Source organism: Elgaria multicarinata, chromosome 4 (genome assembly GCF_023053635.1).
Source record: "Elgaria multicarinata webbii isolate HBS135686 ecotype San Diego chromosome 4, rElgMul1.1.pri, whole genome shotgun sequence".
NCBI classification, from domain to species: Eukaryota; Metazoa; Chordata; class Lepidosauria; order Squamata; family Anguidae; genus Elgaria; species Elgaria multicarinata.
In genome coordinates this window covers 37355703-37462779 of record NC_086174.1, presented here as the reverse complement: position 1 = coordinate 37462779, position 107077 = coordinate 37355703, and the positions used below count along the sequence as shown (strand labels likewise).

At 44.2% G+C, this 107077-nt stretch overlaps 2 protein-coding genes and 1 non-coding gene across 4 annotated transcripts; 2 read left to right on the top strand and 1 right to left on the bottom strand.

Moving 5' to 3' along the window:
- Window positions 1-8579: 8579 nt before the first annotated feature.
- TAF1A (TATA-box binding protein associated factor, RNA polymerase I subunit A) lies at window positions 8580-26043 on the top strand. Of its 2 annotated transcripts, none has more exons than XM_063124096.1 (11): window positions 8580-8721; window positions 10741-10860; window positions 12440-12609; window positions 13402-13515; window positions 15177-15375; window positions 18224-18354; window positions 19002-19160; window positions 21500-21566; window positions 22625-22748; window positions 24268-24428; window positions 25728-26043. In XM_063124096.1, the coding sequence occupies exons 2-11, from the start codon at window positions 10743-10745 to the stop codon at window positions 25844-25846; spliced, it is 1362 nt and encodes a 453-aa protein (XP_062980166.1). In that variant the 5' UTR covers window positions 8580-8721; window positions 10741-10742; the 3' UTR covers window positions 25847-26043. The 2 variants fall into 2 exon arrangements, with proteins under 2 accessions (XP_062980166.1, XP_062980167.1); XM_063124097.1 differs by lacking the exon at window positions 8580-8721 and adding an exon at window positions 9587-9698.
- A 3947-nt stretch (window positions 26044-29990) lies between these two features.
- HHIPL2 (HHIP like 2) lies at window positions 29991-56552 on the top strand. The gene is made up of 9 exons (XM_063125588.1): window positions 29991-30371; window positions 39329-39981; window positions 43627-43770; window positions 45347-45678; window positions 46172-46298; window positions 47033-47178; window positions 48818-48899; window positions 53761-53843; window positions 56203-56552. The coding sequence occupies exons 1-9, from the start codon at window positions 29991-29993 to the stop codon at window positions 56550-56552; spliced, it is 2298 nt and encodes a 765-aa protein (XP_062981658.1).
- Window positions 56553-60559: 4007 nt separating this feature from the next.
- Window positions 60560-60632, bottom strand: TRNAT-UGU (transfer RNA threonine (anticodon UGU)). Its single transcript has one exon. It is a non-coding gene; the product is annotated as a tRNA-Thr (tRNA).
- Window positions 60633-107077: the final 46445 nt, after the last annotated feature.

The following is a 107077-nucleotide window of genomic DNA, read 5'->3' as shown; positions in this document are numbered from 1 at the left end:
GCTTCCCCTCCCCCCCCCGCGGCCTCCAAATATGTTGGACTACCAGGAGAGCACCAAGTTGGGAAGAAGGCTAGGGGCTCATCTACACCATGCAGGATATTCCACTGTGAAAGCGGTATATAAAAAGCAGGAGCCACACTACTGTTTTATAACAGTATTGAAGTGCCCTGCAGGATCTACACTACTGCTTTATAGTGGTACTGAAGTGTACTGACAACTGTTGGGGCCCATGACACATATACATCAACCAGGATATAACACCATGAAAGCGGTATATGGCATGTGTCAATGGGCCCCAACAGTTGTCAGTGCACTTCAATACTGCTATAAAGCAATGGTGTGGCTCCTGCCTTTTATATACCGCTTTCGTACCGCTTTCATAGTGGAATATCCTGCTTAGTGTAGATGAGCCCCCAGGGTTAGAATGTCTACCCCCCCTCACCGATCACTGGGAGGAAAAAACCCTTCACCTGTTGACTTTCTTTGCTTCTGAAGCAGGGTTATGCTTAAAGTTGCAACTCGCTGAGCATATTTACTAGGATGGCCACTTAGGAATTGCCCCCCAAAAAGAGAACAATGAACCCATATCCTACTTGTGGGCCAGTTGGCCACTGTGAACAGAATGTCGGACTAGATGGACCTTTGGTCAGATCCAGCATGGCTCTTCTGATGTTCTCATGATCTTCTAAAAAGAAAAAGAAAGGAAAAGACCAATATGCATACAATTTACATATGCTAGTTTTTAGGTATAGATGCCAGATTAAAAATAATTATTACAATTTAAATAAAAATACAGTACATAGTCTGTACACTATTGGTATGCCTTGCTCAGTCTGCTTTTGATAGGCAACTTCAAGACCCAACTCTTTCTTCTGATAGTTCTGCATATTTAAACTAAGCTTGGACTGGGACCGCTGGACAGCCCTTTAAACAAAAGATTATGTTAAAATTGAGGAGTGTCTTCTAGTAGCCCTTCAAACAGAGGACACATCATCTATTTACTAGGGAGCAAGTCCCACAAAAATTATTGGGGTTTGCTTACTCCCCAGTAAGTGAGGGTCATTATGCCAAGATTGCAAATGCAACCTTAAAGGTTCTGCAGGAAAAGAGAGAGAGAGGCATTAATGTCAGTTTGGGTCTACACTTGCAGCAGAAAGAGTCTTGTGGAATCTTAAGGACTAACACATTTATTTGGACATGAGCTTTCCTGGACACCCTCTGCTCATTTTTAAGATGCCACAAGACTCTTTGTTTTTGTTGCACTAGAGAAATTTATTCTGGGGAAAATTTACATGGAGGGATTCAAAAATGTGATCTCCCACCTATAGTCTGAAGTATTGCACACTATTTTACCATCTCATTTTGTTACTTGTGTCAACCAAGCCTCAAATTCAACAGGTCACATAGACTGAGCCATCTGGGTTCTTACATTCTTTTGATTAAGAAGAGTCCAAGAGTTTTTAATAATGCTCAAAAGTGTTGTATGGTCTTGTTGAACTTTGCATCCTCTCTGTTGCTATTATTCCAAATGTTATTTATAGGGAGCTGATTTCAACTTGGTAGCTCCCACGGACAGGTGGCTAAACCTCTCTTTGATGAGCAGAGTGGCATTCTACATGGCTAGTAAAATGTTCAAAACACCCTTAACACCATGTGTTTGGCTGAACTGTGTGCATCATCCCATACCTGTGCCAGGTGCAGCTGCATGGCATGTGTGCAAGCCAAGGATTCACTCATTGTTCAGAGAGCTGATATGCCACCTTTGTGTGTGTGAGAATGGCTAAACTGTAGCAATGAACACTTCTCTATCTTTTCAACTTGCTTGCATTAAAGATATTGTTTTGGCTTGGTTATATATTTGCTCTTATAATAACCTGTGGAGTGTTCCATTGTAAAACAAGTCATGGTGAATGCTATGCTATAGGATTCTGACAAAAGAAAGCCAAGGTTTATTGGACCTTGTATCCTAACCAGAAAACGAATGTAGTAGAAGCAGCTTATGATTGAGAGGCAGATGCTTTCCTCTTTGCACATTTGGGAGAAGAGCCCTTTTAAAATCATTAAAATGTGTCAAGCACAGGAGTTCCTTGTATCAAGTACGAGAACAACACCAATAAAGAACCAGTTGGGCTCAGAGTGTGATTGCATGCATAGCAGTCTGCTGCACTCTTCCGATTATTGCTACTTATCTGAAATCTCTAACAGTAATCTCCATTACTAATTGCATCAGAAGTGAGGTTGATGTTCTTATGGACTTACAGTTATTGATTTTTTGTTTGCTGTATAGTATTCTCCTGTGTACTATCTTGGTATGGAAGCTTTTGAAAAGGGGAAAGGGGAAAGTTAACCCTCTCATGCTTTAAATCAGAATGGGGAATCTTTCTCATCCAGACGGCCACATTCTTCATGGGTAGGCTTTTGGGGGCCACATGTCAGAGGTGGGCAGAGCCAAAGCCACACACTCCCCTATACAACTGCACATCCACAGGCCCTCCCTCATTTACACAGCAATGGGAGGATTCTTTAGCACCTAAGAGAGCAGTCCTATGCCCTCCAGACAGCATGTGGGGGATATAGGATTGTTCGATTTCTGGGATCCGAGGTCAGAACCAGGGCTCTGACCCTGGAGCCCAGAAACCATGCTTCCCCCACTTGTAGTTGGTGCAGTTCTGTCTGCTCCAGCTAAATCTCTGCAATTGGAAACAGAGTACAGATATGGGGAAATGAGAAGGGGCAGGGAAAGGAGGAGATTGGGATATGTGCGACCCAGCTTCCATCCCTCCCTCTTGGAAGCGCTGCAGGTAGACCGGCGAAATCATCCATCTAGTTAAAATGCAGCGCAGCCATGGCACAGAGGCGTGAATTCCTCCGTGCCTCAGCCCCCTGCATTGGATACTTGACAGCCACCAACTTCAGAGGCTGCCATCTGTCTCCATAGGATTGTGCCCTAAGTTAGGGTGACCATATGAAAAGGAGGACAGGACTCTTGTATCTTTAACAGTTGCATAGAAAAGGGAACTTCAGCAAGTGACATTTGTATATATGGAGAACCTGGTAAAATTCCCTCTTCATCACAACAGTTAAAGCTGCAGGTGCCTTGCCCTCTTTTAAATCTGGTCACTCTAGTATAGCTCCTGCAGCTTTAAATGTTGTGACGAAGAGGGAATTTCACTAGGTTCTCCATATATACTGCTGAAGTTCTCTTTTCTATGCAACTGTTAAAGATACAGGAGCCCTTTCCTCCTTTTCATATGGTCATGGTCACCCTACCTAAGTGCTGTGCAGAGGGTTGTTGGGGTGGGTGGGTGGGTTCACAAGGAGTAGAGAGTTATTTCTTCCCTTCCCAGTTGTGACCCCTTCCAAAAAAAACCCTCCATTCTCCAGTTAGATTTTTAAAAAGGGTCACATTGGTTCCAACAAGATGCTTAAAAAGCTTAATTGCTGCAGGAGAAGGGCTGGTCAGGGAGACCCATGTGCTTCATTAAGCCTGCAGCCCATCAGTTCCCTGCCCCTGCTTTAAATTCCACCCCCAATATGGGTTTTCTCAGATTTGATATGCTTCAGTTTTATTTTTGTTTCCTATGATTCTTTCTTATTTTTGTAAGTCATTCCCCCAGTATTTTTACCAGACCAAAACTGCATACATTGCCCAAAGTGTGTATGTACTGTAGCTTGAGATGGCAATATATGTTGGGTTGGATCCAGATTTAGACTGGAACAACTGCTCTGATGGAAGTGGACCTCCCTGTCCTCTCCTTCCCACAGCAGCCACTCCACCCCCCTGATTTTTTTTAATTTTTGTGAACCGCCCAGAGAGCTTCAGCTATTGGGTGATATAAAAATGCAATAAATAAATAAAAAAAATGCTACACAGGGAGTCAAGAGGCGTTGCTGAAGGGAGTGAGTTGTGGTGTGTGGGAGACAGGGGGATTCTCCAAATTTGGGCAGAGCGACCTTCCCTTCCTTGGATCCAACCTTCTATATATGCCTCAGCTGGCCATAACACTGATTTCCTTCTTGCTGGTTGCAGCTCAACAGTGAGATGTTTACAAGGAACTATTGACTTTAAGTTCAAGATATGTTTTCCTGAATGCTTGCAAAAATTTCAGAATTCTATAGTGTTCTTTTCCAACATAGATAAGTATACATTTCTGAATATTTAATTTCAGCAACCATTCTGTTTCTGCAAGGATATGTAATAACCTGAAGGATCAATGGAAGTGGAGCTAACATATCATCATAGATGATGAAATCAAATTCCATAAAATCACAATAGCTTGAGTGGTTAACTTGTCAATAATGTAACTCACATGTAGTAAATTGTGGCTATGTAATATGGCATGTAATATGGCATATAAAATTAAATAAAATTACCTGTTGATAGATCACAAGTGAATTTAGTTTAGGGTGCAATCCTATGCATGTTTAGGGGGGAAATTCCTGGCTGGCTTTGAAATGCTAAGACTTTTTTTCTGTCTAAACCTGTATAGGATTGTGCTCTTAGGGATGCAAGTATCAAGATAATAGTTTACAAAGCTATGTATTTTACACAGCCCTGCCTAAAGAAATGCAAAGAGGTCTGAGACACGAGTACAAAACACACTCTACAGTTTTTAGAGTAGTGATATATAAATAGTAATTAACATCAAATTGAAGGAAGAGCAGACATTATCCAAGATACCATCCAATTCCTTTTCAGTACCTATCCATAACACTGAATTTAAACCATGGTGCTCATTTTTAAATTTGCTAATGGGATCCAATTCTGTAGCTTCTTATTTGAGGTTTTGTGTGTGTGTGTGACTGAGCTAAAAAAAATAAAACCCAGACAAAATGAAATACATTCCCTCCCTAATTTTTTTTGCGTAGAGACTATCCTTTTTTCAGTGCAATCCTATACATTTACTCATAAGTAAGTTCCATTGAGTTTTAGGGGGTGACGGGGGTGCTTTCAGATGATTTCTGCTATCTCTTGTTTTACTATTGTTCAATTATGGATTTTATTTGTATTTTATTGCCCCAGAAATATTTATATTGAATGGTGGCACACATTTTTTAAAGCAACAAACACAACAACAACAACTAAGTAGTTGCCCCAAGCCAGTGGTGTTTTCCAGCTCACATAAACAGGTGGCCATCTCATGCTCCATCATGGATGAACCAGATCAGATGCAGCATATTGCCAGGTTGCTCACATCCTATATGTTCAAAATGAACCTGGTCTTGTGATGAACCAATCCAACAACTACAAGCCTGCACCAGCTGTAATTTGTGCTGAAGCAGTTGCACACTGCAGGCAATCAGTTGCTGTATTTTGGCTGAGAAGCAATTTTCTCTCAGGTCATGAGAATCTGAAGAAGGCTGCATTGCTTTCCACAGCATTTTATGGCTTGACTCAATTGAAATACGCACTGAATTCACCACAGGTCCAGGTCAGTTCTGCATAAGATAAACAGAATTCCCAAATCCCTGAGCACAAAAAAGCAAACAAAAACTCACCCGCTAAATCCCACCAAAAGCCTAAAGAAAAATGCACCATTTCGACCAAAATGTAAACTGCTTTTTGCTGAGTTATAGACAAGTGTTGTAGTTGGAAGCCAAGATCTCACACGTGAGTTGCCATGCCATATGAAAATGCCTTTTGCTCCCTAGTAAAAATGTAATTTCCAGTGAAAAAGTGGTTATAGCAGCCTTCCCCAACCTGGTGCCCTCCAAATTTCTTGGATCACAACTGCCATCATCCCCAGCCAGCATGGATAATGGATAACACCAGGCTGGGGGAGGCTGGACTAGGGAGAAATACTTTTCTCAGGCCAGAATGTAGCAACTGAGTGCCAGCAATCTTAGATGACAGCTGGCTGTACAGCCTTGTTGTTGTTTGATTGCTCCAGCACAAGGCTCATTCTGTTTTGAACATGCAGTGATGTGAACGATCTGGCAGTAAGCTGAATGGGGATTTCCCCTAAATTTCAGAATTCAATGTATGTTCAACAGTTGGTTGGTCAAATAACTACGGGGGGAAAAAATAATTGTCTTTGCTGATGTGATGATGATGATGATGATTGAAAAGATCTCTGAATTTAGCTGGAAAAGGCAATCCAGAATGAAAACTCTCCCTATTGGCAAACATGATTATGACATCAGCATTCTGCTTCTCTACCCATAACTGTAGATACATTAAGAGTGCAGTCCTAAGGATCACAGAATCATAGAATACTAGAGTTGGAAGGGGCCTATAAGGCCATCGAGGCCAACCCCCTGCTTAATCCACCTTAAAGCATCCCTGACAGGTGGCTGACCAGCTGCCTCTTGAATGCCTCTAGTGTGGGAGAGCCCACAACCTCCCTAGGTAACTGGTTCCATTGTCATACTGCTCTAACAGTCAGAAAGTTTTTCCTGATGTCCAGCCGGAATCTGGCTTCCTGTAACTTGAGCCCATTATTCCGTGTTCTGCACACTGGGATGTTCAAGAAGAGATCCTGGCCCTCCTCTGTGTGACAACCTTTTAAGTATTTGAAGAGTGCTATCATGTCTCCCCTCAATCTTCTCTTCTTTAGGCTAAGCATGCCCAGTTCTCTCAGTCTCTCCTCATAGGGCTTTGTTTCCAGACCCCTGATCATCCTGGTTGCCCTCCTCTGAACACACTTCAGTGTGTTGACACACACACAAAAGCCCTACAACTCCCAGCATGCCCCAGCCAGCCAAGGTGTAGGATATTTTCCCCTCTAAAGATGTATAGGATTGTGCCCTAATAGACATAACAATTCCTAAACAGATATACAACAATTAATTTAAAGTAACAATTCAGTTAATAGACCGCAATTACAACATTTATTAAAAGTATTTAATGAGCATATCACTGAATTTGTCCAATGTTAACATACAAACGAGCCAAAATATAAATTACAATAACATCTATAAGAACAAAGAGTCTTGTGATGCCTTAAAAACTAAAAAAAAACAAAAAACCCAAAACCAAAAAACCAACAAAACTTAAAATTGAATCCCCACTCCCAACTCCTCAGTATGCACTGTATAAAAACCTCAAGTTCTTGATAACACTCCATGCATCTGATAAAGTGAGCTCTAGTCTATGAAAACTTATGCCAAAATAAATGTGTTTGTCTTTAAGGTACAAAAAAGCTTGGTAATTTTTGGTGCAGCAGACTAACATGGCTGCCATCTGAACAATAATATCAATAAAACACACTATAGGAATATATAACTAGCAGCAATGCCATTTCCACTCCTCTCCATTTACGTTACCATACGAACAGCTACCTTTTCAATATTGTTTCCATACCAGTCCACTCAGATTCATGCTGAGTGTGAAGGTTGTGTGAAACAGTTTTGCCATGTGTCTGTAGTGCCCTTGGGCCAGCTGTCCTGTTTACCATGACTTCTGAATTGGCAAGTGTGATTTTGAGGGACAGGTCTGCATTCTTGGGCCTTGCTGACAACAATGTTTCTATGAGTGCAGTGAAAAGACTCTAGCAAGTGATGTAGGCCTCATCTACACCAAGCAGGATATTGCACTATGAAAGTGGTATATAAGAGGCAGGAGCCACACCAGGCAGGATATAGCACTATGAAAGCAGTATATGGTATGTGTCAGTGGGCCCCAACAGTTGTCAGTGCACTTCAATACCACTATTAAGCAGTAGTGTGGATCCTGCCTTTTATATACCACTTTCATACTGCAATATCCTGCTTGGTGTAGATGAGGCCGTAGTTTGCCTTGCAGCAACAGATATTTAACCTGATAGCTATGCTTTCTGATGGTAGTTAAGGTCCTATGTGTTTCAGTGGCTTTCAACATCTTGCAGTTGCTGGACATAATATATACCGTATATTCACTATCTGAGAGTGATGAAAAATCCCCATTTCATCTGGTTGATGTGTGGTGGAGCATCAGGTGACCATTTAAGAGTGCAACACTATGCATTTTTAGACAGAAAAAGGCCTACAACTCCCAGCATTCCCCAACAACCCATTCTGGCTGGGGCATTCTGGGAGTTGTAGGCCCTTTTTTCTGTCTAAACATGCATAGGATTGCTCCTTATGCCCACTAGAAAACAGCCCTGGCATGGGGCATCTGTTTACTCCCACTTTCTCTCTCTTAACTGTGCTTAGTTTTTGTTGCTTTAAAAATGCCTGTGCCACCCTTTGATGTAAATATTCAGGACACTGAAATACAAATACAGTCCATAATTAAATAATGATTCTAAACATAGCATAAAACAGTACAATAAAAAGGAGAGTTGAAAAACTTGCGGGGAGCAGAGAACAAAGTTCTTTTTATTATATTCTGCTCTTCCTTTAGTTTTTAGACCTCTTCAACAAGGCTCAAGCAATTTACAAGAGAAAGACATTTCTCTCGTCGGCCACGTGGGGGCGAAGAAGAATCTGAAACCGGCGAATTATACAACTCCGGCCACAGTTTATTCATTAAAGAAAAAGAGAGAGAGAGAGAGAGAGAGAGAGAAGTCCAACGTTTCACGCATGCGTAAATGACTTCCAAGACGCTTCCTCCCCTTAGCAGGCCTTGTGTGTCACGTGATAGGCCTTGCCGGGGACTTCGGTAATGCCCTGAACAAAGATGGCGGCCGCTGTGGCGAAGTTGTAGAAGCAAAAGCGGCCTTTTAAGGGTTGTTGGGAAGCGCGTGCGCCTTTTCCAACCAGGAGTGGTAACGGAGGGAGAGAGTGAAACTCCGCGTTGAGGTAAGTTGGGCGGCTGGGGTTACTCAGAGCCAATATTGTACCAAGAGTATCTCCTGGATGGTAACACGCCGTCTCCTGCCGTTACCTGTAGAGATAGGAAAACGAGTAGAGTGATAATCCAGCGGAAGCGTGACCTTGTTAGCCTGTTGCTGCAAAGCCACGAAATAGTCTTTATGGCTCCTGAAATATATTATGGCACAAGCTTTCTTGGACTAGTGTTCGTGTCATCAGATCTGATTGGAGATGGAATTTCTTGAGAGCTGCCAATAGTAAACAGCGGAGAAATTCAGGATTTTAGCGAAATTCAGGACTTAATGGAGCAAGTTCTAGGTGGTTTTAAAGTTTTATCTGCTGTTCTCTTGTTTTTATATTTTTATCATCCCTTTCCTCCAAGGAGCTCAAGCGAGGGGAGGGAAAACTACATAGTTCTCCCTCCCCTCACTTTACCTCACAACAACAGCCCTGTGAGGTAGGATAGGCTGAGAGAGACTCTGATCAGTCAGTGGGCTTCATGGCTGAGTAGAGACTCAAATCTGGGTCTCCCTCCCCCCCCCCAGTCCAGGGCCCTAAGCACTAATCAGTACATTGCCCTGAAATTTGGCATGAAAAAAGGTAGCAAAAAACGTTCTAAGTAGATAAATAATATAAAAACTTTGTTGTTTTGATACTAGACAAAGACTTTAAAAAATGTGCCCAGCATGTGTATGTAGCTATTGTTGGTTTAAAAAAAAAAATCTGTTTCATGATTCTGTTCAGTCTTATTGACTGGTTATGGTGCTGCTACTTCTGCATTTTTATACTTGTATTTATTTTTATTGGCCAGTACCCAGTACCGCTGCTGCCATCCCGCTCAGTCTGTTGCACTACTGGTCATGTAACAGAAAGCTAGCAGTTCAAAAAATAACCTCAGAAACCTCTGGATCGGAACAGGTCCTTAGAACTTCCTTCTGTGAGCTCCACTGACCTGTACCATTCTGGTAACAAGCATTTCTGCTCCATTTTGGTTTGCTTTTAGAACCACTAGCTCCTCATTGCAGTAGTGGTCTGTCTGCGGGTCTGTGGCCAGGATTGGATACTTTATTTTTAAAACATATCCAGCCCTGGGACTTTATGCCAAAGGTTGGCCTAGTTAATTTGCTCCCAACCAAAATCTAGCACCCCATTTCAAGTAGAAGCCTTGTGCTCCATTGACTTGCATGCAGATACATTGCACTTTTAGGATGCAATGATATGCATGTTTAGGCAGAAAAAAGTTCTACAACTCCAAGCATAGCATTGCACCCTAAAATACACAATTACACACACACCCCCAATACTGTCTGGATTAGAGTATGAACTCCTTTGTTTCTGGGTTTGTTTGTTTTTCCAAATCGCTATGACAGATGGCTGTCCTCCTAGGGAAATGGAGACATGGCTGTTCAGGCGATGTCCTGCTTGATGTGAGACCTGCCCAGGGTTTCCAATTTTTCCCCTTGCAGCCCTTATTGGTGGAGAAGATATGAGTGACGCTGTGTCTGAATCTTCCCTTGTCTCCTTTTGCTCTTACTCTGGAAAGGGAAGGTCAATCCAGAAGCAATGCTCCTTCCTCAGCCCTTCTCTTAGCCTTCATTCTGGGGGCTGCTGCTCACCTCACATGTTTTGTGTAGTTATGGGGCTGTGTGGTCTCTGTGGGGATAACTGCTGCTCTTTCTCAGCAGAGTTGCAGCAGTTAGTGGACTGACGGAAGCCTCCAAGGGCTAGGAAAGTATTATCTCTGGGGACTGATGCAGGAGCAGAGCAGACGGCAGCTGGGCTATGTTACTTATTCAATTTAAAATCAGTGGTTTGCTATCTTTCCTCCCTACACAGCAGTGTTATTCCCCTCTCTTGTGCAACTGAACTGAACTGCAAATAGTCTTCTACTTCCTTTTACATATGCTTATAATGACACTTGCAGCATCTTTTCTCCCTTAGTTTCTTTCTACATTTCATGCCTGTTCTTAAAGCATAAATACATATATATCTACTCTCTCTTCATAGGAATGGCTAGCTCTGATGAAGAACAGACAGATGAAAGACAACACTTCTCAGAAAAAGAAATAAGTGCTCCTCTTCCAGGAATGTATTTACCTTTACTCCCATGGTGTTTTCGCCATACCAGTAAGTTCATTGTATTGTGAATTGCTGAGTGGCATGACTGTTTTTGCTCTCTGTGTGACATGATAGAACCAGCAACAAGGAAAGCAAGCAGCAAAAGCCCTAGAGTGCATCTTTTGGTTTAGGCTTTCATCATCCTACAGTAGCGTGGGGAAAATGAGCCTCCTCTCTGAGGTTGGCCAGAGGTACTTTATTCTGAGTACAAGCAGGCTGCATGGGGAGATCTCAGACCAGCACTCCAGGAGGAGAAGGCTATCAATGGCTACTAGTCCTAATGGCTATGTGCTACCTCCAGTATCAGAGGCAGTAAGCCTGTGTGCACCAGTTGCTGGGGAACTTGGGTGGGTGGGTGCAATTGCACTAGGTCTTGCTTTGTTTGTCTCTGGTCGACAGCTGGTTGGCCATTGTGTGAACAGAGAGGTGGACTATATGTACCCTTTGTCTGATCCAGCATAGCTCTTCCTATGTTCTTATAGTGACACCATGCAGTCAAGAGAATTCTGCCATGCAAGAAAAGCGGATATTATTTATAGTCTTTCATATTAACAGGATGAGCCAACCCTGATTAGCCAGCAAAGTAGAAAAGTACAGTTGAGCAAGAGAACAAGTTTATTAGTGGTTTGCAGTTTTCTGGAAGTTTCTCGGAACATTCAGACCATTCTTACTCTTCACCTCTCACCCCCCTTTCTTTCCTCAGTCCCTTTCTCTGTTGACACATACATTGTCTGAACCACAGTTCGAGGTTTTAATTCCACAGTAGGTGGTGGTGTAACCTTTTATAGGAGACTGCTTAGAGCTGAATTCTATGTTCTGGAGAATTACATGGAATATACCCTTGTTGTCATTTCAGAATGGACTGGAGGGTGTCGTGTTTGAAGCCCCACATTCAAAACAATCTGTTCTGCTTATGGAAAAGCTAGCATATCAAGCAGGGGTTCTATTATTATATCATTTATTATATCATTCTAGTTTTTTGCTTGTAAAGCAAATTCAATTTTGCAGTCTGTTCTGATGTGGTACAGTCTGAGAGTTGGCGTTCCCTCCTGTCTTCAGGAAACTCGACTCCCAAATTTTATCTGAAGCATAAATAAGTTCTTTAGTTTGTGAGGCTTATAAAAAGCACTGCCTTCAAAAGTATATGCACGACAGGAGGGAACGCCAAGTCCCCTGTTTTTTCTGGTATATCTTTGAAGATTTATAGGAGCCAATTTTTGGTCCTATTGGATATTCATGTATTTGGGGCATACAAAAAAAGTGTTTTAAAATCTGTATAATAATCCTTTTCCCATTGGGAAATTCGACCTTGGGGTCGAAACGCATTTGGGATTATTGTTTGTTGTATGTTTGTAAATTTTATATATATGTGTTTTATTATTAAATACATTTTCTATGGACACACAATTTTATTTCATCACTTGAATTTGGCACATTGTTTCCAATCAGTTTCCTTAAACCTATTTTGTTCTTTGGATTGTTTTTGGTTTAAGGTAACACATTTTTTTTTTATCAGATTGGTGTCATAATTTCATTACGAAAATATCCATCGCAATGTCAGTGAATCAAAATGACTCTTATGTTACAGCAACTAGGTGCTGGAAGCCCACAGAATTTCAGAAGGTGAAAGAAGAATGTTTAAACTGTATACAGGATGCTCTCTTGAGGTCTCAGTGGCAGAGGGCTGCAGAACTGATGATAAGCTATCTAGAGATGTTGGAGAATACCACACTGAGAAAACAGGTTGCAGCTCATGAGGTAAGTAAACAAGCTAAGCTGGCTGGGGCATGCCGGGAGTTGTAGGACTTTTTTTCTGTCTAAGCATGCATAGGATTGTGTTCTAAAAGAGAAATCTTATGAGCTAGAAACTCAAATGCTGAACGCTGCGATGTCAGAGCCACCTGTGCATCTAGTTCCCTGTCAGGCTCTTGCGAGGAAGGTAGGAAGATTTGGCCAAGGCTCTTTTTTTTTTTTTCTTCATGCTGCACCAAATAGGTGATTTTTGCTCAGTTGGCCTCAGAGCTCATTTAACTCTTCCTCTGTGCCGGGGATGCGGGCTGAGAGGCTGTTGGACCCACCACCTTTCTCCGCACAGTGGCATGCCTCCAAATCTTCTTCCCTTCCCAAGGTCAGAGTTCTGACCTCAGGAGAGGGAGCCACTGCTGAATTTTCTGTGGAGGCTGGGAGGGGTTTGGCATGGGAGGGGGGTGTTAAATGGTTGGACCTCCGCCTCTGATTCCAGAGCTCTGTCTCCAGCCTCGGTAGGGGAGATCTGTTGCACCCTATGGACCCTAGGACACTCTCTAGGGGTCATCGGGTTGTGCTCTAATTCTAAACAGCTTAGAGATGTTGGAGAGAAGTTGAATTGGTTTCTGTGGCCTGTACTATATGGTAGAAAAACTTTTTCATTATCCAGTTAAAACGTGCCTCTTTTCTTGTCGTAAATGATAGTGTATGTTAAATGTGCACTTAAGCGGATTTTAGCAGTCACAGTTTGCTTTCTCTCCTTTGCTTTCGTTGTTCGTTCTGGCTGTGTTTTCTCCATAATAGGAGATCTGGAGAATAGGAACTGAGATTTTGCAGCAGCATCCACGCAGCAATATAGATGAGACTAACCACTTTGCTGATCGGATGAAAAATTCAAGGATAAAAAGGTATTTAAAGGTGAGGATAATTTTAAAGGTTTGAAATTTCAAATAGTTCATAACTTTTTACTTTTTTCTTTACTTTTGAGCGATCATAGAATAGTAGAGTTGGAAGGGGCCTATAAGGCCATCGAGTCCAACCCCCAGCTCAATGCAGGTATTTTTGTTATTCCTTGCAGAAATGTATCCAGGGAAACATATGGTTTCATATCTTAATTACAGAAGAGCATGTTACCTATGGCTATATTGTTATTTTCAACCATGTATGCTGGTACAATTTCTGTGATCCTGACAGTCTATTTATTTATTTATTGCATTTCTATACCGCTCAATAGCTGAAGCTTTCTGGGCGGTTAACAAGGGTTTAGATGTGCAGTTCACCGCCTTGAACTGAGTTGAATCAGCTCCCCGTACGTTAAAAAATATGCACTGTTTGTGTAATTGCACTGATCAGTCTGGAGCTCTTTATACAGGCTGAAGCTCAAAACATACATGTGCTTCCTTAGTGATTCACTTCCTTTGTTATTCTATTTTCTCACCACCATCATCACCAGCTGCTATTGCTCCTCCTCCTCTTTCTCACCATTGCTCCCTCTTGCTTGCTTGACAGGCAGAGCCAGTGAGTAAGTAGGCAGTGGCATCTTCTGCTTCTCCTTCTCACCATCAGAGTGAGAGGCAGGTGAATTGGGCTGCATTAATAGAAGTATAGCTTCCAAATCACGTGAGGTACTGGTTCCCCTCTATTCGGCCCTGGTTAGGCCTCATCTTGAGTATCGCATCAAGTTGTGGGCACCACGCTTCAAGAAGGATGCAGACAAGCTGGAGCGTGTTCAGAGGAGGGCAATGAGGATGATCAGGGGTCTGGAAACAAAGCCCTATGAGGAGAGACTGAAAGAACTGGACGTGTTTAGCCTAGATAAGAGGAAATTGAGGGGAGACATGATAGGACTCTTCAAATACTTGAAAGGTTGTCACACAGAGGAGGGCCAGGATCTCTTCTCGATCCTCCCAGAGTGCAGGACACAGACTAATGGGCTCAAGTTACAGGAAGCCAGATTCCGGCTGTACATCAGGAAAAACCTCCTGACTGTTAGAGCTGTATGACAATGGAACCAATTGCCTAGGGAGGTTGTGGGCTCTCCCACACTAGAGGCATTCATGAGGCAGCTGGACAGCTATCCGTCAGGGATGCTTTAAGGTGGATTCCTGCATTGAGCAGGGGGTTGGACTCGATGGCCTTGTAGGCCCCTTCCAACTCTACTATTCTATGATTCTATGAACAAGCAGGTTGCAATGGTTAAGGACTCCTGTTAGTGGCCCCCTACTGGGGTGAGAGCTCTTGGCAGGTGCCCAACCATGCCTGCCCTAGATGCTGGCTCTGCATTTGTACGTTTGGGCAGGTCAATCTGGTGCATCTTATACATGCCGAAGTTTCAACAACAACATCCCCACCCCACCCCCAGTGTGCTTATGTGCTTCCCCATTCATTTCACTGTGAGGGATTGTTCTGAAGGTGCATCCTTATTCTACATGCAGAGCTGCCATTTGCCACTGAAGTTAATGAGGAGGTCTGCCAGTGCAGGAGCTCTCTGTGGCCATCAGAATTTGTACTGTAGCATTGTATTTCACCTTGCTGTTGCTGAGAAGGATCGTAAACGGGCTCTTTACAAACGACTGCAGGTTTCTTTAGAGCATGCCTTCCACCTGCTGTGCAGTGGATTTCTGGAGGAGGCCTATCAGCATCTGGTCCAGGCAGAAAGCTGGCGCTACGGAGAACAAACAGTTGATTTTGAACATGAACTGAAACTCATTCAAGGCTATAGGGGGCTGTTGGACTATTATAAGTGGCTCAAAAAGAAGACTGACCTGCTGGAGCTTGGTGAGTATCTGCCTTTGGGATTACTGGTGCTGCAAGCAATGGTAAGACTTGTGGAAGACCGTGTTTTTTACATCCAGTTCTTGAAACTTAAGCTGCAGTGCTAAGCATATTTAACTAGGGATGACGTCCCACTCACCACCCTGGGACTTACTTCTGAGTGAACGTGTTTTCGATTGTGGTGTTATGACAAAGAGGAAGGCAGACTAAGAGAAGGTTAGCTCTGGCGATTATATTGTAAGGGCACAATCCTCTCTGGATGCTCATCAGCCTGTGAATTTGGAGTCTGATGGGCATCCCATGCAGAGTGGTAGGAGTGCAGATGTGATTGTCTCCTCCGCACTTCCCCCACTCTGCATTTTTGCTAGATGGGTGGTGTTTTTTTTGCCCATCTAGCAGGGCTCTGTGGAAGGGGAGGGAGTATAACTTGTATCCCCACTTCCCCAGTCACCTCCCATCTCCACCCAGAGAAAGGCCCCCTTTCCCTGCTCTCCAAGGTTGCTTTTGCGAGCTCAGAGAGGCAGGTGACACAGTTCTCTCCACACCGGCTATGAAAGGAAAGGGGCAAGGAGCTCTGATTCCTGGGTCTGAGGTTGGAGCGCTGTCTCTGACCTCGGAGCTTGGAATCTGAATTATCCTATAACACCCCACACCCCCTCAGATGCTGTCTAAGGGCCATAGGATTGCCCTCTAAGACTCTTGTTCTTTGTCATTGTACCTGTATTGCATCTTACACAAAGAACTGAGGGTTATGGCGCTCCAACTTAATGGTTTTTTCAGTAAAGAAAATGGTCCTAATAACAATAATTTCAGTCTGCTTTGCAAATAAGCTTGCTGAGACTCATTAGCCTGGGGTAAATTTAATGCTTAACCGTGAATTGTTGTCTTAAACCTGATTAAGGTCCCCAAAATACAGTGATATCATGGTTTAATTTGCCTAGTTAAATCCCATCCTCTGGAAGGAATTATAGGGAGAGACCAGTGAGACCTGCTTGTCACATTGCAAGTGTACAGGTAAGGAAGCCATGGTTGTTGGGTAGATATAGCATTTAACAATGACTAATGCAAAACACTGAATGCAAACACACTTCATAGTTTTGGCTTGTGGCCAATCTTTAACCATGGCTTAGGTATACAAAAAATAAAGGCAACTATGTTAGCCATAAGAAAAAAAATCAGAAATCCAATTCAGAGATGTCAAAAAATGTGTGAGCTTTTGAGTCCCCAAATTTCTTCACCAGGGAAGATTTACAAAAAGCAGGTTTGGGGTTGGGTGGAATAGGACGGGGAGTCTGTTTAAATCATGTAATCAGGATGGGCTTGTTTAGACAACACGCTAAGCCATGGTTAGGCAGCTAACCTATTTGCAGCAAATGGTTAGTGAGCGTGTTTAAACCGTGGTTATGTAGCCGCCAAGGTTAGGAATGGTTCACATGACACGCTAAGCCATATTGTTTAGCCCAAAATGCTTAACTACCGTGGCTTAGGATGTCATCTGAACAGGGTCGATGTCTTCTTAAGATGATGAACCAGAAAGGTTCCTTGGTTGGTGGAAAATTGAAACAGAGAGTAACTAGGCACAAATGTAACAAAGTTTGTGGTAGCAGAGCAGTCGTGTAGAAAGCAAATGTCCGTTCTGGATGAACCAAAGTAATGCTGTGTGTTTCAGCTGAAGAAACAGCTACATTGTTAGCAATTGTGATCCTTGGGCTTGGATAGTACAGTGTAAACCAGTATTGGCTCTACCATTAGGCAGAGTTGGGCAGCCACCTTAGGCAGCTGATTTAGGGTGCCAAGAAAGGGCTGCTGGCTCTAAGTTATTTAGTGTATTACTGTATTTTTACTCTCAGGGAGAGGTATTTATGGAATTTTCTGCCTTAGGTGCCAAAATTACTTGGGCAGTGTTTGGTGCTATGCACTATGACTTGAGGAAAAGCACCATGGGCTCTGTGGAGGAAAAGGCAGGTTATAAATATAAATAAATTCTGCCTCAGGCAGAAAAATACCTTGGGCTGGCATAACTTAATGATGGATGAACCTCATTATCTAGTCTGATGGTTTCTTTGGGACCAGTAAAGCTCTAGAAATAAAGAATTGGAAAAGGTGCAAAAAGGCCAGCCACAGTGATCAAGGGGCTGGAGCATCTCCCCTATCAGGAAAGGTTACAGTTTAGCTCAGGAAAAGAGAGTATGGAGAGACTTGAAAGAGGTAATAAATAAATAAATTACACATTTGTATACCTCCCAATAGCCAAAGCTTTCTGTACAAAATTATGCATGGTGTGGTGAAAGTGGATTGGGAGATATTTTCCTTCTGCTTTCACAATACTAGAACCCAGGGCCAACCCATGAAGATGGTTGTTGGGAGATTCCGGACAGATAAAAGGAAGGACGTCTTCACACAGTGCATAGGGAAACTATGGAATTCACTTCCACAAGATGAAGTGATGGCCACCAGCTTGGATGGCTTTAAAAGGGAGTTGGACAAATTCATGGAGGATAAGACTACCAATGGCTGCTAATCCTGATGGATATATATTACTTCCAGTGTCGGAGGCAATATGCTTGCGTATACCAGTTGCTGGGAAACCTGAGCAGCAGAGTACTACTGCACCCAGGTCCCAGTTGGGGGCTTTCCTCAAGCAGCTGGCTCGCTACCATGTGAACAAAATGCTGGACTTGTTCTGATCCGGTATGGCTCTTTGTATATTATGATCTTAAAATGCAGAATACAGCTCCTATGCTACGAATTTGAGATATATTTGGCAATGCCCGGAAAGCTCCTTTGGAAACTGAGACTAGTTTCCAATCATGGTACTTAACATTAGACATGGATGTCTTGTCTTTCACAGATGAAGGCAGCTATGCAGAGTCTTCTGTTCAGGAAGAAATGAAGCGTTTGTACCGGCAGGCTACAGGCAGCCTCAAGGAGATAATTAAATTCCCTGGAGTTTGGGATCCTTTTGTGATGTGTTATGTGGATGTAAGAGCACACTTTACCTATATGGCTAGCTCACCACTTTTTTAATTCTTGTCCTGAACATTGCTGACAGTTCAACATTTTATAGTGTGGTGAATATTTTCAATACACCACAGGAGTTAGAAAAACAGTCCCCTGAAAAAGTATTTAGTAAGGATAGGGTGGTCTTGGGAATTCTGTGTCAGACAATATGGTGATGGATTCTAACTTCAGTGGCTATTAAAAAAAAAGTATTCAATTCTGTGTCAGAGATCCCCAGCCTTTTTGGGCTCATAGGTACATCTGTACATTTGAGAAACTGTGTGGGCACCACCGCAAAATGACTAGTCACAAAATGGCTGTTGGTGGGGCTAGCTGGTCCCAAGGGACATGTACTCTTTCAATAGCTACATAGTTTGGGAGTTTGATCCTCATCAAGCAATACATATATGCCTTTAATGTATCCAGACATTTGTTCCACCTGGCTTTTGCTTGAGGTATAATCTAAAGGTGTTAATTCTGACCCATTGTCTGAATTTCCTGACTGCTGAATTACTTGTTTTCGATGAAAACTTTCTTTTGCTATGTTCATTGTGTTGCAAAAGGCTGAGTACCTGAAGGTGAAAATGTGGTCTACAGCTTTAAATCGGTTACGTATTTTATTCCTTCAGATGCTGGAACACTATGAGAAGTATGAAGAAGCAAGAGAAGTTCTAAGTGAATATGCATATAATTCCAAATTTCCAGCCAATCCTAATGCTCATGTCTTCTTCTATCAGTTCCTAAAGAGAAGGCGTGAATCAAGAAAAACGCAGATTTCTGCACTCCAGGTGTGAGTTCTAGGTCTGCCTTAATGGTTGCTGTAAATTCTCCAAATCCAGCCTGTCAATTTCAGGAATGTTGCCATATTTTGTCTAGGTGGTGTTATGTGTGTTGTTGTTATTATATTTCATTTCTATACCGCCCAATAGCTGAAGCTCTCTGGGCCGTTTACAACAGTTCATAACACAATACTACATAAAAATACAGCATAAAAATTTACATCTTTATTTATTTTATTAAGCATTTGTAGCCCACCCTATATCACAAGGATCTCAGGCCGGCGTACAGATAAACTAATACAAACAATATAAAACAATAAATATACACAGCTAAAAACAAATCAAACCATTAATAAGCTAAAACCGGTATAGAATTTAAAACAGTAAAACCAATTTAAAACTGTGTATAGGCTTGGTGAATTTAGCCATCAAAAGCTTTGTTAAAAAGCCATGTCTTCACTTGGCGACGAAATGAAGCCAGTGCTAACGCCAGTCGAGCCTCCAAGGGGAGGGCATTCCACAGCCGGGGTGCCACAACAGAGAAAGCCCTCTCCCATGTCCCATCATAGCGTATATATTGTGTTGGTGGGATGCAGAGGAGGGCTACTCCAACAGAGCTCAAATCTCAGGCAGGCATATATAGGGAGAGGCGCGCCCTCAAGTATCGATTACAATTTTAAAAATAATAATTTATTTCTTACCCGCCGCTCCGATTGGATCGAGGCGGGGAACAACAATAAAATACATAATAGAATCATAGAATAGTAGAGTTGGAAGGGAGCCATCGAGTCCAACCCCCTGCTCAATGCAGGAATCCACCCTAAAGCATACCTGATTAAATACTCAATTAAAACATAATATACATTGCTAAAAACATCTTAAAATTCCATTGGATAGGTCTGCCGGAAGAGATCAGTCTTGACAGCCTTCTTGAATGCTAAAAGACTGTCAAGCTGACGAGTCTCCTCCAGCAGGCTATTCCACAGTCTGGGAGCAGAAGAAGAGAAGGTCCTCTGGGTTATGGTTGTCAGTCTAGTCTTTGCTGACTGAAGTAGATTCTTCCCAGAGGACCTAAGTGTGCGGGCCTGATTGTACGGGAGAAGGCGATCCCGCAGGTAGCCTGGACCCAAACCATGTAGGGCTTTAAAGGTGATAACCAACACTTTATACTTTGCCCGGAAACTAGGACTTGTGTGATGTGGTCACCCCTAGATGTTCCAGTGACCATTTTTTAAAAAACAGACAGCTGAAAACAGTTTTAATAAAATACTAGACCTATTTAGATTGATGGCATAAATAACCCATCATATGCCTGGGAGTGGAGGGCAGTTCTAACCTGTTGCTGAAAAGATGACAGTGTTGGTGCCAGGCGGGCCTGAGTGAGGAGCTTATTCCATAGTTGGGGGGTGGGAGGGGCACCACTGAGATGGCGCTCTCTCACCACCTTCCAAGGCTTCCTCAGAGGAAGGTCTCAGATGTTAATAATAGTGTCTGGGTATGTTCAGGCTGGGAGAGGCGTTCCATCAGGTATTGCTGTCCTGAGCTGTGTATTGCTTTAAAGGTTAAAACTAGCATCTTGAATCGGGCTTGGAGACATATAGGCAGCCAATGCAGGCAGGCCCGAATTGGTTGTGTGTGGTCAGACCTTCTGGGCCCAGTTAGTAATCTGGCTATCACATTTTGCACAAGCTGCAGCTTCTGAACAGTCTTCAATGGCTGGCCCATGTAGAGTGCATTGGTGTAATCTAACTTGGAGAGAACAATTGCTTCAGTTAATGCCAGTGTTTTTCTCAGTAAACAACAAAATGCACAAGTAAAATGTGTTTACTAGACAGGTTTTTTTATATACCACATTTTCCAAACCTAGGAAGTTTAAGTGCATTAATAGCACAATAGCCATAATATGTGTCTGGGAAATCTGAGTGTAATGCCAGTGGTTTCCTGCAGTAATCAGAATATGAGTTGTCCTGCCTTCAATTTCCATTCACGAAATGAATCCCATTGATTTCTGACAAATAGGTCTTGAACATGTCTCTGGAAAAAGGTTATCTTGTAGCTATATATTTGTCATTTCTATTCTTGCTAAGTATTTCTTCTCAATTCTTCTTGACATCTTTTTGTCTCGCTCTCCCTGGAACAACAAACTTGTTAATAGTCTCACAGAAATGGGAGCCTTTTACACCTATGTAAACTTTGACTGTGAAGTATCCTGTCCTCTGATATAGCTAACTGTGGCACAAGCCTCTGCTAATAATTCTTCCATTGAGATGAGTGGGGTGTAAAAGTGCATAACTTTATTCCCCCAAGTATTTATCCAAGTAGGTTAACATCTGTCCATCTCTTCCTAGGTCTTGCATGAGCTTGTTCCTTCTCATGAACTGATGTTGGAATTTTACATCATGCTTAAAAAGTCAAGTAAGTCCTTTTAACTACACCCCAGTTATAGAGTAGAGGAGGAAAGGAAACTTGGGCATAATTACACAAAACAAAGACACTTGTCTGATGTAGATAAAAGGTTAGCGTCAGTGACAAAGAGAGCTTATTGCCAGCTCTGCAAGCTGTGACCCTGTATGGGGAAGGCAAGCCTGGCTTCAGTTACACACACCTTGGTTACAGCCAAAATAAACTGCTGTAACGCGTTCGACTCTCCTGCTTTGACTGCAGCAGACTCGGAGTGCAAGGCTAACACAGAAGCAACGCAATGCAGCCAGCATGCGTTCAGGCATACAGGTTTCTATCCAATTGGGTTCAAACTTAAGACAGGAGTGGTCTAAATTACAAGCAGAGGTCAAAAACATAACCAGTTAGATACATTATACAGCCCAGAGGCAAAGTCAATGGCAAGTCCAAAGGCCAATACCACAGAGCATCAATCACAGGGCACAGGAGCTGGAAGAGCAGTGTTGTTCCAACACTGGCTGCTAGGTCTACAGTGAAAGCTTTTAACTCCAAAGCCTGCTGAGCCCCACCCATAGCTCAGTTGCAGTAATCAGAGCTCCCTGTTCAGAGCCCTACTCCTGAGGAGTCATTTTCTCCCGAGGAGACCTTCTCTGCAAGAAGGACTTCTCACAGGGGCCCTACTGCCCTGTTGCTTGAGGAGACAACATTCCTTTGGGCCCTCAGAGGCAGAATCCCTCCTCCTGACAGGGGTGGACCTGCAATCTTCACCCCAGGGGACCAGGCTCTTGCTGGTCTGGTGGCAGTAGCTGATCTGGCGTGCTCTGGGGCTCCAGCTCCTTCTCTGAGGAGGACTCCTCCAGTGCATAGAGCTAGGGCTGCATTTTTAAGATTGAAAAAGAGTCCATGCATTATATCTAAACTACTCTCAGCTGAGGATAGCTTAGTTACCCCTATCATCCCGCTTGACAGGAAGGAGAATTTTAGCACCCATCTGGTGCAAATGTGTTGCAAAGTGGGCCTTGGTGCTTGCTAATTCATTTGCAATGTCTTCACGAGATCTGTTTTAATTGCAGAAAAAAAGAAAAACCACAAACTACGGCTGCAAGTCATTTTTGCAGCCTTGGACTTCCCTGACTGGAAGGAAAACACAAAAGCTTGGAGCTGTTTGGCAAAGCAGATTGTAGAAATACTGCAGAAGTAAGTCGTAAAGTACCCAATCAGCTGCCGTGTGATATAGCTCTTGCTAGATTGTACAACTTCAGACTGCAGGTGGAGAACTGTATGTTTGATTGTGCCCTCATGCAAAAAACCCTTCTCAAATTGAAAAGCTATTATGTCAGGAGAAGGTTCTAGTTCCTTGCTCCGACCATCAAAAGTGTGCCCTCACCTTTTTAGTGGGAGATCACTTTAGAGTTCTTTTTAAAAAAGAAGTCCAACTAGTTTTTATTTTATAGTAGCTGTTGGTTTACTTACCGTATTTCTTCGATTGTAAGACGCCATCGATTGTAAGACGCACACTAATTTCAGTACCACCAACGGAAAAAGAACCTTAAGACACACCAGCGATTCTAAGACGCACCCCGTTCTTAGAGATGTTTATATGGGGGGAAAAGTGTGTCTTAGAATTGAAAAAATACGGTATTCTTAATGTTATCCAGCCTTGCAAGTAAGATAATGAAAGTTACTAGTCTAGAAAATTTAGTAGCCTTCCTACTGAGAGATGACATGAGAGAGAGAGATAACATAGGGTGACCATATGAAAAGGAGGACAGGGCTCCTGTATCTTTAACAGTTGCATTGAAAAGGGAATTTCAGCAGGTGATTTGTATATATGGAGAACCTGGTGAAATTCCCTCTTCATCACAACAGTTAAAGCTGCAGGAGCCCTGCCCTCTTCTAAATCTGGTCACTCTAGTATAGCTCCTGCATCTTTAACTTGTGAGGATACATTGGAGAGGGGGAAGATCATGTGCACCACCTTGGGTTCCTTAGAGGAAAAGGCTGGATATAAATATAATAAATACATATCAGAGTTTCCTTTCAAAGATAAGGCCCACATTTTAAGAGCACAGCCAATCCCCTTCAGTTGCTATAAGAGCTTCCTGGGTCTTGGTGGTGCAAAAAGTGTACAAACAGCTTCGGCATAAAAGTATTGGCAAGAGTTCAATCAAGAGTGAATTAATCATGCTCAGTAGTGATGGTAACGTCTTAGCTTTTTTCTTAAAGGGCTAGATTCATGCTGAATGTCTGGAATTCTGACTCCTTAGTTGGTCACCTATAAACAATTGCTAGCAGCCAGCAGACTATTGCTGCAGAATAATACCCTGTTTTTATGTTTAGGCGTTTTAAATAGTGGATGGTATCACCCCCTCTCCATGCCCCATCCTCTTTTCCTACTGTTTTACAACACTCCTGGTCACTTTAACATGTTGCTCACCTTTAGCACTTGTTTCAAAGCATATTCTGTGCCAGCTGCAAGAGCTTGAATACAACTGCATGGCACACCTTGGAATAGCACAGTTTTCTGCAAATACAGAATGAAGCTGCAAGCAGCCAGACCCAGGCAGCCTAGCAGAGGCTAGGATAAAGGAATGCATGTGGTCTTAGCTACCTCTGCAATGTTCTGGTCAAGTACAGAATTCTCCTGCCAACATCCAAGATTTGGGTCTCTACCTTGTTTTCTCTTTCTTTTTGTTCTCTCCCCAACCCCGCCCAGCTCTGGTAAGCAACTTGACTGGCTCAAGAAGGAGTGGGATGCCCGAAAGGACTGGTGGCCAGCCTTCCATTTCAGCGTTTATTTGGCAAAAAGAAACTGGCAGGAAAGTGAAAAACTTGTTTGTGAAAAATTACTTGTGGCTGGAATACTGCTGGGAAAAGGTAATCCCCCTCTCCTCCGCCAGAAATGTTCTTCTCCTGTACATAGACGATGATGATATCATCATCTTCATCCTGGAAATAATATATAGCCATCGTAACTAGTAGCCACTGATAGCCTTACCTTCCATGAATTAGTCTACTTGCCTTTTAAAGGCATCTAAGTTGGTGGCCATCACCACATCTTAAGGGATAGTTAATAGTTTAACTTTATCACAATAGTGCTTTCTTCTGCATGCGCCATGCTTAGCGCTTCTGCCCTATCCCACCCGGACAGCTAATGGAGACCTTTAACTAGGCAGACTGGCAACTCCAGATACCTCCAAAGCTTCTGTGAGATGGTTTTAGATATTAAAGTCCCTTTATTTCCCCCCCAAATTGCCTTCTAATCCTACTTCTTCCAGATGTAGGATTACCTTGTTATATTTACTTGCTTCCTGTTGTTATAACATGACTATACTGAAATGTAAGTATCCTTTTAATCTTGTTAAACATTGAGGCTTGCACACTGTGGAGTGCTTTGGGCATGTTCAGTGGGATTTCCCTCCCCCAACAAACAGCTGGACTTCATGCCATATCACAAGATGTTTTTTAAAGTCTGCAGTTTGCCAAAAAGCATGGGGTGGGGTGGGAGAGCTCAAGTAACTCAGCCTAAAGCCCCCTTGCACATGCAGAACTAATGGCAGAATTATTTAAATCCCAGCCACCAGATGTCCAAAGAGCCACGCCGTATGTTGTCATGGGCTTCCTGAGAAAGTATCGATATCATTTGGGAGCTAAGCGCACTGCTACACTACAAAGCCAAGCCAGGCTAAGAAAGCTGGGAACTGCAATTTTGTGGAATTTCTGAGATTTCTCAGAGAGTGAGTGAGAGATTTCTCAGAAAGTGCGCAATACATTTTCTAGGATTCATTGTGGGAAGCTATGATAGCAACTCGTTCACTTTGTGAAATAGATAGAGCCTTGGTTATTTCTTCTCCGAGGTTAAGCATGGTAAACTACTGTGTGCATGTCTTCTGATGACACTTAATAGGACATAGCTTTCCTGAATAAGGATTAGAATCCTGTCTTCGTGCAACCAAATACATTGGAGGTTCCAACCAGTAGACACTTAAATCAGTGAAACAAAGTCTGAGAGAAAGAGCCAAGGGAGGTTTCCCTTTTGTATAAGAACATGAATATGAATCCAGTTTGTGGGCTTATTGTGCTCAGTAGAGCCTTCCTTCTGTCACATTTTCTCCTTTTTAATTTTAATACATTTCCCAATAATTCTAATGCCATTTCGTGTTTGTGTTTGTCTAGATTGCAAATACTTTAAATATATCACAAAAGAGCACTATAAAGCCAAGAAGAAAAAGTTCAAAGCGCTGAAAATGTTTGTAAAAGAACACAGCTGGGTCGCTCTGAGGTTGTCTGCTTGATATTTGACTACTTCAGAGGCCAAACGTTGTCTTTTAAAGAAAACTGTACAAGATTATTTTTCCAGTTTGTATAAATTTCAGTTTGTGTACAGATCTCCCCTGCAAATAATTACTTCAATGCAGAAACCTTGTACATGAATGGCAACTTTTTTGTTTGTTACGGAATTCCTGTTTGATAATAAATCTGTTTGAAGGAATGCATTGTGCCATTTTGAATTAATTGCTAGAATAAAACTTCAGGCTTGAAGCTTTTACACAAAACAGGTTTTCCTCATATTTCAAACCCTTCATATTAACAATTCAAATATGTTCCTGAACAGAGTCTGTATGTATTAGGTGGGCATAAATGATGTATTATATAGATATGCTATGAATACCATCTGCATCCTGCAAGCATAGATATAGAATTGGTTGTCCCTAGAAGGTCCCCCTCCATCATGCAATAATGGTTAACAAGTGAGGAGGACGGCACACACTGGTCCATTCTATGCCATGAAGGACTTGCCATGTTTTTAAACTTGCATGCTTGCTGATCTCAACACCAAGCTTGTTCTCCTTCTGCATGCAGAGTTGTGGAGGAGGAGGAGGAAGAGACTGTTGCATCTTCATAAGAGTTGTGGTTTGGCATACTGGCTGGTAATGAGGTGGAAGATACAATGTCCTATTTTTAGACTTTTCTAGCTATCAGAATGACTGAACGTTAGTGCTTGATCTATCATGGAAGTATCTTAATATTGATACCCCTGTCAGTAAATCAAGCACAAGAAGGCTTCTTACATGGCTTGGGACTGCAATACCTGATGGAACGCCTCTCCCAACCTGAACATACCTGGGCACTATGATCAACACCTGCCCCCCTTCAAGGGAGGCTCAGAAAGTGGCAACAACGGAGAGGGCCTTCTCAGTGGTGGCCCCCCGCAATGAATGAGCTCCCTGCTGAGGTCTGCTTGGTGCAAATACAGTCGTTTTTTTTGGTGCCAGGTAAAGACCACTCTACCCCTGGACATTCAATGTTATATGGTGAGGCATCTCTGTCTGCCACTTTAGAACAGGTCTATTAGGAAAAACATTTTTTCTTTTTAGCCGTTCACATTGTTTTAATTTTTCTATGTTAAAATTTTTAGACTATCTTTTTTTATTATGCTGTATTTTGTATTTTTACCAATTGTAAACCATCCAGAGAATTTCAGCTACGATATACAAATGAAATAAATAAAATTAATTCTTAGATAAGGAGTGGGCAACCTACAGCCTGCATGGGCCCTCTGCTGCTCTCCCTGTGGCCTAGGAATCCCACCACTTTCCCCCATAGCCTGGCTAATCAGTTGGGCTGAAGGTCAAGACCCCCTGTTCTGGCACCACTATTAAAACTGCTAGGACAGCGTGCTTGATCAGGACCACTAGGGGAAAGGATTTAACACACACATCCTCCAGCAATCTCTGAGAGGGTTGCTCTTGCACTAAAGGCTTGCTTGTGGGTTACCCACTGTGTGGGTCGAATGCCCAACTAAATGGACCCTGGGATTGATCCAGCAAGGCTCCTCTTATGTTCTTATGGGTGGGAGAGGCTTTAGCCTCCCCACCTCCCATTGTAAGTAATCCCATCTCAGCAGGCATGGAGGAGAGGGTTAAACCTCCCTGTTTGCATGCATGCACACAAATACACAGCCAAACCTACCTCACAGGGTTCCTGGGAGGATAAAATGGAGAGAAGGTTCCTTGCAGGAGGAAAATGGTGGCATATAAATGAAACAAAATAAATAGCAACTATTAAATATTGAAAAGCTGTGGGGAGACCAAGATTGGATTTTTTTTCCCAATAGAAGAGCCTGAGAGGTCAGTTCTGGTAATGAACAACAAAATCCTGGGCTGAATATATGCTCAGAGGTACCATTTACCTTTCTTTAATTCTAAGTGTCGGTCTCCCTACTATGCAAACACTTGGCTACAGTTGTTAGATCTTAGGAATCTAGTTAAAACACAAAGTAGACCCCAAAAGCCTGAAGGTTGCTTACTCCTATACTAGATGAGATACTTTTAAATTTATTTAATTTCTATACTGCCCAATAGCTGGAGCTTTTTTAGCCCATCTAGCAAAAAATCAAAGAATGGAGGGTGGAGAAGCAAAGATTGCCTCTGCTCCTCCTCCTTCAGTCAGCAGGGCTTAGGAATCTCAGAAGCCTCTGAGTTCGGGGGGTTCTGAGCAGCAAGAAGGACTGTGCCCTAGAGGTATAAAAGCAATCCACTCATCATCCTGCACTTGGCAAAGCAGTATCAGGAAAGATAGGTTGTACATGCAGGCCAGGGGGCTAGGTAGTCCATGAGTGGTTCAAACTGTGCCTGGACAAATAGTTCCCCAAATTGAGGAGTCAGGGCACAGCGTCTTAGAACCTTGGGTCACTTGACATCTGCTGGGGCGGCAGTTGCAATATCACCACCTGTCCATCTGCAGTGGTGGTGCTGCAGCACAGCAGAGGGAAGGCAGAAGCTCCTTCCTTCGTCTAGCAAACGGCCATGGTAGCACAGGGATCGAGGCTCCTGGGTACCGCTGTTTGAGTCCCGGGTTCAAGACCCCAGTGCTCATCACTGAGCTGAGATGCCTAGGCAAAAATTAAACAATATGTAAGATTGTGCTGCCTTCCCTGTTGGAGATGAAATGCTATGCATGTTGAGACAGAAAAAGGTCCTACAACTCCTACATTCCACAGCCAGTATGAGGAATGCTGGGAGTTGTTGTAGGACTATTGTTTTCTGTCTGAACATACATAGGATTGTCCTCTTAAGATCCCTTGAAGAGGGCTCTGTCCCTTACTTATTCCTGTCTGTACCCCATAAGTGCTATTATATACTGTAATTTGGGGGAATGTGGTATGTTTTTTCTTTTAATCAGGGTTGGCAGTGTGTGTTTTGGTCTAGCATATCAGGAGCGTAAAGCGTGGAATGGCAGGGTTGGGGGAGAAGAGAAAGGCTAACTATGTGCTTCACAACTGAAGTAATAGACGTAGCTGCCTAAAAAGGGGGGTGGTCCATAGCACCATTAAGGCCGGGGTCTTAACTTATGGTTAGCTTTCTGCACCACCAGAGTCAATGCATGTTCAAAATAATTAATGTTATTTTGAATATTCCCTTGTTTTGATTTGTGGGTCAGAGGGGGGAGCAGAAATATTTCCTGGAAAAAAAAACTTAAATTGGCACCATGTTCACCTTTCCTTTCACCCTATTTGCATCCCTGTGTGTGCGCACTCCAAGTTGACAAAATAGTTTCAACAAGATGAAGGAAATTATAAAATGCGGAGAATTAATGCCCCACTTTACAGATTTGCTGAGTAGCCTCTGGCAAACCACTTCAGAGGCCCCAGTTCCTAGAGTGCCAAAAAAGGGGGGAGGGGGGAAAGGAATTTTGTGGTGCTCTATGATATTATTATTACTGTGAGGATGAATGTATTAAATTATTGTGAGTCCATAGCTGTTGCGGTGTGAAGCATATTGCTCTAAAGTGCCAATGATCAAAACCCCATTTTCATGTCCACATGCTATGATTAGGTGTGTGGGTGTTGTGGTGGTGGTGGTGAATCCTACTTTAGGACTCCCCCCCCCACCAGCCCTTACACAATTCTATTTCTTTAGAATTTGATCTCGGTTTGACTGAGCTCAAGTCAATTAGGGTGAGTACGTAATGGATGAAAATGATTCATCTTCACAGCTCTTTTGCTGAGCTTTGGAATCCTGAGCTTTGTGAATGGGAAAAGTAACCTTTTCCTATAGCTGCTCACAAGGTATTATAGAATGCTTGCTGCAGTTGTAATTTATGCCTCATCTCTCTCTCTCTCTCTCTCTCTCTCTCTCTCTCTCTCTCTCTCTCTCTCTCTCTCTCTCTCTCAATATAAGGTGTGTGCTATTGGGAAGCTGAGGGCATCTGCCTCCATCTGTGCTCTTCAAGTGGTGGTGGTGGGGAAGATAAATTTGCAAAAGGGAAGGAGGGGGAGGAGAGGCGTGGAATAGCAAAGAGGCAGTCTAGAGGGTTGCTTCTTAGCTCACCAATAGTAAACTTAATGGGAGAGTGGAGAGAGAGAGAGAGGAGTGTAAGCAAACCTGAACAAACATTGAGCTTCTCGGCTGGCTGGGATGTTTCAAAGCTCAGAAAATGAATAACCCTAATCTTCAAGGTGGCCACATCTCAGATTCGTCTGACCTCAGGAAACCTCCAGTGAAGAAAAGTACTGCAGGCTCCCACAAGAGCCATCGCTCCAGGGTTTCCTTACATTCTTCCAGTTCCCTCGCTTGCATCTCCTTTGTCCTGCTGTGCCAATTTGGGGTACTCCTGGGACACCCCCAGTGCCTCGATTATGGCCCGCCTTTCCAGCCGCCTTTCCACCTGGAGTTTTGCTCTGCCTACGAGACGTTTGGCTGTTGTGACCAGGACAAGGACAATACTATCGCAGCCAAGTACTGGGAGATCATGGATTATATTGATCCCCACGCCTACAAATTGTGCGGAAGATACATCAAAGATATCTTGTGCCAGGTAAGGCAGGGGTAGCTAGTGGCCTAGCCCTCATTAGGCACCATTGTTATGGGCTTGATTGTAAACTTCTCTGGTCCTTGTGAGAATTAGGGAGAGACAGAAATATCATAAAACGAAATGAGTGAATTTTGCATCTGAGGTTATGGAGGGGTGGGGAAACCCAGCAGGAATATCTTCTGAAAGGATAATGTGATGTTATTTCCTGGGGATAATTCATTTATTAGTTCCATATATCTGCACAGCATATAGATATCAAGATGCTGTGATGGTGCTCCAAGCTGTATAATCATAGTAATTCATCAATGAAAAATAGTTTTAAGCCTCTGTGATTCAGTGGATGGAATTTTGGATTTCGTTAAGTGGGAAACTCAACTTCACCTCCTTGTTCTCATATGAAGCCTGAACAGGAGGGTTGGGGATGTGTAAACCTCCAGATGTTGGACTGCAATTCTCATCATCCCAATCCAGCACTGTCAATGGTAAAGGATGATGGGAGTTGCAGTCCAACAACATCTGGAGGACCACATGTTCCTCATCCCTGTTGGAGAGAGAGGTGGTTGTTTGCTTCCCCCCCCCCCAGGGATTTGAAGGCAGCTTGAAAGACAGATCACTACTTGTGGGTTGTAGCTCATGCTACTTTAGTCACTGGTTAACAGGTTCTGTAGGGTTTGTTCAAATCAGTTTGGAAACCTGTGAAACCTATTTGAACAGTGGCATCAGTGTGACAAAAGAAATACTGAAAACTTTCTCGAGCCCCTTTATAACTCTCTTAACAAACTGCTGTCTTTCTCCTGTGTAATTGGTGAAGCCTCCTTGGGCGAGTCACTGTCTGTCCACCACCTAAGCCTGCCTCGCAAGTTTGTCGTGAGGCTCCGTGGGAACTGTGATGTATTCTGCACCCTGAAATGTGTCACAACCACAATACCTAGTGATAATCTAGCCAAAATAAAGGAGCGTTGTACTCTGTTGCTAGAGAGGTGCCGAAACTCACTGTTTTGTGTCTGGGAGGAGAGCAAAAGATGATGGGTTCTTCTTTAGCTTGCTTTGCAAATGCAGACTGACTGGCCATTCAGCAGCTTATGCAGGACTGGGTAAAGTCAGCCTGCGGATCTCGGTGTTTTGATTCCCAGATGCCATGAAGGATGTGTTTAGATTGTGCTCCTGCCTAGTGCCCTGCGAAAGTTGCGGTTCTGAAAGCCGGCTGAGATCAAACCGCTGGCCTTCATACCTCTGGAACAGCCTCCCTCTCTCCCGTCCCAGCTGATCTATTGCCTCCCTCTGTACTCTCTATCTAGCTGAGGGTGCCCATCTGGTGGGAGGGAGCAGCCAGGGCAGTGTGCCCAAAGAACAATGGGCTGAGGGGGCAGCAGCCCCTCCTGGCCTCCTGCCTGTCCGCTGATTTATGGGCAAAAGGGGGTTCCCTTCTAGCGTTAGTGAGGCAGGCTGCGATTCACCATCTGCCAGCATAAAGCAGCCAAAAAACACACCAGGCAAACACTGAATAGTCTTCCAGCTTCGCCTCTTTAGTCCTACTATATTATCTCTGCATACTGAATATGTCCTCTTTAACAGGGGTTGGGTTGGGTGGGTGGACACTGCAAAGATTGTGAGGTAAAAATGAAACTGCTTTCCAGAAAATAATTCTACAGCCACAGAAACCGAACATTCTGAAACAACAAAGAGCCTTGTGGTACCTTTAAGACCAACACATTTATTCTGGCATAAGCTTATGTATACTGTAGCCCACTTTATCAGATGTCCACAAATAGCTTATTCTAGAATATATATATTTTTTCATTTTAAAGGTGAATTATGCATGTTTTGGAGAATTTGGAGGAGACGTTTTTCTCCTTCTTTCATAACACTTGAACCCAGAGTCATCCCATGAAGCTTATTGGTGGGAGATCCAGGACAAATAAAAGGAAGTACTATTTCACACAGCGCATAGTTAAATGATGGAACTCACTACTGCAAGATGTAGTGATGGCCACCAATTTGGATGGCTTTAAAAGGGGGTTGGATAAATTCCTGGAGGAGAGCCCTGATGGCTATGTGCTACCTCCAATATCAAAGGCAGTGTAATACACCATAGATTTATGGTGTAGCCTATGTACACTAGTTGCTGGGAAACATGGTATGGAGAATGTGGATAGGGAGACCTTTTTCTCCCTCTCTGAAAATACTAGAACCCAAAGGGGTCATCCCATGAAGCTGATTGGTGGGAGATCCAGGACAAAAAAAAGGAAGGACTTCTTCACACAGCACATAGTTAAATTATGGAACTCACTACCACAAGATGTAGTGATGGCCACCCACTTGGATGGCTTTAAAAGGGGGTTGGATAAATTCCTGCAGGCAAAGGCAATCAATGGCTACTATCCTTGATGGTTGTGTGCTATCTCTAGTATTCAAGGCAGTCAGCCTGTGTGCACCAGTTGCAGGGGAACATGGGTGGGAGGGTGCTGTTGCACCATGTCCTTCTTTGTTGGTCCCTGGCTGATGGCTGTTCGGCCACTGTGTGAACAGAATGCTGGACTAGATGGACTCTTGGTCTGATCCAGCATGGCTCTTCTTATGTTCTTATGCCTGGGAGTTGTAGGACTTTTTTCGGTCTAAACATGCATAAGATTGTGCCCTAAAGAAGCAATCCAATGTCCTCTAGACAGCATCTGGGGGGACATAGGATTGTTCAGATTCTGAGATCAGAGACTGGGGTCCAAGTTTGTAGCAGGGAACTGCATTCCCCTCATAGCTGGTGTGGAGAAAACTTCGCTGGCTGCTTCTTTGTGCTTGGTAAACATAATGTGCTGATGGGGGAAAGGGGGTGTTCCTGGGGGCAGGGAGGAGGGGAGGCCAGGTTACGCTTTTTCCTATCACCACCTCCGCCTCCTTCCCTCCCCAGAGCCTCCGCTAGATGGGTGAAATTGCCCATCTAGACAGTGAAGCACAAGAGGTGCCAGGCGCCTCACACTCTGCACTGGATACATGTTCAGAGGCTTTCATGTATCCAGGTCACAACTAGAGATGTAAAATTTCCAGAAATTTTGAAGCCATGGAAAAAACCCTGTTTTTTTCTGGTGGGTTTGGGGGGAAACGGAAATGTTTGGAAAAATTGAAATAATGCAATATTAGCACTTTTTACAGATTGAAAGTCACTTTGTTACTTTAGGAACATAAAATGTAATTATGTCCAAGTTGGTTTGGCATAAAGTTATTCCATTTGGTATATTAAAAGTACAGTGTATTCAAACAATTATTACAAATTGAATTTACTTTTTTAAATTTTTACTTTTTTTGGGTAACAAACGGAGCGACAAGCTTCTGAACTGTTAGAACACCTAAAGTGTAAGGAACCTCTTTGGTTTTGCCAGTTTATGAGGAGCAGGCAAAAAACAATTAAAAACAACAACAGAAGAAGAAGAAGAAGAAGAAGAAGAAGAAGAAGAAGACAACATTAGTAACAAAGAATATTATTTATGTCTCCACTAGGCCTTCACAGTGTCAAGCAGACATAAAGCACCCATTCCCATAAAAAGAACTGAGGGAAAAAAGGGGGGAGAATCAAGATTCAATGAATATGCATGAAATTTAATAAGACTCATTTCCTGAGCTATAGCTATCACTATCAGTTTCAGTCTCTGTTTCAGTGGCAGTGCCCCCTAGAGGCAGAAATGCATCTTGCTCTTGAATTTGAGAGTTGTAGACTCAGTTTGCAACCTAGGACTTGCTTGTCCTTGGTGCACAGAAATTGTAATAATCTGATACTGTACAAAGTTTTTAGAAATCATTTGGAGAAGTAAATATCTGAACACCTTGTCTTAAACATTTTATTCATCATGCCAAAATAAAACATCCCATAATCCATTTTCCTTCATTTTTTTCAATTTTTTGGAAAAAAACGGTTTCCCCCATATGTTTCCAATTTTTTTCTGGGCCTTTACGTCTCTAGTTGCAACCCATAAGATTGCACTTCAAATCTTTGAAACAAAAAGTGCTTCATTAATGACAAATAATACTAATGATAAATAATCTAGTAGGGCATTTTAAAAATGCTTCATAAATGCATAATAAAAATAGAGTTCTTGTACATTCTGTCAACCAATTAAAGAACAAGCTTCTTAATCAGTCAACTCAAGTAACTCAAAATAAGACATCCCATAGCATCAAAATCTCAATATAGGCGCCTTGTTATGTATTGAATATAAGATAGCATCTGATTTAATAAACAAAACTGCCATTTGTCATTAGAAAGAAAAACAGCCATTCATATGTTTTCACTATCCACTAATAGAGTAACAGAGCAGAACCCCCAAAAGTCTTTAAAAACTCTGATTTGATGCCTGTACTTTGCAGTCTCATTAGCTGATCAATAGTGGGGAGAACAGTTGGGTGGGAGTGAAGTGTTGGATGATCTTGGGGGTGGGTGGGTTTCCCCCTCCCCACCAAATGCCCAGTGGATCTCGTAGGGACCTCAAGACTTCATTTTTCATCTGCCCTCTGAGATAGAGGTTGGGACAATTAGCAGTGCACCCACTCATTTGCAGCCTCCCAACTGATGAGCCATCCTTTCCTTGCAAGGCAGCTTAATCCTAGCAAGGTGATGTCGACCTTAAGGAATGTCATCATGACCTCAGGCATTTTTAGCCACAATGAACGTTGCCAGCATTCTTGGATACAGAGACAATGCAGCAGTTCGGTCTTCAGGAGACACTGCAGGATCCAAAGGAAATGGTGGGGTGGGGTGGGGGAACAATATTTTTCATCAAAGGATACATTTTGTTGAACTGCACTAATGTATTTAGTACATTTGCAAAAACTAAAGCTCAAGGTACAGCTGTAGAGCAATATATGTAAAAGATAAAAGCTCGAACCTACAATATAAAAGTACAACTAGGAAAAAACCTAGCAGGAAGACTGAGATTTAAAATGTTGGTTTAAAACAGCAGAGCTAAAAGACTAGAATGCTAAAATGCTGGGAAAATAAAAAGGTCTTCCAAAGATGTGCGATGAAGGTGCCAGGCGAATCTCTCTAGGGAGCTCGTTCCAGAGCTTGGATGCCACAGCAGAAAAGGCCCTCTTCCTAGCAACCACTTGGAAGTCGCATCCTGAGCTCTGAGGAGTTAACGTATTTCTCATTTTCAAAAGAAATGCATGTTCTCCCATGCTTAATACCTGTACGATGAAGTTCTGGCTTAAAAAAACTTGGAAGGCCTGGACTAAACCATTCTCTTGGGCTCTACACCAGTATAAACCATGCCTTTGTCCAGTGGTGCAGCCACAGCTGGACCCTGGGGCCAACATCCAGCCCTCCCCCCAATGTCCACCCAGAGAATGTCAGGTGATGGAGTCAGCATCAGAACCTGCATGGGCATTTCAGGACCCACCTGGGCTGGCACTGCTCACCACAATATCCTTTCTTTCTTATTTTCAAAAAGATTTCATAATTGGGGCTGGGAGGCTGGGTGGGCATGTACATGGTTATATACTCATTGTAGTTTTTTTTTTTTAACTTTAAGTATGTATTATCCTTTCCTCTATTTTTTAAACAATGAAACAGTGCTTATTCCAAATATGTTTACCAGCAAGGTAGTAAGTAAGGTTAAAATCTCAAACTGCACAAGCTCAGAGTATTTCTTTTCTTTAAAATCAGGTTTTGCTTTTCTCTAATGTATCGGGAACGTAAAGGCTGTGGCATTGGAGGGGTGGCAGGTTTTGAATTACTTATCTTTTCTCTCAGGGTAACTGGAGCTTAGTGGGAGGGCATTTGCTTTGCTGGATTCAGTCCCTGGCATCTCCAGTTAAAAAGACTGGGACCAGATCTACATCAAGCAGGATACAACACTTTGAAAACGGTTTGAAAACTGTATATGGACTGTGCCCTGGGCCCCAAAGGTTGACACTACTGTTATAAACTTTTTTAAAGCAGTAGTGTAGATCCTGCGCTGGTAGCAGTGGATGGGAAAGAACCCCCGCCCCCCAGTGCTGAAAATTCCAGAAACCTGGGATAAATACCAGGCTTGATGGACAAGTAGATTGACCTGGTATAAGACAATTTCCTATATAACCTACTTTACAGGGTTGTTGTTATAAAGATAAAAGGTGGCGAGTGGGGAGACAATAACAGCTATGCATGCTGGCCTGAGTCCTTTGTAGGAAGGACAGGATAAAAATATGTAAATAATAGGGTGCTTCCCCACATCATCTTGTCCTGTTAGGAAACGAGCTGCTGAAAGCACAGGAGTCCTGTTAGAAAAAAAGGTGGCAGTCCTAATGCCAATATTCTCTCCTGCCCTCCTTCTCCCCCTCCCTCTCTCTCTCTCTGGCCATGGCTAGAATGGGCCTATATCCGAGGATCATCCCTGTGCATCCAAATGACACACGGGATCCCGGGAGCAGGCAGGGACGACCCCTCCATTTGCCTGGGATAATCCTTAGGTCCAGCTAAGGCCTCTCTCTCTCCCTCTCTCTCTCTCTCCTCTCACACACTACCCTCTCCATAATACTCTTCTCCTGTCTTCTTATGACACAGCATTCCACTTCAATTTCCTGCAAAGGTGAACATGACCTTTTGGATGTGATAAGGGGCTAAGCAAGAGGCTTTGTTTTGCTAATAATTCTGCATAGTGAGGCTTTTAAAAGAGCCTTAGGATGGGTGCACGTGTGTGCACACACACACTTTAAGGCCATTATTCCACAGCAGAGGTTCCAGCATGGCTTTACTCCTCTTTTTAAAGCCTTCCTAGGATAATGGTGATTTCTCTCTGATCCTTTCTCTTGGCACTATTGTACATCAGCTCAACTCCTGACGTTTTAATGTGTGGTGACTAATGTTTTCCAAGCAATCCATAATTCCCCACAGTATCTTGTCAGTTTCCTTAGGCCCTAACATAAAACACATGTACATTGCGCTGGATCCAGACAGTCTTAGTCATGCTTAGAGTAGACATATTACAATAAATGCATCTTCAGGAAACTATGGCTAACTTAAATAAGGGTGCAATCCTATGCATATTTAGACAGAAAAAAGTCTTAGAGCTCCCAGCATGCCCCAGCCAGACATGTGGGCTGTGGCTTACTGGGTGTTGTTGGACTTTTTTCATAGGATTGCAACCTAAGGCTACATTCAGCGCCTTGTTTTCCCTGCATGTTAGCTGAGCAGCGGGAAGTTTAGGATAATCTTTACAGGGTCAGATTACTTAACACCGCAGAGCATTACCCACTCAAGGACATAAGAAGAGCCATGCTGGATCAGAGCAAGGGTCTACTTAACCTAGTGTTGTGTTTACACAGTGGCTAACCAGATGCCCATGGGATGTCCACAAGTCCTCTTCTTGATCATCCCACAGTGCAGGACATGGAATAATGGGCTCAAGTTACAGGAAGCCAGATTCCGGCTGGACATCAGGAAAAACTTCCTGACTATTAGAACAGTACGACAATGGAACCAGTTACCTAGGGAGGTTGTGGGCTCTGCCACACTAGAGGCCTTCAAGAGGCAGCTGGTTAGCCACCTGTCAGGGATGCTTTAAGGTGGATTCCTGCACTGAGCAGGGGGTTGGACTCGATGGCCTTATAGGCCCCTTCCAACTGTACTATTCTATGATTCTAAGTAAGACATGAGCATAACAGCACCCTCTCACTCATGTTTCCTAGCCACACTGATACTGGAGATAATATAATCATCATACCTAGCAACCAGTGACAACCTTACCCTCCATAGCACATTAACCTAGGAAACAGCTTTATACTGGGCCAAACTATTGTCCATCTGGCTTGGTATTGTCACATCTGATTGGCAGCAGCCCTTTGGGGTTCCAGGTAGAAGTCTTTCACATTTCTTGTTGCCTGAGATTCTTTTAACTGGGAACTGAATCAGGGACGGTTTGCATGCAAAGCATGTTCTCTACCACTGAGCAAAGATACTTGAGGGGTCTTTGCGATGATCTGTTTATGATTAGATTACTGTAATGCACTCTATTTGGGTTGCCCTCGCACCTGGTTCAGAAGCTGTGATTAGAGCAGAATACAGGCCCAAGGTGCCCAGTCAGGCACACAGCTATGTACCTGCTACATCTGTGTTGGAAGGATGGCATTGGCTGCCTACTGAGCCATGTTCAAGGTTCTGTGGTTGACATACAAAGCCCTAAATGATTTGGGACTCGGGTACCGGCTGGCAGACAGCCTCCCCCTATATACACCCAGCTGACCTTTAAGATCTTCAGAGAAGCCCTTACTAGCAATTGCATGACCAGAGGAATGTCACCACTTAACATCTCGAAAGTCAGCCTTCTCAGTAGTGGTGCCCATCCTTGGGAAAACTCTCCCCTGCACAGTTTGGGAGTCAGAAAATGTGGCTTGCTTTAAATGGCTCCTGAAAACCTACTTGTTTATATATAAGGTTTCTCTGGCTTGTAACTGATTTATATTGATTAACTATTACATTTATATCCCACCTTTCCTTTTAGGAGCCCAAAGTAGCCAGCATTACCATCTTCTTCTCCATTTTAGCCTCACAACAACCCTGTGATGTAGGTTAGGTTGAGAGTCAGTGACTGGCCCAAAGTCACCCAGAGAGCTTCCATGGCCGAGTGGAGCCTAGAACCCGGCTCTCCTGAGTCCCAGTCTAACACTCTAACTACTGCACCCCACTGGGTCTTTATGTATACATTACATCTATCTTATCATGACACTGCTCCATTTTATTGTTTCTTTTCACTGATTTTTGAAGAGTATTTTTCTTTATTGTTGTACTTGTAACTGCTTAATGTGTTGTTTAACATTGTTTTTTTAAAAAAATATTTTTGCATGAGAATCACTTACAGATTTTATTCTATTTAGTGGTATGCAAGTATTATAAACAAATAAATGAGCAGATATTGCAGTGGTAGAACAAGGCAGGATCAGTTCCACATCGCAGCATGAGCTGAGCTGAGCGAATGCTTTTAACCCTTTCACAGGAATGCTCCCCCTATGCAGCTCACCTCTATGATGCCGAGAACCCCCAGACGCCACTCCGTAACCTGCCCGGCCTTTGCTCTGACTACTGCTCGGAGTTCCACCTCTACTGCCGCTCCGCCATCACGCTACTGACGGACGACAAGCACATCCATGAATGCTGCGAGAGGAACAAGACTCGCTTCTGCCACCTCCTCAACATCCAGGATGAGGACTATTGCTTCCCCGACGTGCTGAAAAACACGGATCTGAACCGTAACCTGGGCTCCGTGGTGGCGGATAAGAAAGGCTGCCTGCAGCTGTGCCTGCGAGAGGTGGCGAATGGGCTGAGGAACCCGGTGCTGATGGTGCACGCCAATGACAACACCCATCGCATGTTCGTGGCTGAGCAGGTGGGCGTCATCTGGATCTATCTTCCAGACGGGAGTCGACTGGAAGAGCCTTTCCTAGATATGAAGAACTTGGTGCTGGCCACCCCCTGGATTGGGGATGAGAGAGGTTTCCTTGGGATGGCTTTCCACCCCAAGTACAAAGACAATGGGAAATTCTACATTTATTACTCCTACCAGGACAAGAAAAAGGTGGAGAAAATCAGGATCAGTGAACTCATGGTCTCTTCATCGGATCTCAACAAGGCTAATGCAACCACGGAAAGGTAACAGTCCCCCACCCCAAGCTTACTTCTTCAGTTGGATATCTTTCCTGCTTTATCCCAAGGATTTGTAATAATAATAATAATAATAATAATAATAATAATAATAATAATAATAATTTCTTACCCCCACGCTCCCTCTGGATTGAGGCGGGGAACAACACCAAATACAAAACACTATAAAATACATAAAACTGATTAAAAGCATATAAAACTAATACATTATTAAAAGGCATCTTAAAATTCAACTGGGTAGGCCTGCTGGAAGAGATCAGTCTTTATGGCTTTCTTAAATTCAGGAAGACTGTGAAGTTGGTGAATCTCTCCCAGCAGGCCATTCCACAGTCCTCTGGGTAACAGTTGTCAGCCTAGTTTTTGCTGAGTAGAGTAAATTCTTCCAAGAGGACCTGAGTGTGCGGAGCAGATTGTATGGGAGAAGGCGATCCCACAGGTAATTTGGACCCAAACCATGTAGGGCTTTAAAGGTAATAACCAACACGTTATACTTTGCTCAAAAACTAATTGGCAGCCAGTGAAGTGATTTTAAAGTTGGTGTAATATGTTCCCCCCTAGGTGTACCGGTGCCTAACCTGGCCGCCATATTTTGAACTAGTTGAAATTTCTGGACTAGGCATAAAGGTAGCCCTATGTAGAGCACATTGCAGAAGTCAAGCCTCTTTAGGTCCTCCAACTCTAGGAACGGGCGCAGCTGGCGTATCAGCTAAAGCTGATAGTAGGCACTTCTGGCTGTTGCATGTATCTGAGCTGTCATTTGGAGCAACGGATCCAGGAGCACCCCCAAGCTGCGAGGGGGAGTGTAACCCCATCCAGAAATGGTTGACAGACTACTTACTGGCCTTTGACAGTAAGCACCACTGTTTTGTCTGGATTCAACCTCAGTTTGTTTTTCCTCATCCAGCCCATTACCACCTCCAAGCATTCATTCAGAGGAGACACACTATCCTTAGCTGACACTGTTGTCGAAGGCATAGAGAATTATGCATCTTCCAATTTTCTCCTCATAACAACCCTGTGAGAGAGATTAGGCTGAAATATAGTAACCAAGGCCATGTTTCCTCTGCACCAAAACAAATCCAACTCAGGCACCAAGAAAGACTGAATTCAGTGATTTGTATAAATCCTGGAAATACACGCGCTTTCTTTTCCCTGCTCCTGAAAAAGGGACAATGTTAAAGAGATATGCATGTCTGGGTTGGCTAAGCACTGGTGTCCATAGCCACAGAATGGGATTTGCTTAGGGATTTATTATATTTAGTGATTTATTAGTATCACAAATCATGATAATCATCATCATCCCTGACCATTGACCATCCTAGCTGGGGCTAATGGGAGTTGAAATCCAGCATGTATGGAGGGAGCAGGTGGAGGAAAACTGCTGTAGAGCAAAACTCAACTTGTCATCCACCAGACCACAACGCCTCCTAAGGAAGGGGCTTCTTGTGATCCTGTTATGCATATTCCTCCAACCATATCCAACTACTGCCACTTTAAGATGTGCCAGGAAGAATCCAGATCTAATAATTAGTAAGAAAATGTTTTGTGATGGATATAGATAGATAAAGTGATTTTATTTATTTATTTATCCAAGGAACCCATTTATCCAAGGAACCGAAGGCGGCGTACATAATCCTCCTCTCTGTTTTATATCCTCACAACAACAACCTTGTTAGGTAGGTTGGGCTGAGAGTCTGTGACTGGCCCAAAGTCACCCAGTGAGCTTCCATGGCTGAGCGGGGACTAAACCTGGATCTCCCAATTCCCAGTCCAACACTCACTACACCACACTGGTTTTGGCTTTGCATTAACTGATGGATGCGGATGATGAATTCTTGTTGTTTTCTATTCTGTCTGCCAAATATGAGCTATGGCAATTGCAGCATTTGTTAGTATCTTGGTTTAGTCTGGCCACTTTTACAGCATCAGAGTCTCCATCATTATTAGAAGCACTTAATTGAAGCTGGTCAGGCAAAGTGACCCACAATCCATGTCTATAAATATGAATAAATATGATATACAGAGTTTAAGCAGGAATGGAATATATGAATAAATATGATATACAGAGTTTAAGCAGGAATGGAATAGAGAATTGGATTGTCCTGTTCTGCCTAATCAATGGATCACCACTTTGACTTCTATATCTGTCACATCTATGAATCTTAGCCTGCGTCTTAGTCAACAAAAATGTTTGTTTTGGGTCTTGGACACCACAACTTCTCTTTAATTAAAGGATTGTGTAATTCAGCTAATTGCTGGGGGTGCAATGCAGCTAATGCTTCTTTTAAACATATGTTTTGGCAATGTCCAGTAGTTGCTTCTTTTGGGGAAGAGGTTATTATATAGATAAAGTTTGGATGGGAACAGCCTTTAATATGCACTGAAGTCCATACATGCTCTTTCAAATTACTTACCTGCTTCATGAAAATTAATGGATGGTCAGCGTAAATGGACTCTCCCTGTCCCTTTGACAGCTAAAAGACTGTCAGTACAACATTGGAAGGATAAACACTCATCTTCTTTAATGCAATGGATTGAGGAACTTACAACGCTTTCAACATTTGAATGGGTGGCATATAGACACCACCTTCAAATGAATACTTATTTAAATATCTGGTCTGATTTTGTTGAAGCCTATGAATAATTGCTAGAAAGTTGTATTTTCATGTTTAATCTGTATTCATTGGCATGGATTTATACAAATTCATGTATGTATATTTTAAAAAAACTCCCCAAAATAAAATAAAAAGTAAATAAGGTGTGCTAAGAAGCAGGTAGAAGTTCCCTGCAAAATAGGAATGGCCTGACATATAAGAACTTTATGTGGATAGAATAGCAATAATGCTATTCTATCCAATAGTTGTGCTGATTTGCTCTATGATGTTTAAGCTATCAGGACAATGGCCCATACATAGAAGAACTATTATGCAGAAGTGCTATGCCAGTGATTGCCCATGCAGTCCACAACAATGCCAGCTCCAGGTTTTGGAGAGTCCTTGGGCAAAACACCCTCAATGGCCTCCCCTTTTTCAGTGAGTTGACTTTCTCACTGCTACTGTCACCAGCTGCTATTGCTCCTCATTCTCTTCCTTATCATGCCACCACTTGCTTCCTTGCCAGGCAGAGAGCCAATGAGCATGCAGGTAGCAGCATCTCCTGCTCCACTTCACTCCACCGCCATTGTCTGGTGGGCCAGAGCAAGAGGCAGGTGAACAAGGAGGTTTCAATGATGAAGAGGAGTAGTAGGTCTGGCGGCTCTTGTCTGCTGGGGTTGTGGGGCCTTGGCAGGTGCCCAACCATGCCGGCGCTGGCATGACATGTTGACAGACATGATGTCCTGACCCAGCTTATCTCCAAGCTGGAGTGCCAATTATGCATTAAAGGCATGATTATCCAGCTGCCAGATTTCAGCAGAAGGATGGAATTAGCAAAGGAATGTTAAGGCCTTTTTTTGCTTAGTCTAGGGAAAAGTAAACATCAAGCATTATGCAGATAAGATGTTCTGCTTGATGATTGAATAAGTAATTTGTTTTTGAACCCAGTTAAAGCCTTGAATCCTATCCAATGGATGCAACTGTGTTTTCCTTTTCTTTTCCATGTATTTCTCAATTTTATTTACTCCCCCTGCTTCAGGAACCTCTTAGAGATTGAAGAACCAGCTGCAAATCATAATGGCGGACAGCTCCTCTTTGGCCTGGATGGCTACATGTACCTGTTTACAGGGGATGGAGGGAAAGCTGGCGACCCGTTCGGTAAATTTGGGAATGCTCAGAACAAGTAAGTCAGACAATGAGCAAATCTACCTCTCGTTCTATTTAAACATGAATTTATTATATATAAGAGACAGCTGGGTTTGTCGTAAAAAGCAAATTATATGCTTTTTCTGGCTATCTCAATTCAAGATTATCTTTTTTAAAAATCTCTTTATTGGTTTTTGAAAAATCCATATTTAAACTGCCAATCAATAGAAACGTGGGCTAAGCATCTTTTAAATACATGCTGACACATTATAATTGATGTATTGGTAATAACTTACTATGGGCACTATTCAGTGCTGACAGTCTGCCACCACTGAACATGTTGCGCTAATGTAAATAATGGTAACCCAGGGCGCTAGCGCAACCCTGGAAACTTACTGAAATTAGTGCTTCTGGAAAGGGACACGTCAGGACAGCTCCCTTCCTTGAGCTCTGCTGACATGTCCCATTCCGGAAGCGCTAATTTGGGCTATTATCTGGTAGCGCTAGCAAGCGCTAGCTCCCTGTTGCACTAGCATGCATTTCCACTAGCATTGCGGCAGTATTTGGATACTGCCCCAAATGAATACGTTAGGGCTACTGACTCCAGCATGTCATGCCTTTTAGAAACTGTACAGATGAAAATGTGTGAGCGCTCACAAAAGTAAGCCAAACAATCAGCACGTCCCCCTCTCATTCTGCTTATACATGCATTTTTTACATATAAGAGACACCTGGGTTTTCTTTAACAGCTCCATAGTTTTAGGGACATAGAAAGGCATGCATGTACACAAGCGCCAAGGCAGTTGCTTTAAAGGTCTATGTTTTAGTATTGTTTTTGTAAGTGCTGTTTTTTTTTTTTTAATCCTGGCTAATACCACTGTTCTGTTTTGAACTCGTCCATTGTTATGTATCTTTTTAAAACATTGGTTATGTGTTGCTAGGTGGCTTTCAGAGGCTTTGGCCTAATAAAGTGGGATAAACATTTGGCCTCAGGTGGGAAATATGGGGTCAGGGGTGGCAGCATCTCCCCATCCCCAATTTCCTCTGACCCTCCTAAGCTAGCATGCCGCTGCAGTGGAGGAAACTGCACTATCGCCAGTGTTGAAGTAAGATCCCACCACCAGTCTGGTCTGATTCTTTGCCTGAGGCAAAGGACAAGAAGGCAGCCCTTCCCATTCTATGTACAAAGGCTGACTGGACTGGCAAATGATTCCATCTTAATGCTGGTGATAAGACAAGCATCCTCCACTGTACTTGAAGGGAGAAGCCTAACTTAGGAGGCACAGAGCTGATCCCATGGCTTACAGCTCTCTCCTCCAGCACCTTGCTGCCATCTCACAGCATCTGCCACCTGAGGCGACTGCTTCACTCTGCCTAATGGTAGGGCTGGCCCTGAATTATGCATGGTATGGATGTGGGCCACCATCTTGACTTTCACCTCAAACAGCAAACTGCCTTGAACCTGCCCTGGCAATGATACATGCATCGCTGAAGCCAGTTTTAAACAAACAAACAAACCATGAACTATTTTTAACCTCTTCTAACATTTTCTGTGTCTTCTGTTTCTTTGTCCCTGCCATTAATCATTGTCTTATGCCTTGATTTCCTCTCAGGAGTAGTTTATTAGGAAAGGTTTTGCGGATAGATGTGGACGGACGAAGCCCCGACGGGAAGCCTTACCGCATCCCCCCTGACAATCCTTTTTCCTCTGACCCTAAAGCTCTCCCAGAAGTGTATGCCTATGGGGTGAGGAACATGTGGCGCTGTTCTGTGGACAGAGGCGACCCACTCACTCGCAAGGGAAGGGGAAGAATATTCTGTGGTGACGTCGGCCAGAACAAGTTTGAAGAAGTGGATATCATTGTTAAAGGCGGGAACTATGGTTGGCGAGCTAAGGAAGGCTTTGAGTGCTATGACATCAAGCTGTGCCAAAATTCCTCCTTAGGTAAGGAAGTGGCCTGTCATTTTTAGTAGATTCCTGGAAAGTCCTCTTATTTGTATATTACTATGTCGCAGCTATATCCTTCAGTCAATTGCTTAGTCAATTATTACACTGCAGCTATATTCTTTAGTCAATTACTATATTGCAGCTATATTCTTTAGTCAATTGCTTAGTCAATCAATCAATCTTTATTTACAGTCAACAGACCACCGTTACAGCATATAAGTACACAGACATTAATAAAAATACATGATGGTAAAAAGAAAGGATACAAAATCTGTAAACATTTTGCAGCTATATCCTTCAGTAAATTGCTTAGTCAATTACTCTGCTGCAGCTATATCCTTCAGTAAATTGCTTAGTCAATTACTCTGCTGCAGCTATATCCTTTTACATTTGTGTGAAAAATGGGGATTTAATAAAGACTTCATTATGTTCCTTTTTAGATAACCAAACAGTTTTGATGGAGTAGACTCTATTTTCTCTGTTTCAACAGATGATATTCTTCCAATATTTGCCTACGGACACTCTGTGGGAAAATCCGTCACCGGAGGATATGTGTATAGAGGGTGTGAGTCTCCAAACCTCAATGGCCTTTACATTTTTGGTGATTTTATGAATGGGTAAGGAAGAAACTCATTTCCATTCATATTTAATTACACTATGTAAGGTTCCTATATGCTGTCTTGAAAAAATATTGATATTTATTCACCTTGAATGAGTGTCCCAGGCAATAGGCTTAATAGTTAGCTGCCAAAAGCAGTGCTACTATTTCAGACCATTTTCAGCCCCAAATCATGCATTTTGAGACACTTCTTAATTTTTTTTATCATATGTTTGTAGAGTAGTGCAGCTGCTGGTGTGACTCATCTTAAATTGGTTATAAGCTAGAAGTGCAGGGATGAACCACTTGTGGCCCTCCAGATGTTTTGGCCTCCAACTCCCAGGATCCCTTATCATTAGCTATGCTGGCTAAGGCTGATGGGAATCATAGGTCAAAACATCTGGAGTGTCACATGTTCACTCCTGTAGTAGTGGGTTCCAACCAATGGAGCATTGGTTGGAAGGAAGGTTTTTATACTATGTCTGGTGCAATTTTCAGGTTTTTAATATTTGTAAACCACCCAGAAAGCTTTGACTATTGGGTTGTATAGAAATGTAACAAATGAAATGGAAAAATCTATATATACCCTGGTTCAAGCTCATTTCTGCTCGAAAGAAAAGTTTAACTTGAATTAAAGGACAGGGATCTAGTTCCCTCTCTCCCATGTAGGGATGTCCCAGCAAAACGTTTCTAAGATTAAGCTATAGTAGAACTGTGAAACAATAAAACATGTGGCTTTGCTTTTCCATCCAGTCGCCTGATGGCTTTGCAGGAAGATGAGAGATCAAATAAATGGAAGAAACAAGACATTTGCATTGGTAGCACCAAAGCCTGCGCTTTCCCAGGGCTGATCAGCTCTTACAACAAATTCATCATTTCCTTTGCGGAGGATGAAGCAGGTAGCGCTTGTTGCTGCATCTCTTTGCCTCGGAAACAGTTTTTTAAAATTTCAGTTGGTGAATGAAGTCAAATACAGGGAACGTATCCAGCTTTTGGTCAACAGCCACAACCATGTTTCACAGTACAGAGAGTATAGAGAGACAGTGTATGGATTTGCCCAGTTCCTAACAGTGCTTGGGTGGGTTCCAGCCCTGATCCAGCAACAATAACCTGTGATTATTGTACAAATGAAATTGGGTGAGTTGTGTTGTGATTGTTAATCATGTCATCCATGTCACATGTAATTAGGCCCTGGGTCAGGGCTGGCCCTACAACTAGGCCAAGTGAGATGGTCACTTCAGGCAGCTGACTTTGGGTGACATGGAAGGTCAGCAAATCGTTAGCTATTATTTTGAAATTTCAGAAAATACTCTATTTCCTCTACCACCACCCTCTACATGCAGTCATCTAAGCAATCAGTAATTATAATAAATCAAGGCAGAAAAATACAGAATACATTATTCACATGAACCAGATATACTACTGGCAGAGTGTTATGAAATTGAGTGTTACCAACATACTTAATAAAGTGATACAAATCCATAGCGAATGTATCATGTTTCCTACTTCCTTTTGCCAGTTGTAACTTGTTCGTTAATTTTTCTGATAAGGCAATCTTCCAAGACCAAGTCCACCAGGCATTATTGTTGTATTTTTACTGCCAGGCTGGCGGACAGCCGCCTCAGGGATTTTCTGCCAATTGCTGCTGGCAGTTTAGTCTGACAGTGCTGCTTGTGAACCCTTCTGAAACGAAAACCCTCCCAGCAGAACTTAGTCTATTATTGAAAGGGGGCTCAGGGAAGGGCCGGCCCAAGATATTTCGCTTTCTGAGGTGGAGCAGCAATTGGCAGAAAATCCCACAGGCCTCCATCACACCTGTGGGCAGCAGGCTAGTTTAGGGATGCAGGAAAGGCTGTGTGTCACGCCCAGCCCTGTCCTCTAAGAGGGAGGAATGGGCAGGAGCTCAGGACAAATGCCTGGGTTGGGGACGGGGTGGGGGCGCTTCTACTGCTGCATCAGCTGCCTAAGGTATTTGCCACAGGGGTCAGCCCTATCATGGCCACTAGCTTAGATGGCTTGAAAAAGAAATTAAACAAAATCATGGGAGTTGTAAATATCAGTGAACCTTCCCATTCACAGGCAGTATACACAGTTGCGGGGAACCAATAATGCCTTCATGCCCTGCTCGTGGACTTCCCAGAGACTTCTGGTTAGCCACTGTGGGATATAGGAGTCCAGACTACATGCACCACTGGTCTGATCCAGCAGGGCTCTTAATGTGTTCCTAATGGATCAGGCCTGCTCAGCTTTCACGCAATTGAGCCAAATGCAGCATATCATATACAATGTCCTACCACAGGCTCCAAATCTCCTGTTTTTGTGCCTGCCTGGAACTGCAGAAACGAGGGAATGGTAGAGAAATAGTTAGGTACCTGGCAAGTTACTTTACATGGCTGTATTCCGCTCGGTGGGTCACAATTTGCGCTGTCTTGAATTATAAAGAGACAGTGCAACATACCAGCCGTTGATTCATTTTGTGCAGTTTTGTCTGAAACTATTCATGTTCCTGGCTTCCTGCTCTCCATCTCTTGTCCCCAGGTGAGCTCTATTTTATGGCCACATCTTACCCCAGTGCGTATGCCCCACATGGCGCTCTCTACAAATTTGTGGATCCTGCAAGGTTGGTACTTTTTCACATCCTAGAATGTCCTTGTTTTGCTGAGTTACTTTAGAAACAACAACACACCATCAATTTCTTCATGGGCGTCAGTAACAGCAAGAACACCCCATTCACACGACCTGATTTCAGCTTTACACGTGAAACTGGCTAGAATATGTTTTGGGGAACTTGCAGTTGCTTACACTGGTGTGTTTATTCACTGAACCTCATGCTGCACTTGCAGACTGGGCAGGCCACATGGTGCTTTCCAGAAGTTTGGAACTACAATTGTGATAAGTCTCAGCCAGCATGGCCAATGAACAGGGATTATGGGAGTCATAGTCCAAAACATCTGGAGGGGCGCCAGCTTGCCTGTCCCATTTAAATGCAATTGGGTTCCAATTAAATTGGCAGGCGCTGGCTAGCTTAAAGGGATGTGTAGATGAGGCTTTCCAAAAAGGATAGAGAAACCAGGGCCAGACTATTTATTGGGCTTCTCCACACGAGCAAAATAAAGCACGCTCATGACAGGCCACTCCTGGAAGTTCCCACATCCTTTTGACGACATCGGCATCAGCAAGGACGTCTCTCACAGTCCCCCCTTTATTCCGTTATAAAATAGATCAAAGAAAAGCTGGAACAAACCCTAATGGCACAAAATCCGCACTGTGTAAAGCTGGGGTTGTGCTAGGAACTTGCTGAGGAAGGATTTTGTGTGGCTGCAATCTAGGGAGAAGAGGGTAAAATGCCCCCCTGCAACAAAGGGAGGCAGATCTCATCCCTCACCCCACTCAGAGCATCCTTCTAAGTTCCATGGGGCTTACTCCCAAGTAAATGTGCTGAAGGTCTTATGTCTACTCAGAAGTAAGTCCTGGCTTTCTTGGGGGCTGCAAGGAAACAGTACTGCAGACTTCTCCTCCCGTCTTTTGCACACATGTCAGGGAGGGAGGCAGGCACTCCCTCCATTCAAACATTTAAAGGAACCCTGGGAAAGGCAGGATCTTCTGCCTTGTCACCCCTCTCCTCTCATGTAATGCAGCCCATTACAAATGTGCCAAGAACCAGGAAGCACAACAGCCCTGGGTAAACAATGTGATTTGCCTTAGTGTACAGATGCTCATTATAGTCATTCCAAGAAAGTTTTTCCCTGGCTTTAAACAAAGAAACACAAACAAAACAGTCATGGGTTAGAGTCCTCACAGGAGGAGAAGAGGCAGGATGTAAATATGATTTTTTTTAGATTTTTATTTTTTAAATAGGAGTTTCAAGTTCAGCAGAGAACCAATGGGAGCATCTATTTCACCCTTCCTTTGCTTGCTATTTGTTCACCCAAAAAGCTTTCCCCCTCAGTTCATTTTCTCCCCAAGGGAGAAAAGATGCAGCAGCCTTATATCGTTTCCCCTGCAGCTGTGAATACAGCCTTCTTATTTTTGAAGGGAGGGTGGATATTTTCAAGAAGCCAACAGCCAGCAAGGCAGGAGGGAGCCCCTTTGTACCAACCCTCCACTCAACCTGGAAGCCACCAGCAGCTGCATTGCATTAAACCCAAACCAAAAAATGGCTGTTAGGAAAAGCAATCCCAGAACTGCACGGTACATGTAAGAACAGTTGAAAATAAAGCGGCCATGGAACTGAAAACATTTAGTCATTTGTAAGGACAGGCCACGATACAATCTTGTATTGTGAATAAATACATAATAAATGAATAAATAATAAATGTATTAAATAATAAATCTGAATAAGCCACAACAAAGTCATAGGAAGCTGTTACGGTCCATCTAGTCCCATGTTGTCAAATAGGGTGACCATATGGGAAGGCGGACAGGGTTCCTGCATCTTTATGTAGATGGAGGATTAGGTTATACTTCAAGTATAACCTAATGGGATCAGAGCTGGCGGTGACCGAACAAGGAAGAGATCTTGGGGTTGTGGCAGACAGCTCGATGTAAATGTCCACCCAGTGTGCGGCTGCTGTAAAGAAGGCAAACTCCATGTTATGTTAGGCATTATAAAGAAGAAATTGAGAATAAAACTGCCAGTATCATACTGCCTTTATACAAATCTATGGTGCGACAGTTCTGGTCACCACACCTAAAAAAGGATATTATAGAGCTGGAAAAAGTGTAGAAAAGGGCAACTAAAATGATTAAGTGGCTGGAGCATCTCCCCTATGAGGGAAGGTTACATCAATTGTTTAGCTTGGAAAAAAGGAGGCTAAGGGGAGACATGATAGAGGTGTACAAAATTATGCATGGTGTGGAGAATGTGGATAGGGAGAGATTTTTCTCCCTCTCTCAAAACGCTAAAACCCAATGAGGTCATCCCATGAAGCTGATTGGTGGGAGGTTTAGGACCAATAAAAGGAAGTGCTTCTTTACACAGCGCATAGTTAAATTATGGAACTCACTACCGCAAGATATAGTGATGGCCACCAATTTGGATGGCTTTAAAAGGGGGTTGGATAAATTCCTGGAGGCAAAGGCTATCAATGGCTACTAGTCCTGATGGTTGTGTGCTACCTCCAGTATTCGAGGCAGTAAGCCTGTGTGCACCAGTTGCTGGGGAATATGGGTGGGAGGGTGCACCATGTCCTGCTTTGCATCATGTCCTGCTTTGTTGGTCGCTGCTTGACAACTGGTTGGCCTCTATGCAAACAGAGTGCTGGACTAGATGGACCTTTGGTCTGATCAAACATGGCTCTTATGTTCTGATGTTCTTAAAGCTGCAGGAGCCCTTCCCTCTTTTGTATCTGGTCAAGAACAGCAAAGCGTTTTGTCTCTGATTGTGGAGGGGGCACAGAGCTGAGCAGCCCTTGATAGCCTCCTCCTTCAGGAATGTGTCCAATCCCCTTTTAAAGCCCAAGTGGTGGTGGGCAGTGGGGGGAGCAGTGAGGGAAGCCTGCCCATTCCCCCCAAACAACTGAAGCCGACCTTGGCCAGTGTTCAGTTTGTTGCTATGCAGATTTCATGCCTATGTTGAGCTGTCATCAGTGAAGGCTGGTGGCTCTGTTGTCAGTGGGGCTGTGAATCCGCTCCAGGTTTCAGTCAGAACTCTTCACAGCTTGGATAGCTCCTTCAGAGTGCAGATGAGTTCTGACTGAAACCTGGAGTGGATTCACCGCTTCACTGGCATTGGAGCTATCAGCCTCCAGTGTCTCTCCTCTTCCATTAAGTCTGTTTTCTCGCAGACTGTACAGCAGCCTTCCCCAGCCTAGTGCTCTGTTGATGCATTGGACTACTGGTCCCATCATCCCCAGCCAGCATGGCTCTGCTGGCTGGGGGAGATGGAAGCTGTACCTCAACACACCTGAAAGGCACCAGGTTGGGAAGGGCTGCTGTGGGGAATTCTGGGCCCAAGGAAAGCTGGCTTGCAGGGCACCCTGGGGCATCTGCCGCAGAGAAGGCAGACAAAAATGCATCTTTGTACTTCTTTTAGTTTGTATTTATTTTGCAGCTGAGACCAACCATAGAATTCGGCTGAAATTCAGGAACCAGTCTAGCACAAACATGAAAGCTGTTGACAGAAGTTAAAAAGTCAGTGCTTCCAAGGAATAGCAGGGCACATTAATAACAACATCAACAACCAATAGTCTCCAGTTCTCTAGCTCCTTTTACCAAAGGATATCCAAAAGACTAAGGCATTAATTTAAGCATTACTTACCCCACCCCAAGTAAAGAAGCACTGATCTCATCTTCCAGAGAAACCAAGTCCTCTCTGAAGTTATATAGCAGGGGTGAGCAACCTGTTTTCTGGCAACAGCCGCATTCACTTATGGGTAATCTGTTGGGCGGTGCATGCTGGCAGTGGGCGGGGCTGAAGCCAATGATGGGCAAGGTCAGATCAACCCCCTTCTCTCTCTCTTTCTTCCTGCCACCCCTTCTCTCTCTGTTCCTGTAGCCCTCTTCTTTCTCTCTCTGTTCCTGCAATCTCTCTCTCTTCCTGCCACCCACCCCCTCTCTCTTTCTTCCTGCAGCCCTCTTCTGTCTCTCTGGTCCTTCAATCTCTCTCTCTTCCAGCCACCCCCTTCTCTCTCTTTTTCTCCCACATTCCTTTCTCTTCCTCCCCACTGAGCAGTCTTCTGCAAAAAGGGTAGCTCCCTCTTGCCAGAGGTCTGAACTTTCAGAAAGCGTTGAAAATCAGGTCATGAGCCACGCAAGGCCCTAGGGCCACAGGTTGACCACCCTTGGTAGATAGGGCTGTATTTGTACCAGAGCCAGCATCGAAGGTTGGCATGACCGGGCACCTGCCATGGCCCTTGGCTTATCATGGGGCTCCTCCTCTTCAGCATTGCAAGCTGTTTGTTCACCCACCTTTTGCTCTGGCCCAGAAGGAGGGAGCAAGCAAGCAAACAGCAGTGGTGAGAATGAGTATTGGTAGCTGCCAATACCTGCTTGCTCACTGGCTTTCTGATTGGGAAGCAATTAATTTAGCAGAACAATGGAAACACCCCAAAGCAGCTATATGACATGTAAATCTCATTTATGGGACATATGAATCTGTAACCGAATCCATTTCAAGTACAAATTACTTTCTATTTGTTCAAAGGAAATACTTTGCATTTTCACCTCTATCTGAAATTCACTTCTGCATGTGGAAATAAACCAATGCAAGAATTCCCAGTCAGCATGGCCAGTGAAGGGAGTTGCAGTCCATCACATCTGGAGTGCATCAGGTTGGGGAAGGCTGGAATAGAATATAGCTCCAAAGATAGATACAAGATTACCCCCCCACACACACACCTCACCCCCAGCCCTGTAGGCGCATGACTTAATAGAAAGACTGATGCAGCCCATCTGCCTCTAGGGAAAGGGAAAAAAAAAACCCCAAACAAAATCTGCTTAGATGTTCACATATAGTTTGTGTGACCGAATCTATTTTTTAGGAGAGCTCCACCAGGGAAATGTAAGCAGAAGCCTGTTCCAGTGAAAACAAAGAGTAAGAGAATCCCATTTACTCCGCTTGCAAGTAAGTCAATAAGGGTTTTATTCTGTTTTTCGTTGGGCTGTGTAGTAGAAATATTACTATACCCTGAAAGAAAGGATCTGTTGATGGATGCACCAATTTCAAAGCCAAAGGACTAGGAGTGCTTCCAGATGAGACTTTTTAACACAGCCTTGCCTCGCCTCATTCAAGGCATTTTATGAGGGAGTCCAGACCTCATTGTCTTCCAGTGGGAAACCTCCCATGGGCTTTTATACATGAGGCATTTCTTCTTCATAGCCTCTACGCACCATACATATGAGTGCTGTGCCTGTGCAGCGCCTCAGCCGGGGAAGCTTCTATAGCTGATGCATTTTGGCGGGAACCCTTTCCCCATCGTCCCAGAGCGCATGTCCCTAGTGGGTTCCTGCCTATTCCCTCAGTTCTCTTTCGATCCCCATTGCCTGTGCCTCGTAGGGAGCTCCTCTCATCTTTCGCTCTGTTTAGCGTCTTTTTGATGAAAAAAGCAGAGGTTTCATTCTTTCTTTCCCTCTTCTATCATCACTTTTTCTTCTTCTTTCTAATTATTTTTTAATTTTGTTTATTTTCGGTGATTTCTGTAGGGTGACCATATGAAAAGAAGAACAAGGCTCCTGTATCTTTAACAGTTGCATAGAAAAGGGAATTTCCTCAGGTGTCATGTGGCACCTGGTGAAATTCTCCCTTCATCACAACAGTTAAAGCTACAGGAGCTATACTAGAGTGACCAGATTTAAAAGAGGGCAGGGCACCTGCAGCTTTAACCGTTGTGATGAAGAGGAAATTTCACCAGGTGCTGCATATATACAAATGACGCCTGCTGAAATTCCCTTTTCAATACAACTGTTAAAGATACAGGAGCCCTGTCCCCCTTTTCATATGGTCACCCTAGATTTCTGTGAACGCCCTCAGAGACCTATGGCCCTCCGGGCGCCTTTTCGTAAGTGCACCTGTTGTGATGCAAAACTGCCATCCTCAGACAAGCATTCTGTCTGCATGTTCTGCCTCCGAGACGGGCATGTTATCAAGGCTTGCTCTCGTTGTCAAGGTTTCTCGAAGCAAACAAGAAAAAAATCGGTCTGATTGGCTGAAAGCTGCACTTTGCTGACATCTTTATATTTATTTATTTATTATATTTATTTGTATCCCGCCTTTTGCCCAATACTGGGCCTCAAGGCGGAATTACAAAGTTTAAAACATACGTTTTAAAACATAGGAAAAGAAATGTTTTTTTTAAAAATCTTTAGGGTTCCTTAGATGACATCATGGCCCTCAAGTTTCTTTCATGTGTCTAAAAGAGCACTTTTGGTGAGGTTTTTTTAGAGCAGGGAAAATGCAGCATTTAACTGCTTTTTTCACGTGTGTATTTGCGATATTCCACTTTACCACAGCGCCACCTATAGGTTGTGCAGCTGAAAAGCAGAAATGGAAATGCCCCTTATGTAGTGCTCAGATCTCAAGTCTGCAAAGAAACTGAAAATAGTTACCACAGATTAACAGCTGATTAACAGCCTCATGTAGAAACACTCCATGTTCTCCCACCGCTTTTTCCTTCTTTTTCCTTGCCGCAGAAAATCTGTTAAGTAAGGAAAGTTGGAATTGCTGCACAATGCCTTCTGATTGTAAGCACTCACAGCCCTCCATCTGGAAGCACCTTGGGTAAACACTATATTAAATAAACAAATGTTTGTTTAGATCAATACCCTACTGTATCCTGAAGATTCAGGGCATATTATACAAACAAACCTCCCCACACCAGAACAGAATAAAAGTTATTACAAACCATGGAATGTTTTGCTGACTTAACCATGAGCCCAAAGGCCAATCCAAAGAAGTAGGCCTTGTAATGCTTTTCAAAAGTGTTCAGGCATGCATTCGGTGAATCTAGAGTAGCAGTAGGCAAGTCCCCCCCCCCCCCGGCAAATGAGCACCTTTGGCAATTGGAGAAACTTTCCTGGGCATCACCACAAAATGGCCACCATGAGTCACAAACCTGTGCAAAAATCTGAGTACAAGACAGAGGTGGGGTCTGAGCCCCAGCAACACACTAATCAACTCCTTTGAAGCCATTGCAACAGGGAACAATAAATTGTTGCTAGGAAAATTCATCCTCCCCCACACCCAGTTACTGCGAGGATTGCAGCTAGGCTCAGGGGGAATAGGGAATTCAGAGTGAGTGGCAGATGGCATTAGCATCCCTGCTAATAAAAAAAAAAGCCAGCGTGGCATCGGTCCATGTGTGGATGTCTGGCAGATTAGACACCTCCAGTTGGAAGGTGAGCTCTGTGCTCCACGCCAATATCTGTCCTAAATATCTGTCTATTTCAACATAGGAATGGTGATCTCTTAAAATGTATTTTCACAGAGACCGTCCTTGACCAGCTCAATGAAGTTCTTACAGCCCGATCCCCACAAAGAGCCGTCAACTCTACATCTCACAAAGGCTCCGCTAAACAGAAGCCACCGAAGCCTACAAGGTCTGGCAAAAAGCAGCAGATGGCAGAAGCCCGGAGATCCAAGGCAAAGCCGGACAGACCAAAGCATAAGGTGAAGATGCCGCAGGCGTCAAAGGCGGCGACAGCCCCGCCGAAGAGGAAAGGCTCCCAGCTAACCAGAGCAGAAAAGAAAGTTCCACGGGTAGCAAAACCGAGGCCAGCGACTCAGGGGAGATCACAGAAGAAGAGGAGAAAGAAGAGAAAGAGGGGCAGCATATGAAGTGTAGTTTGAATTTCCAATAAGCATCAAAGAATCAAGCAGTGTGGATGCAGGTGGGGTGGCCGGGCAACGCATTTTGCTTCCATTTTGCTGTTAGTTAAGAGAGTCAGGCCAGTTGGTAGTTTTCATGCACAGGAAATATTCCACTCTGGCGTAAGCAGCTGCTGAGCCACTGTGATGGGTACAATACATACATTTAATTAGCAACTTAACTGCCCCAGATGGTCTCCAGGTTGTTGCTTTGCACGCGTCTTACTCTGAGGACCATTTAATCAGTTTAAGTCGACAATCTGGTGCCCAGTTATTGCAGCAGTGCGGTGCTAGTGACTCCAGCGAGGCTACAGTTGTGTAAAGTGGTGGTTGATTTGCACCCTCTTTGGGAATTCTCGTCCTTGCTGACTTCCATGGCAAAAAAGCATCACCGAATATACATCGAGGTCTAGTTGAAGTGTTTTGCGGCGTAAAACATTGGCGTACCTCAGTCTGAGCAAAGAAAGTTGGGGGTGGCTGAGCAACTAAGACGTTTTGGCTGTACCCCCAAAGGCTAAATAGTCTCCTAAATAAATAGGAGGTTTGCATTTTAACACCAGGGAGCAGCTTTTTATATTTTTATGATACTAATGAGGCAGTTGGATTTATTTATCAGCCGTAATATAATTCTAAGGGAGTTCTAAGGGAGTTATCTTTTCTCTCTCTCTTCATTCAATTAAAAACGTAGAAAAAAACAAGAAACCAGTGTTTGTGTTTGTGTGTGTATATGAATTCTTTGCAAGGCAATCATTTTTAATCACAAGTGTTATACTTTGGAAGACTTTCTATCACTAAAACAGATCTGCCTCCGGAATGTGTTCAGGATTTTTATCCATGAGCAGAAAACCTTTTCTATCTTATATATTAAGGCCATGGCTAGACTTACGGGTCTAGTGTGATGGAAGAGGGAGAATCTTGCGATATGGTTATTGTGAGATTTCCCCCTCTGTCTACAGGAGGTGCGCGATGTCCTAGAAGGAAGAGGACGTTGCACCCACCATTTTGCTTTTTTTTTTTGTTAAAGGAGAAGGAGCGCACGAGCGCTCGATTGCAAAATGTAAGTTGTTTTTTTTAAAAAAATTCCCGCTCCCCTGATAGGCACAGGGCTCCTGTGGAGCTCTGTGCCTGGCACCCAGATCCTCATGGTTACTCGTGAGGAGCCGGTACAACCCGCGATGCTTGCACACACATTCCACTGTCTCGGGATCATCCCGAGACCGTGGAAAAAGTGGGAGGAAAGGGTATGCTGATATCCCGGGCCAAGGGAGGCATCATCCCTCCCTGCTCCCGGGATGCCCTGTGTGTCATGTGAACGCACAGGGATGATCCCAGGGCGATCCCTGGGATATCGGCAAGTCTAGTCATGTCCTAAGTCTACCTTCCCCAATCTGGTGCCCTCCTGATGTTTTAGATGACAATTCCCAGCATTCTTCTCTTGGTCATACTGGTTGGGGCTGATGGGAGTCACAGTCCAAATCATCTGGAAGGCACCAGCTTCGGAAAGGCTGTACTCAGTGAATTCATTCTCCAAGTGTGGAACTGGATGTGGTCCCAAACAGCACCATTCACACACAAATGGCACAAACTTGGGAAAACTTCGAGGTTTGTAGAAGTTTTTTTTAAAAAACGAAATAGGCAAAAAGCTCAAACAGCCCAACAAGGACTGAGTTTGATTAGGAATGTTGGCTGATTGACAACAACAGAAAGCCAGGGAAGAAGGGGGATGAAACGGAGGCACCTGGAAGACAGCATGGCTGGCTGGAACACTGAATGCTACAACATTTTGTTGCAAGTTCCATTTGTTCACTCTAACGAACAACATCCAACCAATCCCCAAAGCAAGCACACCTTTTTCATGGACATATGTGATTGCGCAGATACAGACAATAAAATAAAAGGGGAAGGAACGGCCCCATTCCTCTCCTCCCCCCCCATTTTTTCTACTTTTAAAGAGCAGGAAAGTTCGCAATTGCATTCCTTCCCATGCAGTTGTTGGGAAGAAATGCAAGTGTGGGCGCAAGGCGCCTCGTGGCACCAAACCACTGCTGTAAAGATGGGGGCCTGAAAAGCAATCAAGAGATTAATTAGCTTGCCTCCTATAAAATTTAAATCATGGCAATTGTTTCTGATTATGCACATATTTATTTACTACATTTATATGTGACTCAATATCTAAACAGATTTCGGAATGGTGAACAATAACAGAGAAAATAGGACAAAGAATTATGCAGTCACCCATTGAAAGGGGCTCCTATTTCTCTGTCCCTTCTTAGCAAACAGGGCTACAATACATTTGCTCAACACATTTATTGGGGCGATCATGTGTCAATTTGCCGCCATGGTCTGCTCGATCCACTTCCTGAATTTGCAGATCTCCCTGTAGATGGCACAGGACTGTGTGTTGCTGAGATCCCTGTGAAACCACGCCAATATGTCCTACAACTCCCAGCATTCCTCAGCCAGCCTATGCAATCATAGGCATGTTTATATAGGAAAAAGGTCTGATGACTCCCAGCGTTCCCAACCATAGCATTTCACCCTAGGAATGTATAGATTGTTCATCTAATCTGGCAATTCTCAAACTTGGGTCACCACTTGCTGCTGTCATAAATGAAAATATTTATGTACCGCCTTTTAGCAGAAAACCCTTTCAATGCAGCACAAGAAGTTTAAATCACAACATACAATAGAATACTGATAAAATCAAAACAGTAATGAAATCAAAACTAACCATTAAAAACAGATCACCATATATGCAATGTCATTACGGTGATTGTATGAAAAGCAGCACAGGGCTCCTGTATCTTTAACAGTTGCATAGAAAAGGGAATTTCAGCAGGTGTCGTTTGAATGCAAGCAGCACCTGGTGAAATCCCCTCTCCATCACAACAGTTGAAGCTGCAGGAGCCCTGCCCTCCTTTTCATATGGTCACCCTGTGCAATGTCACCCAATAAAGTCCTGAGTCCATTTTAGGCCGAGGTAAATAAATAAAATTGGGGCCCACATGGGTGTCTCTAATGATGGGGCCTGGTGGACATCAGTTGGAAACTACAACTCCCATCATGTTCAACAGGGCCAGGGAGGATAGGAGTGTCTCTGCAGAGGCCACCAGTGAGGGAGGAAGCAGCAGCCAGGCACCTCTCCACCGTGCCTGGGTCCAGCTCCAGCTGAGAGCCCCCTCCCTCCTGCTGTCAACTGTAACTGCTGAACTTTCCAACTAAGATTGTAGTGCCTGAATTTGCTTTCCTTTCCCCCCTCCTCCTCCTCCCTCCCAATCCCCTTTCCTTTTGTGTCATGTCTTTTAGATTGTAAGCCTGTGGGCAGGGACTGTCAAGAAATACCTTTGTAAGCCGCCATGAGAGCCTTTTTTGGCTGAATGGCGGCATAAAAATCCTTAAATAAATAAAATAAATAAATACTCCAACATCTGAGGAGGGGAACGGGAATTTGGGAACCAGTCCCAATCTGTTTCCAAAGTGCCTGCTATAAGAGTCAGAAACCCAGGATATAAACTGAAAGCAAGCAAGCAAGCAAGAAACACAAGCAACAGTATGGTTTTTGTTGTTCTTTCTTTTCACTGGTGAAACTCCGTAGATTTCTTGCCCTACAGCACCACCTGCTGGCTCTTGCCTGGAACGACAGTCGAAACTGCAGCCTGCCACACTGTCGTTTCGGACCTCCAAATAAATCAATCCCGGGCCAAATCGGATCAATCATAAGTCACACTAAGAGTTTTTTGGTGTTTTTTTTTTTTTAAATCAAGCTTTTATTATACCTGAGCCGACCAAGCTGTGAGGCATGAAAAATAATGGCACTCCTTTCTTTAACTTTTATCAAAAGGCGGAAGTGTTGATTTGCAGCACAGAGCTGTATCAAAGAGCTTCTGTTCTAAAACGGTTTTGCATTGAATTATATTCAGAATGCTGCCTTAAAATATAAATAAACGACAGAGAGAGATGGGAGAAAAATCTCACCGAGGCCCCAGCGAGGATCGAACTCGCGACCCCTGGTTTACAAGACCAGTGCTCTAACCACTGAGCTATGGAGCCACCTATCAGTTTTTCCTATACAAATGAATGGTACTGTACCATCTCCCTATCATGTGCTTTTAACATTCGGTTAGCAATTTTTAGATCGATGCCGTCTTGAAGACACTCACGCACCCCCCGGACCCACACACTCACGCAAGCTTCCCGCCGCATATGCTTCTGGATCTATCCCATGCTACAATCTAGAGATGTTTCACGAACACATCGAATCGAACAGCTTTTTAAAATTATTTTTTTGGCAGTTTATTTTATTCCCCAATAAATGAATATTTATTTAGTCCCCCGCCCTCTTCCCCCCGGGATTGCGAGTTTACGTCCCAGCCTTAATATCGACACGTTTTGCACAACCGACCTAAATATATAAAAAAAGAACCTGCAAGTCAGTTTATTCAATCTAGGCAGAGCCATTGCAGCTTTCAAGAAAGTGTCCTGATGTCCTCTTGTTAACCTTGCATGGCAATGGGCAGTGAGTGGGGGAAGGACGCACACCAGCATTACGAAGCACTTTTATAGTCATTTCTTGGAAACTGAAAAGGCTGGGGTGGGGCTGGGGTGGGGGGGGTAGGGAATCCCTAGCAGACAATTCTCAGCCGCAGTATAAAAACAGATTTAAATACAGTATCCGGATACTAGAACATGTCTGAGCTCTGAAGCAATTTTTCAGGAAGGGAGGGTGCTTCCAGACGGAGGGCACCTAGTGCTATCAATAATAATAATAAAAAAGTGCTTCTCTTCTGTCTTTTTCTCCTTACAGGACCTTTCCTTAGCCTAGTTAACTCCCAAGCCCAATTCAAGGTGCTGGATTTAACCTATAAAGCCTTACACGGCTTGGGACCACAATACCTGATGGAACATCTCTCCTGACATGAACCTACCTGCTCACTGCGCTCTACATCTAAGGTCCTCCTCTGGGTGCCTACTCTGAGGGAAGCTTGGAGGATGGCAACAAGGGACAGGGCCTTTTCAGTGGTGGCTCCCCAATTATGGAATGATCTCCCCAATGAGGCTTGCCTGGCGCCAACATTGTTATCTTTTCTGCACCAGGTTAAGACTTTTCCCTCATCCCAGGCAGTTAACAACATATGCTGAGTTTTTTAACTGACTCCAGAATAGATGTTTTACATGGATATCGCCGTTTTTATGCTTTAATTTTTTTGTATATTTGTTTTTAATGTTCATTGTTTTTAACTTTTGTAAACCACCCAGAGAGCTTCGGCTATGGGGCGGTATATAAATGTAATAAATAAATAAACTGCTGACAGTCTTGCCTGGAAGCACCCAAACACACAGAGGGCTTTTCCACACTAGGCAATTATCCTGTGCTGGTCCTTCCTTCCTCATGGTTCTTTATGGGTTCTCTAGATGATACTGAACCTTCAACTTTGCTTGTGTCTCACCAGTACTTTTGGTGAGGTTTTTCAGAGCTCGGAAAATGCGGCATTTAATTGTGAAAGTGAAAGAAAGCTTTATTTCCTCTTGGGTATTCACGTTATTCTGATACACCACAGTGCCATTTAGAGGTTATGTAATGGAAAAGCAGGACAGGAAATGTTCCTCCTGTAGTACTGGTATGACAATTCTGCGACAAAAGTAGATACAGGGGATTAAGTGCCAATTAACAGTCTCATGTAGAAAAGACACCACACACACAAAATTCCATGAATGAGGCAGTTTGGTTGCATAAGGAAAGCTTCATCTGGAAGTCCTCTCAGCCCATAGAAAATGCAGCTGTGATTGGGCAGGAGCACCTTCTCTCACCCACAACGAAAAGGTGGCAACAACGACTCTAAACCACTCACAGAAAGGGCCACTGATGGCCGATTTTCCATGATCTTCCCTTTCCCCTAAGTCCACCTCAAGCAGCAGGGACACCCAAACCTTGATGATGCAATTGGTGGGAGCCGGCAGGGAGCTAGCAGGGAAAGGAGGGGGCAAAAAAAGTTAGGTTCTGCTTGCTCCCTTCTGCTTGCAAGGTTCTGCTTGCAATCATGTATTTGGTTCTGAGTTTGGTAAATAATTGTTTCATAGCAAACACTGACATGTTTGTGGGATGGGGGGGGGTGTTCAACCGGTTCTGGATGGGGCTGCACTCCCCCTGAAGGAGCAGGTTTGTAGCTTGGGGGTTCTCCTAGAACCATCTCTGTCACTTGAGGCTCAGGTGGCCTTGGTGGCATGGAGTGCTTTTTACCAACTCCGGTTGGTGGCCCAGCTACGCCCCTATCTGGACAGGGATAACCTAGCTTCAGTTGTCCTGATCACCTCCAAATTAGATTAATGCAACGCCCTCTACATTGGGCAGCCTTTGAAGACGGTTCGGAAGCTGCAGCTTGTGCGGAATGCGGTGGCCAGATTGATAGCTGGAACAGGGAGGTTTGAGCATATAACACCGATTCTGGCCCGCTTGCATTGGCTGCCTATACGTTTCCGAACCCAATTCAAGGTGCTGGTTTTAACCTATAAAGCCCTACATGGCTTGGGACCACAATACCTGATGGAACGCCTCTCCCAACATGAACCTACCCGTACACTGCGCTCAACATCTAAGGTCCTCCTCCGAGTGCCTACTCCAAGGGAAGCTCAGAGGATGGCAACAAGGGAGAGTTTCGGCTGTGCGGTGGTATATAAATGAAATGTAATAAAATAAATAAATAAATAGAGTGAAGCAATTACCTCAGGCAGCAGATGCTGGTCTTGGGGGTGTGTGTGTGTGTTGTTCCAATAAATTCTCCAGCTGTTCCCCTCTGTTGGAAGACTGAACTGTATTACAGGAAACACGACAGTGTTTCCTGTAGTTAAGGATGGTCAGTAAAAAGAGCATTCCACCATGTTAAAAGGAGTTACTGGGGGGTGGGTCTACCTAGCATTCTAAAATGAAAAATATTTCACCAATCTTTCTGAAACGGAGACCTGCCAGAAAGAAATGCTGGTTTTACATACCCTGCGCGTTTCAAGAAGATTGGTGAAGTATTCAGGGCAGGGTGGTTTACTTCAAACGACAAAAGGGGAGAAAGCCTCTCTGTTTCAAATGGACTCATCTACTTCCGGGTTGGCGACCCATTTTTTGCGCACAAAAAGCTCCGAATTGGGACCCTTACCATGCAATCCAATAGTAGGATTGTGTTCCCCTGTCCTTCTAGTTGGTGGAATGGCCTTTCTTTTTTAAAAAATCATTTCCGTTTATTTTTAATTATTATTTTTTGCATCCAATGTTAGTCTATGGGAAGCTGTTAAGCTAACGCATGCATATAAGCTTCCCATGAGGGTAGCCCGGGCCCGCCGCTGCCGGAGAAAGTAAGTGAAGTGGGGAGGAGGTTGCCCGGGCCCGCCGCGACGGGGGCCTACCTTCTCTGGCCCGCTGCTGCCGCAGAAGGTAAGTGAAGTGGGGGGGTTGCCCGGACCCGCAGGGGGGGCGCGGCGGCCCCAGCTGGGATGGGGGGGCACTTACCTGCTCCTGTGGCGGCAGGCCCTGGGCCCGCCGCGACAGGGAGCCTACCTTCTCTGGCAGCGGCGGACCCAGTAACCCGGGCCCGCCACTGCCGGAGAAGGTATGTGAAGTGGGGAGGAGGTTGCCTGGATTCGCCGCGATGGGGGCCTACCTTCTCTGGCCCGCCGCTGCCGCAGAAGGTAAGTGAAGTGGGGGGGTTGCCCGGGCCTGCGGTGGGGGGGGGGCGCGGCGGCCCCAGCCGGGATGGGGGGCACTTACCTGCTCCTGTGGCGGCAGGCCCGGGTTAAAATGGAGACCCTGGCTCCACCAGGAAGCAAGGCCAAAAAGCAAGGTCAACAGGCTTGGTAGCCCGGTCCTGCCAGAGAAGGTAACTGAAGTGGGGCAGGGGTTGCCTGTGCATGGGCAACCCCTGCCCCACTTCAGTTACGTACTCCGGCAGGGCCGGGCTACCAAGCCCGCTGGCGCCGGAGAAGGTAGACCAACGCCCTGTCCCGCAAGAACCACTTCACCTTCTCCGGTGGGCCCAGGCTATCAAGCCTGCTGCCTCTGGAGAAGGTAGACCAACCCCCTGTCCCTCCTGATACTTCAGTTACATTCAAGGTAACGGGAGTGGGGCTCAGGGGGGTGGTCTACCTGCTCCAGTGGCAGCGGGCCTGGTAGCCCAGGCCCGCCAGAGAAGGTGACTGAAGTGGCTCAGGTGGACAGGGGGTTGGTCTACCTTCTCCAGAGGCAGTGGGCTTGGTAGCCCGGTCCCGCCAGAGAAGGCAACTGAAGTGGGGCAGGGGTTGCCTGTGCATGGGCAACCCCCGCCCCACTTCAGTTATGTACTCCTTTTACAACTTCATTGGCTGCCAGTCCAGGTCCGGGCCCGATTCAAAGTGCTGGTATTGACATTTAAAGCCCTAAACGGTTTGGGGCCAGGTTATTTGAAGGAACGCCTCCTCCCATATGTACCTATCCGGAACTTAAGATCATCTACAGGGGCCCTTCTCCGTGAGCCCCTGCCAAAGGAAGTGAGGCAGGTGGCTACTAGGAGGAGGGCTTTCTCCGCTGTGGCACCCCGGTTGTGGAATGAGCTCCCCAGAGAGGTCCGCCTGGCGCCTACACTGTACTCCTTTCGTCGCCAGCTGAAGACCTTTTTATTCACTTAGTATTTTAATACTTAATTTTAACTTACATTTAAATTTTACTGTTTTAACTCTGTATTTTAATCTTATATCAATTTTGCTGCGTGGTTTTATCCTGGTTGTGCTTTTTATACTGTATTTTGTGTTTGTGCTTTTAACCTGTTGGTTGTTTTATTATGGTTTTAATTTTTGTGAACTGCCCAGAGAGCTTCGGCTATTGGGCGGTATAAAAATGTAATAAATAAATAAATAAAAATAAATAAACCTGTTCTGGCCCCCTAAACTAGCTATAAATGTATAGACAGAGCAGAAACACACACACACACACACTCACAAAATAGCCCATGACCTGATTAAAAACCTCTCATATGCTGCCAAATGCTGGAGAGTAGAGACAATGTTGGTGCCAGGCAGGCCACACTGGGGAGTTTATTCCATAACTGGGGGTGGGGGGTTGCCACCGAGAAGGCCCTCTCCCTTGTTGCAGCCTTCTGAGCCTCCATCAGAGGAGGCACTTGGAGGAAGGCCTTAGATGACTAGTGTAGTGTATAGGAAGGTTCTTCCCAGGAAATAAGGCTGAAAGCTGCATGGTGTTCAGACAAGGGCTGCATGCCTCCCTAAAGGCCACTCGTTACCAACCCCTGATTTACCCCAACAAAACAGGCCCATTTTCGTAGTGCATCTATAAGGAGGAATCCAGACATCAATATTTGAGATCAGTTTTCAGCAGCCACATGTAAAAATTCAACAGATTTCAACATCTTGCAGAATTGTGTTTAACCTCTATCTTGTTCCATAGTTTCTGTCGGCCAGGTGAACGGAGCCAGCTTGATGCTTACAGATCCCTCTTTTTTGAAGCATCGTTCTAAATAGTAATCGGAATGACACATTGCACATGGAGCCATAATTCTGTATGAAATATATGGACTATAAGACTTATAATGACCAATATAACTTGGAAACACTAGGTGGAGCAGAGATATCATATTAAACCGGAGGGGAAATAGGGAAGCCTTGACACATTCAAAGAGTTAAAATGGAATAATTTTACATGTGTTTTAAAAATAACATTGTGGAGCAAATTAGTGCTTTAAATCTTCTAGACAGCCCAACATGGGGGAAAAATGAATTTCATATACTCTGTAAACATTTCATCTGATTTATTGGAGGATTTAACTTGCTTTTATTGCTACACTACTTTTTGGTCCTTTTACTGCATTTGCTCACTCACCAAGTTATAGGCATAAATATCCTATACAACCTTATTAGCACACTACACAACGCAAAACTTTAATATGCATTTGAACCTCAGCTATGTGGGTCATAATGATGTCAGGAGAGCCGTGCTGGATCAGACCAAAGGCCCATCTAGTCCAGCATTCTGGTCTCATGTTTGCCAACCAGATTCCTGTGGTAAGCCTGCAAGAAGGACATGATTTCAGTTTGAGGCCCTTTCTACACCATACATGTGTAGAGGGAGGGAGGGAGGGGAGGCGATCCCGGACTTACCTTCTTCTGGGATCGTCCCACGTGTCCAAATGGCCAGCGTGATGTCCGGGATGGGAGGAGGGACGTCGCATGAGTTGAGATTTATATACCGCTTAGCATATTTAAAAATGTTTCTAAGCGTTGTTATGAAATTTATTGTTAAATGCTGAAATTACACTAGTCTGCAATGAACACTACATTTGATAACAATGATTAGGGATATATTTTAAATGTGCTAAGTGGTATATAAATCATCATCACCATCATTATGGACCACAGCTCACTAACCCTCAGGAGAACCTGCATCTCCTGTTATTAGATGGTTGAAAAAGTAATCACTGTAATGCCTATTAAAATGCTCCCTCCCTCCCTCTCTTTCTCTCTCTCTCCCTCTCTCTCTCTCTCTCTCTCTCTCTCTCACACACACACACACACACACACACACACACACACTTTTTGCAGTTCCACTTTAAATATACCTAAGAGCAGACTTTGAGACCTTGCTATGAATAATGCCCTTACCCCAGTGTCCCTCTCCACCTGGGCCCTCTCCATCACTGTGCAAGCCAGGAGGAAGAGTAAGGACTGGCCGCTGCTCACACAGTTTCAGTATTCACAATGACACAGCAGCAATGTTAGATTTTGCTGCTGGGAAATGACTCTCACGTAGCTAGAGGTATGCAGGTGTGAATGGAGCCAATGGAAGCAATGCTACAGCATAGAGGTGCCTTCCTGGGAGTGTTGCACACCGTGGAGTTGTTTTTAATTCTCATTTCCAGAATCAGTTCCCCTTCCTGTTGAACAGCCTCATGGGCCACAACTCCAACACAGGTTCCTGTGCAAGCTGAGCGATACCTGAATTGCCTGGTACAAGGACCACACACGCTTGCCCTTGTCCAATGGATGCTCCAATATGCCAAAGGGCACATTCAAAGTTTAGAACAATACCTACGGATGTTTTAATAGATTAGAATAAAAAAAATGCTTTAAGTAAAACCAGGGATAGTTCTGCTGTGTTGCATATTTGCTGTCACTGATCAGAACGTGTGTCCCCCACTCCCGAACTTTGGCTTGTGCGAACTGCAGCACAGTGGCTGAGAGATCAAGATTTTGAGTAATGACGTTTTCGATGGGCGTCACACCTGCACCAGGCCCTATAAATCCTCTGGGTGGCCCAGCAAAGCTGACTATGGGGGGAAGGGGCACCAGGCCCTCCTCGCTTAGGGCACTATTTATCCTAGGGCCGGCCCTGCCTGCTCCTTAGACCATCTTGGAGGCGAAAGAAAGAGGGCCTTCTCAGTTGTAGCACCCCATTTATGGAACACCCGCTCCAAAGAGGTTTGCCTGGCGCCTACATTGTTATCTTTTCAGTGCCAGGGAAAGGCCGTTTTTTCTCCCACACATTTTAGAAACCTATTTCCAGATTTTGATGGCTGTTTCATGTACTCCTGTGTTGTTTGTTTTGTTTTGTATTTTATGCTTTTAAATATTTGTATTGATATATATCTCTGTCTGAATGGCATTGTAGTCTTTTAGCTGTTTGTAATCAGCACAGAGAAAGTTAGTATGGGGTAGATTAAAAATATAATAAATAAATAAGCAAAACCTTTTTCTGAATCCCGTCAAATGGGTGAGACAAAGTTTAATTTATTCCCTGAAATGGAAGGATAAATATTATTCTTATTGTAGTTTGCCAAACACGGTTCACACGAGAATCCATAAACTCTGTGCGCACGTCGTAATTTGTGGGAAGTTGCTATCTAAACGCAAACGAGGGAAGGTGGCTGAGTCAGCCAAAATGTCATATCCCACATATTTAGGACATGATGAAATAATTTGCTGGCCTCCATGCGATTCACAAGGGATGTGAGGCTTTTTGATGCTCCGGCCAAAGAGAGGCAATTGTTAACGTATCTCTCCTAGGATCCTTTGGGTCACATGCAAGCTGGAGCTCAGCATTTCCCAAATTGCTAGAGAATGCAAAAACGCAGAGTCCTTGGGAGAAAGCACGCGTCCACTTGCCGGCTCTGTCCTATTTATCACTGTCTGTTCAGCGGTTCTAATCGATAGTTCTGCTGAATAATGACAGTTATGGAAGCCCGCTCAGGGAAAATGACTCAGATATATGGTGACAAACGGATTCATACTTCAGTGGAGTTTTAATCCAAGCTACTCAAGTGGCCAGCATATGTGAGTGCTGGGTTCAAGGATCAATGAGATATTACAGGCAGACAGTAAGCTTCATCCCACGTACCTGCTTCCCTCGGAATATCCCCTTAGCGCTAAGCTTTCGCGGTTGTTGTTGTTTTTGCTACCGGTAGGGTGACCATATTTGGGAAACCAAAAAAGAGGACACCTAGTGTGTGTGTGTGGAAGCAGCTTTCTGAGTCCTGCAGAAAGTACGTTATTCCACCGCCACCTTAAAGAACCCGATTGGAGTGAAGGAGGGGAAAGGATTTCATTCTTCACCACCACCATCCACTCCAATTGGGGCCTTTTCTATAATGTCCACGAATGACCCACTTTCCCCTTTAAGACCTCAATTGGAGCTCGGGGTGGGGGAATGATGTGCCTTAAGAAAGCATGTCATTCCCTCCTGCCATGCTAATGGCAGCCTTAAAGGGGAAGGTGTGTCATTCCAGGACATTATTGAAAATTACAGAAAATCCCCCGACACCATGGAAAGAACAAAAACCAGGAGAAATCCGGGGAAATCCTGACAGTTGGTCACCCTAGCTACCGGGCGACAACGATCCTTTGCATACCAGGAAGTGAGTTTAAGGGGGGAAATGTAAAAAATCATAAAAAATCAACGGATGACCCAATTCAATTCAAATTTGGTATGCTTAAAGCTCTCCCTAATATCTATCACTGTGCCAATTTTGGTGTCTTTATCTTTAAAGCTTACGCAGATGTAAGCATTTCTTTAAAATCCTGCTCCTGCGCCCCAGCGGCGGCTTGGAAGATACGCTCAAAATGTAGGGGCTAAATACGGTGAATCTTTTTGCTTTATTGCACAATTAAGGCAGGATGCATGGGAGTACTTCACACTGAAAGCAGATTATAAGGTGGAAAACTTCTGAGTCCTTTGCATGCAATTCGCAGTGATTGCACAGTATAACGCTGGCGTGATAAAGCTCTGATAAAGCTCAGTGTCTTTTGGGGGGAGCCTTTGGGTAAGACACCCTTAATGGGGGCCCTCCATCAATGAGTCTACTGCTGTTGTTATCATCTGCTCCTCCTCCTCCTCCTCCTCCTCCTCCTTGCTATCACCAGCTTGCTTGCCAGACAGAGAGCCAGTGGCCTGCTTCTTCTCCTCATCACTGTTGTCTGGGCCAAAGCAAGAGGCATGTAAAGAAGCAGGTTGCCATGGTGAAGAGGAGGAGCAACTCACAGAGGCTCTTTATTATTTATTTATTTATTTAATTTGTATACTGCCCCATAGCCGAAGCTCTCTAGATGGTTCACCCACTGATGGGTGTGGGCCCTTAGCAAGTGTCCCACCATGCTTGCCTTTGACACCGTCTGGCCCTGCAGTCGGATATGGGTCATATTGCCGCAACGTTATTTTTGAAAGAATCAAAGATATGGAAGGGGCCATTGGGAGCAGAGGAGAGCGTTTACCAGTGGGTCTGTGGGGAAGTCACCCAACCACCTTATTTATTATTGTGGCCGCTTTAGTTAATGTTAGTAGAAGGGTAGGTGAGCCCTGATTAGGCTGAAAGTAGGAACAGGTCTTTGAAAAGCGACTGTGGGGCCTAACAGAATCCAAACCTTTTATTAACAGGAATGAAAAAGTTAATCAAGAATCGTCCTTTGGTTTGTTTAGAAAGAATTGCTGAAGTCTCTTGCTGCTGGCATAGAAATCATTAGCAAGGGGGAAAAAAGGGGGGGGGCGCTGTGCAGATATATTTTTTTGGAAAGCATTACAGAAATCATTGGACAAAATGTCTGGGCCTGGGGCATTTCCAGATTTCAGATCCTTAATTGTATTAAACACTTCAGAGCCATCAGACTGTCTCACAGCTCCACCATCTGCTCTAGAAATTTATGCAAGCTGTACCTGAGGAGAGCGCAAGGCAATTGCTGTGCAGTTGCGAACAAAGGCCCCGAGGCAATTCTGGGATGGAAAGGACTTTGCTGAGGGTAGGATGCCCAATTGAGAGAAGCAGACGGTGTTTGGGGCTCATTAGTTTTGATTAATCAGGCTAAAATATAACCGTTTCTTTTGCACAGTTCGTAAAATTCCTAAAGTTTTTCCTTTTTAAGGCAAGTCATGACTTTAATGTGGAACAAGGAATCCTGTGATTGTGAATGTGATATTTAGGTTCTTCTCCCTTGTAGCACATCCTAATTTCTTTTCACAATTGGGCTATGATTTAGTTGTGGTTTATATCAGCAAATATTGGGTTGGATCCAGATGTAGTCATACTTAGGGTGGACCCATTGAAAGCAACAGGACTTAAGATAGCTATGGGGCTAACTTAAGGCCCATTGATTTCAATGGGTCTACTCTGACTAACCCTGGATCCAACTCAGTATGTTTAGGGCTATCAACGTATTAAAGAATTTTTACTGAATCAATTATCTGGCTTTTAAGTGATGTGTACCGTAGTCCTATACATCTAAGTCTGTAATCTGGGAGTAAATCCCATTGAACTCAGTGGAGCTTACTTCTGAGTAGGCATGTATAGGATTGCCCTGTAATCAGTCTCTTACTTTTAAATAAATGTGCATATCAGCAATACCTCCATCTAGTACCTTTTTAGATACTGAAGAACGTGTGAAAACTTAAATGTCTATAAACCAAATCTACCGTTCATCGTATATTTTCTTTTCTTTCCCTATTATACTGTGACAGATCAGAACAAAAACAGAGTAATTTATATGCTTGTAAGTTTCAAGTTCATCTGTAAAAATATGCTGTCATCAATCAACTAAAACATTTGTTTATTAGTCTACCAATTAAACCAATTGAAGCTAGCAGGCTTAAGTATGTTATTTATTCATGATTGTTATTTGAAAACATTGTTTTTCTGTTGACATACTCAAGACAATTAAAGTACATAAAATGTTAAAACAAACACCTTTAGATAAATAACACTAAGAGTACTTCTACAGGCCTGATATTGCAGAAATGAGGCAAAAGATATTCTGCCCCCTGACTGCAGCCAGAGAAACAGGCATGAATAGCATTGAATGTATTGTGTTATATTACTGTAAACTGCTTAGATATATTTGATTGTAAGGCAGAATTTCAGTGAGTCTTTAAAAACATGGTTTCTCAACCTTTTGCAATTCGAGGTCTGAATTCAATTTCAGAGATGCTCTCAGAGGCTGCATTCCAGTAGGGCTGAAGGCAAAAGAAGCAAGACCAAACTACCATAAATACTGGCATATTTTAATGGAAAGTACTTATAGCCAGTAATTAAGTTTTAGGAGAGGTAATTCAACCCATTAAAATGGTAAAAAGCCTGTTCTAAAGACAGGAAACCACCAGATGATGATGATGAAGATGATGAATTGCATTTATATACCACCTGCACCTCGTGGCTGAAGTTCTCTGGGCGGTTTGCAAATGATGGGTAGAACTGAGGAAAGATCTTGGGCTTGGGGAGGGGGTGGAGCCAGGGGAAGGGGTGGAGCCAGGGGAAGGGGCAATGTGACTGACGTGTTGTTGTTTTTTAAGCTGTAAATGTGAAGGATCGCATTTACAGCTAACTGGGGGAGGAATGGGGTGCTCCCTCCCTGGCGGGATTTCCAACCCCCCTTTATTTGTATTTTCTTATCAAGGCTCCTCAGATGCCTTGCTCCAAGCTAAAATAGTCGGGGTAAGTACTTTAGTACGTAGCTTCGGGGCTTTGCCCCTGGATTGCTTCGGAGTGGCAGCTGTGTCATGTAGACCACCTGTCGCCACTCCGAAGCAATCCAGGGGCAAAGCGCTCATGTAGACGAGCCCCTGGTTACCCTCCTAATCTTTTAGATTACAACTGCCGGCATTCAAAATTATTGCCCATACTTTCTGGCATTGGGGGGTTGAAAGTCCAAAACTTTAAAGTAAGTTTTATGTTTGATTATTCTGTGTCAATTTTAGTAGTAAGTTAATGTGAATCTCTTGCCAAAAAATATTGATGATCACTGGAAGAGGTATAGAAACAAAACCCATTTATACTTTCTGGGCCAATTATCTCTAAAGTTGTCTTGGATGATTCAGGTTGCTTTATCATTGCTTTCTCAGCAGATGGCTGGACAGTGTGACTGATGGGGTCATAAAGGCTTGATGACATTTATAGGTTTATATTATGGCATATTAAAACAAATTGTCTCATAAAATAGTGACGCTACCCAAATATAAATAAAATGTCATTTCTGCTCTTCTGGTCAGCACAAGCTGAGGGGTGGCCTGCGTGCCTGTAACATGGAGCAGATAGGATTGGATGCGGAATCCAATCTGGACAGCTCTTGTGTAGTGTGAAACCTTGGCCAGATATTTAGAGACCCATTCCTGCCAGACCACCATGTGTTAAGATATCAGGCAAAAGGCAATTATTCCATATAGAATCATACCTGGATACACTGGGTGATTCCTAGCGCTATCAGTCACAATATGTTGTGCAGCTATTCCTGCACAGAATTCCTCTTCCCAAAACCACCCCTGTGTGCCCCAAGATGGCGCAAAAGAAGGTAGTGGTTTGCCACTGGAGTCGTCTTTTTGGAAAACGGCATCTAAAAAATGTAATTAATTAACAAAAATAATCTTCCAGTTGTAACCCTCCCAACTTCTTCTACTTCTGTTATTTCCACAAAAAGCCATTAGAAGAGACCTGCTGGATCATCAGACCAAATATGCATCTTGTTTAGAATTCTGATCACACTGTGGCCAATCTGGTGCCTGCTGGAAACCCACAAGCAGGACATGAGTGCAAGAGCACCCTCCCGGTATTCTGCTCTTAATTGCTGATGCTGGTTTAGTTTCAAAATCATAATTCTTCTGTGTTTTATCCTTGCTGGTCTGGATTGGGATGTTTTTATGCTTCTGGGCCTGTTCGCGCAACACGCTGAGCCATGGTTAGACCACTCACCCTTTTGCAGCAAACGGTTAGTGAGCGTATTTAAACCATACTTATGTATGAACTTAGGTTCATATGACACGACAGGCACAGCCTTCCTCAACCTGGGGCGCTCCCGATGTGTTGGACTACAACTCCCAGAATGCCCCAGCCAGCTGCTGGGGCATTCTGGGAGATGCAGTCCAACACATCGGGAGCGCCCCAGGTTGAGGAAGGCTGGGCTAACACATAATGTTTAGCTCAAAATGTTTAGCACGTGTTGTCTGAACAGGGTCACTATCACTGTTGTGGTGTTGTGAACCTCCACCTTATGCTCAAGGTGTATATTTGTAAATATGCAGATAGTACAAGATGCTAGTCAGCCTGCAGTAACATTGTACCAAGGAAACCAAACCTCGCGTAAACCCTGGAACATCTCACCTCTTGGACAACTGAAGTGCACGCGTAACATGCAGATGAAAACCCAGAAAGAAGGTATCTGGGATGAGCCGAGAGCGAGAATGAATTCTCAGAGGTGTCTACGTGCAACTTGTTGATTCAGGCCCAATGTGTTTCAGAGGCTGAGGCACCTTCATCAAGGGAAATATGGAGAAGATCGCAATGATACAAATTCAATAACTTCACACATACATTTCAATGAATAGAACATTGTAAATGCTGGAAGGGCTCAATGGCCATAAGTCGTCAAACTCGGAGCCTTACAGCCATCCAGTGCTGAGCGGGAGGAGCAGCAGAAGAGTTGGTGCCCTACAAAATTCACCCTGTGCCTGGAGGCAGGAGCAAAAGAAGTTGACAAACTGCTAAATTTGCCTCCACATTTAGTGGCAAACTGCTACGGAGTGGTGATTAAGGCCTTAGCTAGACCTAAGGTTTATCCCGGGATCATCCCGGGGTCGTTCCTGCCTGCTTCCGGGGTTTCCTGTGTGTCATTTACATGAACAGGGATGACCCCGGGACGATCCCGGGATAAACCTTAGGTCTAGCTAAGGCCTAAGTCTCATTTAGCTTGAGAAGAAGCTAAATTTGACCCATTTTACGCTCCATGGCAGTAAAGGGATGCATAGTTTTGCTGCCGCTGCCACCACCACCAATTTTGGTGGTGTGGCAGTGGCAGCAGAGTTTGGAAGGGGGCACAGCGGAGGTTGCAGGTTGCAGCGGGGATCGGCTGCGTGTGCATGTGGCTCATGAATCGTGTGTTGCCCACTCTTGGTGTAGAATCGGGATGCTGGTCCGTAAAGCAGGTAAAGCTGACGTTGCTTTGAACTTCCTCCCAAGCAATTGCTCTTATTTATTGTGAATACAGATTTTCGTACCAGAAGAGGGGAGTGTGCAAATGCTTCTCTGTGAAAATGGATTACCAGAAATGCTTGTCGTAATCTGTGACGGTGGGACTTCATCAGGAAGACATCTGTGAATCTTGAACTTTTCCCCCTGGGCCCAATGAAAAGAATGCCTTTAAAGAAAGTCGGTGCTTTTTATCAAAAACCAATTTCACTCTGCGCTGATAACGGATGGGAAGCAAAGAGATTGGAACATTGGAGCAGATGCCTGGTCGGAGCAGAGGAGCAGCTGGGTCCTGACGAACAGTGGCAGCACCATCAGGATCCTTTTGTGCAAAATAGGGGACCTAATTTTCTTCTTCTGGAAGCAGGAACTCTCGTATCAGATCACTGCAGGCTGGTGGCTCTGATGCCAATGGGGTGGTGAATCCGCTCTGGTTTTCAGTCAAAACCAGTAAGAACTCTAAAGGAGCTATTGAAGGTGCAAAAGCACCTTGGATAGCTATTATTATTATTATTATTATTTATTTATTTATATAGCACCATCAATGTACATTGATGTACTGCATACAATGTACTGCTTTAGAGTTCTGACTGAAATGTAGAGCATATTTACCACCTCGCTGGCGTAAGAGCCATCAGCCTCCATTGTATCAGGTATTTCTGTCGCAGTGGTTTCTGTTGAAATACAGCTTAACTAGAGACTTGTGGGAATTTGGAATTCTGTGACAGTGCAACGATGAAATCAATAGAATTAATCTAACTTTACGTTCTGGAAGAATGTGTTGGAGTATTAAAACAGCCAAAGAATAAAAGCAAAGTCAAAACGACAGCAGATGACAACAACAATTTGAGGAAAAGTGAAAATGCATTAACACACACACACACACACACACACACACTTAAAAAAGGATGGTTTAAAAAACCTGAGATATATATTTTTTAAAGTCCTTCACCATGCCTTGTAAAGACCATATTGTATGGGCCAGGCGAGGGGGCACCACTGAAAAAGCCTCTTTTCTAACAGTCCCCTGTCTCATCAGATTTGATGACAGCACCCCCGAGTCGATTGCATATAAAAAAAATTGCTAAAATCTTGCATAAAACTCTAACTAATCAAAACAATAGCAACATTATGATCAGCATTATGACTCTGTCAATGTTTTCCCCCAGATACAAATATGAAAAACGTCCTTCCATTATAAACCCATTAGAGCAGAGAATCAGACTGCACAATTTGGAAGCGGAAAGTGTTTCCATTTTCTTAAGATTACTCCATTGGCCACAGTTATGGCACCAAACCCACACAGGAGTACTTGGGGAGGAGCACAGACTGTGATTTATAAGGACGACTTTGCAAAAATTGGCAACAGCTGTATGAGTACATCTGAGCTGCAACTGAATCAATGGATTTTTCATTTATTTTTTTTAGTGGCCTTATTTCAGTACCTAAATGCACTTTTTTATTTCTTGGCATTAAGGTTGTGAAGTGGGGAAAGAAGAGAGGAAGCCTTTAGGAGTCCTAGGATGGGATGCCCTGTTGCCTTGATATGTGCCACAAGATATAGTGATGACCACCAATGTGGATGGCTTTAAAAGGGGGTTGGATAAATTCCTAGAGGAGAAGGTTATCAATGGCTACTAGCCCTGATGGTTATGTGCTACCTCCTGTATCCGAGACAGTAAGCCTATATACACCAGTTGCTGGGGGACATGGGTGGGAGGGTGCTGTTGCACTGTGTTCTGCTTGTTGATCCCTGGTCAACAGCTGGTTGGCCACTGTGTGAACAGGGTGCTGAACAAAATGGACTCCTGGTCTGATCCAGCATGGCTCTTCTTATGTCTGCTTTTCAGCTGCTAACTGCTGATGGGCAGCAGTTCTTAACATTCTTTGAGGTTTTCTATCTAAGGCATTTATTGTACACTCCCTACTTATTGTTATTCCCTACTTACATTTGTTTTACAGATTCTTTAGATATTTTCACGATCGTCCAGTTCTGCTTCTGCTTGTAAACAGTACTTTCAATGAGTTTTTTTAGAGATGCGAATTATTATTTCTGATGGTGAAAAAAGACAGTTTCCATTTGCACTATTCCACTATACCACAGTGCCACCTAGAGGTTATGTAGTGAAAAGGCAGGCAAGGAAACACTTCTCATGTAGTGCTCGGATCAGAATTCTGGGCTAAAACCAAAAGTAGATGCAGCAGAATAACAGCCTTGTGTAGAAAAGCTCTTAACCTTTAAATTGGAATTGGACAGGTTAGCCTTTCAAATAGAACACACTTTCAAACAGAGGACTAGCCTCTGTAAAAGATGGCCCATGGCCACCCTACCTCAGGAGGACCTAATTGGCAGTGGAGAAGTGGTGAGAAGAGGGGAGTTGTTTTCTCTCCTCAGTTAACCCTTACAACTACTTTCCCCCAGCCAGAGGGCTAGAGCCATATTTCTCATGGAAGAACAACTCTGGAGGATAGATGGTGTGTGTGTGTGTTTGTGTAAGTTGCAGGGAGAAAGCAATGATTGGAAGAAGGCTTAAGGCGCAACCCTATGCATGTTTTGACAGAAAAAAGTCCTTCAATACCAGCATTCCCCAGCCAGGTTCCTGGGAGTTGTAGGGCTTTTGTTTTGTCTAAACATGCTTAGAATTGCACCCTCACCTAACTTTCCTGTGCTGTTAGGAGAAGAAACTGTAGGCAGAGTTTTAGAACCTGTGGAGTGTAGTGGCTAAAGTGTTGGACTTGGGGTCGGGAGATCTGGGTTCTAGTCCCAACTTAGCCATGGAAACCCACTGGGTGACTTTGGGCCAGTCAGTCAGCCCAACCTACCTCACAGGGTTGTTGTTGTGAGGATAAAATGGAGAGGAGGAGGAGGAGGATTATGTACACTGTCCTGGCTTCCTTGGAGGAAAAACGGTGGGATATAAATGCAATAATAAAATAAATAACAATAAATTCCGGCCTTCCATTTAGTCTTCTTTGGGGCAAGTATTTTAGCAAATAAAAACATTTTGCACTGTCTTCCTTAGGCGAATGTTCACATTGCCTGTGAATCTTTGGAATGAGTCCTTCAATCCGAGCTGCTGGCTGTTGTTCTCAATGCCAACATTTGGCTCCGAATCTCTCCCGCCTCTGCAAGCTTTACAAGGCCAAGCTCTTGATGAAGGGTGTGCTGTAATCCTTTGCATGAGGAATGGATGGAGAGATTGGGCGGCTGGGAGAATTATAGCTCAGCCCTCAGGGCAGATTCTGAAAGCAAAGCAGTCGTTTCAAACCATGATGGTAAACGTGTGGCTGCTGCAGCCAAAACGGGCAATCAGGTGTTGCGTTTCCCATCGCCCTGCGTGACGTTTGTTGGAAATGTGCTGTCGTGGCAGCGCTACAGCCTGCATTTTTCAGCCTTCATCCACACCAATGGTGGGGCACAGAGAAGCAAGACATTGTGATACCACAATATAAGTTCTGTGAGATGTTACAGAGGACAAGGAATGAACTAGGCACTGCTTATGTATTAACCAGCACATTTAAGGGCTCTCGGAGTCCTTTTACTCTGCACATTAGCAGGTGGAAGAGGCATAAAGTGGTTAGAGGCAACTTTTGCAGTGGTAAAGCCACTGCCCCCATCTTTTTACTTGTGTTGTTTTAATCTTGCACTGGGGTGGGGAACCTCAGGCCCATGGGCAAAATCTGGCCTGCCTGGCATCGTACCAGGTGGCAACACACCCCTTCCTCAGATCGCTGATTGTTTTGTGGACACCTGATGCTCATCACTAGCATACTGAGGGGTTCATTATACTCTACAAAAAATGTTTTCAGTGGTTTCATATTGCGATGCCATTTTATAAAACAGTCGTTGGCAAAAGGAAAGTTTCTAGTTTATTTCTGGAGCAGTTTAAGGAAATGCCTAACTTTGAAAAATGAATGGCGGATGGAATAAATGGAGACCAACCAATGTGGGACCAAGCAACTGGGTGTTCCTCCCAATGGAGAACAGCTAAGACACATACACAATGCTTTTTCAGCAAACATGAGGACTAGAAACTATGGAGGGTTTTGAAAGTTCAAAGGCCATAACTGTACCTTTCCTGGTCACCTAGTAGAAATGTATAATTTCCCAGTGTGATCAGACGCTTTTAAAGAGGCTCTTCCCGGCTTGGGATCTCGGTACTTTGATGGCATGCTTTCACCCTTATGGGCAATAGTCTATCTGTCCTCTAATGACAACTACTGAGGCTGTGTTCTCCCTATTTCTGAAGCTCAGAGGGTGGCCACTAGAAAGAGGGCCTTCTTGGTGATGGGCCTGCAATAATGGTATGTTCTCCCCAGATATTCCTGCATTCCTTCTGGCACCAGGTTAAGCCTTCTAATTCTTCCAAACTTTTTCATTCTTCCAGGCTGCTGCTGTCATTTCAACCCCTATGCCAATTTGGTCATTTTCGCTTCTGAACGTGTTAAGTGGTTTTAGCTCTTCATTCGTATTGTATTTTTTTCTCTCATGCTGGCTTTTATTGTGCTAGCTTTGCACTTCTTCTACTGGTGTTATATTGATGTTTGTTGGCTTCGTTTAGAAGGTTGCTCAGTTCTTATTGTATTGTCTACTTTAAAACAAATGATTGTATGACACCTAGGGAATTAATTTGATGGACATAAATACAAATAATAATTAAATAAAAATAAAAGTTGCATGGCTGTTTCAGCTGACGTTCACAAACAAGCAGGGAGAGAAGCAGCAGAAATAGCTGTGATTTGTAGATTCAAATCTTCACCTCTGAAGCCAAAAAATGTGCATGAGCAGACAGTATTTCATGACAGTTATATTTCACTGCAGATTGATTGCATGTGCATTCCCAAGTGCCTTATCTGGAAACATACAAAATCTGTTGGTGTGGAGGAAATATGGCCATGAAAGGTCAGCCAGTATAGGAAAGTGTGTGAAAATTATGGCCAGCCACCAGTTGGTGCCATAAATCAAACAGATTCATGGTTCTGTTGGATTTGCCATGTGATGCTCTTTCCTAATCAGATAAGAATTTAAGGCACATTGAGATAGTTGTTATATGAGCCACATGTGCACATTCCTATCACTGCTGGCTTGGCTTTGGAAACAGACTGGATTGGAACTAGACTTAAGGCATGTCTACACCAGGCCTATATCCCAGGATCGTCCCGGGATCATTCCTGTGCATCCAAATGACACACAGGAGATCCCGGGAGCAGGCAGGGATGATCCCTCCATTTGTCTGGGATAACCCTTAGGTGTAGAAAGGGCCTTACCCATGCTTAGAGTAGACCCATTGAAATCAACACTGGAGTTCCTATAGTCTGTGAGACACTGCTGTGATGGCATTTTGGGGCATGCAAAGCAATAGCTGCTCTGTGGATGCACGTTAACGAACACAGTGCAGCTTCAGCTGTATTTATAACATGATCAAGTGCCACACACCAATGCATAATGTTGTAATGGTGGGTGAAGTAGGCAGCAAAATTGTTTAGTGCATGGACAAGAAGAGCATTAATTCCAGGAGCAGTAGCTCCAGCTACTGGCCTGCTGACAATATGGAGCCAATTGACAGCAGCAGACATAATAATTCGCCTTTATTCAGACCGTTATGAGGTGAACAGATAAAAAGACCTTGAAATCTGATGGCTTCTCTAAATTAAACAAAAATCCTGTAGACTTACTGGGGCTTTGTCTCTGGAGTCTTTGCGGGTTTACGATTGGCCCAATACACGTGCTTCTTTCCCACCCTATTTTTTCCATTTCTTTCCCATCTGTTTCATTCATACTGCCAGCAGATGGCACTGCTATATTGCACGATTTAATTTATTACCGCATTTTCGGTGTCTTATAAAATGGCGGATTTCTGCTTGAAAATGACGGGAGAGGCATTGGAGGTTGACGACATCATGAAAAGGACCCGGGAACATCCTTGAGTCAACAATCACGAGGGCATGATAAATGCCTCATGTAGAGACAGCCTGAGTTAAGGCTTTTCTAACAATGAAAGATACCTGAAAGAAAAGGCAATAAATTGCTGTTGTTTTTACTATATCCTATAGACATCATTATGGATGACCAGAAGAGGGAGCACATGTTCTTTCCTGTCATTTTATTTGATACTACCAGACTAGTTCCACTGTCTGAGCACTTCTGCAATCATTACCTCATTCATCATTCTGATGCTCATTGTAAAAAAGGCATCTCAGGGTAATATTATTCTCAATTTATAGATAGGAAATTAAGAGAAAGATCGCTGTGACTATCTTGGTCTTGTTCACAAATTATGCTGTTGGATTTGAATTGCTAGCACTGAATGGAAGAGAATACCATTGATTCCCACTGTTTAGGAACTAAGGCCATAGCTAGACCTAAGGTTTATCCTGGGATCATCCAGGGTTCGCCCCTGCCTGAGCACTGGATCCCCTGTGGGTCACCTATGGATGATCCAGGGATAAACCTTAGGTCTAGCTATGGCCTAAGAGAGAGAGAGAGAGAGAGAGAGATCTCAAATTGCGCACCAAATTGTTGCATGGATTTTGTGAGACTGGGGGGAAAATGGAGCAAATTGTGTATCTTACTATATCTACTTTTTGTGTCTGTAGAATCTTGAGAGTTCCTGATATTTTTTAAACCCTTATTTTCAAAATTTTAAAACAAAAAGGTAAAGATATTACATTCTCTTTTGTTTGCAGATTCAAGAGAAATGGAGAAAAGCAGGGTTTTCAGACAGGGGGAAATCATGTTTCCTTACCATCACTCTTGGTTCCTGCCTCTCTTCCACAATAGGGCCAAGCCAAATCACATAGGAAAGTAAGAGGAAGAAAGCAATGACCATGTAGCCTATTCCGTATGGTGGGACAGCACCCTCTAGTGGGTTTTTTATAGTGACACTTCTCCTACACATGGCAGGAAATAGCGACAAATATTCATATAGCTTAGAAAAGTCACGTGTACTGAGGATTATTTTATAACGAAAAAATGACAGCGGGAGACGAGAAGGCAATGAGCAGAAGGAACACGGCACTGTGAAAATGACCCACGAACATCTGTAAGTGGCTAGTCATGAGCGTGCTGTAAATCACTCGTGTGAAGAAGCTCTATATTATATGCAGTTGTGGGTGACAAAATAAGTCCCTTTATATTAAGCATTGTAACACAAAATAAAAGTAGGATTTTAACCCATAAAAATAGTTGAAAAGACAAAAATAGTGATAGTGAGTGCTAGGAGAGATCTGATAAGGCCAAGGCAGGGCTTCCGACCTCTAACCATCTGTATCCAAAGCATTTGATATCCAGGTGGCTCTTATTTCCACATCAGAAATACACAGGACCTTTGCCTTTATCAAGTCATACTGATTGGGATCATTAGCACTGAATGGATGATAACAACCACTGATCACTACAAACAACTTTGCCAAAATTTGCATTTGCCCTGCTTGGAACACACACAATTTTGTTCCTTATAATTCTCAAATGGGGCATTGTAGTCCTGGAACCACTTCCGTCCCTGGAATGTAAGAAAACCATGGCAGTGGATTTATGCCTGAGGGGATTTCCACAAGCATACCAAGGCCAGCCAGGGCAGATGCACCCCCGCTGCCTGCTGGAGATCTGACAGAGAGCCACTTCTGCCCCAGTTTAATAGCCCTTGGATGGCTCTCTGGAGGATTTACGATTGCTCTGTAAGAAAGCTTGGAACTGTGAAGGTAAAGTTAAGAGGAAGGGGGAGGGGGGAACCCAGTGTAACAGCGAAATCGTAAGTATGATGATATTATATATAATTTAATCAAATAAATAAATGAAGCCATAGGGACCACTGTCAAAGAGCAATTCCAGAATATTTGCAATAGTTTATTATTTCCTTGATTTTACTATGCATTACAAAGAACCCCTTTCCATAGATGTCTGGACCCATTTTCCTTGGCTATACCTTTTTCTAATAGAGAATGCTTGTTTTATTCTTATTTTGGACAGCAGTAGTCTAAGGGAAGGCTAGACTAATACTTGATGTGAAAATATGTTTGTCAAATTGAATTTTATTAATTCTGCTAATTCAAATGTACATGCAGAGGAAAACATAATCCCTATTAGGTGCTTGTATTGAATGTAATGTTGCTAATCTAACAAAAATGAGCATCTTTCATGCTTTGGCCTTTGTTGAAGGTCACAATCAAATGAGCTGGTGCAGTCGGTGATTAATGTTGCTATAATAGCAACATGCAGCATATTCATTTGCAGATCTAAAAACAAACAAACAAAACTTTAATCCATTCCAGCCTTCGGAGAAAGGGGAGGACAGGGAGGGGCAGATGAATCTCAGAGACCTGGCATTTACAGTGGTAAACTTAATGATAGGTATTTCTATGGGATCTGGAGAGGGGGATGGTCGAGAGAACCCCAAAGGTTCCCTTCCAACGCTGCACTTCTTGACTACTAAAATTTCTGTAAGTTGAGCTTTTAGTGTAGGTGTTCTGAGGCAATTCCTCTTGATACCTGATTGTATTTTATTGTTTTATTGCATTTTGTGGCTCTGTGGACATTTATTTGTTCACAATGCTGTTATCTTTTGATATCCAAATAAATATAACAAATCTTTGGATGTCTAAATTAATCTTTATAAATAACCAAATAAATAAAATAAAATGTAACTAAATAAAAGACAACTGATAGCTAGTAACATATTGGTGATGTGTCTGAACAGAAGCTAGGATGGGCCAAGAAGGAAGCAGAGGTGATGGATGGAGGGGTTAATCAAGCCTGCTTTTCCTCCCCCAGGTACGATCTGCGGTTTCCGCCTCCATTTCATTAGCACGTCAAGTGCTGGTCCCTTCCACGTGCCTTCCTGGTATCGCCATTGTATTCGCGAAATCTCTTTTCACTTGTTCGCCCTTCTGCTATTGCGCCCGCCCCGCCCCAACTCATCCCCTTCTCCTTCCCCCACCAGTTCATTGGTTCTTGTGGTTGATGGACATTGTGATGGGTGTGGGTGCCTTCCCGCCCCCCTGGTTTTGTTGTCTAGTGTTTTAGCAATTTAATGTTTCATCGGCTGGGTGCCATTTCTGCCTTTAGTTACACCATCTCTAGGCCGCTGCTGGTGGTGGTGGTGGTGATGGTGGTGGAGGGAGCGATCCTGAGGCCTCTTCAGCAGTTGAATGGGCTTTGAATTCAGAGGATCTCTGGCGTCTTCTGTCACAATCCTGCCCCACCCGTGGAACACTGTGTTTTGGTGCCTCCTGCTGCTTACCATTGGTGGAACCCTCGTGGCAGTAGATGTATGCCCATGGATCTTTCCACAGGTAATTGAGGCCTCCCCTGCCACCAGTGAAGCTGCTGTCAAATACACCCAGAAAACCTTATCATTATTTTGTTATGTTTTGTTAATGGGGCCATATTCTTTAAGTTTGTGCTTGTTTGATTTTTATTAAGTTTAAGTATCCTGTAAGCTTGTGGATTTAACTGGAAGATTCCCGAGGCAAGAGAAGTTCCATGATTTCAAACAAGAGCTGAAGCAATCTTTTTTAAATGGTCAGAATTGCTCGATTTGGATTTTAATGGCAAACATTTGACTTCAACTTGTGATATTTGAATTTGGTACTGAAATTTGATATCAACATTTGGATTTCAGCATTTGGATTTAGCTGTTCTGATTGCCTAAAGAGTTAGTATGACATTTACTAAATCCTGTTGTAGATGCTATCAGATATGGACTGTTACATAATGATGCCATATCCTTTCATGTTGTAATCTAGTTATGCATTTCCTGTCTTAATCTTAGCCCCTAGTCATATTTCTAGCATACTGGTTCATATTCAAATGGTTACCTGCAACTGGGGAGATTTTACAGCATTTTGGTCACCCTTCCCCAACCTCGTACCAATGGCCATGCTGGCTGGGGGTCATGGGAATTGTAGTTGAACATATCTGGAGGGCACAAGGTTGGGGGAACATTGGTGTAAGTTTTAGACTCCTCTGCTCTTCTTATGAAGGCTATGTTGGCAAAGGCCTTGGTCCCCAAATCTTCACAAGTGTTGCATAACAGCCCCTGACAGCCTCTTCCTCCTCATAAATACAAATAAATGTTTAAAAAGGAAGAAAGAAGAGAGAAGACAAAATAAAACCACTCAGTTAAGCTAACCAAAAGTGGTGAAGAGACTCAAGATATCATCTGGTTCCCTGGACCCAGAGAAAAAGTGTCAGAAAGGTTGTGAAAACCTTTCACATAAAGCAGGGTGTTAAAACTTGTTACATCTTAATCCTTTTCCCATCAACAATTCGTTCAGTCACATGGGAAAGGACATATTTTGTTGAATCACTCCTAAATGGATGGGTGAGTATGTGTGTGTGAGATTTTTCTTATCCTGGTTATGAGACAAGTTCATTCTCAGAGGAGAGAAAATGAAAAACAACAACCCATAAATGGGAGGATCATGTTGAACATAATTTCCTCTTTTCCTGGAGTGAGTTATCAGAATATTATGGCTGCTGGTGCTTTTTACTGTTTTTTAAACTCTCGGGACAATAAAACATCTTATCATTCTGGGGCCTGGGAAGAAGCTGAAGGACACATCTTATTTTGATGGATCGCCATAAAAAAGGATCAGCAAGAACTATTAATAATGCCCTCTTGCTAGACAAAGGCCAACTCTTTTCTTACTCCAGCTGGGCGCTTAAAGGCAGAGCCATTTGTATTGAGGACCTTGAGCGAAATTAGTGTTTTCTCTCTCCCTGCAAAAGAGCCACTGTTCTTTCTTGTGCAGGGAGGGGGAAAATTTGGAGAATTTTCTCCTTGGGGAAGGGTGACAGGGTTTCCACATACCTTTTTTAAGTGTAGCCAGTTGCTGAGGGGGGTGGGTCTTCTTTCTATTTTTTAGTTTTTAGGTTTTTTTAAACACTCCCTTCCACCAGCATTTGGATGAGCCCAGCAGTTCTTAGTGAATGCCTATTGGGGACCATGTGACCTCTCCTTCTCCAATAAGCATCCAGTCCTGGGCTCCTGAAAATGCTGGGAGTGTTTTAGAAAGAAAGAAAGAAAGAAAACTAGAAGAAGAAAAAAGAAAGAAAGAAGACCCCTCAATAACTGGCTACATTTAAAAAGGTACATGGAACAACTGTTCCCCTCCCAAAGGAGAAAATTCTCTGAAATTCTCACCTCTCCTAGCCTCTTTTGCCTGAGTTTTTGTACCCCACCCCCATGAAATGCTGAAATTGGAATGGTAGAAATTTTTGGCACAGCACTAATCAAAACTGTTGACTGCTGATCCTGGCACCTTTTCTTGGGGGTGGGGTGTATCTATTCCAAGATTTTACTCTGGTTCTATTCCACCCCCATGCCAATCATGTTAGATGATGCATGGCCCTATCTGTAGCTAGCGTGGCATTTCTTGCCCTAAATCCGTTTCCCCCCAACGCATTTTGTGACTGAGGGCTCATCTATACCAAGCAGGATATTCCACTATGAAAGCAGTATATAAAAGGCAGGAGCCACACTACCGCTTTATAGTGGTATTGATGTGTACTGACAACTGTTGGGGCCCATTGACACATGCCAACTACTGGTTTCATACCGCTACATCCTGCTTGGTGTGGCTCCTGCCTTTTATATACCACTTTCATAGTGGAAGATCCTGCTTGGGGTAGATGAGCCCTGATTTTCCTGTAACTATGGATTCAGTGCAGTTTGGGAGTCTGTATGACCTCGGCTGGCTTCGGCGTGGGCTGGTGGAAGCGGTGTGATTGGCCGTAGGGAAAGTTGCGTTGGGGTGGGGTGAGAGCAGAGGGCTGAACATGGCTACCTGGAAGTAACTCATTGCCTTCCATTGCACATTCCTGAATACAGGAGTGGGGAGGGGAACCAGGCCTGCTACTTTGAAATTGCTCTGTTGTGAATGTGGGCTCAATCCCTGCCTTTCCACTCTGTACTGCTGCACTATTTCACAGTTGTGCAGTTGCGCACTTAGGGGTGGCCCTCCCACCACAGGGGGAGAGAAGGGCATGAGGGTGTATGTTTGCATGTCTACTTAGAAGTAACTCCTCCACTTCACTTCATGAGCAACCAAGGGCCTTCCTAGACGAGGCCTTAGCGCGCCTTCTGAGCCAGTTTCCCTGCTGTGCGTCCAGATGACGCACAGGGGAATCCGGAGGCAGGCCGCGCTGAGGCCTCTTCCAACGCGCCATAAGCGAATGCGTATGGTGCGCTTTTTCCCCAGCTCCGGCCTCAGGCCGGGGCTGGGGGAAGTGTGGAGACTTCTGCGGCTTTTCGCAGCTCCTCGCTTACTTGCGAGGAGCCGTGAAAAGCCGCGGACCGGCCTGGCACAGCACTCGTATGAGCGCTGTGCCCATCGGCCCGGGGGTGGGGGGGAAAGAGAGGGGAGGGGGAAGGATGGCAGGGGGGGTGGCAAGGGGGGGCGGGTGACAGAGGGAGCGCCGCGCGCCGCCACGGCCGCCGCTCGCAAGCAGGCGAGCGGTGCTTGCCCGGGCAATGCAACCCCCCCCCCCAAAAAAAACACTCACCGTCTCCGGAGTCTTCGGGCCGCACCCAGCCCCTTTAAGCAAAAAAAAAAAAAAAAAAAAAAAAAATGGCGGATGCCGCAGGGACGCGACGTCCCTGCGCATCTGACATGTGGAAGCCTGGGGGAGGCATGCTAACGGTAGTGCGCCTTGGCCCCGCCTCCCTGCCGGCGTAAGCCGGCAGGTCTAACAAGGCCCCAAGTGAGGGGAGGAAGCCTGTTGATACAAAGCTTCACACCTACGAAGAAGCACAGTTGAGAAAGGATGGACGCCTGTTGATTCGGAGCTGTGTAGGTGCACAGAGGCTTCCTTTCACTACTACTGAGTTGAGCAGAAAAAAATCCCTTCAGAGCCTCTCATGAGCTGCTAGTTGCTGCGCGTTACGGCAGTGCAACCAATTTTGCAAAGTTTTGGGGCAGGATATTCCACATTCAATCCTGCCCATGTATCACTTCACACCTGTGATGCTGCGATGTTTGGGGGGAGGGGGGATTAGCAGTGAAAGCAGTGCCATGTAGATGGCCCCTCAGCGTAGTCAGAAGGCATATTAGCACACTTTTGAACCGTGCAGTGCATATCTTCCATGCACAGATAAAAAGCAGCTGAGAATAAAATCTGCTTTGCAAAGAGCTTCTTTTAACATATTACATTTCATCATGTGCTTAGAATTAATTTTATTGACAGTGTGGGTGGCCTGTATTGCCAGTGGGTAGCTCTAGGGACATTATGGGTCATCAAGAGTCTGAATAATAATAAGTCACCAACATATTGTGTGCGTGCAGAGTTTGGCATTGAGTTACTTGACAGCTTTGTAGAATTCTGGCAAAGTGTACTTGGAACTGCAGAATACCAAGCCTTAGGCCTGCATACACACATAAACTTTCCCAATTCATATAAAGTCTGAACCAAGGGTGCAGAACTAATTTGAGGTGTGTGAGTGTGTGTGTGTGGGGGGGCAAATTGCCTCCCACCAGGCCCTAAAGAAGCTATCCAAGATGCTGAACCCTAACCCCCAAAATGTGGAATGGATTCAGACCCCCACTGAAATTGGAGCTGGCAGGGACTGATGTTGTGTCTCCCTTTCTGTGCCTCTAAAGGGCTTTGAAGAGAGAGCACAAGTGGTACACAGTAGTTTACCGGACAAGGTTCTAGTCCCAGTCCAGGAAGTTCCTGGCTCAGACCCTGCAGTCTGAAGCAACGATGCACTTTCCCCCCCAGAACGTCGTCTCATGCAGTGAGGTTTACCTCATCCTGGAATTCTTATCTTTCAGTTACTCTCCAGGAGGACACAGTTAATCTCACATGATATCATACAGGAGACATAACAAAATATTCACTGCACAGAAGTGAGGGTGAAAAGTCACATCACCGCATTCATTAATAAACATGAAAACTGGGCTTTAGGCTTATTACCCTCTTTTTTCAGTTTGGCTTTGGTTTTTTGATGCAGGTCAACGCCATAGCTAGAAGGATGGGATGGAAGAGACTCAGGGCGTTACTAGACGAGGCTCTAGCGCGCGTTACCTTCCGCAGTCACGTCGAGGCTTCCAGATGACGTTCACGAGGATCCGCCGTTATCCCGCGGTGAAGCCTCTTTCTCCCGACTTTAAAAAAGTGAGTTTTAGGGCGCCTTTTCCTGCTGTCCCGCGGTAATTCGGAGTACGTGTGGGAGGATGTGAGGTCACTGCGGTCAGCATTGGTCAGGAAAAGGCGTGCTAAGGGGGAGTGGTCAGCGGCTTCGGTCAAGCCGCCTCCGCCATTTGCGCGCAGTCCACCAGCTGGGGCAGCGCGGCGGAGCGGCTTTTTTTTTTTATTTCCCCAGTGACAGTTTGCGCAGGACCGGAGGACCGGAAAAGTGGCTGGTGACTCCTTGCGGTGGGCAGCTACCGTGGCCGCATAATGGCGGTGCTGTACGCTGCCTGTTAGTGTGGGTACCAGGCTGGCAGAGGGCAGAGCTGTTTGTGGGCTGCTGCCATGGCTACGGCCAGATGTGGGTTGGCTCCTTGGGATGGGGCACAGGGCACAGAGGCGGTCATCGCCGCCGACACCTCAGAGGCATGATGGGAGATGTAGGCACAGAGTGGCCATGCAGACGATTGACCTCGGGTCATATGACACCCGCCACGACCCCCATCAGGAAGTGAGCGCATCAATGTTGACCCTCAACAGCACCAGCAGCACTTCGGCTGGCACTGGCACTGCCGCCGCTGCCGCCGCCAGGGCCGGCGGCGGCATCGCTGACGGCTGCGCAAGTTTGCGGTCTTTCGGACGTGCGCAAACCGTGCAGCGAGCGAAAAAAAAAGCCGCGGCAATCAGGCCGGTGTGGCTGCGCAACCGTTCTCGCGGCGGCAGCAGCACAACCGGCGCAAACTTCCGCCACAAATCGAAGGCAGGTGTGGAGCATGAGGCGTCACGGCTGAACGGGAAAAGCCGCTTTCACCGCTCCTCAACGACGGAACACCCGGTAGGTCTAGCAACGCCCTCAGAGACATTGGAAGCTGTCTTGTACTGAGTCAGAATTCTGACTGGCAGCAATGGCTCTCAAAGGTTTCAGCCAGGATTTTTTCCAGCCCTACCCTGGAGATGCTGGGGATCGAACCTGGGATCTTCCACATGTAAAGCACGTGGTCTACCACTGAGCACAGTCCCTCCCATGATAAGGCAGACTGCTTTCCATAGGCAATGTACAGCTCTGTTCCACTTCTACTTACACACTGCCAAAGAAGAGGATAAAAGAGAATACCAATTTGCAGAGGATTTGCATATGCACATTTATATGTGTCAGTGCAAATGTAGAAATAATAGCTGGGTTCACACAATCCATTGACCCACACTAGGGCCATGCCTAGACGAGGGGGATGGAGGGCGATGATCTCACAATTTTATGATTGCGAGATCGTTGCTGTCGTCTACACGTGGCGCGCAACATTGTGGCCACCCTTTTGGTGGTTTTTTAAAAAGGAAAAGGAGCACACGAGTGGTCCAACGAAAGGTAAGGTGTTTTTTTTTTTAAAAAAATACTCCCCCTCCCCCCACCCCACCCCCGATGAGCACAGAGCTCCTGTCCTGAGGAGTTCCGTGCCCTGTGCCCGGTTCCTCGCAGTTACTCATGAGGAGCCAGGACAACCCATGATGCCCAGCCACACTTTCCATGGGTTCAGGATCATCCCGAAACCGTGGAAATAGCGGGAAAAAAGGGCTGCCAATATCCCGGGCCAAGGGAGGGATCATCCCTCCCTGCTCCCGGGATGCCCTGTGCGTCATGTGGACACACAGGGATGATCCCTGGTCTAGCCATGTGCTCAGTGGGTTGTTTCGAACCATGCTTTTTTTGTTGAGCTGTGGGTTAGCATGTTGTCCAAACCCAGGGCATTTTCCGCAGGGTGGCCTGTTAACCATACAGTGTGGCTTGTTAACCACCCTGAATAAACAACAAACCATGGTTCTCAAGGTGGCTTGTTTGGGAAAAATAAACCATACTCTGAACATAAGAACATAAGAAGAACCATGCTGGATCAGACCAAGAGTCCATCTAGCCCAGCACTCTGTTCAACCAGCTGTCAACCAGGGACCCACGAGCAGGAGATGGTGCAACCGCACTCTCCCACCCATGTTCCCCAGCAACTGGTGTACATAGGCGTAATGCCTTTGATACTGAAGGTCTCACATAGCCATCATGTCTAGTAGCCATTGATAGTTGTCTCTTCTACTCTGATAGAGGGGTGGGGTGGGAGAGGCACCTTGAAATGAAGTAGGAAGCAGAATGTTAATTTTGTGTTCCTCCTCAGATATCTAGTGAGTAGAATATGTTTATTGGCTGAATGTCAAAGAATAAATGTATCAAACAGGGTCCTTGATATACACAGGGAAGGCTCTGCAGAGTTTGGTATAACACTTTCAGCGATAGCATCTTGAGTTTTCCTCAGTATGTCTGGCTCAGTGGAGAGATTACTGAAGTTATGGTGCTACTGGTGTTGCATCGAATTCAGACAAATGAAACACCCTTGTTCCCATCTGTTGTTAGGCCCTATAGACAAAATGGATTGGGCTATCCGGGTTGTATTCTGTTCAATTAAACAGACTGAGATAAGACCTATACTGTTTCTCCAGTATAGAAAATCTGACAGAACAGAATGAAAAATTATTCTGGAGTGTGCCAATATGCTTGACAAATGAAATCCATCAAGAGCTTAAATGAAGTCTTGTACTTTAATCTCCTGACTTTCATTAGAGCATGGAGCTTTTCCTCTCTAATGTTTACACTCCATTTTGTTGAGGTCACTAGAACAAGGACACACGCTATGGCTTGTTTGCCCATTAATAATTCTTTTTGCAGAGGTTGCTGTTACACCACGTATAATCTTAGGCCTCATCAAAAAAGGAGAGATAGAGAGAAAGAGAAAATCCTATTATTCTAATGCATGCACCTGCGGGTCGATTTATTATACAACCTGATTGATGATGCTGGAGTGAGACATCAATAGGATGAGCAAATGTGGTATAGTGGTTAGAGTGTTTGTCCTGGGCAGGATCTACACTACTGATTTATAACAGTGTATTAACAACTGTTGGGACCTACGACTCATTCCATATACCGTTTTCAAACTGCTTTCAAAATGTCATATCCTGCTTGATGTAGATGTGGCCCTAAGACTGAGAAGATCCAGCTTCAAGTTCCAGCTCAGCCACGAGGCTCACCAGGTGACCTTGGCCCTATCACTACCTCTCAGTTTAACCTACCTCACAGGGTTGCTGTGAGGATAAGCATGGAGGAGGCCCATCTTGAGTTCCCCGGAAAAAACAACAATTATTATTATTATTATTATTATTATTATTATTATTTATATAGCACCATTAATGTACATGGTGCTGTACAGAGTAAAACAATAATTAGCAAGACCCTGCCGCATAGGCTTACATTCTAATAAAATCATAATAAAGCAATAAGGAGGGTAAGAGAATGCACCAAACAGGCAGTATAAAAGTCAGAACAATTCAAGTTTTACAAGCTTTAGGAAAAAGAAAAGTTTTTAGCTGAGCTTTAAAAGCTGCGATTGAACTTGTAGTTCTCAAATGTTCTGGAAGAGCGTTCCAGGCGTAAGGGGCAGCCGAAGAAAATGGACGAAGCCGAGCAAGGAAAGTGGAGACCCTTGGGCAGGTGAGAAACATGACATCAGAGGAGCGAAGAGCACGAGCAGGGGAATAGTGTGAGATGAGAGAGGAAAGATAGGAAGGAGCTAGACAGTGAAAAGCTTTGTAGGTCAACAGGAGAAGTTTATATTGGATTCTGAAGTGAATTGGAAGCCAATGAAGAGATTTCAGAAGTGGAGTAACATGGTCAGAGCGGCGAGCCAAGAAGATGATCTAAGCAGCAGAGTGGTGAACAGAAACCAACGGACTGATGTGAGAAGAAGGAAGGCCAGTGAGAAGAAGGTTGCAGTAGTCCAACCGAGAAATAACCAATGCATGAACAAGAGTCTTGGCAGAAGAGACAGACAAAAAAATAATAATCCTGGCAATATTATACAGGAAAAAACGACATCTATCTAATGGCTGTGCTTTGCAGACCTTAATATTTAACATTCTATTTGGATTGAAAGCATGTAGAAATATAAGAGACCGTGTTGCTTGCAGCCTTAGTATTAAGTTATGATATTTTAAATATAATAATGATTCTTAAGGGGTTAAAATTACTCTTGAGAATCCTGGTAAACATCACTTTAAGTTGCAAGTCAAATGTCTAACAGCTGGCGATTCATAAATTGACCAGTAGCAGGGGTTGAGCAATCCTGTCAGATTTACTGGGCCTTAATACACTTATGGTGACCTTCTAACCCACAGTCTCCAGACTCTGCTGATGGATTTACTGTGGGGAACTCTAGGAACTAGCTCCTATTTCACCTATTTCCTGGGTGAGTGAAACAGGCTATAAAGCCCTTGGAGGTGTTGAAGGGAGATAATGAATCTGGGTTTAGATCACCAAGGAAGCAACACATGTGCTCTTGATGCTATCTTTAGCAGCACATCACAGTTTTCAGGTTCAATCCTGTTTTAAAGTCTTTAGTTTTCAGAATCCCATTGTTTCAGGAGTGACATTTAAACTATATGGGTTGTATCCAATGGTGTCCTTCCATTGGTGGAAAGCTCTATGATCCAATGGAACAGAAAGGGAGGGTGGTGATTTTGGGGGCAGGGCTGGGGGTATGGTTGGCTCTTGAAAACTTGTCTTTTTTGCATAGATTAACTAGTTCAAACTGACTGAGCCTTTTGAATTGTAGAGTAATTAGGAAGGTGGGTTCAGGCACTAAGGGTATAATCTCGGCTTAGGGGCTGGTTTTTCCTGAACTTGAATTCTCATAAAAGCAAGAGTTCATCGGCTCCTTCTGGAGCCCTTTGCATACCATCTAATGGGAGGCCAAAATGTTCTCCCAGACCATCATCTTTGTCATGAACTCTGTATATGCTCTGGAACCCAAAACTCTATTCAAGTAGGTAAAATGTAGGGCTGTGCTCCGCTCCGTTTCGGGTCGTAGAAGCGGGAGTGGAGCAGCCCGATTCGCCTCCACCAAAGGAGGAGCTGAATCGGGTTGGGGGAGCTGCAGATCGAGACAAAGCGGATCGCTGTGGCCTGTTTCCACTTTGAAGCCGCCGCTGGACCGCAACAGAGGCAGGTAAGTGGGGGGAGGGGGGCTTACCTGGCTCCACCACCGCAGTCCGTGTGGCGACGACGACGGAGCCAGGTAAGGGGGGAGGGGGGCTTACCTGCCTCTGTCACGGTCCATCACCGGCTTCAACTGACCGGCTTCAGGCAGCTTTCAAATACAGAGGGCATTGCCCTCTGTAAAAGAAGCCACATAGCCAGCCTACCAAAAGATGCTATATTTGATTATGGTATAAAGGAGTCATCCTATGGTTCCTGGGTGAGCATCCCAGGGACCATAGGACGGCTTGGATTCCACACACTCTGAGGTCGGAGTTGGTGCTCTGACCTCGGAAGGAAGAGTTGGAAATCCGCCCTCCCTCGCAGCCAGCTTGGAAAGAACCATGCTAGCTGTCTCTCCGAGCTCGTAAACGATTTATCCTGAGCGTCCTCCAGCCTCCTTCCCTCCCCCTCTGAAGCATCCTCATTAGATGGGCTGAAAAGCCTTCCTGTCGAATAAAGCAGAGATCAGAGGACTGGGAGGCAAAGATTACCTCCGTCTCTCCTCCCACCTTCAGCCTAGTAGGGCAGAGGAATCTCGGAAGCATCCAAATTTGGGGACTTCTGAGCAACGAGGACACAAACCATAGGGTTGCGCCCTAAGTCTAATTAAAGTTTATTTTGCCTTAAATGTAGCTAATTATATCACATAAACCAGTAATCATGTTGCTCGCTAAGCAAAAGCCCATGTGTGGATTGTTGTAGTCATACCATTTTCGTAGGCAGACCATTTGAATAGCTAATAGTGAATTTAAAAAAAACTTCTTTAAAATCCTGAAGACATTCTGTATTTCCAATAAACATCACCTTCTTCAATAGGCATAAAAGATCTATCTGTCTACCTATCTATCTATTTATCTATCTCTCAGAAAATTCCTAATGACATATGACTGGTGATTATATTAATATCAAATTTGTAATGACATTACCTCTGATTTCCCACGTACTTGATTAAAAGCTGCCATTGCTGCTGCTGTTAACCAAAGGAAGGTAAATGGTCCTCATCCCTTATAGTCAAAGGAAATAAAAAACCTGTTCACACAATTCATTCTGATTATCCCTGACCCTTGGTGATGAAAGCAATCATTCTTAAACCAGACTATTTGACGCAGGAGGGAAATCAGCACTGATTAAACAAGCCAGTTTTGAAATGGAGGCCTGAGAAACCTTAAAATTTACACAACATAAGGCTTAGACACTGCTTCATCTGTTGTGTAAATCCCAGTTCCGGAGTCTTAGCACACTTCTGTCTTTCCCATGAATCCACTAAACCTGTCCCACTAAACATGACGCGTTTTAAACCTGACCTAGTACACTAAGTCTGACCTAGAGTAGGAATGGGCAACTTCTAGATTTGAGGGAGGGGCACATTGTCCTCCCAGACCCCAGGAGAAGCTGCACTCCTGTCGCTTTCTGCCCACCACATATGGCCGGTGTGTCATGTGTCGCCCACCCCTGAGCTAGAGCAAGAGATGAGCTGAAATTTCTCAAAGCTTACAACTTACTTTCCACACACCTATACTTCTCCATAGTCTCTCAGGCCCAAATCCAGATGGGGAGGATGGAGTGCCTGGGACCAGCAGAGATGTCCCATTATGAAGCCTCTGAGCCTTATTGTATTGCTAGAGGCATCTTCCTGTGAATTTATCCATGTCTGCCTGTTGCTTATATCAGTGGCTGACAGGATGGGTTAAACAGTGGGAGATGTCCCTCTCCTCTAATGCAGCATTGTGGTTGATCAGGGCTAGCCTTAGACATTTTACTGCCTGAGCTGAAGGCATGGTGCCCCCTATTCCATATACAGAAGCCAACCAGGTTGAGAGATGAATCCCACCAGCAATGGGACAGCATCCCCTACCACACATGGCCATGTGGCGCACATATCTCTGTCCTCCATTTGTTGCCACTCCTTACCTCCCAGCACCTGTTGCCTGAGGCAGCTGCTTCACTCTGCCTAATGATAGGGCCAGCCCTATAATTGATTATAGGGCCAGTAATCAAAATTGTCCGAGCAAGTTTTGAAAACAAGCCACCTGTTTCATAGATGTGGCACCAAGAAAAGGCGCACCTTGGCAGTGTGGGGCTGCTTTGCAGTGTGCGTGTGGGAACAAATGGGTTGCTTAGTTATTTATATTTTGGTGCATTTGTAGGGCAGTGCCTGTTCCCCTCACAGGGAATTACACAGACTATTAAGTGAGACAACTGAGCTCACAAAGCTTTGCCCACACATCTTCTGTTGCAAAGTAACGTTGGGAGGATGCACCTACCGCCCAATGGTCTGACTCAATATGAAGCAGCGTCTTATGTTCCTTTGACTGAAGGAGTGGTAAAACCTACTCAGCACATGATGCAGCAAGTGGGTTTGCTGCAGCTATACCGGTGTTTTCTGCCATAAACATCAGGGCTGGTTCCAAACATTTTGTGCCTGAGCCAAAGGACAAGATGGGATCCCAATTCTAGTTGTCCAAAAGCCAACTACACTGGCAGTTGGCTGTTATTTCAACGCTGGTGTCAGGACAGTGTCCTCCACTGCACTAGGGGGCAGCAACAGAGCTTAGGAGGCAGAGACAGGTCACATGGCACATACAAATCTATCCTTTCCACACACCTCAGCATCTGCCACCTGAGGCAACCACCTCACTCTGCTTAATGGCCGGGCCGAGCTGGGCCTGGTAAACATGTATGTGAAGGGTAAGCATCCATCCTAAGGAACTTCAGCTAGCCAGGGCTTCATGACATATATTCCTGAGAGTTTAGGCATGTATGTCTTAGGTATTATGCATGGTATGGAGTATGTGGATAGGGAAACATTTTTCTCCCTCTCTCAAAATACTAGAACCCAAAGGGGTCATCCCATGAAACTGATTGATGAGAGATCCAGGACAAATAAAAGGAAGTACTTCTTCAAACAGTGCATAGTTAAATTATGGAACTCACTACCATAAGATGCAGTGATGGCCACCAATCTGGATGGCTTTAAAAGGGAGTTGGATAAATTCCTGGAGGCAAAGGCTATCAATGGCTACTAGCCCTGATGGTTGTGTGCTGATGGTTATATTCGAGGCAATAAGTCTGTGTGCACCAGTTGCTGGGGAACATGGGTGGGAGGGTGCTGTTGCACCATGTCCTGCTTGTTCATCCCTGGCCAATGGCTGGTTGGCCACTGTGTGAACAGAGTGCTGGGCTAGATGGCCCCTCAGTCTGATCCAGCAGGGCTCTTCTTATGTTCTTATGTCAGGCCTTGGTACATTGCAAATGATCTGCAGAATTATTGCATGAAACAGTGCTTTCATTGTACTGTAGCTGCAGTAAACACAATTGACACACGAAATGCAAATCAGCTTAAAGTTCCTGAGAAGCAGCACTCCACCCAGGTACACTTTTTCATAGGTCCCAGGTGTCTGATTTAGCAGTGCTCTGGGTCACTGGACACCTGCAAGCCTCTGAAATACATTGCTGATTCTGTGTGGTTTTTACTGCTGGTTTTATTGTTGGTTTTATTGTTTTAATTGCTGTTTTATTGCTTTTAATATTTTATGCCTTTTATTGTTGTAAGCTGCCTCATGAAGGCTTCTGCCCTAAAAGGCGGCCAATAAATGTTTTAAATAAATAAATAAATAAATAAATATGGCTCTGTGCGCACCCAAACGACAGTACAATTTTGAGTTCAGATAGTCACGCCATGAAACGACACGGCACATTGGTTCATGAATGAGAGAGGCCTGATGAGTTTCAGCTCGTTTACAAGGTGGGGTGGGGTAGGGTGGGGGAATGAAATGGCTTCCCTGTAGGTCTCTTTGGCTGTCAGCGCCAAGCTTGGAGGAAGCCAGTGGCAGCAGCAGCAGCAGCAGCAGCAGCAGCAGCAGGATGGCTTTAATAGATCAGCCTGGGAAGGGTGAGTCAGAAGATTTGCTGATGGATCTCTAAGAATTCAGAAGGTAATCAGGAAGATGCTCTAAATGTAATTACTTAGCAAAAATGGCTGCTTTAGCCAAATTTATGTTAAGTCAATTAGGAGAGGGAAATACTTCAAACGGTCAGGTTAATTCTCATGGCAGGAGACCATGTTATTAGCATACATTTTAGGATGTTTTGCTATCTATTCCAAGAACTTTGACAAACAAACAAACAAACAAGATTTCAACCTTCTATGCTCAAAACATCTATGGGTGCAATCCCAGCAGTCCCTAGCCAGGGTTGGGGGAGGTGTGTCCCTGCACAGCCCTACTTCTCAGGGTCTTTTCACACATTACATAAATGCAAACCCAAGTTTGTCTGTAAGTGTACACTCAACAGGGAGCTGAAATGAATCATAGTTCCCTGACATGTACTTGCAAACATGTGTTCATTGCGTTCATGCTTTACATGTGTAGTTTTGCACACCATTATTTATCTTAAGTGTAACCCCCCCCCCCCACAAATGACGTGTGTGATGTGGTCTTCACAGTAAGACCTACTTGTGGAGAGAATTAAAGTGGGAGCAGAAGTTACATCTGAAGTATATTCCCGCCATCCTGTAAGTCACATGACACAGCATTGTCATGTGAGTTCCCACACCACTTCCTGCCTCATAGGGGGCCACTCCGCTTAAGCCACTTGCATCATCCCTGCTAGAGGCCTTAATCTTACAGGGAAGTGGAGGATAACTCACCACAGGGATGCAACTTTTCGTAACATTTCCATGGTGTATTTATTTATTTATTTATTTATTTATTTATTTATTTAATTACATTTATATACCGCCCCACAGCCGAAGCTCTCTGGGCGGTTTACAACATTTAAAAATAGTAAACATTAAAAGTATACAATTTAAAACACACACACACATAAAAAACAGTATAAAAACAACAGTATCCATTTAAAAACAACAATTGTGGGGTCCATTAAAAACAAACTTAACGTTGTTAAATGCTGTTAAAATGTTGTTAACAATGCCTGGGAGAAGAGAAAAGTCTTGACCTGGCGCCGAAAAGATAACAATGTTGGCGCCAGGCGAGCCTCATCGGGGAGATCATTCCACAGTCGGGGGGCCACCACTGAAAAGGCCCTCTCCCTTGTTGCCATCCTCCGAGCTTCCCTCGGAGTAGGCATTCGGAGGAGGACCTTAGATGTTGAGTGCAGTGTACGGGTAGGTTCATGTCGGGAGAGGCGTTCCATCAGGTATTGAGGTCCCAAGCCATGTAGGGCTTTATAGGTTAAGACCAGCACCTTGAATTGGGCTCGGAAACATATAGGCGAGCCCTATATGTTTCCTGTATTATCTATACACATGTAGATAATGTCTAGATATTCATTCTCTCTCAATACCCTTGAAGTGTTACCAAAAAAATGTCCAAAACAGAAAGATACACAGAGAGAATGCAGACACTCTGGATGTGGAAATAGCTTGCACACACTCTCTTTACAGCTTCATTTTGCGATATGGTGGTGGAGGCGCAAGAAGCAGCTTTGTGCAGTCGCTTGCCACAACATCCAGGCTTTTGCAAACTAGCCAGTTGTCACGCTAGAAAGTAATAATCTGGGATAATGCTTCATCCTTCTACATATTTATATTTGGGTAATCCCAGTAACGGCTACTGCTAATGCTGGATCCTACCTGTATGTCTTTGTCTGGCATAAAGGCTGCCTGTCTTGCATCAGAACTTCATTTGGCAGCTTTGCGAGGGAGCACGGAATGCTTACATCCCAAAAAATGTCATTATGTTTGGAGTGGAACAAGATGCACATAAACCTTGCAAGTTTATGATGAATAAATGGGAAACGATGCTTCCTGGGTTTGAAGGGGAATATAACTTTGAAATGAATCTTTCACAATTCTTGGGCACACATTTATGTAAGTGGCTCGCCATGCTGGCTGGGACTGATGGGAGTTGTAGTCCAACACATTTGGAGGGCCCCAGGTAGGGAAAGGCTGCTTATAAACTGATTTCTTTTCATAATATAAACCTTTCCCTTTGGCAAATGTTGGTGGACATGTCCTCTTTCCAGCTTTTCATATTGCCATCCCCTTGCACACCAGTCCCCTGAGCAGTGAGCACTCTGGGGGTTCAAGAATTTTACCCAGGGTTTGGTTTCCTTTCAGTGAGAATACTGGAAACTTCAGGCCTTTTTGTAATATTTCCATTTATTTACAACTATAGAGATTCAGGTGATGTGGAGATTCACATCAAATGGATGTGCTGAACTTGCAATACAATGAATAATTCAATGGCAATAATGTGTTGCTTATTAAATATTGTGTCCCCCCCCCATCAAAAAAAAAAAGAAAAGAAAAAAAGAAAAGAAAAAAACACCAAGAACAAAGAAAGAAAAGAAGAAGAATGAATAATACATTTGCTTAAGCAGTGAAGTTGCTTCTTCATCTGTTAGCACAGAAAAACTGATATGGCAGACATAGGTTTGTTAAACTTTACTCTCCTAACAGCAGTCACATATGTAGGCAGCACGGGAAAGCAATTTGAGACAATACATTATTCAGCAGGGCGAGACAGCAGCTCCATGTTGAATTCTGACAGTTGTATTGTGAGGCGCCTGTACTAACCTGCACTCTAAACAATGCATGATGGTCAGCTTGAAACATGACAGCTGGGTTTTCAAGCATCCTTCTGAACTATGGCAAGAAATTGAGAGAGCAGATCCGGATGTTGTAAGCAAGCGAGTGGCCATAGAAATACAAGTGAGTCCCATTACATTAAACACATAGCAAGCTGCCTTATGCAGAGTTACACCATTGGCCCATCTCAGTCAGTATTGTCTACATCAGCTGTCCCTAACCTGGCAACCAGTTCCTTCATCCATATGCTGGCTGGGGTTGATGGAGGTTGTAGTCCAACCCATTTGGAAGGTGCTGGGTTGGGGAAGGCTAGACTATGCTGCCTAATAGTGGTTCCTGAGAATTTCAGGGATTCCCAACTCTACCTGACAGGGCCGTCCCCAAGTCACTTTTGCTGTCTGAGGCCAAGGCCAAAATGGTACCTTCTCCCATTGCTTGTACAAAAGCTGACCAGACTGGCCATTGAATCTGAGTTTGACTCTGTCAATGGGCCAGTGTTCTCTACTGCACCTGAGGGCAGCAGGCTAGCTGAGAGGGTGCAGGGCGAACCACATGGCACACAGGGCAGCAACTTCTAACACCTTGCTCTCATTCCTTGCCCCCTAGCATCTGCCGCCTGAGGCAGCCACTTCACTCTACCTAATGTCAGGGCCAGCCCTGCTACTGGAGATGCTGGGAATTAAACCTGAGTCATTTGGCATGTGTCCTTCTACAAAACAACGGCAGAGTTGAGGCTTATGGCTAGGATAAGTGAAATACTGGAAAGGGAGGCACTGCAAATTGAACCATTTTTATAGCCCTATTTTGAAATTCTGCCTCATCCATGGGGCTTCAAGCTGGAATGTGAGTAAGTGTGCCTTTGCAGAGGTCCTCACCCGATGTGTAGATGTTGGGGGCAGGGAATGCAACATCAGAGGAGGTGCCAGAAGAAAAGATCCCATTTCCCCTCTGCTTCTTTAGCTTTAGGTATGGAGGAGAAATCCGGAGTAGAGGTTGTGCATGCCTGAATTTGTTTGCCTTCCTTTTACGTTTCACATTTCCATAAAAGCCAAAATATTATCTGGCCTAAACAGGGGTGGATTGTCTGTGTGTCTGTCTGTCTGTCTGTCTGTCTGTCTGTCTGTCTATCTATCTATCTATCTATCTATCTATCTATCTATCTATCTATCTATCTATCATCTATCATATCTATCTATTCTATGTATCTATCTAATCTATCCATCTACCTTACTAGAAACCTGGTGGTCCACCCATGTGTTTTGAATTTACAAAACCAGAATGTATACTCAAAGATCTACAACAGGGATCCCCAAGCCCCTGGCCACGCAAGTGAGCTGCTTTCACCCCCCCCCACCCCCCTCCACCCCAGCGTAACTGGGCGCGGGGCGCCATCTCGCCTGCCCAGCCGAAGCGAAGCCAGGACGCTGGGGTGGGGTGGGGCTGCTTCGGAACGGCGCACCGTTCTGAAGCCGCCCGCCGCCCCGGCGTCCTGGCTTCGCTTCGGCTGGGTGCCCACCCAGCCGAAACGAAGCCAGGACGCTGGAGTGGGGGGCGGGGGGGGGCTTCCCAAAACCATCCTCTCAACCTCTCCCCCACCCCACCCACCCCGGTCCATGGAAAAATTGTCTTCCATGAAACCGGTCCCTGGTGCCAAAAAGGTTGGGGACCGCTGAACTACAACATTGATCTAGCTCAAAATCTGGGTACAGTACAGCACCGTTTTTGGCTCCTTCCTCCTGCGAGTTGTTTTGCTTTTCTGTGCTGGACTAATAAATCCCCTCAGGCAATTACACCTCCTTGTGGCTAATGTGAGCTAAACTGAGAGTCAGTGAGCTGGAACACAAAGCCCGTGAAGACAGAATGGTCTTTTCCGCATCTGGAGGATCTTATTGCCTCCGGTATGTGAGGATTATTTACTAGAATAATCATTCTATTGCATTCTGCTGATTCTGCTTCAACCGCAGGTGATTTGAGCTTATTTGCCTCCCCCCTCCCCAGTTACTTTATTTCATGCGTTCTCTAATGAGCTTTTCAGCTCTGCAGATGCATATAGGATCCACATCATGGGGCCATGGATTAAGGCAGACTATGTTATGCTTACCTGAATAATAGATAAGAAAGAGCAAGAAGCACACTGATATAGGCCTAATCTACACCAAGCAGGATATTACACTACGAAAGCGGTACATAAAAGGCAGGAACCACACCAAACAGGATATAGCACTATGAAAGCAGTATGAAAGTGGTATATGGTACGTGTCAATTGGCCCCAACAGTTGTTGGTGCACTTCAATACCTCTCTAAAGCAGTAGTGTGGCTCCTGCCTTTTATATACCGCTTTCATACCACTTTTATAGTGCAATATCCTGCTTGGTGTAGTTTAAGCCATAGTTGGTTCCTTTTATCATCAATATGATACTTATGGTATTTCATAGATTTGTTTTACTGTTTTACATTTGCATTTGGAAAAAGCTGTAAACCAATGAGGACAATTGACTCCCTAAAGCAGGGGCGTAGAATTTCAGGCCACATGGCTCCACCCCTTCCCCTGGCCCTGCCCCCTTTCCCAACTATCAACCATCTGGTGGTTTCCTGGCTTGCCTGCAATCCAACCCCACCCACCCCAAACTAAAAAGGTACAAATTGAGGTGGGGGAGTGGGAAGAGCAAATCACAGGAAACACTGTAGGCTATCGAGATTCTATGGCTAGCTGTGCCCAAATTCCCATGAACTAACTGCAACACTGCCCCCTTCCTGTAACTTGCAAAAGAGGTTGCAATATTCCCAATAGAAATGTCTTTCCTAAGACTTCGGGCCTTTCTTCTCTGCCTCCCTCTTCAACCCCACACTTTCCCTCTCCTGGGATGGCGTCAGGTAATCCTGATGCCAAGGAGGGAGTATGAGGTTTCTGGGCCCAGAGCTGCCCACACCCTCTTCCTGGTGGAAGGCGGCCAATCGCTGGTTGCCGTCCACCAGGCTCTGCCCCCGGGTTGACCACGGATTGGCTGCAGAGCGATGTTACATGGCGCAAGCATTGTGTTGACGTCGCTCCATTTGAAAAAGTCACGGTAAATCCTGACTTTTTCAAAACACAGCATCACAGGGAAGCCCTACCGTGGCTGTGAACCTGCGCTTGCGTCGTCTAACCGACAGGGCGCAGATCCACAGCCAGCCCCTTAGATACTGGCAGTAGGAGCATTAAGCTAAAACATGTTGATACTTTGGTGCCACCACTTATACTTTCAGCTCAGCCCACTACTGGACTGCGCCCCGTCTCCCCCGAGAGCTTCTCTGAAATGTAATTTGGCCTTTGGGCTGAAAGAAGTTCAACAACACCCCTTCCCTACAGGCATAGCTGTGTGGGTGGGGTGGCAGTTGGGGGAGAGGAATAATATACAACTCAATGAAGGGCTCTCCGCTTCTTGCCTACCATATGGATACGGACACTCCTGAGCATGGGTACCACGTTGCACTAGACATTACCTGAAATGGGAGTCCTGTACACCTTGTATATATATTACTTTTTGTGTGTGTGTGTCGAATTCAAGTGAGGCTGTGTGTGTCTTAAATCAGTGTTTGGGGTTGGTAATGGACTGGAGGAAGACAAATTAATGGATACTCACTCCAAACAAGATGGAACTTCTTTTGGTGGGTGAATGGTGAAGAGTGTCCATCCTCTTCTGGAGGGGGTTGCACTCCCACTAAAGGGTCAGGTTTGCAGTTTGGGGGGTGCTTACTGATCTAGCAAGTGGCCTCTACAATTCAGAATGCCTTTTATCTGCTTTGGTGGGGGCTGCCTTTGAAAATAGCTCAGAAACTCCAGTTGGTCCAAAAGCGGACCAGGGCTAAATGAGGTTAACTGCGACTAGGCCATTTGATCATATTACACCAGTGGTGCACTGGCTCCCAGGACATTTGCAGGCCCAGTTCAAAGTGCTGTTTTTAAAAACTTTTAAAGCCCTTGCTGTCTTGGTACCAAGAGATTTGGAAGATTGCCATCTCCCGCATATACCTACCTCAATCTTGAGATCCCCTTCAGAGGCTCTCCTCTGGGTGTCCTACCAAGTGAAGTGAGACTTTCTTGGCAAAGGCTTTCTCAGTGGTGGCAGCCCAGTGGTTGAATGCCCTCTGCAGAGAGGCTTGCCTGGCACCTTCTTTATGGTCATTTCAGCCAGGGCTTTTAAAAATGGAATTTTAACAAATATGTGATTTTCATATTCTGAACCTCTGTTTGTGTGTTGTTCTATTGATCAATCTGATTTCATTCCTCTCTTTGCTGGTGATCTCAACATGCCCAACATGGACAGTGTAACTTTGCTTGAAGGGTTCGCTGTATCAAATTAAGGGCTTTTCAAACCCATGCAAAGGTGGGTACGTGTGCTGCTAGTGTTATATGATGCCTGCTTAGTTACTATGTTGATATTATTTAATTTTTACTTACATTTCTATACCATCCCATAGCCAAAGCTTTCTGGGCAGTTCACGAAAATTAAAACTACAAGTACAGCACAATATAAAATATAAAAGCTTAAAACTACAATGAAAATTACAACCAGAATCAAACCTAACAGCAATGCAGAGGTTTAAAATACAGATTTAAAACAGCAGAGCTGAAAGACTATAATGCTAAAATTCCTGAGGGGGAAAGTCTTCACCTGGTGCTGAAAGGAATACGAGTGAATGCTAAAAAGAGAAATCAACTCTGGTGCTTGATAAACGTGTTAAAAACTATTTTATTCTTTAAATCCAAAAATGCTCTACATCGGCATGCTGAAAGGAATACAACATAAGCACCAGGCAGACCTTTCAAGGGAGCTCATTCCACAACTGGGGTGCCACAACAGAAAAGCCCCTCTTCCTGGTAGCCATCCCTCACTCACTTCCTTTGGCAGGGGCTCCCAAAGAAGGCCTCCTGAAATTTAACTTAGGGTCTAGGCAGGTACATATGGGAGGAGATGATCCTTCAGATAACTTGGCCCTAGGTCTTTTAGGGTTTTAAATGTTAGTACCAGCACTTTGAATCAGGCTCAGAAATGGACTGGCATGTGTGTGGGTTAGGGTGTTGTGATGTGGATGATTTAATACTACAAATTAAATGCTGTACTAAAGGTGGATGTAAGAGAGGCATGCCCTTCTGATCTTTTCTTGGGTGGCTTCACTGGCCATTTTATTATTCAAGACAATATCGTATTTTTGTATGATGATGTATTATTTATGAATTGTTATAAACCGTCCAGAGAGCTCTGGCTATGGAGCTCATTAATCATACCTTTCCCCCTGCAACTGACTTCCCTAAACGCCTTACTGATTATTACAAATTTCTTTCAGGTTTTGCAAATATGTCATTGTAAATTATGGATTCCCCACCCCCACCCCAGTTCAATTACTTAGTGTGCAAAAAAAAAAAAAAAAAAAGTCCTACAACTCCCATGGCAGGCTGGGGCTGCCTTTTTTCTGTCTGAACATGCATAAGATTATGTCCTTGGTTTATTTACTTACCTTTCATTTGGGCATTGCTGACCATTTTATCCTGTGAAATTGACATGGTCCAGAAATAGACTGAACTATCCATTCTTAGTAGGTATTCCTATCTTTCCACAGCTGGAATAAAAGCAGCTTGGGGGGGGGATGATTTCAAACAGAGAAATGGCAGAGGAGAAAGGGTTAAGAAGATATGCTCTCTCTCTCTCCCCCCTCCCCCATCTTTCCTTTACATTGAAGCTTCCGTGTTTGCACTGTGCACAACAGCAAGCTTTTCAAGAAGAATCATGGATCTGCAGGTGTTTTTATTTATCACCTCGTTTTTATGGCTGTGGCTTTGGGATGTTTTGCATGCAGTGTTTTGTGTATACAAATTTAGAAAAGTGGCTCAGAAATGTATAAAACATATATGGATTGCTGGAGGAGGTGCAACTCAGTCAGAATAGTGTGGTCTCCACCTGACCCAGAAATAATAAGCAGAGTCCCTTGGATGCTGATAAGTGAACAAACCTCCTGGCATATCTCCATACTTCAGTCAGTGGCAAATGCCTCTGCTGGATATCTTTTCCCTTCTCTGCCCCATTGTTATGGCCACTCCATCTCTCTGTTTACGTCTCTCCAACAACTATGAGCACTTAGTGCAGGGGTGGGAAACCTTGGACTCCAGCTCCCATCTGCCTAAGCCAGAATGGCTAATAAACAGCTGTAGGCCATCTTATTTAAAGCTCAGAGAAGCTCGGAGGATGGCAACAAGGGAGAGGGCCTTTTCAGTGGTGGCCCACTGAATTATGGAAT

Coding starts and splice junctions, on each gene's coding strand:
- TAF1A (XM_063124096.1), top strand. CDS start 10,743: ATGGCTAGCTCTGATGAAGAACAGACAGATGAAAGACAACACTTCTCA. Junction 12,610..13,401: donor AACAGGTTGCAGCTCATGAG/GTAAGTAAACAA, acceptor TCTCCATAATAG/GAGATCTGGAGAATAGGAAC. Junction 22,749..24,267: donor ATTGTAGAAATACTGCAGAA/GTAAGTCGTAAA, acceptor AACCCCGCCCAG/CTCTGGTAAGCAACTTGACT.
- HHIPL2 (XM_063125588.1), top strand. CDS start 29,991: ATGAATAACCCTAATCTTCAAGGTGGCCACATCTCAGATTCGTCTGAC. Junction 43,771..45,346: donor TTTGGGAATGCTCAGAACAA/GTAAGTCAGACA, acceptor ATTTCCTCTCAG/GAGTAGTTTATTAGGAAAGG. Junction 47,179..48,817: donor CTTTGCGGAGGATGAAGCAG/GTAGCGCTTGTT, acceptor TCTTGTCCCCAG/GTGAGCTCTATTTTATGGCC.